The following is a 121,896-nucleotide window of genomic DNA, read 5'->3' on the forward strand; positions in this document are numbered from 1 at the left end:
GTTGTGGGTACTTGGACATATATTTTAGACTTAATATTTTTTGTGAAGGGAAATATATGATTAAATGTGCTAATAAAATGAACATTCATAAACACATATGGCTTGAGAACCTCTGAAGTCCCCTGTGTTTCTCTCCACATTCACATTTTCCTTCTAGACTCTCAGAGGGAATTAGTAGATTTAAGTATGTGTATGTTTCAAATTCATACAGGTAGAATAAATCTATGTCATTTATGACTCATTCTTCCATGACTTGACTATTTTGTTTAACTTGGGGGGGGGGATTCATACATGCCAATGTGTATGGCTACAATTCATTCATTTTCAGTACTACATAGTATTTCATCATACAAATTTACTGCACTCGAACCTTGTGGGGAATGCCAAGAAACCAGTACATCAGCGAAACAGGAAGTTTTGGAGATACCTATGAGAATTGCCAGAGTTCAAAGAGATTTGCAGATCTGAGCTGTCGATGAAGTACAATGTTATGGAACGTATACTAATTGTGGTCTCATACACACTAATTTTTAAAAAATTTGTTTATAAATCCTTTATGTATATAATATGGTCCATCTTTATAACTGTTTTTATGTGCATAGGCAGTTAAATATTTGCCTATTAAAATAATTGTGTTCCTTTTATTCTTCAAGTCTTCTATATCTTATAATTCTTATCTGACAACTATTCTCAGGAGATATATTGCTGTATGTTTTGTGGCTTGTGGCTGCTGAGGAAGGGGTACACAGAAGAAAAGAAAGAGGACGTGGTGTTATGGGCACATTCACTGAAAACGCCTGCATGGATGAGACTGGCACCCAATGCACTCTTGCACAGCCCACGCCCACTCCGTTGGTGCACAGCATATCCCGCTGACTGCTTGGTGTGCTGGAAAATCACAGGTCCCTCTACAACTTTCATTTACTTTCTTGAACCTTTCCCCAAACTTCCTCACATGTTTACTCTGCTGACACATTGGACCACTTAACTTGCCTTGCTTCCCTGCCATCCCTGGCCTCTGTTTCTGCTGTTCCCTCCTGTTAGAACAACCTTCCCCAACCCACATACCCTTATCAAAACCCTCCATAGCCTATACGGTTCCTCTTAGATTCCTTCTTTCTCTGAACATCTATGGCCCTTACTTTATTTCTCAGTTATGAATTGTCCTATTTTGCACTGCTTAATATTTTTCATGAACATATATTCTTTCTCCTACTTCTTTATTAAGGACCTTGAAGTCTGGAACTTAATCTCAGTCATTTTTATAACCCAACATTACCTAGGAAGGACTCAAATATGAAAAGAATATGCAAATGTCCATGTTCAAATGCAGAAACTTTCATGGCAGTAAGTTCACGAATTAAAAATCACTTTGAAAGACTCTGTCTGCCTTAATATCATACACATCCCGGGCTGGGGCAAACTAATTATAGACCATGAACAGACTTCCATAAATACGACTGACAGTGCCAGACTCGTACTCAAACAATTCCAGTCAGTGTGGCAGCTCAGTCCATACTCATGGCAGGCTTTGTGAGATGTCAAATAACATTTCTTACTCAGCTGGATTAGTCCCCACTTTTCCAGTATGGTAGCTTGAAGGGGCTGAAGGCAGAGGCATCCACAGAGGTTCAGTATAAGAGTCAAGAAAACAATAAGCTACTGATCATTCTAGGAGTTGCGTTCAAATTTGAACTTTACCTGGAAATATTAGTAAATAAGATGATCTGTTTTAGGCATTATGTTTGTTAACAGTCATCAAAAGATTTTTTTCAGAAGTCTAGATGCACAGGTGCACCTTGTAGTGTTATCAAGGCAGTAGAGGCCTGAGTACAGATTGAGCCGCGCTGTGCCCATCTGAGTTCCCCATCTGAGCACCACCGTTGACTAGCATGGCAGCCTGTAACTTCTCTGCTTCAATATCCTCATCTGCAAGTACTAGTCCGATAGCGTTGGCGTGCACACTTGGACAGTTCACACGTGCAAAGCTTCTAGAGCAATGCCTTCCACACATGGTGGGTGTTGAACTTGTCATGTTAACATTGCACTTGGACAACCAACTACAACTGCCTCTCACATGATGAATCTGTTTTTCAATAAAGAAGTTTGAACTTTAACTATATACATGCGCCAACTTTGGGGCAACTTGTTTAAGATTCGTGCCAATTCTGGTGGTGCCTCATGTCGGCATAATAGTTCAGAAATGCTCCTGGGGGCCCTGGAAACAGAGTAAGGAACTGTGCTTGGTCAAATGCAAGGCAGTTTCTCTGGTAGTGTCTACCTCCCATGTGCCATGATTGACATGCTCTGAGGTTGTATTTTAGAAACGTCTGTATTTTCCACGCATTTATTGTTTTCTTTGTTTTGTGAACAAATGTATTTCACTTGAATATTTTAAGTAAGCACCACAGTTCCACATCTCTGTTGTCCACTATGTGTGAGTCAGTACGTGTGCTAATTCCACATCTGGTTTTGACCTGACACGTCAAGTGCTATTTTAATCCTGGGAGTCTAAGTGTACATTGAGATAATAAATTACTGAGTCAGATTTTGCCAGATGAGTAAACTCTTTCAAGTATAACTGAAAACCTTGTTACCCTGATGGCTTGAAAAATTAAACACACGTCTGAAAACACTTACCTTGAATGCACTGAGCTGCTGACTTGCCTCGGGGGATCTGCCGGATGAATCACCTGAACGTCTCTTCTTTAATAATGGCTGAAATGTAGGTTTGCACTCAGGTGGTATTTGTGATTATCTCAGTTCAGTAAACTGCAAACCTGATTATTCTCCCAATTAGAACAGCAGTGGTTGCCTATTTCTCAGCAAGACACATGGAGCGGCAACGGGGCCTCGAATGACCAAGATTTCGTTTCTTTCTCAGAATGTTTTATACGATTCAGTAATCAGTAAAATTGGTTCTTCTACAATGTGCCTCCTCTGTCATTAGTGAGAATTAGTGAAGTTCTATTGCCTTAAATAGTCTATTACTGCAAATGAACCTGCTTTTTTTGTGTGTGTCTTTTAATTTTAAGGAGGGCTTTCATGCTTTTGTGTTGTGAGTTAAATCACCATTTCATGAGGTTTATCCTTGTCCAGGGAGGGGAAAAATCAATCTTTCATTAAATCTAGAAGACCCAAAATTATGCTTACGAAAAGGACTCTAGACCTGGCAGGTCCAGCCACATGTTGTATGCTGGGTGTCCATGGAAACGCTACTCCTCATCCAATGCCTGCACTCTACACAATGTTTATTAATATTGCTGGTAAGGAAGTACCATACTTTAAAAAATATTTTAAACAGGTACACCAATGTTAATTTTCCTAAAGTAGCTTCTTGGCTTGTGGGTTTGATTTTATTTGAACTTGAATCTTGCATGCTTTAAGATGTAACCCACGCAACCTGGAATGAGATCAATCACAGGGGCTGGGAAGTTGTTAGGACAGTACCTCCTCAGCATGCAAGTTAACTGTTGCTTCCTGCTGGGCTTGAACTTCCAATGCAACCTTTCTGGAGTGTCCCCCACTCTACTCCATACGCAGAATTACAGTCAAGTCTTCCTTGGTCCAGGAGCACTCTGGACACACCTCTGTCAAAGCACTTCTTATGGTACAGAGAAATCATGTACATTTACTCAAGAAGAATGGGAGTCAATGGCTTTTTTGACTTTGTGGCCCAAATATCTAATATAACATTTAGGACATAGGAGATTACCTACACATGTTGTTTAATGGATGAAAGAATGACTAAATGGCCGACATAATAAATTGCCAATGGTAGAATTCTCTTTTCTTATGACGTTCAAACATTGTGAAGAGGCAGTCACATAAAATCATTAAGGTAAAAGCAAATCTCTAATAAAATTTCTATTGCATTTACTATTTATGCATTATTTATGCATTTACCTATTATTACAGCTTGCTACATTGTTCAAAAATGATCAAATTCATTGACAAGAAACATTATAAACAACATGTGGCCTCAAGATACACCACGGCATTTTTTAAAAATCTCTGTGAAGAACAGCGTCCCTGACTTTCCCTTTCCCCACCCCATAACATCACACAGCCTGAAGATGCCACTTCATTTATTGAGATTCCATTTTAATAGATTAGTCATTTACCTAATGGAGCTGACCCGTCTTGTTTGGAAAGCAAACATATTGAAGAGTAAATGGAACTAAACAGATCAAGTAACCGTGCCCGGTGGTTGCACCTGCCATTCAGGCCACTTTCCATGGGCAATTTGAAAATATCTGGCAGATTTTGCTATTTACCTTCTGAAGGTTTAATAGAAAGAGCACTGGAACATGAGTTTGGAAATCTGGGTCACCGCCAAAGCTCTTTGATCTCAACAACAGCGTGACCGTTTGCTGGTCACTTTCTTCTCTGCGTTTCGTTTTCCTGGCCTTTTAATAGAGGGTTGATCCAAATTACCTCTGAAAGTCTTTCCCGACTTAACAATTCTACATTTATTCATTAAATAAATATTCACTCAAGGCCCACTCTGAGTAAGGCACTCTGCAAGGCCTTGTCGGGGACACAAAGGTGCAGAGGATACCCTTCTACCTTCTCAGGGCTTGAAACCAACAGGAAACCTGACCTAGGATCAAAAACAAGCCTCGAACATACGTTAACTCATTTGTTTTAAGGCTACCTACTTAGCCTGTGTTATAAATCCTTTTCAAAAATGGTCTTCATTATTAAGTCCTGGATGTTTATGCCTATACGTGTGTTTAATTAAACATTTGCTGAATCCTAAGTAATCTGGAAAGCCCTTCCAATAACAAAAATGAAAGTTGTAAGGGAGGGAAACATTTTCCCATGGTGGATGCATCTTTTTGTTTTCATTCTCCTTCATTTGGCTCATGGAGTTTAACTACTATTCCATGTCAGAGAACATGAACCACACAGATTCTCCAACCTCTTGCCTCTCCAGTAAGCCAGCAAAGGGCCTTCTCCTCGGGAGCTTTCCAAATCCAGCGCTGGAGCCCAGCTCTGAGACCTAACCATTCTGAGATGAGAAAATGCAAGGACCCTGTGAGTGGCATTCCTGAATAACCTCAACTCATTTTCCTTTTAGTCATGGCTTTCATTTTTTTTTTTAATTCTCACCCAAGGACATTTTTTTCACTGCTTTTAGAACGAGAGGAAGGGAGAGGAAGAAGCATCAATGCAAGAGAGAAGCATCAATTAGTTGCCTCCTGCACATACCTGGAAGGGATCATACACTCACGGACTAGGGATCCAACCTGAACCCCAGGTATGTGCCCTGATCAGGAATCAAACCCGCAACCTTTTGGTTGCAGGACAACACTCCAATAAACTGAGCCACACTGGCCAGGGCCATTTCGGCCTATGTTTATAAACCAGAAACTCTCAGATAATAGCTAAGTTGTGTCTTCTACACTTAGAGAATCATGGCAATATTTCTTTCTTTTTTACAGTAGTAGTTTGCACAGAGAAGTTCATCAAGTAGCCTGCAAAATATTAATTTAATATATCAGCATACTGCAGTCTGTCTTTAAAATGTTTTTATGACAATTTCTAAATTACTGCTTCTTTCTGCTAAAAAATCTTAAAAGATCACTGAACACCAATTTTCTAATTTATGAGAAGTCATTTTTTCCCACTAACCATTTGCAAAAAAATAAGCATCAAATGTGTATTCACAAGACACTGCCACACTAACATTGGGAATAGAAATATATGGCAATCAATTTGGGTTAGGTGAGTAATTATCTTTTTCAAGAAATGAGAAACAATACTTTAGTAGCTACTTTGGAAAAAAAACAATATAGGGAAGTCCAAACTTATACAAAAGATACATTTGTGATAATTCACTTTTCAAAAAGATTCACAAAATTATATTCAATGTTAAATTTTCCTAATACATTGCAAGGAAGTTATTAGTATAAATTCTACTTAGATCCAATATGAGTGGCACTTACCTGTCATGGAAATCGTGGTCTCCAGCATTAATCACTGAATATCTGAATGTTATGGAAAATCCTACTATGTAATGTATTTGAAATTAAGTGAAGATGGGAAAATAAAAGTTTGTAAAGATGAGTTGTCAAATGTTCCCATGTCCCAATCTCTGGGAAAATGTTCACAAAATTCTTTTTGTAATCATTAAAATAATCCCAATTAGATATTCAGGAAATAATGTCCTGTTTTATTCAGTGTTCTACCATTGCCATTTTTAAATATGCCTGAAAGTCATGTTAATATTATAATTACACATTCCATGACTTATCTTTCCTTCTCATAAGTAGCAAATGTTTTTGTTAGCAAAACTCCGTCCACAATAAGCTTAACAATATACTGATAAATATTTAGTCACTAGATTTAATTCTATGAAAACACCTAGATCTGTCCCCCTCTTCCAGGTCTGTAAAGAACAAGGTAATGTTACTAGTGTGTGTGTGTGTGTGTGTGTGTGTGTGTTTAGAAAAATGAATGTTATCTGGCTGATGCCAGAGGGGGAAGAAAGCAAAATAAATGTGTTATGTCACCAAGAAAGAGGTACTTCAGGGAAGTATCTTTTAATGCTGGTTGCACATTAGAATTACCTAAGGAGCGTCTAAAAATCCCATTAGAAAGCCTCACCCATTCCCATGAAATCAGAATCTCTGGGGGTGTGCCTCCCCAGGCATCAGTATCTGTTGAAGCTGACAAGGTTGATTTCAGTGTGTGGCCACAGCGAGAACTGGAGCTATGGGGCATACAAGAGGAAGAAAGCATCAGATCTCCAATTGCCCCCATGTCTCGCATTTCCAGTAGACCACCTTTCTGATGTCACCAAACAGAACATTCAGCCACCTGGGTCTTTTGGTCTTGAAAGTCCTACCACCTAGTCCCTGACCTGCTGGGGGCTTGGGCTGATGTTCCCCGAAGAAGGACTCTTCCAGTGAAGAGCTGAAGCCCTTTGAGACGACACGAGCCAACTGCTCCAGGCACCCACACCAGCAGCATGGCATTCCCTGGGAGGTCATCTGCTCAATGTGGCTTGGTAACTGTGGTCCCTGGGTAACCTGGCTCATGGATAGGTGCCTAGATAAGGATGGGGATAGTATCTACTCCAGGTACTATAGGAATCTTCCCATATTTTCGGTCTTGGCCCCTCAAGACCTGTTCTAACAATCGTCTGTCAGGTCTAAGTCTATCTGTTTATTTGAGCAGTGCCCAGCATTCTATGAAAAAAGAAAATAAACATGAAAAATCCCTAAGTTAGTTTCAAGGCAGAATTCTGATCAACAATGGTGCAATGGATGTATAAAACTATAATTTAAATAACTGCATAAAAATGCCCTTTCTTTGTTATTTTGTCTCCAAGGCCACACGTTTAACTTATTTTCTACTTGGACATCATGTGTTTTCACGTTCTTTTCTCACTTCACTTCTCATCCTCTTTCATGCCATGAACGTCCTCTCCATTTACTGGCAGAGATTTGTCCGGTGTGGCAGGATCCACCAACTCTAAGCTAACGTTCCTGCTAAATTACCAAAGAGGATTCCCAAGTACCTACACCTCACTGTGGGCCTTTAATTGAGATAATTGCAGAAGCAAAAATGTTATTTCATCTCTTAAAAGGACATATTTCCTGGTAAGCAGTAAACAGAAGCAAAGGAAAAAAGGATATTATTGTATTATCCTATTTCCGCCAAGTGTTAGGGACAAATATAATCGACAAATATCTAAAGTGAAGAAAATTAAATATTCCCAGAGGACTGATAAAAGAGTATACTTTTCAAAATTTAAGCCCCACTACACACTAAAAATTACTTGGAAACAGCCATTGGAAAACTCACGTGGTAAAAAAATTTCTGCAGTCGTTATTTGCTCTATAGCCTTTGGCAAGTTTAGTAAGCTGCCTTACCTCCAGTTATGTTTTTTACTTGTATGCTGATATAATGCTCCAGGGACGTCATAGCTTCACAGGGCAGTGCACGCTATGGAGTCAGAAAAGTGGGTCATTGAATTCCACTTCTGTTAAATACTAGCTGAGCAATCACAGGCAAGTTAATTAAACTTTCTGAGCTTCACATTTTTCATGTGAAAAAAAACAGTGAAAATAATCCCTCATGGAGAGAGTTATGTAAAAGATTAATGAGATAACATGAGTAAATGTCTAGTTGAATGCTGGGAGCACCCTAAGCACTTTACAATTGATAGCGATTATTATTTTTCATAAAGTTGGAAGCTACTGAAAAGATTAATAATTGCAAGAGCCAAATAACTGGGCTCATAGTTCTTAGTTTGTTCCATAAATATTAACTGAGACTCGATGCATTCAGAAGCCACTGTGGAGAAATAAAAAAAATAAATGTATATGGTATTACTTTGCCCTCACTCACTAGTAATTAGGTGAGACATAGGACACATATACATGTAACTATTGGATTGGGCAGTATGTTGGCAACTAAGTTGCCTACTTCTTCCAAGACCAAGTGCTCTGAAACAGTGGAAGAGGCATTTCCAGCGAGGGCACTTCAGAGACTACAGGGGACAGGTGGTCCAAAATATGAATGAAGAACAGCCAGATGGGACAGATGTGAATTCATCAATAAAGTAGCCAAAATAATGAACATAGTTTACTTAATTTGGCCACAGCTTTGACCGAACAGAAGTGATCAGCAGTAATTTGATTGCTAACCAATTGCTGTGAGTCATTCTAAAACTCTCGATTTGATTCCAGCTTACAGAGATTCAGTCAGATTTACTTAGAGTTACTTAGAATGTTTCCAATCTAAAAACATTCTAAGTAACTCTAAGACATGGTGGTTTCAGAATACTGAGGCAGGAAGATGTCGTGTGCTTCAGGATATCAACTCTCCTAATACCAAATTAAACTGGTTCATCAGTTTTTTTTAAGAGAACATAGCTGGGAATCAAAGTGACTTTTACTGTGGGAAGTTTCATTGGATAAACATTTGCCAGACATTAGTTTACCTCTTTAGCAATTAATCCTATTTTAGGAAGGCAAGATTTAAAAAATTTGGAAGAAGATCAGAATATATTCAAATGATCTTATGCAATATGACTCTGTACTATATGTGATCAAAGTTAATAAAACTGATTTTTTTTAAACAAAACACATCACTGTTTGCCTACAGTGAAGTCATAAAAGTAGTTCAACCGTGCAAAGATTTAATAACTTTTTAAAGACACAGACCTGGGAAAAAGGGATTATCTCTTCATATGGTCAGAGTAAACAACCCACTTCTGGGCTCAACAGATGGAGGCTTTGAATCTGGTGAAGAGAGAAAGCAGAGAAGAATAAAAACGCAGAGATTAAAGTGACCATTTGGACTATATTTTTAAAAACTTTCTTCCTTACTCAGTGTGAGCCCAGAGGCCCATTATCACAGATACAAACAACACAAAATCTCTGTCTGTATTCTCTATGCTGAGTACGTATGCTTGGTTTTTAATACCATAGTTAATTTTGTAAAAACTAATTAAGATTATCATATTTTGTTTTCTCTATTTTCAATAATTTATTTTAGTTAATATTTTATCTGGGTAAACTAAGCTTTGCAAGAAACAAAAGGCTTTTGTCATCTTTAAAAGAGAACCAACTATAAAATAAACATTTAATAAGAAATCGCAAGCCCATGTATTCTTAACTTAGTCAAACGAAGGCCTCTTTCTCACTGTGACAAGTACGGTTTCTCATAAAAATATTGTTATCAATAGTCTCATCATGTTAGTATTTTGAGTTAATATTTAATCAAATGATATTGGGGAAATGTACTAGAAATGTAAATATTATAACACAACAGAAGATAGCAAAGTATCTTACAGTTTCTCAGACTTATTCTCGCTTGAAAAATAGAGCAAAAACAAACATTTCATTTGTTCCAGACACCATAAAACAATTTAAACCCTGATAAAGAAATCTAATATTCTATTCATTTTATGTAAGAGAAAATTTTATGTCATGAGCTTATCATCTATTAAAACAGTATTGCTTGTACAATTCCAAAAAGTAGCTATTCATTATTTCAGGCAGGGATAAAATGTTTAAATGCTGACAGGTTGAAATGAGAAATCAGAAGCTCTGATTCTCTATATCCTGTGAATACTCCTAGGCCAGTCTGTCCTCCCAACACCCAACCCAATCATTTCCTCCTTTCTAGTGAGCTCTCCTCCCTTCAAGATGAATCCAAACCATCACCTTCTATAGGCGACCCTCCGTGATTGCTCCAAGTCCTGCTGGACAAAGGTTCTTGACCATTCTGTATATATGTCTCTAGTGGCTGGACTTGGCTATACTGATAGGGAGTGAATGCTTGTATTAAAGTGATCTTGTACCATGACTGAACTAATCAAGACTTAATTATTGAGAGAAAGTATAGCCAACAGCTCTTAAGTGTTCATTGGGTGCCAGGTTCTGTGCTCAGCCCTTTACATGAATTATCAACCCAACCTCCCAACAATCCTATCTGGTATGCACTATTGTTATCCCCACCTTACAGATAGCAAAGGGAGGCTGGAAAAAAGATGAGTAATCTGCTTAAGGTCACGCTCCAAGTAATTCGCAGTGAGAGCCCTTCAGCTCATCTCTTTCTGACCTCCAGATCTGTTCTCTTGTTCACTGCGGTGCACTTCCTTTCCTTAGGGTCTTATTCTGCTTAAGACCTGAAACTCCTTTGAGATGTAAAGTCAGGATTTATAAAAGGCATTTAAGAAAATGAAATAGCTTCTTAGTCTTTTTAAAACAATGATTGGTATTTCTTAATAAATGTTTAGCATATATTACCATTAGACATTTACATCTGTGGAAATCAACATGGTGATTTTAACACTATTCAAACCTCATTACCTGGTATTTGGATAAGTCAATAATAAAGTACTCAGAATAATTTGATTTAAACTTTCTGGCAAAGAGTTCATAGCTAAATGATAATTCAAGTCAAGGCAATATATATAATATATGACATATACTGAGGTCTGTCCAGAAAAAGTCCAGCCATTGTTAATATAACAAGAACAGTTTGCATGACATTGATGTAACCTGGCAGCCAAGGAGAGTGGACTGGAATGTGCATGTGTGAACAATGACGACTTCACTGTACTAATCAGTGGGAGCGATAGACACTGTTGAGTGAGCATGTGAACTGTGTGGCCATCACATTCAAAATGTAGAGCAATTAATCTGCATCGAATTTTGTGTTAAGCTTGAACATTCCTCTGTGGAAGCTATTCAGATAATTCAGAAGGCCACACCTATGGGAAACTGGTGATTGGCAGCTTCATCACAATATGCCCACTCATACATCATATCCCATGCAGAGTTTTTCGTGAAACAACAAATCTACCAGATGAATCAGCCCCCCTACAGCCCAGATTTGGTGCCCTGTGACTTCTGGCTTTTGCCAAAACTAAAATCAACTTTGAAAGGGAAGAGATTCCAGACTGTCAATGAGATTCAGGAAAATATGATGGGGCAGCTGATGGAGATTGGGAGAACTGTGTGAGGTCCACGGTGCCTACTTTGAAGGGGACTGAAGCATCATTGTCCTATGTACAATGTTTCTTTTATCTCATATCTTCTTCAATAAATGCCTCTATTGTTCATATTACATGACTGGATACCTTCTGGACAGAACTCATATGTATTATATTAATATATTATATAAGAGATTTTCTCATCCCTTTAGAGGAACATAAAGACATAAGTGACAAGACAATTCCAAGGACCAGGGAAGTTGTGAAGAAGGTAAATTTTCAGTTGCTTTGATGCAACCTCTGAAGCCAAATAGAAATGAAATGAGATTACATCAATTTTAACCAGTATGAATGGTCTGACATCCTCTAGCTGTGGGATCTTACACACCCTTAACTTATTTGTCTCTTAATTTTTCTATCTGTGAAAATGGTTTATGGAAAGAATTAAATATAATTATATATACGATAGTGTTTGGTACATAGTTGACTTTTTAACAGTTAGTTTCTTTTTTCTTTCTTTTTACATTGTACATGCATTTATTGACCCCCTACTAATGTTCTAGACATAGTTCATTCCCTGGGAATACAGAGAGTGAAGACAGAATTGAGCCTCCAAAAATCGCCCACAGTTTAGCGGGTAAGGATGACCAGAAACCCAACAAATAAAACACAACATGACATGTGCTGCACAGAAATGAGCACAGACTGGTGGAGAACCCAGGTTGGAGCAGAGGAGCTCAGGTAGAGGATGGGCTTAGGGAGAGTCTTAACAGGTCAGAGGAGGATTACGGTGTATCTGGGGAGGGTGGTCCAAGCTTGTGAATACACATGGAGATTGGGAGTGAAGTTCTTGACTTACTTTTTCTCACTTAAACCTCACAGCAATCCTGCAAGTTACATATAACTCTTCCCACTTTTCTGAGGATGACACATCAGGGTCTGAAGAGTGTGTATCAATTTCAACCAGTATGAATATCAGAGCATAAATCAGGATGGAATAATATGGCACCATGATTCAAAGACATGGCAAAAGAAGGTGGTGACTAAGACCAGCTGAGCCAGAATCTCAACATAAGCGAAGCAAGAGACTACAATGAACTATATTCCCAAGCTGCAGTGACTGGATTTCTAGAGATACCAAAGGTCCAGTTGGAAGTCCTTGGAGTGGTGGAAAGTTGGGGAATGTCCATTTTAGCTCAGAAAACTTCCCACATCTCTCCATTCCCTGGTCCAACTCAATCCAGAAGAGAAGGCAGGCACTCGTAAGAGGCTGCTGAATAAATAGAGACTAGCCAGTTTCAGCACGGCTTATATTAAATAAGAGAACAAACTCAAACACAGAGCAGACAATACCAAGTGATGCAAATCAGTCGGCTTTATGTTATCATACTGAAAGACTAATATTACTCGTTCGTTAGGAAACAAAAGCGAGGGTAAGTGAGCAAACCAGTCAACCCTCAGATTTCCTTGCCTTCCAGGAAAGAGTTACATATGTCAACATTGACTCAGCAGGGCTGGTTGCTGTTTAGAAAGAAAGTCATGCTATACACACCAAGCTTTTTGTTCAAGCCAGGACAATATTTTCTGCAGAACATCAGTTACTGCATAGTTAGAATCATGATTTGGGGTTAGGTAAAGGAAAGTTATTTTCCACTTTTAAGAAATCAAAACTATGTGCATGTGTATCTAATTTTATTTCTTAAAATGTCAGGTAAGACTCTTTAGATTGAGATAAAAATGCAAAGAGGTTTATCAGCTCATATAACAAAGGTAGGGCTTGCTTCAGGGGCATGGCTCAGTTGGGGGCTCCAGGAATATCACTAGGCTTTGGTTTTCCTGTCCCTTGGTGCTTCTAACTTTTATGTGGTCTTCCTTCTCCTCTTGTGGTTGTAAGACGGCTTTAGCAGCCCCAAACCTCACATCTCACCATGACATCCAGTGGGGAAGGCAAGCCTCTTCCTCAATAGTACATATAGAAGGTTCTAAAACATAATCAGATTAGTATGGCTTTGGACTGTGCCCACCAGAAGAAACCAATCACAACAGCCACATGAATGCAATATGTTGATAACCCAGGAAAGAGAGAGGACAACTCTAAAGGACTCCATGGTATTGACCACAATGCCTGATCTTCTGCTCGAAGGCTAAAGAGTGGTGCTGAGATGCCCAGATGTGGAGAAACACAGGGGCTTCTTGGAAGTGCTTCCAGAATGTAGAGATGCTGAAAGGTCCTGCCTTTCATCTAGAAAGATCTAGAAAGAAACAGGTCATGGGTCCACTGCCTTTTTCAGCCACACAGTGCCTAGGAGGGGAGATATGGAGAAACCTCAGCCTGTATGAATAAATGAACATGGCTGTGTTCCCAAGGGGAGCATCTGAGGTTTGATTCACTGTTCAGAACCCATAGGAACACTGTGGGAACTCTCTTCGGCTGGTTCGAAGACTGAACTTTGCGGGTAGAGCCTCACCCTCAAGTGCCCGGTGTGTCTACTATCCCCCACTGTGCAAACCTAGATGCTTGTTGAAATAAAAGAGCCTTGATTAACAAAAGAGTTTTCCTGTGTTAGGTACTTCCTAGATGCCAGGCACTTTGCTGGGGCCTTTTAAGCATTATCTCATTTAATCTTCCTGACACATCTTTGAGGTAGGTGACGTTAGCATACCAATTCCACAGAGGAATGAATGGAGCACAAAGGGAGTGAAATAACTTGTCAAAGGCCACACAGCCCGTAGAGAGAATCAGATCTAATTCAAAATCTGTGCTCCAAGAAAATGATAAGCTCTCAAAAGGTCCTCACTCAAATATGAGTTCTTAAAGGAGATAGAAGGGGTTTTATTAATTTTCCGATCTTTACCACTGCCACAAGCACATTGCTGCCCTATCAATTCATTTATTTACTCATTAACAGACCTTTATTGAGGACTATTGAGTGTCAGCACAGTGTCAGTCCCTGGTGATGCAGAGAGTGTGGCAGGGTGCTTTGGTATGAGCTGACTCTCACCATTACTAAGAAGATGGAATAGGCTTGTCCCTGGGCTGATTGGATAGGGCAGGGATTCCTTGCATAAATAAGAGGACATGCAACTTTCCAATGGAAAATGTGGTGAAGATGAACACTGAGAAACACTGAAAAGAGATCCAACTCAGCATTAGACACACGAGCTAGAAGCTGGACCTTCACTTTGCAATGAAGGCTTGCAGTATAGCTACGTTCTAACATCCATGTAGCTAATGTGGATGTAGGACCTGCATCCGCAGTTTGTGAGCCATTGAAAAAGACTCTCTCTTTGGCCAGTGAGGTTGAGACTACCTGTGTGCCCATCCTGGCTCTGCCGTTTGGTAGCTTTGTGACCTTGAACAAGTTTAAGATGGGATCCTAATAGCATCGCTTCTATAATAGCACAAGCATTAAATGAGTCAATCTGTTTATATATTTAGAGCTGTATGTGTGTAGCAAGTATCAATTCAAGCTTCCCAGCCTGACCCTGATGTCCCATCACACCCGCAGGCTGACCCTGCTGTCACACTGTGCCCTCCATGTCCCCACACCCACATTGCCATGAAAATGCTCGAAGCTACCATCTTTGAGACTGTGCTTGGGAGATGCAATTACTCCCTCTGCTTCTTGGCTGACTATACCACAGGCTAAGAGCAGCTTTAGAAAAGGGGGAGATGGTTCTAGAACCAGGACTCGGGTGAAGAGAATGAGGGGCATACTGAAGGAGGTTCTCACACTCAGGGTCATGCAAGCACATCTGGTCATGGCTTGAAGAAAAGCTGATGGGATTTCGGCATTTGAATTACCCTTGAGTGCACAGTTCATATAGGAATAATTTATTTTCTAGACAAATTGTACTCTTCAAAAACTGTAAAAATTGCACCAGAGCCTAAAAACACTAGGGGCACTTGCTAGTTAAGGGAATTAAATTGTGAATGCATTTGTAGAACCAAGAGTCTTTTAGACAACAACTTACTTACCAGAAACTGGATTTTCCTACATTGTGTTTGGTTGTACTTTCTTCTTAAAAATTGCCATGTGTACTTGAACAACAATTTTTTTAATTGTCACGTGTTTGTGTATGTACTATTTGTTTTTATGATCACAGAAGAAGCAAATTTATGGAAGCCTTTGTGCAAGGAAAAAAAAAAAGTGTGGCCTTAAGGAACATAAGGCATCGAAGCATCTCAAAGAAGTCAAAGAAGCGCCGTGGTTTCTTCCACGTTGCTGTGTGCCGGTTCCCAAAGACACTCTTTACAAGTGCACCGGGGTTGTGTGAACCCTGCCGAAATGACGATCTTGCTCCAGTTCTGTCCACTTGACAAATCTCCTCAAAGAACCATCTTTTATGTTTAAAAATCCACTCTTTTTTCTATTTTACTAATTTTCAAAATGTTATTTTTTCTTCCTTGAGTTCATCCTGTGGCTCTGTTTCTTAACTTCTTGAGTTGAATACTTAGCTCATTCATTTTCAGTCTTTCTTTTGAATGTATGCACTTAAGACTACAGCTTTAGCTGCATCTAGTAAGTTCTGCTGTTTCCCTTCTCAAGTTGTAAATATTTTAAAATTTCGCATGGGTGCTATTTTTTTTCATTTTTAAGCATGTGAATTTAGGGGGAAGGGTAATCTTTTTTGTCCAATTATTTTGCTTTGTGGTTGAACACTGTGGTGTGTGTAATATCAATTTTGGTATTTATTGAATTTTTACTTGTCACCTTTTATAGGCTCATGTTTTGTAAATTTCTGTGCATCTTTGAAAAATATGTATTCTGTAATTGTTTTATGCAAGATTCTATAATATATATTCATTAGATCAACTTTGATTGTTTTATTGTATATGAAAGTGACATGTAAAAATTGCCCATTTAAATTACAAGTTTGTCAGTTTCTCCTTGCAATTCATTCAGGTTTTGTTGTCTATTTTTAAGGATTATTTTCTTAGGAGAGTACAGGTCCATGAGTACATGTATATTCCCAATAAATTGTTTTCTAAATAATTATATTCTTTTTATTAATAATGTTTTTGTCTTAAAGGTTATTTAATTTGAAATTAATATTGTTATACCAGTTATATTTTGATTTATAATTCTATGGCATGCATTTTTCTTCCCTTTATGTCAAAAATTTATGTACATATATGTCTTAGGATATATCTATTACAAATAATATATAACTGAATTTGTTGTTGTAGTCTTTGCCTCTAAAGGTCAATCCAGAGATTCTGAGAGTATAGTAATTACAGTAACAGCATAGTTTTCAATATTTTGTATCCCACCATGAAAGTAAATAGAGAAATTAAAGAGTGAAATCAAAGATCCATAAACAACATTTACAACAAAACTAGCCAACCAGGTATCCCCTAATACAAGCAAATGGGGACAAACCATCAACAGCCACCAACCCACAAGGAATTGGCATCTGTGCAGGAGAAAGTAGAAAGAAGTATATATAGATGGTCATGTTTAACGGTGACCAGAACACCAAAAGTCCCAGCAGTTACTTACTGGGAAGCACAGTGGACCACTTTGAGAACACTAGATAACACAGAATGGATTTTCTCTAATACCAAGTGAGTTCAAGGAGCACGAAGTAAGGACTGAAGGGGTTAGAGTAGCTTAAACTTTATGAACTCTCAACACTGAAATAGGTTACCTTTTAATACAGAAACTGCACTGTGGAGAAAGTACTAGAAGCAGAGTACACTGATCAGTTTAGGGAAAATTAGGATTGTAAAGAGAAGATTCAGACCCAAGTGGGGTGAGGAAAACAATCAGGAAATTTCAGGGAGCAAGTGGTCATATTTTTAAACATTACATAAAAATAACAGAAAATAGACTTTTGTGGCATTAGAAAAGCTTTCCTGAATTCTCCCTCATTCTAAAAGTTCCAGTAAACTAATTTCATGTAAAAATGAGCATCAGAGAATTATCAAAGTCAAATTCCATATGAACTTATAATAAGAAATGAGAAAATAAAGGACATAGTGTCATTTCTACAGATCCCAATAGCATGCCAGAAAAGCATGTCCATAAGCAGGCCAAAATGCAACTTATTATTTCAAAATTAGTTAAATGATAATAAGAAAATTATACAAGGCATGAAAAACAATATAAATCAGAATTTTGGCAGCTGAAACTAAAATAATAGCACTCAGGAGAGAATTAGAAATAAGAGAAAATATCCCTTCAGAAATGATTAAAATAGAAGGATACAAGAATAGAAAAATACACAAATGATGAATTAAGGGAAATAGATGGTGAGAAAAAAAATTTAATCAAAGGAACTAAAGATATTAATAAGAGTTCAAGAGAAAGTGACAAATGCAAAGATGGGGAAAAAAAAATCTAGCATAAAGACACAAGGAGTCCTGTAGAATAAAACCAAAGCAAAGAAAAAGAAAACTTTGCAATTAAAAAAAATTCCTGAAATTTAAAAAAATTGAAACTATGTATTGAAATATCATACATATAGACTCAGAATGATCAATATAAAGAAAAATTCTGGTAAAATCAATGAATTTTAAAGAATAAAAAATTTTGGACATCTACAAAAAAGGATCATGCAACTTATAAAGGAAATAAAATTAGGCTTTTACCAGACTTTTACCAGCAACATTTTATTCCTAAAGAAAATAGAATAATATCATTAAGATATTTAATGGAGAAAAGCACAAACCAAGGTTTTCATATTCATTAAAATGGACTGAAAAGAATACAAGACACAGATGAACTGTTGTCAACAAGCAAGAACTAACGGAATACTATTCTAATGAGCCCGTCCTAAAGGATTTATTTACTAGAGAGTAAGTTTCAAACAACCAAAATGAATAAAGGACTAAGACCAAATAAGAGCTTGAGGGAGAGAGTATAAGTAATAGGTGAATGCTCCGAAAACACAGCTATCTTAAACTACTTCTAAAATGAAATATAAAAAATAATAAAATGAAATCAGACTGGTGAGAGAAACATCATTTACCAAAAACCTGAAGCAAATGTACATTCCATGATGAATCATTCAATTTAAAGTCCTGAACAATCAGAGATGTCCATCATCACTTCTGTTCAACATGATGTCAGTGCTCTAAGCCAGTTCAAAAGTATAATGGAAAAAATATATACTCATTATACTCATTAAAATGTAGTAAAACATGTTATAATTCAGATGTGATAGTTCAAGAGATTATACAAACTATTAGAACTAATAAGGATTCAAAAAAAAAACCCTGGATATATCATCAATGTACAAAAAATATTTGTTTCATATACCAACAAAAACATTCATAATATGTATATTTCAAGGTGCTTTTGAAAATAGCATTGTACCTAGAAACAATTATGTGACACCTAGAAACAACTATAACTAAAGATGTATAAGACTTTAAGGGAGGAAAAAAATCACCAAAGACACAAAACGTTATTGAAATAAAGGAGAATGTCCATGTCCATGCATGAGAAGATTAGACATCATAAAAATACCAAGTCTCCTCAAACTAATCTATAAATTTTATATAACTTCAAATCTTTCCAACAAGTTGATCTTAAAATTTATACAAGTGATCAAATGGCCCAGCCATTTTGAAAAACAAGATCATGTCCTGAACATTGGGGTGCATAGGTTCTTTTGGATTGGTGTTTCAGGGCTCTTAGAGTATAATCCCAGCAGTGGAATTTCCATGTCAACAGGCAGTTCCCTTTTTAGTTTTCTGAGGAAATTCCATACTGTTTTCCACAGCGGCTGCACCCGTCTGCATTCCCACCAACAGTGCACTAGGGTTCCCTTTTCTCCACATCCTCTCCAACACTTGTTGATTGCCAATTTACAACAGCCAAGTGCTGGAAGCAACCTAAGTGCCCATCAGTAAATGAATGGATCAAAAAACTATGGTACATTTACACAATGAAATACTACACAGCAGAAAGAAAGAAGGAGCTCCTACCCTTTGCAACAGCATGGATGGAACTGGAGAGCATTATGCTAAGTGAAATAAGCCTGGAGGTGAAAGACAAATACCATATAATCTCACCTTTAAGTGGAACCTAATCAACAAAACAAACAAGCAAGCAAAATACAACCAGAGACATTGAAATTAAGAACAAACTGACAGTAACCAGAGGGAAGGTGGGAGGGGATAATGAGGGGGAGAGGGGGAAGGGTTTACAGGAACAACTATAAAGGGCACATGGACAAAATCAAGGGGGTGGGGGTGGGATCAGGGGTGGGAGGTGGGGATGGCTGGGGTGGGAAGAGTTGGGGGGAATAAAGACAACTGTACTTGAACAACAATAAAAATACATTAAAAAAAAAGTAAAAAGAAAAAGACCATGTCCTCACCCTACCAGACATCGTTTCATTAGAAAGTTGTAATAATTAAGACAGTGTAGTTTCAGTACCAGGACAGACCAACAGACCAACTGAATAGGTTAAAGGATCCAGAAACAGAAACATATAAGTGAAACTTTAAGTCCTGAGTCATAATTTTTTTAGCTGTTTTTGTTTTAGCTTCTGGAATCCAGTGTTTTGTCAGACTCAGATTTCAATGTTCCAAGACCCTGAAGTGGAACTGAATTACCACAAGATCTATTCTCCTGGAGTCAATTTTGTTGTGCTACTTCATTATACATAACGTAACTTCAAATTTTAGGGTGTTCAGTTCTCATACAGGTTTTTCTTGGCCTATATATGTGGGCAGAGTGGGGAAACTTGAGCAGGAAAGCAAGAGGTACTAATTGCATTGTTGCCTTTTGTCAGTGGCTCATTGTTTGGGATTCCATCCTTCTTTCCTCACTTGAGGATGAAATGCAACACAACTCACAAAAGCACTTCCAAAACTGTCAAGTATCTCTCTGTCTCACGGCCAAAGGCAATAATAATGATAGCTGGTAGAGCCTTAATCACGATCCGGACACTGTACTGAACACTTTGTATGAAGTGTGGGTGTTAATCCCAGAGCCAACCTTATAAGAAAGATGCAATTATCATCCTCTTCTTACGGTTGGCACATTGAGGGTAGGAGGGATTAAATATCTTTCCCAACGTCAAGGTTAATTAGATAGTAAGTAATGGAGTTAGGGCTCATATCTGTGTCTGCTAAATAGCATTTTCTGGTCTCTTAGTTACCACTCCACCATCTCTCTATAAAATATTGTTTGATATTGAACTGGCATATTTTTAGCCTTAAAATTGGAGTAATATATATATATATAAAATATGAATCAATTAAGAGCAACCAGTTAACCTCGCCCAGAAACATCTTTATAGACCTAAATCAACTTTACCTTTTAATAAAGTAGTTAGTCTGGCTGACAAGAAGTGCACAGGTGACCAGTGGGCTCTCCTGAAACACAAACGAAGTGTAAAAGTGTGAGACACTTGGCGAGGATGCTGTTTCCTGAAACAAGAGCAAACTCCTAATGCCCTGTTTACGGACCAGGTCTTGCACTGACCCATGAAGAAGCTCTTTTAATTAACTGGGTAGGAATTTAATATCTTCACATATGCAAGGCAAGGCGACTTGCCCAGGCAACCAGATACACCAAGCTTTGTATATTAGTTCTGCTCTTTTGGCTTCTGAGGGAACCTTCTAAGGCATGGGAATTAAGGCTGTCTTAAGTAAATGGTTTTGTGCTCGAGTGTTCCTTGGGAAAATTAAGATATGGTAACCGCCGACTGGGGGTACAAAGTGACCTAGAAAATTAAAAACTAATAGTAATAATAAATCACAGGAGCTCAGATAAAAGTACCCAGGAGATTAATTTGCTGAATATCATGTGGTCCTCACTATATGTGGACAAAGACATAGATCTTCGGCACCTTGCCAAATGGTAAACCTGGCAATCAGGTAGAGCATGCAAATGTATATTTGCTTATTTTATTTTACTTACCAATTACAGTCACACTCAATATTATTTTGTATTAGTTTCAGGTGTACAGCATAGTGGTTAGACAATCATACACCTTACAAAGTGTTCCCCTGATATTTCCTGTACCCACCTGGCCCCATACATAGTTATTACAACAGTATTGACTATGTTTCCTAAGCTGTACTTTACATCCCCATGAAAAAGAAGGGATTGAGAAGTACAGGTTGGTAGTTACAAAATGCATCTGTTTTTGCATAGAATTTTCAGAAACCATTTTAAGAGGTGAAGTTTTGCCACTTTAATGTAACAGTGAATGGGAAGGTATATTGTCAGTCTCAGGAACAGTGTCAAAATCGGGTAGTTTTTGTGTCCTTCTTAGTGGTCCCCTGAAAACTGAGGGTAGTGTTCCTGAAAATTAAATACTATTTCTTCTGATATTTTTCTTTAAAAAATGTAATTTAGGATTAATGCATTCAGGATTAACATAATACTTTTCTATGACATTTCTTAGTTGTATCATTTACATCTTTAAAATTTTCTTTCCATTTTATTTGAGCTCTTTCACTAAGGTCCACAAACTCTGTCTCCATGACATTATAGTCACCTTAAGAGTCATTGTTATAATTCCTATTTCTTTGTAAATTCCCTCATCAAAATTCATATATGATTCTTCATGCAAAAGTTTGGCAGACTTTTCTGTTTATATTTCTGTCTTCCATAAAACTTAACATAGATTATCACCCAGAGGAGACATGCAGTAAATGATTCTTTGAATGGAATTAAATGTTTAATTTTTTTAAAGATTTCATCCTATTTTATATGCCAAATTTTATAACTTTCATTTTTCCCCCTCATTCAACGAATACTTATTGGGTCTATACTATTGGCCAGGAGCATACCAATATTTCTCTTGAAACATCTGTTTTACAGAATTATAAAGAGTAAGATTATAAAATTTGGCAGCTAGATGGAGACTTTCAGGTTACTAGTCAAGCACACTTATTTTTAGAGAAGATGAGGACATTTTGCCAGCATTCACAAAAGTGATTTTGCAAAAGTACTGTTCAGGCCTAAGGAAAAATAGCTGGTTGGTGCCAGAATGGGAACTAAAACCCAGATCTTCTTACTTTGGAGCCAGGAATTTCCCTTGTCATGAGTTACTTTTTTAAAATTTCTAGTATGTTTTCCTAGCTGGTGTAGCTTGGTGAATTGGGCACAGGCCTATGAACCAAAGGGTCGCTGGTTCAATTCCCAGTGTAGGGCACATGCCTGGATTGCGGGCCAGGTCCCCAGTTGGGGACACATGAAAGGCAACCACAAATTGAGGTTTCTTTCCCTCTCTTTCTCCATCCCTTCCCCTCTCTCTAAAAAATAAATTAAATCTTTAAAAAAAATTTTAAAAATAAAATAAAATTTCTAGTATGTTTATGGATGAGGAGTCATCAGAGTATGCCATTCGTTATACCTGCAATAGTTACTGGTTACTGCCTGTCACGGCAAGTCCACTTTAGTAGAAAAGAACTATATCTGTATTAAGAATGTTCATAAACACCCCCAAGAAACTTAAAATTACTCGTACCCTTTGATTCAATAACTCTACTCTCAGGGATGTACCTAGGGAAATAATCAGAGATACAAACAAGGATTCATGTACAAGCCTAATTCGCTGCAGGATTTTTATCAAAATGCATAACCATAAATCATGTTACTCTTATCTAATAGAATATCATGCAGTTTCAAAGGATGTACAGTCAAGTGGCAAAATATACTTAGTATAATGTTCAGTTTTAAAGAGTTCCATTGCATACAGTCTAATCTCAGCTGAGTACATCAAGTTTGATGTGTGTAGTAGCGTATCCAAGTCTGAAGAAAATAGACCAAAATCATAACTGTGGTTATTTCCGAGTCATAGGGTTACCAGTGATTTTAATTTTATTCTTTCATTTTTCTGCATATCCAATTTTATAAAACAAACATGTATAGGGGTATAATGAGGAAAGTAAAAAAGAATGCTAGCTATAAAAAGAATACCTTTGAGTCAAGGGAGGCCCTGCAGGTGGCCCAGCTGAATAGCCAGCCACTCATAAGAAAAAAGAGTTGATTTAAGTGAAGCCATATGCCTTCTTATTTTAAGCTTTTTAAAAATCCTCACCTGAGGACATTTTTTCATTGCTTTTTTAGAAAGAGAGGAAAGGAAAGATGACAGGAGAGAGAAAAATATCAATGTGAGAGAGAAACATCAACTCGTTGCCTCCCGTACGTGCCCAGACCAGGATTGAACCTGCAACCTAGATATGTGCCCTGACCAGGAACCGAACCCACAACCTTTCAGGTACGGGATGATGCTCCCACCAACTGAGCCACACTGGCCAGGCTATCTTAAACATGTTAATTATTGGTTTACTGCTGGCCTGCCGTAGTATTATGTCTCCTATCTGAACTGAAGTTGGATCAGGGCAGGGCACCCAGAGAGCTAGAAACGCTCCAAGAACATGGTAATGACCCCTGGCAACCTGGTCTTGTGTTCCTGGCAAAGGGTTCCTCTCCCTTCCACACAGTCTCAGCCTTACCAGCCTAACCTGCATTTGAGACCATAGATTAATCCCATCATACCCCTACATACCTGTTCATGATCTGAGATCATTCCATAAAGTTCAAGCTCTTGTTCCTATGGTATTTCACTGTGTATAATGTGCACCCACATTTCTGGCCCAAACTTTCAGGAAAAAATCTTTCATTTTAATATTTTAATTCAATTATTTACATATTTATATTTAGAAACAAAACCAATTATCATATTCTAGGGTATTATTTTACATACAGATATCATTATTGCTTTCTAGAGTTATACTTTCAGTGCAAAAGCATAAATAAAAGAATTAAAAACATTTATGTAGATATGGAATTAGTACTACCAATGTATAATGTGCATCCTTATTTCTCCCTCAAAAATTTGGGCAAAGAAGTGTGCATTATACACAGCAATACAGTATATGTCTCTACATCCCTAATCCGATCCAATCTCTCTTGCTCCTTTGTGACTCCAAGCCCTTCTCCTGCAGCTTGGGGCTGCTGCTTGGTCAGCAGCAAAATGCCCTACACAGTCAACCTCTTCTTTCAACCTCCCCTTCACTTTCATTCTTTAACTGAGACCTGATGGTCTTCAAGGGTCATTCCTTCTAAGAGAGGGGTCATTTTCTCTCCCAACCTCTACCACCAGACCTGAGAATAGATTACATGTCCTCAGGGTCTTTCACTGTGACTCACAAAACATTGTCCTTCCACTCCCTAAATCAAACAGAAACAAAACAATGCAGGTTTTGTACAGTTCATGCTATCAGAACAAACACTAACTTGGAAATGTATTTATTTAATGCTCTGCATTGTTAGCTTCAAACCTGAGAGAGTGACGATGCTTCTGAAATGTCTACCCACAGCAAACCTACGCTTAAAAGGCTCATCTGGCTCTAGGACATAGGTGAGTTGTAGCCTGTGGCTGTAAAATGAATTCTGTCGATGGTAAAACGAAACAAATGCTCTTCCATAGATACTGTAGAAATGGTTAAAAGAGGAAGGGGTTTAATCCAAGTGGACTGCCCATCGGACTACGGTGGCCCATAAGATTAAGAACAGAAATGAGTGTAGCCACAGACAGCAGCATGGTGGTTACCAGAGGGAAGGAGGGGTGAGGGGCAGTAGAGGGTGAAGGGGGTCAACTATATGGTGATGGAAGATGATTTGACTTGAGTGGTAAAGTGCACTATGCATTTTATCAGAATTGTATCATTGAAACACATATCATTTTATTAGCTGTCACCCCGATGAATTTAATTTAAAAAGACAAACATTTTATGGGATTGGGGGGAGGGGAAGAAAAGAAATGAGTCACCAACCAAATAGAATAACTTGTAATAAGCCAAAAGAGCCCTATGGCCCTTGGCATCCGTGGGTCTCAGCACAGTCCAGGCACACAGTAGGCTCTCTCCATATATTTATTAGCTGACTGACTAAGGGATTTTAACGCCATGCAACATTCCAAACTAGTTTAGCCTATAAATTCCTGCAGCCTAATATTTCCCATTCAACAACCCACAACCTATCACGTTATTTGATCTTTTGGCTTGACTGGTTTACTTAAAGACTGGAATCGTAGTGTCTGTCCCATAGAACAATAGAAAACAGGTGAACATAGGAGCTATAAAATAATTGTGTTTGTAACTCCAAATGCAATTAAAGTCAAAAGCTAAAGTGCAGTATGGCCACAGGATGCTTTCATTTGATTGGATGATGACTTACATTTCTTATGGTTCTTCCTCCCTTCCCTTGTTTATTTGGTTACCTGTGCAAACGGTCCTGGGCAACGGTGGCACATACTCGGAGCACTTAGATTCTTCAGCAAGTGTTGATCCAGTGGCTCCTGTGCGTCAGGCACTGTGCAAGGTGCTGGGCTGTAACAATAAGCAAGACAGGAAATGTCCCTGCCAGGTAAGTGCCTTACCTTGCCTTTAGATTTTGATTCTATTTCACTCTGTTCCATTCCAGTAGACTTAGAATTATATAATAAAACAATAAATTATTTCAATAGCAACTTTTAATTAATAAAAAAGTTCACACCTAGTATCTTATTCGGTGCCCAAGGGGGACTTGTTTTACTAATGTCACCTGCTGCTGTCAAGATGCTGAACTTAACATTAGGAGGACTTGTTCTGAGGGTATGCAGAGACTGAGAATGACAGGAATGGGGGGCCTGGGAAATGGCAGGGGGACAGGGCAGGAGGCAGCATCTGGTGAGAAAATGCATTCCATACACAATGCCCATCATCGCTATTTCCAAATCTCTTAGGCTGGTTTGACTGAGTTCTTTGGACCTGCTGCACTAACAACTCTGTTTCCCGCCATGCCTGAGCCTCTTGCCCAGGGAGGTCTGTTGACCGGGGCTATACCTTTGATGAGCATCTTAAACAGGTATCCTTCTCACCGGCATTTGGCGGGAAGATCCCACTCACTGTGGAATCTGCCAGCCTTGCAAGCAAACACAATCTTCGCCCAGACAAGTGTACCAACCTCATCTGCAGTAGGGTTTACACTCCTTGAGGACAGGCATGTGACTTTCTTTAACTAACTTCTAGAAAAAGTTTCTAAAGGCTTTAAACAAGTGGATTATTGAAGAGGTCTCTGTAACATCAAATCATGAGAATTACATAGAAAAATACATTTTTTATTTTGAAATGATACCAAAGTTCTGAAACTAGATATATAAGATAAAAGAAGAAAACCCCATGAACAAAATCTGCAGGGTTGGTTGTGTGTGCTTCTGTCTCTTTATGTTATAAGGCAGATGGCCCAGTTCTGGAGTGTCCAGCCAACAACTGTCATCTAGGAAAATGTGTATGTATCGTGTTCCCAGAAAGGTCATAGGTGGGAAATTTTTATTAGATTATCTAGTCTGATCAGCCCCTTTTGCAAATTTTCTTCCTCTACAGTTGAAGTAGCTCTCTTTGTATCCCATCGTGGTTTTTAAATTCTGAAGAAGTTAAAAGAAATAACAAAAATCAAAGCCAGGGAGTGTTAACTCAGTCAAGATAAGCATGTCCAAAAGTGGGGGCTATCTCTCCATTTCCTCTTTAGATCTAGGGGTAGAAAAAACAGTAGTCAGATACAGCCGGGTTAATCTTGAATGCTTCTTGCTTAATTTGACTATTTAAACATTTTAATTTGATTCTTGTCTGTTCTACATCTTTAAAGAAAAGTAGAGTATTTTTAGATTAAAGAAATAACATATTTTGTGAGCAGGTGGAAAGCTAGAAAAAATTCCATTCACCAGGTGTCGCACAATCAAACAGCACACCAGGTGTAAAAAGTGGAAAAGTAACCTTGTAGGATATCTAGGGAAAACTCCAAGAAAGGCCAGACCACGACCGTCCTAACCGCTGGCAGTCATTTTGCTTTGCAAGTTGATTACAAAGAAAATACAACTATTAAAAAGATTAGAAATACCAGATTAGAAATATCTTCACATCCTAAACTAGGAGGAAGCATACGCAGAGCAGAGCAGAGCAGAAGCAAGAAGTGTCTGTTCTCAGCAGCATCAGCTTTTTCTCGGGTTATTCCTCAGCCTGCCATGCTCATCCTTCCTTCTTTCACTCACCTACAGAAATCCTGCATTTTCAGTCCCAGATAAAACGCCATCATTCCCAGGAAGCTCCTTCTGGTTCAAGCCAATTCACTAACTAGGGACTGAGGCGTCAGCACCAATGAAAACAGACACTGACCTCAAGCGGCTGAGCATCTGATGGACGAACATCAGATGCTCAAACATTGAGTGAGCACCCACTGCAGGTCGGGCACTATGCTAGTAATACACTCTAACATTGAGGAAAAAAGAAAAGCAATTACAATATGTGTATATGTGTGTGCGTATGGATGTTATAAGCACATAAGCAGTATCACAATTGATTATAATTAGAATTAGTAAAAGATAATGCCATTTGAATAGCAAGTTACAGCTTGCGAAGCTTGTTCACATCAGGATCTGCTAGGGTGCTCAGAAAAGCCCTGTGGGATAGGAAGGATAGCCAGCTTTAACGACTTCATTCTACAGATGAGAAATGCAAGTTGTGGAATAAACATACAGAGACATGAACTAGAAAAACACAGTGAAGGGTGAGGAGGGAAGAGAACAGAGGTGACGTCAACTTTGTCTGTAACACTGCATTTCTTGTATTTCTTTTAACTAAAATCCAGTGCACGAGGGGCAAAAAGCAAACCTTTGTTCATTCGTTGCAGTTCACAGAATACACAATCCTTGCTCTATGAAACTCTGCTTTTCTGTATTTCAAAAAAATATTTTCAAAATAACGAAAGGAAAAAACACAACAAGAAAGGAATTAAAAGCACTTTAAGAATAGTCCTTAAATACCCTTCCCTCTGTATGTGCTGCAAAAATTAAGTGTGATCATAGAGGTGGAGGTTCTAACCTGGCTAATAGCACAGCATTTCATAACCTGTCCTTTCTTTTTCTTTCCTCTGCTTTGCTTTCTTTCCTTTTTTTCCCTTTTCCCCACACTCAGCAATTACGTCGTTCTGATTTACATAACAATTAGGACAAGTTGTTTATAGGACTTCAGGCATTCACAGATTTGGGCTTCCTGAAGGCAGGACTTCTGTCTCAGCCACCCTTGTATACTCAGGGACCGACATCATGCCCGGTTACTAGGTACCTAGTAAAAGTTCATTGCACGACACATACACACTTCACAAATTGGTGACTTAATTTTAAATGGTTATTAGCAGAGTTTGTTTCATTTATTTTTTTCCCCCTGAGTGGCCTGCTCTTTTACTAGGATTCAGGAATTTTTAAACAAGATTTAAAAGAAAAGGAAAAGTGATTAAAAAAAAAAAAACACCACTCAAGATCCATCTCATGGTGTCTTTTAAGGGTGGCTGCCTGAATAGCAAGTCTTCCTGAACCTGTAAGCAAGATCTGGTTGCGTGATACTTGGAGAAAAGTGAGGACTTGGTATTGATTTTTCCCGATTCAAAGAGTGTGCAGGTGTTTAAGCATTTATGAAATTGATTGACTCCCCTCTAGCAGCCAACTGATAATAAGTTTAAGCTTTGGAGTGAGGCAGTAGAAGGTTTGATTATATTAACAATACTAATAGTCACGGGTTCATAAATCTTAAGAGAAAGGATGCATATGCCACATACAATGCATGAAAAAGTTGTTCTGTTATCATGGCTAACTCACCATTGTGCGGGGACCTCGTTGATCAGCTATTCCATTATTTGACTAAGTATCTGATGTCTTGTTTTCTTTCAGGAAGGCAGGTGCAGGATGAAGCAGGAAGCCTGCCAAGAAAGATGATAAATTACCATTTGGTGCTGGCGACCAGAGCACAGCGAACGCAGGGCTGCCAGGAATTAAGAGGGAGAGTAACCAGAAACGAGGGGAAATGACTTCTGACTCCGACTTGAGAGCTGTTTACTGTTGGTCTTCATTATCCTTGTGGTATTTTAAGGGCCTCTGTGAGTTTTGTAACCTTGAAAATGAAGTGCTGCTTTAAAACAATCAGACTCTACCTCACATTGTGTTATACCTGCCACGGTCAAATAAAAAATCAGAGTTGAGGGAGGACTGGTCAGCGGAAGCAAATAAACAGCCTAAGAAATCAAACGATGGGGTGAAGCAAAGGTGAAGGGTGGCTGCCGAGAGGTTTGCAGGGAGCACCCGGGCTGAGCTGGGGGGGAGCACTCTGGCCAAGAAGACGGCATTGACTGTGGCGGCACCCTAGCACTGTGTTTCACCCTCCAAGACTCAAAAGAATAAAAATAACAACAACAGCAATGCTTATAAGCACAGTTTTTAGAACCAATCTGTGTCATTTAACTTCTCCTGCCTACAGGTTATTTTTTCTGTTATACTATTACAAGTTTCTAACTCAGTTTTTAATATTCAGGCAATGATTCTATCAGAATCACCATTGACAATGGCTGTTCGTAATTTACTGAATTCAACCAGGACTTACTGAGCACCTAAGCAGTGTCTGGCACTCCGCTGAATGTTAGGGATATACAGATAGATATGCAGACTGGCTCCTGAAATCAGGGTTTAGTGGGGGAGGGTCAAGTCCAATGCCACGTGCTCAGCACTGGCGTAGTGGTACATGGAGTGACGTGGGAGAGGATGGAGGGCATACCTGGGGAGCCAGGCAGGCTCACGAAAGGGCCCCTAGGAGTGGTGGCATCTGAACTGGCAAAGATGTAACAGTCGTTTTGGACATGTCAGCTTTCTGCCTAGAAGTCAGGATGAAAGTGTGGATGGAAAAACATGAAACAAGAAGTTCTCAGGGTTTTATGCCACAAAGGATTCTGGATTTCTGACTAAGCAGTATAGAATTTATTCTGGAGTTAATGGGAAGTCACTAAAGGATTTTGAGCAGGGGAGCCGTGGGACCAGTTAGCACTTAGCAGCAGATATTGGCAATATAACATGGTAGGCACTGCAATAGAAACATGGTGTCAGCATTATGGGAAGACAGAAAAGGTGCTACTTGCCCTGGGCATGAAGAGACATAAGGCCACGCTTCCCAGAGGCGGTTACACTTAAGACGGGTTTTGGAGGATCAGTAGGAGTTCACCAGGCACAGAGGGAATGCACAGCATTTCTGCTAGATGAGGCTGAGGGTTATGGGGAGGACAGGTTAAGAGAGAGAAAAGAAGGGGGAGGAGAAAAAAGTTGTAACAGAGCTATGAAAAGCTGAAGAAAACTTCATTTTAGATTTTGATTACTGGTTATACAAATGATACATTTCTAATAAAGAGCACCCTTTTTCTCTAACGCACTACCTGCAACACCTGCTCCAGAAACTATAGCAGTTTTTTTTCCCACAGACTCATAAATAAAGCAAGATCAAGACTAGATAGAACCGTAGGCTTCGTCTCTTTCTCTAAAGAGAATTTGAAGACCAGTGACTCAGAACCCGTCCGTACACCCAGGAGAAACCTGAGGCCCAGGAAGGGTGGGTAACTTAGGCCAGTAACAGCAGGACACACAGCTGGCTAGAGGCCCTGGCGAGAAGGACAGTTCAAGGCCCCTTGACCAGCGTGTGACCTGCCTCTCTCTGCCTCATGACTGTCACCCAAGCATGCTTTCTTCTCAGGACTTTGCCAGGCTCGCCACTTCCAATAAATCACAAGCTCATTCTATTCACATGTAAAGTCTACTTTGCTCATTTGTTCCAGTTTATTTTTGTGCTACCTGTGTGTTCCCTCTCAAACACCTAGTAGAAGAATATTTTTAGTGCAAGCTGTTCTCCTCTCCACGACTTCAACACCTGAGATGGTTCGCTGTTAAAATATTAGTCATTCTTTCTGTGCTGGTGTGACTCAGTATCTGACCATCTGGAAACTAGAATTCATGTTTCCAGCCTAAACCCACCACTGACCCATGGGGGGTCACTGGGAAGCCTTTGCCCAGGTTGAGTTTGATAAGAGAAAGAGCACGGCCCCTTGTTTTCATTAAACAAGGTTAAACAAAAAGAAGGTAACAACAAAAGAATAGGAATGTGTTGCATGGATATCATATACTAATTAATATACAGTATTAATTGAACATTACTTGACTATTAACATAATTGAAACTACAATAAAAATTTAATGAACATACTGATTTCTTCTTAGTTACTATTTTAAAGTAAACACAGCATTGAACGATGGCCACACTCCGCAGTATAATGGCAGGGCGCCACCCTCAGCGCTAGACAACACATCCCAACTATGTGACTTTAGCTCCATCGCCAACTCTATAATCTTGAATACTTTATTTAACTCTCCTGACATGGTTTCTCATCTACGCGATGAGAGATCTGGAATCTTTCATTCTTAATTTCATCACTGAAAGTCTGTCAAGTTTATTAATGTACAGGATGCTGTGTCTAAAGGTCTAAGCGGAAGGAGTGAGGAGGTGGTATAATAGGAGGATAATTTAATTACTTTCAGAAATCATAAACTGGGAAAAAGAAGACAGAGAAGAGGAGGAGTGGAGCGAGGAGGGAGAGCAGGAAGGGCAGGGAACAGGAAGCAGAGGAAGAGAAGCCCTCGTGTCTCATTGGATTATTTCACGGGTCAGCGGCAGCATTACACACCTGCGTTTTCAGACGGGCACGCTGGCAGGATGTCGCCTGACGCTGGCCATTTTAACCAGAAAGTTAAAGTCCAAGAAGGAAAAGCAGAAAGAAATTATACTTTTTATAGCCCCATGGAGAGTATTCAGCGTGCCGCCCAAGGTCAAGAAAATTCCTCCCAAGAGAATTCCTGCATCATCCCCAGCTGTCTGTCCTTTCTAGGCTCACAGTAAGACATTACTGAGGGCTGACTCAGGGCCAGCAACCATTCGAAGTGCTTTATATGTACTTGCTCATTTAAACATCACAGCCCGAGGAGGTAGGTACTGTTAGTAATGCTGTCTTACAGATGAGGAATTCGAGATGCAGAAAGGCTGGGAAGTAATACACCCAAGGCCACACAGCTGTCAAGTGACAGAACAGGATTCGAACTCAGACAGTGCTGCTGCCTTGTCTGTGCTCTTAGACATATACTCGACCATCTGGAATCAGATGTTCCCGCGTTCTTCACCTATGAGATGGCTGACGGTGGCTACATTTTTAAACTGAGCCTCATCTTTCTTATCACTGCTCACCTGAGGACATTTTTCCATTGCTTTTAGACAGAGAGGAAGGGAGAGAGAGAAACATCGATGTGAGAGAGAATCCTTGATTAGTTGCCTTCCCTACGCAACCTAACCAGGAATCGAACCCACAACCTTTGGGTTACCAGATGATGTTCCAGCCAACTGAGCCACCATGGCCAACGCCTGAGCCTCATCTTTAAACTGAGAACAATAAAACCTACCTCCCTGTGCCATAGTGAGTATTAAATACCTAAATACTTTGTATTAAAAAGGGCTTAATTTTTTACTCTCCCCCTTAGAAGTCTCAAGTTAGGTCCCTGCATTTCACAGCCCACAGAGCTGTAACCCTTCATACGGGTCATTGCTCATTTGCTACTCTTCCTCTCTGTGGCTGAATTGGGAACCTGATGCATCACACATTGGTGCATCTGGCCATAGGAAAGGTGTTTGTTTTTCTGGTGTGTATGTGTGTGTGTGTGCACTTGTTTTGAACATTTTCATATGTAGTGAATAAATGAATTCTTCTCAAGGTTTAGCATTTGCTCCATGAAAAAACCCCCAGAAATACAGTGTGTTCAAATTTGATAAACAGCAGTTTCCAGCTGTTATTCTTTCAATCCAGCCAAACACTTTATGCTCAGCTTGAAACTGGTTTCCTACAGTTCCCAAGGCCCTAATTGACATGCCAGGGTTGAACTCTCTTTCCTCCTGATATTTTAACTGCTTGGTTCTATCCACACTTAACAAATTTCTTTCAAGAGAAAATAGCTATTCTGTGGAGGAAAAAAAGCATTATACTTGATGAAAAAACTTTTCACTCTCTTTCTTTAATGTTGGAAAAAGACAGAAATAACTACTCTCGTCACCATATTATTTGTAGTATTTGTGGAAGATGATAAGACACTTCCTCATTATTTCCTGTCCCCTCTACCAGGCCCATCTATTTCCTGGGATCCGCCATGGAGCACAGCAGACTTTCTGGCCCACCGATATCAAGAGTGGCCATGTCACAACCAACAAGAAGCTTTATGGGCTGCCACGTGGCTCTGCCCTGGCTCTTTCTCCTCTGCCATAAGGCAGCCATTTCTCAGATGGGGCTTCCTCTTCCACCTGGAACCCAGAAGAAAGGAGACAGAACTGCAGCCAACCACAAGCAACCTGCTACTCATGGGTAAATGTGATTAAGAAATAAATCCTTGATTTTGTAAACTCCTGAGATTTGGACGTAGTCCTTATCATATTATAAGCTAGTGAAAGCTGACCAAAATAGTCCTGAAGGGTTTTTCCAACATAACAAAGTTTTTATTAGATATAAAGACAGAAAGACAAAAGACATTATCATCATAATTACATGACCTAATGATTTATAATACAAACCCAAGAAATGCAAAACACAAAAGAAATAATAACGTTCAAAGAGGTTGCTGAATACACTATCAATCAAAATACTGACAATTTACACCAGCGAAACCATACAAGCCATCCTCATGCCTCAAAGGGGTGGACCATCATTTTCCATCTCTTACGTGTGGGCTGCCCATACAACCTTCCTTCCAAAGAGTACAGTATGAAAAGGGGAATAGCAAGAGTAACTTTAACATGGAGAAACCTGACAAAGACTGCCTCAGCTGAGTGATCAAGGTTAGCATCAGCACCAAGTCATGCTGTTAGTGTCTACTCCTGATATAATGCAGTGAGCATGGGGATTTGCCTCTGTGATCTTCCTCTCCAAAACCCACAACCCCAGACTAACCATGAAAAAAAAAAAAACATTACACAAATCCTGAGGGACATCTAGAAAATTCCTGACCAATACTCCTCAAAATGTTAATGTCACCAAAAGTAAGGAAAGTTTGAGAACTTGTCACAGTCTGAAAGAGGCTAAGGAGGATCTGGGTTCAAACCATGGCTTGTTTCCCTTGAAATCAAATCCTGTTTCTTCATCTCTCCGGAAACAAACAGCCACTCAGTCATAGTCCAGTGATATTTAACTGTTTATGTTTGATTTTGTTTATTGATTTAGTAATTTATCCATGGACTAGGTATGTATACAATAGATGGGAAATAGATGATGTGTCAAATATTATCTCAACACAAATGTCCAAATATCTGATTATCTTTGGGATCCTAAAAAGACAGGATTAACTTGATATCGAAGAACAATAATACAATGGCACATCAGACGCAATCGCAGCTGGAGCTAAATTCCTAATACTAATATTTATATCGACACCTTCCATGTATTGGATACTATGCTACGACTTTGACAAGCATTGTCTATTGCATTTAATCCTCACAACAACCCTTTAAAGCAGAGATAGGTATTGTCAACCCCACTTGGTAGATGAGGAAACTGAGGTTCAGAGAACATCACCCAAGTGGAAAATGGTGACACCAAAATTTGAACCATGTCAGTCAGAGCTACCTTCAACTATGTGTAACAGAAATCAGATGTTAGTGGTTTAACCAAATAAGGGCTTAACTTTTCTTAGGTAACAAAAATCCAAGGGTAGAGAAATTAGGGCTTGCACATTAGCTCAGGAAGTCATCAAAGACCCAGTTTCCTTCGAGCTTCCAGCCACACCATTCCAAGCACGTGGCTGTTACCCTCTTGGTCAGGAGGCGGCTGCTCCACCTCCAGGCATTGCACCTGCCGTGAGGCAGGAAGAAGGAGAAAAGCAAGGGACAAAGGGCCTGCTAGCTAAGTTAGTTCCTTCGATCAAGACAAAGGTAGCTTTTCCAGGAGAATTCTGCTTACAAGTAGTTGACCAGAACAGGTTAACACAGCTACTCTAGCTACAAGGAAGTATGGTGATGACAATGTTTTTTAACTAGCATATTGTTGCCCTCAATAAAACTGAAGTTCTGTTACTAAGAAGCTGAGAACAGATGTTTGGTAGACAACCACAGTGTCGGGGATGAATCCAGATGGCTACAGGATGCTAAAGCTCTATAAATAAAAGTGTTTGTAACCTCTGCCCCAGTGCAAAATCAGAAATTCTATCCTCTCCTCCAAAAACAATTTTTTTGAGGCCAACTTGTCGCTAGAGTGATAGTTTTGTGATATTGCTTCTTCTGAAAACTCAGCCTTGCAGCAAAGAGGAAAGAAGCCAGAACGTCATCCAGGCTCTCTAATCACCACTTGCCTCCCGTACCCTTTTCAGTGAAGTAAATGACCATCAAGCCTTCTGCTTCCCGATGACCAAACACCGAAAATAATTTTCTTTGAAAAGACTTTGTTCAACCTAATTTGTGAGTAAAATTTCCTAAGGGCAGCGGTGAAAGGCCCAAGATAATGAGGAAGTCTTCAAACTCAGGGGAACTGATGAGATGTGCTCTCAAAAGTCACCATACACCATTAATCAATTGTTACTAGGCAGAGTCACGGAACCCAGATAGAGGTCAGCAGATCACATGACCCACAGCAGGCCAAACTGCCAGTGTCCCGCTGCTTAAACTAAAGCAGAAGTGACTTTCTAAGTATTGCACTCAGCAGAATTCACAACCTAAGCTGATTTTTCATATCAAGGGCTCAGTTCAGGCTGCAGAGAGTCATTCAGCAAAACCAAGCAGAAAAGCTAGAGGTGGGCAGAAACGGGGGTCATCAAGTGAACAGTGTATTTGTACAATACAAGGAAAACAAATTGGAAATAAAAATTACATTTAGCACTTTATGCAGCTTAATTTAACATGTCCTTATTGAAAAATTGCAAGTACTTTTACTCACAATTTTCAATAAACATTTTCACTTAATTTTGTCCCTTTTTTCCCCCATCCAAACCACGGTTGCTCTGTTTCTACAGAGCAGGATATTTTGATTTTTCAATGCCCTGTAAACTAGATATCATTACATCACACTTGTGACAGATCTTGCTCTTCACTGACTTTGTTTGATACTGCTCACATAGTAAGGCATTTTATTTGGAAGTAAGAGTGTCTTTAGATGGTTTTGAATGGTAGATACATAAACATCTTCTTTAGCTATTATGTTAGCAAAACCCAAAATCCCAATCTACCTCTCTGTTAGTTCATTCTAGAATTTTAATACTAAGGAAAAATATCAATTAAGGCCTATCATTCTTAGTCATACTTGGAACAAGGCACTGGGCAATGACCACATTTAATAGAAACATGTGAAAGGACATGTGGAGAAAAAAATTGGGCAATGTTATGGTTCTATTTTTATACCATTTAAATATGGAACAGGTTGTACTGTTGCATTGTAAACTAGCAAGCACCCAGTTTTAGGTTCTGAAGTAAGAGAAGTCCTGTATTTTGTCAAATGAAAACTTTACCACATTCATACCAAAGAAGTAAAACCTACGTACTGTATTTTGCTGTGTATCATGTGCACTTTTTTGCCCAAGTTTTGGAGGGAAAAATAAGGATGTGCATCATACATGGGTAGTACTAATTTCATATCTATATAAATGTTTTAAATTCTTTTGTTTATGCTTATGCATTAAAAGTGTAACTCTAGAAAGCAATAACAATATCCATATGCAAAATAATACCCTGGAATACAATAATTGGTTATATACATAAATAAAAAATTGAATTAAAAAATTAAAGTGAAAGATTTTTTTCTGAAAGTTTGCACCAAAAACACGAGTGTGCATTATGCACAACAAAGTGTGATGGCTCTAATTCATCGAGACAAAAGGGGGAGGGGGAAAGTGATTAAATTTAGAATCTCTGGTGTCTATTATTGGTTTAGGCTACATCTTTTCTAACTAAAATAACATTACCATTGTTTTTTAGTTCTGGAAGTCAGAGATCGTGCCAGATGAAATGCTTAGGAATCCTCCTAGAAAGGGACAGAGTATAATCAAAAGTTAAGTCTCGCATGCATATTTACCAGCAATTCCACTTTCAAAAATGTACATTATAAAAATAATCATAAAAGTACATCTGAGGATATGTGAAGTATATTCATCATATACATCACAAAAACACTGGCTATAGTGAACTCCCTGAAATGTCTCAAAATAATGAATTAGTTAACTAAATTATAATGATACAATGAAACTTCCTGCAGATAAATGAAGATCACCATTTGTTGACAGTGAGAAGACATCCACAGTGCATTGTGATGAGGGAAAATCAGCTTAGAGAACCATGTATGCAATATCAGCTCACTCTTCCAAAAATGGTACTAAAATGTAATATGCTGAAAAAATGTGTGGAAGGATGTGCTCCAAAGCGTAAACAATGGTTGTGATTGGGTTACCTGGCCATAGGTAATTTTCCCTTTTCAGCAATAGACAATGCATGTCAAGGTCATAGCATAATACCTGACCCATGTTGGGTCTCAATGTATATTAGGTATGATTGCTATTAAGGTTTTAGCTCTGACAGCCACTGCCTCTGATATGCCACTGTGTTTTGTACCTCTCTAAGTAATTTCTTTCTCTTGTCTTTCTGTCTTTTAACAATAATGAGAAAGTTATGCAAGAAGCAATTTCCATTTTGAGGGAATAAAAGGTGGGGGGAGGTTACGGGAGAGTTTCCTGCACCAGCGGCTGCCTTCCCATCTGGGTTAGTGACGTGTGCAAAGGGCCTAAAGAGAGAGGTGGAGGATAAGCGGGCAGGAAGGCTTCATTGTACTAAACAAAAAGCAAACAATATGTATATCAGCATCCTAAGATGTACCACTCTGCTGGGAAAATCCAAGACAAAGGAATTATCGGACACACAGTTCAAAGCATATTGCACCTGTCAAAACGTCTGTCATTTTCTATACAAATGCACCATTCTAAGAGAGAAAAGGAAAACTTTAGCAAAGTCACTCAGGAGCAACAGCTTACTTTGTCTCCTTCCCCTGACCAACTCCTCCATCTGAAAGCCATTTAACTCCATACTAAAGATTGCCTGGAAGGACCAGACAATAGGAAGGTCTCTTTCATTGTCAAGGACAGTTACACTTTGAAGATGATGTTCAAAAGGGGTTAAAATGGGTCAACAAGCAATTGTTGGGCTTATGCAAGGACATGTGAAGAGAACATTGTTAAAGTCACACACACAAAAAAATCTCGATCTTAAAGAATTCAGCTTTAACCTAAAAGAGGTGCGGGAAGGAAGGAACTAACACGCAATAGTGGTTTCGTTCCAAAGAATTGAGGGGGAGAGGATCTACCCCAACAGGATTAATTAATAGACAGCTTGGGGGTGGTCTTTGCCATTCCAAACCTCCACTCACACTGTGTACTGGAAAGATAAGTACAATTTAGGGTAAAGTGAGAAAAAATGTGATGTTTTTAATGATGTAAAATATGCAAGGGGTGCTAATTCCATGCAGACTGTCACATTTGTAAAAATTATATTTTCTGGATGCACTTTAGAAAATATGTCTAGCATTTAGTCAGATGATAGGTAAATGGCAGGGGGGATGGGTGGGTATATTTAAACAGCAGTTACTACTTTTGTTCAATTTCTTAGCTATCTTTAAGAGGAAAGTTTGGAAACCCTCTGAGAAAGCTGACCTAGAAAGAAGCAGGGTAGCCAATTCAGGTTGGCCTGCATAGGTCTAAGGCCTGGCTCTCGTACAGGTCACATGACTTTGGACAAGAAACTTTACCTCATTATTCTCAGTTTCCACCTGACAGGATAGCAACAGGCCACAGAACTATTGGGGGGATTAAAGGAGAGTCTGCACCCAGGAGAAATGAAAACATGTCCACATCCAAACTTGTCCACAAATGTTTACAGCAGCATTCATCATAACAGCCCAAAAGTGGAAACAACCCAAATGTCCGTCAACTGAATAACGGATACACAAAACACGGTATGGGCACGCAATGAAATATTCTCCATCCACAAAAAGGAATGAAATACTGACACAGACTACAACGTGGATGAGTCTTGAAAAATTATGTTAATTGGAGGAAGCCAGTCACAAAAGACCACATATTATATAATTCCATTCATGCTAAACGCCAAGAACAGGGAAATCTGAAGAGACAGAAAATACATTAGGGATTGTTAGGGCTGGGGGATGGGAGGAAGGGTAACACAGGATAGCTCAAATGTACAGGGTTTCTATTCGAGTGGGTGAGAATGTAAAATCGACCGTGCTGACGGTCGCACATATCTGTGAATGTGCTAAAAACCAGTGAGGTGCACACTTTAAATGCATGACTGATAAGGTATGTGAATTATACCTCAATAAAGCTATCAAAATTAAATAAATAACAGAAACCAAACGAAAATCATGGTCAAAGTCTGTGTGGCACTAAGAAAACAAAACTTATTTTAAAGGAGGTTAGAGATGTACTCTATGTAATAAGTGAATCAGAACACTACTTGGCATATACGATAAGTACTCAACAAACATTTACTACCAGTATAGGTTTTATTAGTGAATATAAATCATTGTAGATAGCTTTGGAAAAGAGTATTGCTATGTAGCCCAACAGACTGAAACTTCCATTTTAATCTTAAAGCATTCATCATTAAAGATTTTTAAATTTAATTTTATCCCCCTGATATCTAATGATAATCCATGCCTACCTAGTCTATTTAAAAGGAAGACTTCAAAATAAAATGCAGCTTCTTTCTTTTCTATTATGAGTTTATAATTTAAGTATATTAAATTATTTATAATTGTCAAATCTTTAAGCTTTAGAAATTGACTAGCTACAGAGCATCAAACAGGAGAAAATTGAGAAAGATCATTCATTCTGAAATATACTCACAACTGGATTTATTTTTTTTATAAAATCTTTGGACTGTTTCCAAAGACCACATATATTATGCCTAGATTTTAAAAAAAGGGGGGCGGAGCTTGTTTTGGTTATCAGTTTTCAAAATCTCAAACAATTCAAAAGGATAAAAAATGAAAACATTCATTCTCCTCCCCCACAAGAACCCAAACTTTCTCTCCTCTTTCTCCTCCCCGCCCCACTGTATCAACATATGTAATTTTTAAAGATCTACAGGTATATTTTACTTTTAAAATAAATTATTTATGCCTTTGGCCTTGTTCAAAGGTAAATTTACAATGAAACTAATGCAACTGAAGCTTCAGGGCCCTTCATTTGCAAAGGCCCTTCCAAGGCCCTCTGCTTAACTGTACTCATGATTCTTTTCCTTAAAGAAGCCCCATCAAAACTCGTGAGCTCAGGCCACACAACCGTTGATCTGTCCCTGGTTGCTACTTCCAGTACTATTACCTACCCCTTACGTTCAAATCTTACACTCTCAAAAATCAAGTTTAAATCCTGCCACAAGAGGCATTCTATGATTTTTGTAACCCCAAATGACCTTTCCCTTCTTTAAGTTTCCATTGTATTTATTCACTAAACAACTTCAAAATTTTTTTCCAAAACCCTTCAAGTCACTTGAATTTTGGAACTTAAATTTGTTTGTTTATTATGGTGCATAAACTGTATATTATGTAGTGGTGTATAAAACATGTATTATCCATCAGGGTCTCAGGTAATACCCCAAAATCAAATACATTAATGCATCTTCATCAAAATACATGAATATTTGCACTGAGATCAATAAAGGCTGTAAATAACTTCAGTTTGGGTGATAACACCAAACAAGTTATAAAGGAACTTTCAGTTTTCAGAGACTTTGGATTTCAGAATCATGGCTACAGGGTTATAGACCTGAACATCGCTGTGTCGTTATTTTATGTCTCACCAGCTAGATTTTACTTGACCAAAACGGCTCTTCGCCTTGACATCCCCAGGGAAAGTGTCTGGCATGTAAGTGGGCGTTCAATAAATTTTATAGAATGAATGAGTTAAAGGACTAAGTTTTATACTAGGTTGAGCTTGTCAAGGAAAAAAAGACTGTCTTCTTTTTAGCCACGTCCTCAGCACCAAGGCTAGTGCCTGTCACATTGTAAAAGGTCAAAAATCTGACTGAGTTGAATCACTCTTCTCAAATCTCTCAGTTGACTACCTAGGATCATAAGTATCCCGTAAAAACTTCACAGTTGATCCCAACATCACTGGCTTACAAAATCAGATTGATTCCCATAGGGTTTGGAGGATATGAAGCAGGAGTAGAAGGAGCCCGGGCATGACCCACACTTGCTCTGCGAAAGTAATGATGCGTGGATGAGTATTTCACAAAGGCTTTGGGCTGTTCAAGAGGTCTGCCACACACCTTAAGAATTCTGGAGCATTTTCCTTAATGCCAAGTCTTCTGACAACAACCTCTTTCCTGGTGCCTGCGTGACTTAGAATCCTCAACATCACATTTGTAGTTACAAACACATTGCCTTACTCTTCCCCTTGTCTGAGTAGTTTCAGACTTTCAGAGAGTTAGGCTAAGAGATTACATGGTAGTACATATTGCCAGCTGGCATGCTGCACTCTAAACTGAACTGTTCTAAATTGCAGATTCTGAATGTGATAGTGTGTTACTTTGTCAACTACATATATTGTTTTTGAATGCGGAATGTCTGTGAGCATGGGGGCTGGAGGCAATCACTGTTTGGGTGAATTGCTTTGTCTCTCTGTGTTTAACTTTGCTCATCAGTTAATGGGATGCTACTATTTACCTCATAGGGCTGTGACAAAGGTAAAAACTATGGTTTATAAAAGCTTCTCAGAAAGGCACATGATCACCTGGTCACAGAAATAGTACTGTCAGTGAAAGGCAGTGGGGTCTATCAGCCCTTAAATTAGCCCTGCATAGCCCATGATAATATTCATACTAATTATTGTTGACATTAGTCACAATACAATGAATTGCATTTGCATGGTGCTCTTGCTTTTCAAAACACTTCATTTGATAGAAAATTTAATCCCAAAATGATCCTTGTAGTACACAAAATATGTTATCCCAATTTAACAGTGAAGAAACTCTAGCCAAATGATGGGGTGACACTAAGTTTAAGTCACATTTACAGGAACACGTTCTTCAGATCCAGGTTAGTACCTTAGTTCTTTCCCAATTCTCCCTCTACAGCATCCCATCCCTTCCACAAGTCTGATGTCCATCAGCTCCAACTAAACTTGAAAAAATGCTGCCATCTTTAGTAAACCTCAAAACCACACTCCTTGCCCTTATTTTCTGAGCCTTCATTCACAGGGAGGATGTTGTTTCAAACAAAACGAACTGTATGTTGATAATCTCTGACCCTATTTTGCTCTTCAAAAACTTTAAATGTTCCGTATGCCCTCAACCCACAGTTACCACCTCACACTCTGCACCTTGTTATCAGCAGGAGAGGGAATATAAGTGGAGTTTCTATACTTACCTCACTTCGGCACCAGTAGCACAGTATAAAATCTGATTTATAGATGTTACTCTGTAGTGGCGAAATACTCACACATAGTCATATGTATATAGGCACTAACCTGAGTGCTACAGTATACGATAATACAGCTTTATATATGAAACAAAATTTTATATTATATAATAATATAGATTTTAAAGTTATATGTATGTGTGCATATATACACACATAACATATGTTATTAAAAATAAAGCTTCATCATCTATGAAATGGAGGTAATAACAGTAAAATTTCATAAATCAATTGTGAGGAGTAAATGAATTAATACATGTTACTTAGGACAGTCCCTAATACATAATACACAATAAATGCTACCTGAATTATGGTTATTATTTATTTTACATATTATAAAAGGAGTCAGCATTTGTAAACATTATTCACTAGAGAGTGTTTTTAATATTTAGTTTCTTCAATGCACCAATTTTTTAAATTTATCAACACCTATTTTTCAATGCAACTTTCAGAAAAGCATTTTTTCTGAAAGTGGTGTATTATCTTCCTTAGAAGACATGTATAGTATGTAATAATAAGTGTATCATAAGTCAAATCATATATCCCTGAAGAAATAAAAGCAATCTGTAATTCAAAACTTTAGCAACAACTATTTTATACCACAGGACCTCATCTATTTCTCGGTGACAGTACTATAAATAAACAAATATTATGAATTTTCTAAGATTGATTCATCTTCCCTACGAACTATTTAATTTAACATTGGTTTCACAAATAATAGCATTGGGAAAGATAGAACTATGTTTATCTTGGTGCATTGGTGTCAAGTTCTAGTACAAAGTAGACGTTCAGACGAACTTGAAACCCCAGGCCATGACTATGACAGCCAAAGTTGGGAATGCTCCTCCTTTATCATTATCTCAACAAGCAAGGTCAGGGCTGAACCCACTGACCTTCTCCCCACCCGAGGCAGCCCACTACAGTCCCCCAAGGAAGAATGGGGTCCCAGGGCTGTTTTCTTTAGCTCTGATTCTTTCTTCACTACTTTGGAAAGAAATCCTCTTTTTGAATCCTACCAGTTTCCATGAGTTTTGGTATATTTAGAACAGAGTTTTGAGCCATGTCTTCTCAAGTGTGTTCCACAGGATACAAGTGCTGCAAGATATCGATAGGTGTCATTTTTTAAAGTACATCTGTATGGGCATGCACACACACCAGCGTTCCCTGATCAAAGAAAATGGGGAAACACTAGACTAAGCAGAGTTTACCGGGTTTTTTATAATCACAGAAGTTCTCAGGATCTTGAATCTGTTGCCCCGATTTCTAAGAGGGAGCAGACGGGGCCACATCTCTCAGGCGTGTTTATCGGTTAGCTCTCCATCTCACAGAGCATCTTTCTAATTTCAGTAGCCCATGATACACACTTTGGGAAGTTGCTTTAGAATATGGTGTATCACATATTTTACATCTTTTGCCTATATCCCTTTTCTGGATTCTGAACAGAATTGTTTCTTTTGTATTATATATAGCAAATTTGCTAGTTTTCGCTTCGGGTGAGAGAATCCATTAACTATATCAGAAACAGCTTCTAGCCCCGGCTGGCTGGGTCGGTTGGTTGGAGCATCATCCCGGGTACCAAAACTATGTGCATCAAATATATGCATCCAAGTCTGGGAATATTTCAAGGAACTTGAGTGTATATGGAGGTATTGGTCACATTGATTTGTGTTTCTCCATGTTGAAAAATATACTACATTAAAAAGAAAAAAGTAAACCCATAAAATCATCTGATAAAGTCAATCTCTGCTATGTTTAACTAAAATCAAAAACAAGTTCCTAAAGGTATCCACTTTGACAAAAAACGTTCCCTAAGGTAATCCAGTGTTGTTGTTTTGTTTTGTTTTAATTACAAATCAGAACATTCAGTATCTCTTTTACGTTAAACTTAGTTCCAAGTGTTTCAGGGCCTCGGAGGAGGATCCAGCTTCAGGTTTCTGACATAAAAACCCTAACATAGCCTGTAGAATTCTCCTTGCCACTTCAGGAGTCATCAAATTTCACGTTAACTATTAAATTACAAACATGCACGTACGTTTTCCAAACCTCTGTTTAGAAATTCAAAAGGCTCTTAGAAAACATCCTTCAACCAAATCCCAAGTTGGCAAGTGAAACCGTTTACCTGCGAGAGCTAAACAAAGCGGGGTCCTCGCAGGCCCTGGAGGCAGTTACGAAGTGGCACGCGATGAACCCCATTCCCATTGTGAGGCACAAATTCTTTCTGACACTGGGAGACACCGCGGAACAAAAATACCATTAGAAATGCTTCAAAAGGAACATTTTTGGCTGCGATAGAGACTTTTGACATTATTTATTAGGTTCAAAACTGCTTCACAAAAGCCTAACAATGGTCCTGTGGAAACCAGTGCATCTGAGGCCCTTTTTGTTGCTCTGGGCAGGCATTGATTTGAAGATGGGCCGCGCTGGCAGAACAATCCCCTCGCAGCGGTCAGCGGCAGTGAGCATTCACCCCCGGCCTGGGAGGGGCCTGTGAACACGCCGTCTGGAAGCGCTGGGGCAGGCGGATGGGAAGACAAGACCAAGCCTTGATCAACCCCTTTGAGCGGAGATGGGTGGGAGCCCCGGCACACTGAGAAAGGGGTGCTCCTGCCACATTGCCAGGGAGGGAGGCGTCTGCCCCGGGCCCCCTTCTACCCGGGAGATGAGGATGCTTGGGGAGCGTCTCTGGTGCCATGGCAACCGCCCCTCTTCCGACTGGATTTCCGGGCGCACCCTGGAGGGCGCTTTGGGAATCCGGGTTGGCCAGAGCGCCCGCCGCGGCTGCCCTCGTCTCCTCCACCTGGGACCCGGAGGAACTCCAGGAGACCCTCGAAGGGGCCCAGGAGATCTGGCTTCTCCTGCAGAGCCCGAGCACAGTGGAAGGCCTCGCAGCAGGACCTGGAGGGCACAGAAGGGTAGGAGTGGCACAGAAGTGTGTGGAATGTACCCGCCCCCATCAGGACTTAAAAAAAAAAAAAAGGCTCTCCTTGTAACTGAATGTTTGAGAAATCAACACCTGCAATGTACTGACAAAGAAAAAAAATCCCCTGGCATTATTACCCTCACGTGCCCCTTACATTTCTTTAAGAAAATAAAATGTTATCTGTTCCTTTCCTGTTGTTTGAAAGCACTCCCTCCAAATAATTTTACAGAATCCTCATAAAACTGTATTTCAAGGAAAACTGTTCAAAACTTCTAAAGAGAGGGAACAATAACAATTGGTGACTAAAATGGGGGCCTCAAATTCTAAGTTTGGGGAAAGTTTGTGAGTAAAAATCATTAACTGTGGTTATATCTCATGCAAAAAAAAAAATCCACAACCCATTTAGATTTACAACTGATAATTTAAAAATCCAAGAAGCAATTACTTCATGGGTTTTATTAGAAATTTCAAACAAGCTGAAAATGAAAGCAATTAATGAATTACTCTGATGCTGGGTCTATACAACACCTACATACTCACTAACAATAATTTAAGATTTTATATATTTTTTCTTTGTTCAACCAAATCTTTTTTGTGTGTAAAATATGAGGTATTTTTTGCAATAATACAGCCAATACTGTAAAAGAAATATATATATATATTACTCCTGCATTTCCATGTGTATATACATATATATCAAATATATACATTCTTCAAGTTTTTACTAGAGAAATTCTGCCCATTGACCTACACAAATTAAAGTATAATTTTAAAGTAGCTAAGATAATTCATGTGCTGTAAATCACTTTCTACAAGATTTTAAAGAGGTTTGAATAGCATATAGATGTCTAGAATATTTGGAACCACCTACAGGATCATTTGCAAGTTCAAAAATACATAAAAGAATTAAAATGCACATTACCTTTGTGGGAGTGAGTGGCAATAGCCACTCTATGTCTAAGTAATTCAGTTTAGTTTATCACATACTGTTTTATGCTTGGTTTGTATTGAGCATCTCCCACGACACACTTAACATACCCTCATCAAAGAGTGAAAATGTCTTAGTGTATCTGATTTCTCCACTGTGAGAATCATTTCCTGGAAATAAAGGTGGGATGGCCTTTCAATATCTCCAGGTGAGTGCCAATGTTTTCAGAGAACCAAACACATTGCCTTGTGAAAACTAAATGCTTAAGTGAGGATGGCTGGGATGAGGGGCAGCGTTTGGGGGGATATGGAGACAATTGCACTTCAACAATAAAAAAATATGGAAAAAAATAAAATTAAAAACATAAAGAAACCAAAATGCTTAATAAATGTTTGTCAATTTGAATTTCAGCCTTGGGAGGTGACTCATGTATTGTCATTGATAATCAGTGCAAGAAGATTCCACAAGAGAACATGGATGTGGCTCTGGAATTCGGGGCAAAAGAATATGTCCTAGAAGAATACACTGTCCTCTGCCTTGAAACAAATGATAGGAATTCCTTCCCTGGATAAACTGTGATAGCAATGCATTTTTGTAACTGTTTTAGAGGGGCAGTGTGGTAAAATGGGTTAAAGAAGGCACTGGGGTCAGACCATCATAGATTCAAATCCTAGCACATCTCCTAAGCCTTACCTGAAGTATGAGGATTATATTACCTATTGGACAGAGTTGCTAGTAGGATTAAATTTTCTCACTCATTTACTCATCCCTTAATATTTGAGTGGCTATTATGTGCCTGGCAGTATTCTAAACATTAGAGATGGAGAAAGGAATAAAGCTGCCAATATCCCTGCATTTATAAAGCTTCCATTAGAGTTGTGGGGAGAAAGAGTGGGGAAAGGATGTAAACTATTAAATAAGCAAATGAAGAAATATTTAAGTGTCAACCTGTAGTAAGTCCTAAGGAGAAAAATGAGCAGGAAAGGTTAGGATAGACCCACATAGATGACATTTCAGTAAAGACCTGAAGAAAATGAAAAGGCAAACTAGTTAAGTATCTGAGAGAAGAGCATGAGAAAATGCAAAGCATCTAGGACACTGTAAGTGTTCAGTACCCAAGAGCTGTCATTGTCATATTTAGAATCTTAATAGAGGAATACTGCACCTCTGTTGAAGGGTTGAAACCCGGCCAAATCACAGAATCTCTACGGGCTTCCAATTCTGTCTCTAAACTGTGGGAAAACAACAGTTGCGATCTCAGAGGGTGGACATATGGATCAAAACTGAGGATGTATGTTCAGATTGCAGCACATTGCCTTACACATAATGAGACTTAAAAAAGTGTTAACCAGTCAGCATCCTCAGCATCCCATCCTCAGGCCCAGCTTCCCAAAGATGAAGGAATCCCTGACTCAGCATATTTGGTAGGCCGTCTCCCAGCCCCTGCTTTAACACTTCCGGCCCAAACAGTGCATTCTCCTCTAGTTCAAAGGAAGTTCAGTTTATTGTGCTAAATCTGTCTCTCTCTGCCCTGGCTGGTGTAGCTCAGTGGACTGAGCGCAGGCCTGTGAGGCAAAGGGTTGCTGGTTCCATTCCTAGTCAGGGCACATGCTTGGGTTGTGGGCCTGGTCCTCAAGAGGCAACCACACACTAAGGTTTCTCTCCCTCTCTTTCTCCTTTCCTTGACCTTTCTCTAAAAATAAATAAATAAAATCTTTTAAAAAATCTGTCTCTTTCTGCTATTAGTCAAGTCCAACAAACTGTCAAATATTTGGAGAAAGATTTTTTAAAAGGGTACATAAAATCAGTCCAATTCTTCTTCCACACGGCAGTTCCGAGAATGTGTGGAGAGTGCATTGGCTCCTCACATTTTCTCTCCTCCAGTCAGAACCATAAACAGCACCACCATCGTCACCACCACTATTCAGTCCCTGCTGTGTTCGGGGAACTTTATTTATATCGATCCTCTAATTGCGGCATCTCTGCAAGGCGGGAATTATTGCTAGCTTGCAGGTGGAAATACTGGGCTCAAAGAACTTTTGTGGGACTTGATCATGACTACAGAAATGAAATGGAGAAGAGCAGGGATTCGAGTCCAGCTCTTCCTGGCTCCAAGCTCGTTCCCTCTGCTCCATCTCATTACTTAATCACTCCTGCAATTAGTAATCTTGAGACACTTCATTATCATGTATCTTATCCTCTGCTAGGAATTCACAGCTTTCTTACCTTCAGATAGGGATAATCACATTGTCTGCCTACGAGTGTTACAGGAGGATTTCGTAAAGTAATGTGAAATGCTCAGCACTATTTCTGCCATATGGTGAGAGCTTTAATAAATGGGTGCTAGAATGACAATACAATACCTGAATCATCAAATTAATGTTAGCTACCCACACGTGTCCTTGCCTCCAATACAATGCTTAGCAATGAGTAGACTTTCATTAAGAGCCGTCTGATACAGTTCTTATAGAACTTTCTAGAATAGGACTTGCCATTGAGTCAGTAACTATGTTGTTTATATTGACATTAAAAATAAAATATGACCAATTGAAAAGAGAAAAAAAGAAACAGGAATCACAAAGTGAGACTTACCAGGGGAGACAGAATCTCTCGTGGAACTGGGAGAGGGCTGGTTCTGAGTTCTTACATGCCTGTTGATGTGCATACCGATAGCCTCCAGGTGCACAGGGTATACTGAGTAATATCCAATAGGCTTTTCTGTCATCGGCTGTTCCACAGATGGACAACTCCAGGTCTGCTTGGGTGTTCCTCTGTCTCTCTTATTAATTACTCGTTTGACAGTGAAGATCACTGGGGTCTCGTCCCATTCACTGGATGGTGCTAGGCAGGGACTGACTTCTCCATGGCTTTGTTCTTTGAAAGAAGCTATACTTACAGCAGGACAACTGGGGATGTTGTTCTGGTGAGCACACAGCAGTGTTTTATGGGACACTGGAGTCTGAATCCTTCCTGGACATAATGTAACAGGCAAACACATTAGTTTGAATGACTGTCACTTCTTCAACATCATCTACTAAACTAATGATAGGAGGGATGGATTTTTGTCTCTTATTTCTATCCTGAGCAAACATAAATTACTTTGACTCAGAAACCCAAAGCCCCCCAGTTTTATAGACCCCTGAATGATATCAGGTTTCCTATAGGATACACTGGCCAGGTTGCCTGAATTGACTGGAACAATCAGTGGCTTTGACATTGAACAGAGGCTGTTGGAAATGGTCTTTGTCAATCTCCAAGGGCTTCTAGGTTTTTTGTTAAGTTTTCAAATTTATCCACCAAGGTAGTGATAGAACTTGAGCCAAAATCCATTGCTCGTGAGTTAAAGTCCAGTGCTCTTTGCTAGGTTACACATGGTTTAAGTCTCATTCAGTATTTCCCAATCCCAGCTATGCATTAGCCAATATCTGGAATGCTTTGAAAAATACAGACCTGTGGTCTTGGGACTCTAGTTTGCATACCCCGCAGATACTATAATGTGCCATCGGGGAGACACCAGTGTGATTCACTCATCAGAGATTTCAGGTACTTTGTTATAAGCTTTATTCAGTCCAAACAATTGTGAACATGCTAGAGCCTCAGAGTATTACCTCTCTGTAGGCAGCCTTTGCTTCAGACACCAGTATTACATACCAACATGGATAGTGCCTTACGTTGTACTTGCCCTTCACACTAGTAACCCCACTTGAGCTTGAGAAAAACACTTCAGCTCCTTCATTTCACTGAGGGGAAAACTGAGGTCGGAGAGAACCATCTCGCCCACACCACTAGTTAAGCATCAGAGGAACTGGGGTTGGGATCCAGGGCTTAGATTTTGAGGGTTTTGTTTTTCTACTTCACAATCAATGCCAGTGGTGCCAGAGGAAACATGTGGCCACCGTGAACTGGGCTTTATGAAGAAGGATGCAAATGTCCATGACAACAGCTAACAAAGAGTGGCCACTGACCGCCAGCCAGGCACTCCCCTACTGTCCATGCCTTCGCCCACAGTAAGTGCTATCAGCACTACTTCTAAGGAACAGAAGATGGAAGGGCACCTTTAGCTGAGTACTCTGCCCATGACCCAGTGATGGAAATTTGCGCCCATGAAAGCCCACATTCTCACATTCACTCATTCAGGTAAGGGCTCACCTTTTCCCAACTACTGAGGCACTTGTTTTCTGGGGTTTAAAAAATTCTTCCCCATGTTCAAGTTTTGCCTGCTTTTTTTTTTTAATGTGTAGGCAACTCTGCCTCTTAATTTGCAGTGCAGGTCTTGCATCTGTTGCTAATTTCATTTGAAATAATATTGTGGCAGACGGGAGATTGCAAGGTACTGTAAAATAAACCTCAGAGTGAAATGTATTTCACAGAAGCAATTTATCTTTCTCTTGAGCTGCAAAATAGCTCATGATAACCCCTGACAGAAGCTGATTTGTTCATTTCTATTCATTAGACAAACACAACTACGGTAACTCCTGCACATTCAGCCCCGCGGAGGTACCGGCGAGCATGATGCTGCTCCCCTGCAAGCCCGCTCCTGGCAGCTGTCCCTCAATGTAACTTCTGTGTGCGTGTCACCCCACTCTGCCTCTTCCACTCGCTTGGCTGTCCAGCTCCAGTGTGTTCATGTTATAAAAAGACCAGAGATACCTCTCTTAGAAGGAGAAATGAAACCCAAAGACAATGAATTACCCAAAGCTCATTTTGCCCTTTCCTGTAGGCACAAATAGTGGCTACAACTAATTGATATCATCTCCTGCATATCTACAATCAAACAAAAACCTCAACTAGGTCTTTAGTTAATAATAAGAACTCCAATGATACACTCTTTAAAGGATCCTTAGACCTCATAATGGAGTTTTTAATGGAGTCCACCACCTCACTGTTTCTCCTGGCTGTGGAGTTGGAGTTGTTTTTAAGTTAATGGGGTTGAATCCATGGGAGAAGTCTGGAATGCATCAAGCCCTGAGCAGTGGTGAGCTTAAAGGCCTAGTGCACAAATTCTGAGCCAAGACTTCTTGGGTCAAACCTATGTTTATGTTTTTCTGGATGTGTTATGTAGGCCAAGGTACCTACATGCTCTCTGCCTCCATTTTCCCATTCATAAAATGGCAATAATGATAATACCTACCACACCATGCTGAGATGCAGATTAAGTGAGTTAATGAACAAGGGCTTTCAGAAGTTCCTGGCACATAGGAAGTACTCAGCAGGCCTTGGCTGCTATTGTTATTATTGTTATTATTGTTATTGAAAATATTTCTTCTCTTTCTCTCTATAGGTCCTGAAAGGCTTCGCTCAGAATTATGACTCATGTGAAAACTAATATATTTTCAATTTATTCAGTTTGACTCAGTCTAATCATGCCTTTGCTCAGAAATATTTATTGAATGCCTACCATGTGCCTTCCTCTGTCTTTGGCCCTAGGGATACAACAGAATAAGGCCAACAGGGCCCCACCCTCATGGAGCTTACAGTCCACTGAGGAAGATGGCAAAAATAAGCCACAACGAAGGGGTTACAAATTGTAGAACATGGTTTCAAGGGAAAAACAATGGGCTGAGACAGAGAAACATGCGTAGAGACCTGTAAGGATAACATTCAATCTGAAAGTGACCCAAAGACTGAAAAGGACTCAGTCACGCAGGAGTGGGGAACAGAGCATTTCAGCTCCACCAGGACGGCTAGCCTCAGTGGCCGCAGTGAGCAGGACGAGGGGGCAGGCAAGGGCTGGAGGTTGCCAATGGGCCATGGAAAGCTGCTAAAGGCTTCACACAGGCGAGTGACAATGGCAACACTTACCTTTGACTGAACTCTCTAAGGGAAAGTGAGCAGGAAGAGACGTGAGTACATACCAGACAGAAGGCAGAGAGTCAGACAAGTGTGTGGTGAGGCAACTTGGATGTGCATGGTGGTTTTGCATGGTGCTTAAGAGCTAGATGGTCTGCGCTTGATTTTCCTCATCTAAAATGGGGATAATGATAATAGAGTTGATAGGGGAAATACGTGACATGGGTGTCTGGTTTCAGCTCCAATGTGGAAACAGCTTAGAAACTGACACACTTATTCTTACAAGAAAGAGCTGAACAGACTGAAAATCAACTTTTCTTGGACTCATTAGAGAATTGAGTTTGCAGGGCAAAGTGCCACTTCAAAATCTGCAGAACAGGTAAATCCAAAGAGTCAAGTCAGTATGTGTTTACACAGAGAAGAAGCCCCTGGAGCCATACACTGGTAGGAACATTTAAATGCTAATTTTGGTAACTTGCTTGGTGTAGCCTAGCTTGAGAACAAGGCACTCCTGAAGACTGCAGGTTTAGCGGGTTCCCCCACTTCTTTCAGTGGGTTTTACCTAATAGAACCCCACCAGTTTCTCAAGCTAAGGATCTGAGAAAGATCCTTTCATAACCCTGACACAGGGAAGGGAAGGATAACGGTTGTAAACGTGCTCAGGGCATTCTTCATCATGAAGGCCTGCCACAGCCTCATCCCAGGCTGAGAGATAGGCATTTTCCCACTCCATCCCCCTCTAGCCTTCCTGTCTCACCAATGGGGAAGTAAAAAAACTAAGAAACACTTGTGAATAGCACAGCCAGAGAGACCGACCCTCTGAAAGGCTGACATTTAATCATAAGATTATAAACTGTCTCCCTTTCCCCACACCTTCTCATCACACAAACAGGTCCCGGGGATAATGACTGGATTTCAGCTGAAAGAGCTGCAAGATGCAGACACTTTCTCAGGAACAGAAGTCAGGGAAGCCCAAAGTCCAGAGGGGAGACAAAATGGAGAACACTGGAGAAATTTGAATCCTCTGGCACCTACAGCTACAACAAACAGTAAATACAATCCAACACCTAGCCAGGTGAACGAACATAAGGCCTCACACCAAAGATCTGCTTACCTCACTTCCTATTACCTGATACACCATGCTTGGCTTTCAATAAAAACTTGTGAGGCATGCCAGAAAGCAAGAAAACCTACAAATCTGTAGAGACAAAGAAAGCATAAGAATCTAACTCAGCTATGACACAGATGTTAGAAACATTAGAGAAGTAATTTAAAATAACTATGATTGATATGCTAAGGATTATAATAGAGAAGTTAGAGCACATGAGTAGGGCAAGCAAAGAGATGGGAATTCTGAGAAAGAATTTAAAAATGCTACATGAACTCATTTATATTCGGAATACAAAAACAGCTGAAGTAGAACAGTAAGTATCAGGGATGGGAAGGTGGGTGAAATGGGAAGATGTCGCAGCTTTGTAGGATAAGTCTAGAGATCTAATGTACAGGATGATGACTATAGTTCCTAATACTATATTCATACTCAAGTATGCTAAGGGTAAATTTCGGGTGTTCTCATCACACATGAAAAAAGATGGTAACTATGAGGAGATGACATGTCAATGAGTTTGACTGCAGTGACCATTTCACTGTGCATATCATACATGCACCAAATACCATGTTGTACATTTAAGCATATGCGATTTTTATTAAAAATAAAATGCAGCGACGACAAAAAGAAAGGCTACAAATACAAACACTAACAAAAATGGAGAACATTTTTGATGGGTTCATCAGTAGACTGAGCATGGGCAAGGAAAAAATCAGTATGCATGAATATAGATCAATAAGAACTCCTAAGTTAAACTGCAAAGAAAGAAAGGAATGGAAAAAAGAACAGGACATATGAGAACTATGAGATAATTTTATAAGATACAGCATTCACATCTTAATTGAACTATCAGAAGAAGAAAGAGAAAATGGAACAGAAGAAATGTTTGAAATAACAATGACCGGAACTTTCCAAACTTAATGACAAACACAAAACCATAAATCCAGGCAGCTCAGAGAACATTCAGCAAGCTAAATACCAAAAAGAAAAATCTTACATCTAAGTATATCATATGTAAACTGCAGAAAACCAAACACAGTGAAAATCTTGAAATACCATCTAGAGAAATAAGGATAAGAATTAAAGTGGACTCTTCATCAGAAACCATGCAAGCAAGAAAAGTGGAAAGAAATATTTACAAAGTGTTGAAAGATAACACCAATCTGAAATTGTATACCTAGAAAAATTTTTTGACACTGAAGGAGAAATACTTTTTCAGATTAAAAAACAAATAAACAAACAAACAAAAACAGATAATTGATTGTTCACAGACCTGCTCTGCAGGAAATGTTAAGAGAAATTCTTCAGGAAGAAGAAAAATAATATAGGTCATAAACTCAGATCTAATAGAGAAAGGACTTGGAAAAGGAATAAAATAACAAAATCTTTTATTTTTTATTTTTAATTAATTTAAAACATAACTGCTTTTAAAAGAAGCTTACTCCCCCACTTCATTCCAAAATGCCCCCCACTGACCTCCTCTCCTTATTGTATTTTTATTCAGTATAATATAACAATAGATTGTATATCTAATTGTTTACAATTCCATGTTCACCATAATCGCCCATTCTTGCTAGTGCCTTTTCCCCATCGAGGATGTCAAACAAGTTTCATCTCAAACACCTGTACTCCAGTTGGTTGTGACATAAATTTAAGAAAAGTTCCAGCCCAGGCTGGCATAGCCGAGTGGATTGAGTGTGGGCTTACAAACCAAAGGGTCGCCAGTTCAATTCCCAGTCAGGGCACGTGTCTGGGTTGCAGGCCAGGTTCCCCTAGGGGGCACGTGAGAGGCAACCACACATCGACGTTTCTCTCTCTCTCTTTCTCTTTCCCTTCCCCTCTCTCTAAAAATAAATGAGTAAAATATTTTTTTAAAAAAAGAAAAGAAAAAAGAAGACTTCCAGGGCTGTGTCTTGGCCCATGGGAAAGATGTCTGCCATGGATATAGGAGAATGAAGTGGCCAAGACAGGGGCAGTCACTAGTCATAGCTCAGGCATTAGGGGGCCTTTCCCTGCCATATTCCTTCTCCCTAAATTACTCAACAACCTCTCTTTCTCCTAGTAAAGGCACACCTGGGGTCAGCCTCCCAGCATGCATCAGAAGGTAACTGAAGAGTATTCAGATGCCCTTCATCATCCTCCCATGACAGCACCTCCTTCCCGTGACACCATTAGCCTCACTCGGTTGCACTTAAATCACAGACAGTCTGTAGCCCAGAGACACAGACATGCTTTGGAATGTTTTGTTTTTAAACTTCTGGGTTAGACTACAAATCGTTTCAAACACAAGCTATAATCTCAGAGCCAATGCATTTGGTTTCTAGTAGATTCACTGAATGACTGTCTCTCCAGGCCTTGCTTTCCTCATCTGTAGAAGAATTAAAGTGATCTCTAAATTATTCTCTGTCCCTACTGATTCTGTGAGTCTCTGATTTTTTTTAACTACACTGAACATTTTTCTTTAATTACTTTTTATTTTTTGAAACATTATAGTATCTTGTGAAATTGCTATTTTATAGACAAAAATAGTCAAATGTAGACAATTTTAGATATTATGACTTAATATGATGCTAACAAGAGTATATATGACACATACATACACATAGTTTAAAGCAAAGAACCACAGACCCACCCAATTTCACTGTATAAATATCCACAATTTATTCATCCATTCTCTTACTGATGCACACATGGGTGAAGTCCACTTTCATTTTTTTTATTTTTTTGATATTACAAACAAGGCCTTTACCAACATTTTTATAACATCCTCTGCTGCAGGTACTCTAGTTCCTCTAGGGGTAGAATAGCCAAGCCATAGGGTGTGAATATTTTCACCCTTATAATGCAATGCCCATTGTTTTCCGGAATGACTTCACCAACTTACACTCCCACCAGCAGTGTATGAGTCTTCCTGTTGTTCCACATCCTTGCCAGCAATTGTTACTACTTGCGTTTTTCAATTTTTAGAATTAAGGTGGGTATAAAAGAGCACTACACCATGGTCTTAATTTGTATATATGTTTTGATAAACAATGAGCTTGAGCACCTCTTCTCCCACCCAATCTTTAACTTGAATTGCTTTCAAGCTATATAATTGTGGGTTGAATTTCGGTCCCTCTCCTTTCTCCTGCCTGCCGTATTCTAACCAGCTGGACACAGTGGGGAGCACTTGGATAATCCACAGTGTCAATAATCTGCCCCCAAATAACCAGGAGTTGACCCTCAGGAATTGTACTCATGCAATTCAACTGCCATGACCCAGTGTAATATTTCATGTCTTGCTAAAACCCTGGCCAAGCACTATTTTGCATGCAGCTAAGTACTAGGATAATTCTTTCATCTGAGTGATTAGTTTATTTCAACCACAGCTTGCTTGAGGCACAAAAGGCTTGTGCTACCTGCCTGTGGCATCACTCCAGATGGCACCTTAGCCATCTCACATGGAATGGTTTTTGTGTTTGTCACCCTTCCCTTCTGAGGATGTGCAGTTTCTCAATGACCCTTTTTAAATGTGATGCTGAGAATGGAAAACATCTTAAATCACATCATTTACTAGCGCATATTCAGGAAAGCAGCCCTTCATTATATTTATTCTGCAAGAAAAAAAAAAAGCAAAACTGTTCTCCTCTCAAGCTAGAGAACACAAGAGGAGTGATATCTTTCTTAAATAATTCTGTTTATAAATGATTCTGAAGAATAAAATTAAGGAGAAAGGTGGGGGAGAGTCACACATAGAGCCAGGAACAATTGAAAAAGGAATCCAGGCTACCCCCAACCCCGGCCTTTGTTAAAGGGATCACCAGAGATCTGTGTAGATATTATTTTGAAATTTAGAGCTTCAACTTGTATGAACATGAATGCCCATGCTGAGTTTTTACGTGCCTCTGTGGAACAGCAAAAAGAACCCTACAGACCCTATTCTTGACTTAAAGCAACACACTGGGGAAAGGCTGAAAATAAACCATCTATGCTTGATTAATTAGGTTTGTAAGTATTGTTTCAGAACCAAACAATATTTCTAAAGATTTCAATAGTTCAAAGATTGCCCTATGGCCGTCTGGCCAATACATCTTCTAACACACGCAGTTTACAAGCATTTTTCTTCCCAATATGTTGTCTTTGGTTGGTGCGACATTGTCTGAGTGCAGGGCTATTTGGGTCATAGTGGTTTTCTCCCCTGCACAGCGGTGGTGCCAAGCACAGCACTTCGACCATACATCTTCCATGTCATTTCCATCAAAGGCACATGATACTTCCTGGTGACCAATCAGGAGTGGTCCAGCATCCTAACAGTGGGCATATTGGCAAACCAAGCTTTCTTAATGACAGCCATTGTTCAAGGCCAACAAAAGGGAGGTCCTGAATATTAACATGTGGCCTTGTGTAAAGGTCACTGGTATGGCACATCCATCATATTTCACAACCGAGAAGGAGAACTTTGTAAGTTCTGTCAGAACCTACTGTTGTCCAAATAAATGTATTAGGCTGACAGCTGACACCAACAAGGCAAATGATCTTGAGTGATGATCTCCTCTTTTAACAAACATCCTTTCACTTCTTTGAAGCAGCAGCAGGCATTAGAGTGAGAGATCACGCCTAAGGAATATACCTCGAGGCCACATGGGGTTAGAATAACCGGGCAACCCAATTAAAATATTAATTTAATAACATGTAATCATTAGACCAAATGCTATTTCCCTCTAACAGGCATAACATTTTGCAGTGAAAAGAGAAATTACATATGTTAACATCTCAGAATCTTGCATGATCTTGTTAATGAACCGAAAAACAAGTCCCTGAAAATTCTAACCCTAATGTTTATACTAATATAATTGGTATAAGAGAACTCACAGGTCTGGGTTCTTTGACAACCCTGGTCTTGGTTAAGGGACATGAAAAGTAAAGTATTACGGCAGAATTGTGAAGCATGATGGCAGAATTGAAGGGAACTAAAAAGTGCCACGTGCAGTTACTACGAAACCGAAGAGCAGATAACAAGCTTTCTTACTTGACAATCTTGATAGAGCCACTTATGTGTTGGAATATTAGAGATACAAGGTTCTTGTTATTAAACACCATCTTTTAAAAAAAGTGGAGTCTGTTTCTATTTAAGAGATCTGTTTAGTGAACGAGCAGATGTCTTGGCTCCCTCATTCTGACCTTACTGTCTTCATCATGGGGTTGGGAGGGAGGGGGCGGGAGAGGGAGAGAAAGGAGAGTTCCCTTTAGTTCCTTGAATACATCATACTCTTACACTTTCTCTTGACATTCAGACATTTTCTTTCCTTCTTTCACAGCCCCTGTTGCTCTGACCAATTTCTACTCCTCTTTCCATTCTGCTTCCGAAGCCCTGAACTGCTTAGAATCTTCTGTTCTATGTTCTCATAGTTCCCTGGACTTGCTTTGTCAGAACACTTGAAATTGCTTATTGAATTATCTAGTTTCAAAATTACTCCAAACCCCATGAGAAGACAGGATATGTCCATTTCATCACTGTAGGTGCTCCATAAACACTTGTACATAAATGTAACTTGTAATCAGAATCAAAGTCTGAATTCATCACCTCTTGACTTATAAGTTTCTGTTAAATAACAGAAGTTCTCATACACATCAAGGAAGGATTCATCAACATTGGAGTAATGTGCCTTTACTGTATTATAGAGAAGACACCAAGTCATGATAATACTGCCTCACCAATTGATACTCTATTATTTCAAAGCAAGGCATAATCAGATAAAGAGTAGGAGGAAGTCAGCATTTGAACTCTCTTTAAAAAGGGCATTGCTAGGTAAAATAATTGTGTATGTAATGTATCAGGAAGTTAATACATCAGTAACTTTGGGACAAACTAACTTAAATTAACAATGTTTCAAAGCAGCTACTTTTCTTGGTATTGAGTCTTCCTTTCCACATCTATATTGACTCCATTTGGAAAGCCTTCCACTTGGAACGTTGTCTACCTGTCCACATGCTATTATCCTCAAGGCCCAGGGTGAGTACCACTCCTTTTGTAAAGACTTCTCCTACTGCTCATGCTCACAACATTCTCCCTGACTTCTGAATGGCTCTATTTGTTTCTGTGTTCTCACTGGACAGGAACTACATTGTAATCGAAAGTCTTAAATGAGCATGTCATCCTTTTTTTTTTTTTTACAAAGAAGTTGTAAATTATCTAAGGGAAGAATCTGCATATTTATACTTTTCTGAATCCAGCCCAGTGCCTAGCATTTTGCACTCTGTTCAGTAAACATTTTTAAATAAATGCATTAATATATAAAGTAATCATTCTAAATATTTAAGAAAATTCTTTTAAAAATCTTTGTTTTTTAAACTTCATTAAACTTTCATAGAAATCATGTTTTTGTCTGTCTGCACAGACACACTCACACATATACTTTCTTTAGGCCAATGAGCCTATGATTCTAAGTGGTGTAAATGAGAGCTTCCTTATAATATTAAAATCTTCCCTTCTTGAGTTGCAATGGGAAAATCATCCAAAATGGTACCCTGCTCCCTGTCCACAGTTGATGGGTTCCGGTTTGTGCCACTGACCCAGGCTTGGACAATGACTCTCCCAATGGATTTTGTCCTTCGGACCAAAGAGACCGTATCTCAATTCCTTTCTGGAGGAGATGCTGGGAAATAGGAGCTGCGAGTTATAGGACACGGCATTCTCAGTCTCCATTGAAGAAGCAGCTCTGATCAAATAAGGATGGCAGAGGAAGAATGAGAGACCCAGAGTCCTGGGGTTCTCCTAGTCCCTGGTTCAGATCTTCCCTGAGGCTCGGCTCCATTTCCATTTACCTTAAATCCATAAGACACCTCTCTTTTTGACCAGTGTAACTCAAAATGATCTCCATGGTGTCTACTGAAAATAGCTTTAATAAAACTAACCATTATGATATTACATTAATTAAAACTGCACTTCCTCACATGTTAAAACTGGTCTCTCTGCCACAAATGTCTAAATTCATAAGGATGTCATTAGGTTCATTTGCTATTTCTCTTAAATAAACGGAGTGCTTATAAAAAAAAAGATAAGTTATGAAAACTTTTCATCCTCATAAATATGGTAAAATTCATTACCATATTTTAATGAATTAAGAAGACAAGAATGATAGCTTCAAGGCCCCAGGTAATAATAATGAATAAGTATATTTCCCACTGGACATACTATAATTACGCATTATAAAAAAATAAAATATTCTTCAGTTCTACTTTATCTGTTCCACTCTACAGATGATGAAAAAATAGCTTAGAGAATTTAGGAGACTTGTCCAAGGTTGCCCAACTCTTCTTTGGGAAAAACAATCTTCTAGGCTTGACTTAAAGTGCTTCCCACAATGTCTAGCGCCCCACAGATACACACGGTTACCATTTCACCACCATCTTTTTTCCCCCCAATTCTGGCGTTTTTCCATCACATCACTCCTGAATAATATAGGGATTCCTGAAGCTGAATTCTACAACCTCCCTTTCTGACTTAGGGTAGCCCCTAATCCTCTCTGCTTCTGCTTCCCATCAGAAAGAAAGACAGAAGTAGTTATTATATTCATCCAGCAAAAGGAAATTAATGGTTGTTTAGATGGCTGTTCAACACACTGAGGATGAAAAACAGTCTTCATGGTGAATTATTGAATTAGGGGGCCAACTTACAGTGAGGCTATGTCTACACAAAGCCAAATCCATTCAACTCAGCCAAAAAAAAAAAAAATACAGTTTAGCAACAGGGAAAATGAACTTAGGTGATCAGGACTACGCAGAGAAAGTGAAATGAAAACACAAGTACAATACCACGGTCAAAGTCCAGGCAGAGTTTAAAAAATTAAAGGAGAGAGTAAGTTAACAGTTAGAAAAGTACAAAAATAGATTCATTGATTTTCAGTGCAGTTATACGTGCCTCTCTTTTCTCTGTTATTCCATTTCATTTTAAGAATTCCAATATAAGGTAGAAATCAAGAAAAGACAAAGTCGCTATCCAAAGATCTGAGTTATGCCCCAGCCCAGGGTATTAAAAGAGCGCTCTCCTTCAGTAAGTCTGGCACATGACATAGTATTGTGCAATCATGCAACACGACTCAGTTTCATATTTGGTGTTTTAAATATCTTCATTTTCTACAAAAAAAATGCATCTATATTGAGATGCACATTATCTGTGGAGAATTCTAAATAACAAACCTCATTTGATGTTCACACTGGTTTTCCAAAGTCTTTTTTTTATACTAAGACAAAAATTGGAAAATCCTCTGGACAATGTGTGTTTGGTTTGCCCTTCAGATAGTAGTTGCTGACTAGCATTAACGGTGTACGTGAACCGGGCTTTTAAGGGTGTCAGTTTAACGTCCTGTATCATTTTTAGATGGATGCTTCAGTTACGAGCATTGCAATATTACTGTGCCATAATATTAAAACTCACGTACTCTAAATAGGTTCCAAAACTGCATTAAGTTTTATAACTATTGACTTTTCAGGAGGGTAGGAGGAGAGATGATGATAACTTAAAAGTAGTTTATCACTTAATTAAGAACAAGACACAATTAATTAAAATTGCAGATCTTAATTAATAATGTATTAATTTAACTCTCCCCCCCCCCGAAGAATTAACCCCAGGAGTTAGACAAAGGAAGCATTCTGCAAGACAAATTGGAAAGTACAGTTTTGTGAAGTGAGTCCTGCAGCCCAGGAATGAACACTTGCAGCTGCAACATAGGCTGTTTTCTGTTACCTTAAACACTGCTGGGCCATATGGAGCATTTCTGAGGACCTTCTATTTTAAACCCTTCTGTTCAGAGTTGATGCTTTTTCATGTCTCATCCTTACTTCAGAGTTCCTATTCATTTCCATAAAAATAAGATCTTTGTTTTACAAGAGTTCATTTTGCTCTCTTCCCTTATCCCTATTACAGCCACAAACCTCTACTTGGGACATTACAGCCACTTCTAGGACCAGCTGATTGGGGTCAGATGAATAGAGAATTATTTGGAAGAAAAACAGCAGCAGCAGCAGAGGATCCACTGGGCGGCAAGTCTCCTGTTTTCTTTGCTCGTTCCAGCCGACCCAGTACAGAGGATAATCAACCTGACATTGGTGTTGAACTGCTTCAGAATGAATCAACTGTTTACAGAAATCATCGCTGAAACCCAGAAGGAAGTGCTGAAGGAAGATATAATTTGGTTAACTGAAAATTAACCAAAATGTGCTTTCTGAAAAAGGCAGCTCCCTGTAGTTTGGGGTTGACTTCGAGCAATTATCCAAACAAAACAGTTGGCGCCTGTGTTGGCGAAAAAATAGTATTTGCATAAAAGTACAGGGAGAAGACAAATATGCATGAAAATTAAATTTAGGCCTCTGGGACTCCCCTTTTGGGGCCATAGAAGAGCTGATTACATGTTCACAGCTGGAATTGGTGTTGGCAGGCAGGCCTTATTCACGGGCAGAGGGAGGGACTCCCTTTTTGAGCAACACTCTCAGGCAAAGCAAGAACAGCAGCGTTAGAAGCATCTGATGTTTACAGATCTCAAGGCCCATGGCCCCAAGCTGCTTAGTTCTGCCAACCAACTAGAGTTGTCTCCACTGAGACATAATAACGCAGGTCACAGGGTATGTGTCTGCTCAGGCCCATGTTCTCTTTCACATCCCTCACCACACACTCATCTGCCCAGACTGCTTTTTGTAACTTTTTTCTTTTACAAGGCAGTAAATACAGTCAAGAGAACAACCAGCATTCTGGAGGGTAGGAAAGCTGGGTTTTGCAATACCAAGGCTGAAGGTCACAAGATGATGCTGAAGTTGTCTTGGAATGGGGTTCCTTGGGTAATATAATGACCCTAAGCTTGCGTGTTCTATCAGCATTGGCAATAGTTCTCTTGGCATCTGTGCTGGTAGACTGCAAACATGGCCTCAATTCTGCACCCTTCCTTTGCAGTGTGACTTTGCCCCATCTTTCGATAGAGTGTGTCTCCTTACCCCTTAATCTGAGCTGGCCTCGTGACTTATTCTGCCCAAGAGAAGGTGTCGAAAAGGATAGGGAGGGCTTCCTATGACCACATGAAGGGTGAGCAGAAATTAACCTGATGAGTAAGAGAAAATGAAAATAATGTTCTAAGGCAAGAAAGAGCATGTTATGCTCAATAATAATAGGATCTAATATTTATTGGGCACTGTCCAAAGTATTTTACTTGTATTAACTAATTTAATTCCCCATAACAATCCAATGAGATAGGTAAAATTATCACCTTCATTTTTTTTTAATTAAGAAAACAACTCAAGGTAGTTAAGAATCTTGGCCAATATCCCACAGATAGTAATTGGCAGAGACGGCCCTCAAGTCCAAGGCTAGTTGGCCTCAGAGCCTATATTCTTTCACCATTACACAATGGTGCTCTCCAGAGAACTGGAATAAGATCAGCAAGATGAGAACAGGACGTCACAGGCAGGAATGAGGACTTCTGCAGTAACGTCACAACCAGGGCCCAGTGTCCATTCTCGTTTGCCTCGGTCTGCTCTCTATAGAACCACCAGAGAAGGACTAAACAAAATGCCATTGCTCTTTACAAAACACAGAGGATTTCAGTTTGTTAATAATTAGAGTATATGTATCCATTGTACAAAATTTGACAAATAAAGAAAATATGTGGAAAAAGGAAAAATGCATAACTACTATTAACATTTTCATTGGTCTTTTTTCTTCTTCTCTCCAAAAATAGGCAAATAGAGCATTGTCATATCCACGTACTAACATAATACTTGCAACTACCATACATATGTGTGCCCATGGAGATCTCTCTCTATAGTACACCTATGATATACAGATGATTTTATAATCTATTTTTAACTTAACTTCCCATTATTAAAGATTTCCCATGCCAATAAATATTTTTGAAGACTTTTTTAGGGCTCTGTGGCATTACTGTACAATAATATCACTGTTCCTTTTGGATTGTTTTTTTTGACAGGCAACAAAAAGAAATTGTTGAGTGAAATGGCCCATTTTGGCAGGTAAAGCTGTCAAACTTCAAAAGAGACTGAGATTCACACCTCCAAAAATTTAAGAAAATTGAAGTAATATAAACTTTAAGGAAGATAGAAATGTTGGACTTCCTTTACTCATTCACCTTTCCAATTATAGGAGCAGTTATGAAATATAATTAACAAATAACTATTATGTGATTTTATATCTTCCTTCACATTCAGACAAATGTCAAAGCATTTCATTATATTTATAGTGCCGGGATGAACACCAGCTACTTTTAATACTATGTTTAAAAGAGTTTAATGAGCCAATCCTGTTCTGGATGGACCCGTGTGTTACACAAGATGTGGCTCTTGGCTTTACGGACCTGCATCTGTTAAACACTACTAATGATTTTCAGATTGACTTATTGTACTTTGTGAATTCAAGAATGAGAGGTAGTTCCACCAGAGGTAAAGAAATTGCTCCCAGGAGTGCACAGGGAGTTCTAATAGGATTAGACCCATTAGTCTCAATAAATCCCTTGTGTCAAAGGATAATCTGTAACCATTAACCTTAAACTGAAGTGGTTGGATGTTCAGGCCCACAGTGTAAATACACTATATGGGTGTGGATTTATTTCAGATAGCCAGCCAGGACAAGCATGATTCCTTGGGGAGAAATGAAAGCCATTTGTCCACTATCACTACGTTTCCTAAATTCTCATCTTTTGTTATTGTATTATTTTTCATGCTTTCCTTCTCCATAAGGCTTTATTCCTCACCCCCTGTATCTTCTTAAATTATAGTCATATGTGTCTTTACCTAACTCCTTTGTTCATAAGGATTATCAGTCTTCCTCATCTATTTTGTGTCCATGTGTCTAAACTAAAGTGTAAGAGGTACTCAGTGTCAAGGTCTCACCAGTCCTCTCTCCTACCCCAAGCTTACTCCTCTCCCCAATACAGGACAGGCCATATTATCAGCTACAGAGACCACTGTACTCTGAAACAGGAAAGTAGGATTTATGCATCCATCACACTCTTGTTTTCTTATATGCTTGCGCTCACACAAGGCAGGCCCACAGGTGCTTCCAGTGTCCGTGCTGTAAGCATACCAGGCACAACTGCCACATTCTCCCACCCAGCTTTACCATCATCTGGTAAAACTGAGACTTTGATCCTCCTCTGGCTCCTTGTGTCTACTCTCAATTGGATGGGACGCAATTAGTGACTGCCCCCTCTAAACCTCTAGTGCTCCCATTCTGAGGGCACGCACAAAGGCGTACGTGGCTGGGTGTGCTTCATGGAGAGTGCAGTCAGCTTCCTGTCCCAGAAATACCCACCATATCCTGGAGAGGCCTTATAATTACTGCTCACTCCATGCATTATTCACTCTCAAAGAGGACTTACAATGTTCACCTAACAATTCTTCTGTTACTATTTACGACGTGCAAGGCATTGTGCTAAACATTGGTCTTAGTGTAATAAATAAGTAAGCCTAATCTCTACCTTCTAGAGGTTCCAGCCTAGAGGAAGCAAGATAAGTAAGCAGACAATCACCACGTAGTGTGACAAAACCTGTCATGGAAGTCTGTGCTGATGGGGTGGAAGCATGGGAACATCTCACCAGTAGTCCTGGGATGTACGGTCAGTGGACACTAATATTCCTGTTTTACAGATGAGATAACTGAGGCTCATAAACACTAAGTTCTCCAAGGTTAAATGGCACGAGATAGTTAGGACCCTGTGTTGGCACATGGCATTTCTACCACAGTATAGCACCTCTGCAGAATCATAAGACTTCACTTATCCTAGGAGGGAGGGGAAGCCAAGATGATTAAGGAAGTCATCCCTTATTGCCTTAGGTTTATTCCAGTTTTCTACAGCTCATATAGACATTATGATTCCCTGAGCCATTCTTCTAGTTCTCACTGCTGATTGGAAATCATCTAGCACCTGATTTCAAGCTATAGTCATCAATCAGTTTAAGGCTAGGTTATGCTGCAATAGCAAACAATACCCAATCACAATGGTTAACAGAAACAAAGAATCATTCTCATTTACAATTCATGTTCATCAAGAAGGAGGCTTCAGCTCTGCTCCACATCATCTTCACTCTGGTCCTAATGCAAAAGGAGCAGTCACTATGTGGGACATTGCTTGTATCATAGCAGAGAGAAAAGAGAATAAGGCTCTCACAGCATCTGCTCAGTTCTGATCACATTTCACTGGCCCAAACAAGTCACATGGTCAACCCTGATTTCAATGAGGCAGAGAAGTATAATCCTCCCACAATTCAGGGCAGCAAATGTTTTAAACAATAGCCCACTATCTCTATGCATCAGTAGAGAGGTGCAACTAAGTGTAGAGACAGAAGACCTGGAGATGAAAACTAACTCATTCGTGACAGTTACACTGAAATAAAACTCTCTAAACCTTAGTAATACCACCTGTAAAACAAGGATAACTATCTCCATCTATATCAGGAGCTTGGCGTGAGATTCAATATGTGATAGTATGTAAGAAAGTTCCTTGTAAACCACAGAGCATATTGCTCTTGTCCTACATATGGCTTCATGTTAAAATATCTTGTTTCTACCCGTAGATTAGGAGTTGCAAATTCAAACATCTATAGAACTAAGCAGATAAACCAAACATAAGCATAAATTGTTTGTTCTGAAAACAAAATGCAAAACCTTAGTACCCACCTACTTACATTTTCTTTCTGGTGCTTTTTTCTTTCTCTTTAAGTTGCTAGAAAACTGTGTATATCCAAGGGCTAGGTTTGGCCTGCAGAACCACTGCCTTGAACGGCATTCCTTAGGGAAAGAGAAGAGGACAGATATACCCAACCTACAGCTCCAAACACAATTCTAACCCCCAGAAAATCCCTGCTGAAGTTAAGGAAATTCAGGTCTATTATCAAATAAATAATATATTTATCTTCAAAAAAAGTATGGACAACAGCCAAACATAGGAACCTAGAATGATATTTAAGCTAACTGGTAGTTCTTTCTTAGTAACACAAGCAAATTCTCAACATAAAAGATATACTTTATGATTAACCCTGATGAAATTATAAACTATATCAAATACAAGGCAGTATTCACTGATTTCTTCATTTCTTCGTCAAATGTTTGAGTGACTGCTATGCGTCTGGGACTGTGCTAAGCTATGTTCTCACAAACAGGAGTGTGGAAAGACAGCAATTGTCATGCAATGTAGAAAACATAAAAAAAGGTAAGTCCAGGGAGTTAAAGGGGGACATAGAAAGAGCACGTGGCCCAGTTCACAGATGTAAAAGGCAGAAACAGTCACATTGCAGATGGCACTGCATCAGGAAAGACTGGAAGCAAGATGACGATGTAGTTTTTTTTTTTTTTTTTTAAAGGACTGTGCACAGAACACAGCATCAGAGCATGACATGGAGAATGAGGCTGCTGAGGAGGTGAGCAAAGCTAAATCATGCCAGGTATGGGCAAATCTATCAACAGCTTAGACATATGGAATTAAATGAATTGGATGTAGAGACAGTCCTTGCCCATAAGGGGAAGCAGCTTAGGACACTGCATAGAATTATAGGTGAAGTCCTATGGAGCATTAGAACAGAGAAGGATTCTAACCTTCCCATCTTATACAGGGTGGAGTACAGGAAAAGATGCACAGCATTTTCTATGGAAAATGGGGAGGATTTCATTTAACAAAATTGGGAGGGGGAATTCAAAGAAATACAAAGATATAGAAATTAAAAGAATGACAATGAAAATTTATGCAGAAACATGTAAAAAATGGAGGAGTAAAGAAAAGAATGAAAAAATCCCACACTGTGGAACAATTGTTTATCAAGGACCGGTGTGCTGGTCTCTGGGCTCAGCACCTTCACAAAGTAGTTCATTTAATCCTCACCGTAGTCCCACTTCACCAATAACAACACTGAAGTTTTCTTTGAAAGTAACTTTCCTTAAGGTCATGAAGTAAGTGGTGGCTTCTCTGGCTCGTTCACTGCACCAATTTACTACAGAGGCAGGGAGTCACAGTGGTGAAATCAGTGTTTGGGGAAAATTCCTTAGACAATGAAGTGCAGGGTGAATTTGAAATGGGAGATTATGAACAGCCCAGGTAGGTCACTGCCATAGCCGTTTAAGAGTCCTTAACTATCAAAAACATCCTGCAACAAAGAAAAGCCCAGGCCCTGATGGTTCCACTGGTAAATTCTACCAAACTCTTAAAAAGAAAATACCAATCCTCCTCAAACTCTTCCAAAACAGCAAAGAGCAGAGAACACTTCAAAAACTCATTTCATAAAACCAAAATCACTGTGATACTTAAACCAGAAAATTATAGGCCAATATCCCTGATGAACACAGATGCAATAATCCTCAACAAAATACCGGCCAGCTGAGCTACACAGCACCTTAAAAGGATCACATACCATTATCAAGTGGGATTGTTCCCTGGGATGGTTCAATATACACTAATCAATAAATGTGATACTCCAGATTAACATAATGAGGGGGAAAACCATATAATCATCTCAATAGATGCAGAAAAGCATTTGACAAACTTCAATATGCTCTTATGATTAAAAAAAAACCTCAACAAATTAGGTTTAAAAGGAATGTACCCCACTATAATAAAAGTCATATATGATTACTCCATAGCTAGTATTATATACAATTGCTTTCTGCTTTTTCTCTAAGATCAGGAACAAAACAAAGGAACCCACTCTTACCACCATAATTCAACATAGTACTAGAAATCATAGCCTGAGAAATTAGGCAAAAAAAAATTTAAAAGAAATACAAATCAGAAAATAAAAAACAAAATTATCTGTTTATAGGTGACATGATCTTAGAAAATCCTAAAGACTCCATAAAAAAAAACTTCAGCAAAGTTACAGGATACAAAATCAACATACAAAATTCAGTTGCATATCTATACATTAACAATGAACTATCCAAAAAATTAAGAAAACAATCCCATTTACAAAAGCACCAAAAAGAATAAAATACTTATGAATAAATTTAACCAAGGAGGTAAAAGATCTGTATGCTGAAAACTATAAACCACTAATGAAAGAAATTGAAGAAGACACAAAAAAATGGAAAGATATCCATGTTCATGGATTATAATTAATATTGTAAAAATGCCCTTACTACCCAAAATGGTTTTTAGATTCAATGCAATCCTGAATAAAATTTCAATTGCATTTTTTCACAGAAATGGAAAGAACAACCTTAAAATTTGCATGGAACCACCAAAAACATCACATAGCTAAAGCAGTCTTGAGCAAGAAGAACAAAGCTGGAGGTATCACATTTGCTGATTTCAAATTATATTACAATGCTATACTAATGAAAACAGCATGGTATTGGCATAAAAATGGACATATAGACCAAAACAACAGAATATATAGCCCAGAAATAAACCCACACACATTCGGTCAACTGATTTTTGACAAAGATGCCAACAATGCACAATGGGGAAAGAAAATCTCTTCAATAAACAGTGTTGAGAAAACTGGATTCCCACAGGCAAAAGAATGAAATTCTATACCAAATTTTACACCATGTACAAAAATCAACTCAGTATGAATTAAAGACTTAAATATTAAGATCTGAAGCAGTAAAACTCCAGAAGAAAATGGAGGAAAGCTCCTTGACATTGGCCTTGGCAATTACTTTTTGGATATGACATCACAAGCACAGGCAACAAAAGCAAAAATAAACAAGTAGGACTCATCAAACTGAAAAGATTCTGCATAGCAAAGGTGCTGCATCAACAAAATAAAAAGGTGACCTATGGAATGGTAGAAAATATTTGAAAAACCTATCTGATAAGGGGTTAATATTTTAAAAAATATAAGAAACTCATATAACTCAATAGAAAAACATGAACCTGATTAAAAACTGGGCACAGGACCTAAATAGACATTTTTCCAAAGAAGACAAATGTCCAGCAGGTATGTGAAGAAGTGTTTAACATTACTAATCATCAGGAAAATGCAAATCAAAACCACAATGAGATATCACCACATACCTATGAGGAGGGCTATTATCAAAAAGTCAAAAGATAACACGTGCTGGCAAGAATGTAGAGATAAAGGAATCTTTGTTACCTGTTGGTAGGAATATTTGATACAGTCATTGTGGAAAACAATATAGAGGCTCCTCAAAAAATTAAAAATAGAACTACCATATGATCCAACAATCCCATTTCTGGTTATGTATCCAAAGACGATGGAATCACTATCTCAAAGAGATATCTGCACTCCCATGTTCATTATTCACAATAGCCCAGACATGGAAACAACCTGAGGGTTAATCAGTGAATAAGTAAGTAATGAAAATGTGGTATCCAGGTCTGTCCAAAGAAAGTCAAACCATTGTTCATATAACAAGAACAGTTTGTGCAACATCAGTGTAACCCAGCAGCCAAGGAGAGTGGACTGGAATGCACATGCATGAACAATGACGACTTCACTGTACTAGTCAGTGGGGGTGGTAGACACCATTGAGTTAGTGTGTGTACTATGTGGCCATTGCATTCAAAATGACTGAGCAAGTAGAGCAATGAATCTGCATCAATTGTGTTAAGCTTGAATATTCCTCTGTGGAAACTATCCAGAAAGCTGAAGCTATGGGCAACTAGTGACTGGCAGCCTCATCACAACAATGTACTCACTCATGCATCACGTCTCGTGTAGAGTTTTCTGGTGAAACGTCAAATTACTGAGGTGACTCAGCCCCACTAAAGCCCAGATTTGGTGTCCTGTGACTTCTGGCTTTTCCCAAAACTAAAATCACCTTTGAAAGAGAAGAAATTTCAGACCATTGATGAGATTCAGGAAAACACAATGGAGCAGCTGATGGCGATTGGGAAAACTGTGCAAGGTCCCAAGGTACCCACTTTGAAGGGGACTGAGGTGTCATTGTCCTGTGTACAATGTTTCTTGTATCTTGCATCTTCTTTAGTAAATGTCTCTATTTTTCATATTGTATAGTTCGATACCTTCTGGACAGACCTTGTATGTACAATGGAATATTAATCAGCCGTAAAAATAAGAAAATTACCATTTGCAATAACATAGATAAATTTAGAGGCCTGGAGAACATTATGCTGAGGGAAAGAAGCCAGACACAGAAAGGCAAATACACATGATCTCACTTATATGTGGAACCTAAAAATTCAACCTATAAAAACACAGGGGTGGGGGTATGGGGGGGCATTAAGTGGGGAGATGTTCATCCAAGGGTACAAACTTTCAGTTATAACATAAGCAAGTTCTGGAAACCTAATATGCAGCGTAGTGACTGTAGTTAACATTGCACTGTATACTTGAAATTTACTGTGAGAGTAGTTTTTAACTCTGCTCAACACTGTGTGTGTGTGTGTGTGTGAGTGTGTGTGTGTGTGTGTGAAATGATGGGTATGTTAAATAGCTTCATTTTGGTAATCATCTCACAAAGTATACGTATATGAAGACATCTTGAACACCTTAAATATATACAATTTTTGTCAATCATGCTTCCATATCTGGGGTGGGGTGGGGTGGGGGAGGGAACTTTAACTGACCATCCCACCTAAAAAAGTCACTTGAGTGTTTTCATTGTTACCCTGTTTGATTTTCTGAATAGCACTCGTACCTATTCCAAAATATTATGTGTTTGTCTTCCTGTCTATTCCATGGAGGGTCCTTAAAGGCAGGACAGCTTGATTGCCACTGTCTCCTTAGTAATGCCTGTCCCATTTCAGACACTTATTGTGAGTTGAATTACATCCCCAGAAAAGATATGCGGAAGTCCTAACTTCTGGTTCCTGTGAATGTGATCTTATTTTAAAGGAGTCTTTAGAGACGTAATTAAGGTGTATGTTAAGATGGGGTCATCCCGAAGTAGGGTGGTCCCTTAATTTCCTACGCCCAGTGTCCTTATAAGAAAGGGAGAAGAGAGCGAGAAACACACAGGGAGAAAGTCATTTGATGACACAAGCAGAGATGAGAAGGACGCAGCTGCAAACTCAGGACCACTAAGGATGGCTGGCAAACAGCAGGAGCTAGGCAGGGGCAAGTCGAACCCTCCCTAGAGTCTGCTGAGAGAGCATGACTCCCGCTACACCTTGATTTTAGACTTCCAGCCTCCAGACCTGTGAGAGAACAAATTTTTATTGTTTAAGCCTCCTGGTTTATGGTTCTTCTTTATAGCAGCCTCAGGAAACTAATGCAGCACTCAACAAATACCCTTTAAATGAATGCAGTGTAAGGTGATACTGATTCAAACCAGTGCAAGTTGAAAGTGGGAATGCATGGAAAGAACAGGAATGAGATGCATTGGAAGTGGCTATGGGATCGTTGTGAGGAATGACCCAGTCTGTGTTTCCATTTGGTCAGTTGAAAAAGTCATTCTTGAAAGGATTCACTCTGACTTGGGAAGATTCTAGTTGTGGATCCTTAAATTCTAGGCTTCTGGATATATAGGCAGTAAACCAGAATGGTTGAGAGTAAGGCATTGAATGAGATAGGCCTGGGGGGAAATCCAGGCTTGGTTTCTTAGTGGCTGTGTGACCTTAGGTAGTTATTTGACATCTCTGAGCAGGCTCTGTGATCCAGCCCAGTGCTTCCTCTTTCAAATGCAAATTCTGTTTCAAGGGGTCTCCAGTAGGGCCTGGGATTCTGCATTTCTAATAAGCTCTGGGGGGTTGCCCATGCTGCTGGTCCTCAGACCACAGTTTGAATAGCAAGGGGCTAGTACTAGGGAAAAGATGGATTCAACATAACCAGAAGGGGCTAACATGAAAAAAATGACCTGGCCAGAAACGTGTTCATACTTGCTTTGAGGGAAATAGAATACTCACCGAGCACCATTCTAGACGTGAGCCACCTACAGCCCACCGATCACATCCAGCTCACCTGTGCCCCGCAAAGCCTGAAATATTTGCTACCTTGACCTACACAGAAAAAGTTTGCCGACCAACGTTAACAGGTCTGCCTCTCGCTTTTCAGAATCAAATATTTAGGAAGCAGCTCCAAACTGCTTATCACACAATCTAAAGACTTACCACACAACGTGGGGGACTTCAGATGGTCAGGAAAGGAAATATAAAATGCTGCCAACGCCTGTCTCATTGGCCATACAGGAAAACTACACAAATTTGAGAACAGAGCAACAGGCTTTTGCCTAATCACTTACCAAAAGTTAAAACTAAATTTCAGAAACAAGGAAGACATATAAAGAAGAATGAAAAACTTTTTTTCTTTTTTCAGTTCTAGCAGGTAATTTGTGCTCCGGCTCTCAAAATTCAGCACATCACACTCGGACCCGTTGAAACACTCCCAGGGCCCTCCTCCCATATTATCGTGTTGTGCTAAGACCAAACTTTCAATGATAGAATTTTCAGATGTAAAAAGAAAACAAACAAACAAAAGGCCTATAGTTCTTCAGTTTCAAATCAAACAACCTAACAATTTTGCTTTTAAAAGCTCGCAACGTGTGACCCACTGTAGTTGACATGCAGGGCGCGTCTCTCGGTGAGGAGTCAGCTCTGGAAGTCAATCTCCAGAATTAAGACCAAGAACAATGCCTCATATTTAGCACAAGGACCAGGGCTATAACGGAAAAGCAAGAATGACAGCCTGTCCCTTCCCAGGGCTGTACATTTGGTGCCCTAACTCCAAATGCTTCTTAATTAAAATTTAAGTTGCTGAGGGAACAATTTTAACTTAGTCTGTTTTTATGCATGTAAATGCCCAGCTAATCTTTAAGGGGAACTTTCGCCTCCTTCTATTTTGTTTCTTTTGAACAATGTAAAACCCAGAGAGCTGCCAAGTTGTGCCTGTTCAATGTCCATAGGACTCAGCTTTGCTGCATGGGATCCTCTGGAGAGGAAAAAAATATAACCCACACTATCTGGTTGCAGAAAGGTTGAATCTAAACCAGCTCTTATCTTAACTTTTCTATGTGAGATTTACAAATGGGAAGAGAACAAATAAGGAGTAATTTAAATTTTAATTTAAAAAACCCTCTATTTTCTTATCCCTTATCAAACTGCCAGCATTTTTCCTGCTGACAATGAGCAAGTGTCATTGGCATAGACCCTACCCACAACCAAGGAATCTCTTTCATCTGAAACCTTGATCCCTTTAATAAACAAAATACGAAAAGGCAGTCAAAATTACGCTGTGGCTTTATAAAAGAAGGCAGGGAAATCCTCTGAGTACAATCCCCTACTTGTTATTTTCACATGCCATGTGACTCCAAGTCATTCTGAAGGATAAAGAGACAGGGGTTGCCACCAGATCCCAGCCACGGTTTCCCCTCCGTTCCCAGCCCTGGCCCATCTGTTCTCCAGAGGCCACATGAATGGCATATGTCAAGAGAGTCAGAGCTGTGCAAACCGCCCAAAGAAATCGTGCGGCCAACTTCCCTTTGCTTCCACGGCTTCGGTAATTGTTGCTGAGCCAACCACCATATGGCGAATAATTAGTTTTTCGACCCCACTCAAGAAAAATGTCCGCTTCATTGCCAAGCCTTAGCGATATGTGTGTTAATGAACAGTGGAAGCTGAATGCCTATACATTAACAAAAGTTGGGATTTTTTTTTTCTTCTTCTAGCTTCAAGCTCTATCCCTTTCGCTCTGCCTCTTTTTAAGGTCTCGGGTCCACAGCATTTAGAGGCGAACTGTACTCTTTCTTTTTTTTATGAGAAGCTGCAACCCAATGAAAAATGCCCAGTTTTCACAACAAAATGTCTTTCTTTTAATAAAATGACTTCAATATTCTTTTCCTCAGAATGATTAATTCAGTTCATGTGAAGATTGCGATGTCAAGGCTGAGTACCCAAAGGTTTTCTGCCCTTGATGGGACAGGTGAGCCTAAATTTACAGTCAGTGTCACTATTGCTGGCTCAAGCAGGATGCACATCTTGGCTCTTTTAAAGAAACACTTACCTCCTCCTCACTCCAACAGAAAATACACTTGATATCTTAGCCTGAAGATTTAAGAACCCAGTTAAGATTTTAAGTTCACTATTCCAAGAATAGAAGCCTTAATAAGCAGGTCAGTTCTCTCAAGAGAAAAAGATCTTTATGCAATCAGAAGATAAACATTTATATAGCTTACACAGTGCAAGATAAAAATACCTAAGATTGCATCCTTTTTTTTTTTTTTTTTTGCATTTTCTAAGGCAATGTAACACTGATTTGTTCCCAAGAAGTTTTGAATCTTACAGCTTTCTGACCTTGGCCTTCACATTCTCTGCATGCAAACATACAAACCCAGAGAAAAAAAGACAGGGAATTGAAACGTTCTCCAGTGCAATTCTCAGTTTTGCTATAGGTCAGTGGTTCTCAAATATCTTCAGTTTGCAGACCATCCCACCACGCAGAAGTCCCTAAAGATCCTTCCACCTATTTGCAGCTAAAAAAAAAAAAAAGAAATGCCTCACAAGAGTAAATCAGCAGAGGGGTGCTGATTTAATGAGGTGCTCTAGAGATCTCAGAAGCAAAATGTGAACTAGTACTAGACATAGTGATGACCGTCATTTTCTTTTTATATTTGTGATCAATTAGAATAATACCTGCGTCACCGTCTAGGCTGTAAACTCACCGAAGATGTGGACTGCTTCTGTTTTCTCATCACTCTATCTTAGTACCTAAACACTCAGTACCAGCTAGGTGGTCAGGGCTTCAGTGTAAAAATTTTCAACAAGTAATCGTTGAGTGATACTTTAAATAATTTTGAATATTACGTAAGACCAGGCAAGGGCCCATGAGCATTATGGAGATCATAGTCTGAGAAGCGCTGCAAGTGAGCATTGTAAGTTGTTATTGAACATGACACCTAGTGCATCTTCAGTTTCATCTAATTAACATTGTCCCTCTGACTACCACTGACCTATAATTATGGTCTTTATGTATCTCTGCTCTAAAATTCTAATTGTGGAAAGAACATCTTCTATTTTGGGTCAAATATCAACTGATCTGGTGTTTTCCATATACTTTTGACTAGAAAATTTAAGGACAATAGCATAATTTCGAAGTCATAGACCCTGGCCTCACTCTACACCTCACCACCAATTGGCTCCCTCTGAATTCCTCCACACTTCAATGTCCTCATCCATTTATAAAAGGTGGGGAGAAAGAGAGAATATCTGAGATCCCCTTTGCAGCATTTTCTGTATTAAAAAGTTACGTAAAATGCCTCATCTAATGCTGAACACATAGTAGATCATCCATAAAATGCAGCTAGTTTTTAGTTACAATCAATTAATATATCTTCAAAGCATCAAATCTACTTAATCCTAGGAATTCAGATTTGACAGAACCATTAATAAACACTAAGTTGGAACATTGATTATGAGTCTATCCTCTTATTTTAAGCAGAGCCTTTTTTTCCCCATACATAGCTCATAAAACACTAAAAAGGTATCACTGGGAAAAATAAAAAGCTTAAAGTTACTCTCATGATAGTTCAAACAATGCATTAGAAAGAAGTTTTCTTTTGCTTCCCATCCTCAGGGGAATAACAATAACTTGGTCAAACAAAGGGTTCTCAAGTCTCTGGCATCCAACCTACATCTGGCTGGTAGACATAAAACCTGGTCGCAGATATAGCCCTTGGGTGGGGGGGCTTCACCAATGAATGAAATTTCTCTTAAAGGAAATTTTAATCTCTTCTTCTATACCTATTAATGACTCAGATCTCTTAGCTCTAATATTACTATCTTACCTATTTTTCTCCTTTACAACTAAAGTTTTAGAAAGAGGGTATATAGTCTACTCCAATTGCCTCCATTTTCTTACCCCCAACGTATCCCACAATCCTATTTGAATTCTGCCTCCGTCTACTGAAGCTGCTCTCCAGACACTCACAAATGAACCTGTATCATCGAATCCAGGGGCCACCTCTGTCCTCTAGGCAGCATCTCCCGATTTGGTTTCGCTCTCCACTTTCATACCTCTCCTTGTCTCCTTAAATATTGGCCCCTTTAATTCTCTACCATAGTTCTGATTTCCTCATGTTTTGCCCACTGTTTCTTTTACCATCTCCATCCAACCATTCACCCCTGTGAAATGTAAGCATCCCCTAAAACAGCACCACACAAAGTCTTTCTGCAAAGACAGCAATGTTCTATATCTGTGCCGTCCGATACCATAGGCACCAGCCAGGTGCAGCTAATAAAATATTTGAAATGTGTTTCTTGTACCTGAAGAGCTACATTTTAAATTTTATTTTATTTTAATTAACTTGCATTTTAATTGCTACATGTAGCCAGTGGTTAGTATATTAAGTGCAGACACAAGTTCTGTCTCTTCTTTTGTGCATCCTCTCCCAGGGCCCTCAGCTTCTCCCATTGGCCTCAGCCTCTGCCAAGGACCTCTGCCTCTCCCATAGCTTGCCCCATCTCTTCTATGCAGAGAACGGCCAGAGTTCTTCACTAGGACAAAGAAACAAACCCCGGTTCTCTTTGTAAATCCACAACAGCTCTCTAGCCAACACCTGGAACTCAACATTTCAGATTCCATGTTTTACTGCTGTACTTATACACTTGAACCTGATGTCATCCTGAAAAGGCTTAGAACAGCACCTGGCTTCTGTACAACAAGCACGTCTGAGAAGTCCTGAACGAGGGTTTCCTGGCCACTTACAATTTTTCCATTGCATTTAATCTTTACACTTCTCCCCTCCCAGACTATATTTGTTCACAAAGCCCCTCTTCAAGGTAACAGCTTCCTAAAGTGTTGGTATGTTTCCCCAACATTTTCACCTTTTCCGTTTTCAGACCATAGCTTCATCCCACAGACAACAATCCCTGGGTCCTTAGCACCTGTCGAATAAGAGAAACACTCTGTGAGTTCTCTGGCCAATTCTCAGACCACAGAGGCTGGTGACGTGGGCATTTGATGAGAGGGTTTGGAGAGGGAAGCAGTTCAGCAAGAGTGGGGGCAGCAGCAGAGAAGGAGCCACTTTGACTGAATTCAGCACTTACATCAAATCATGAGCTGAATTCAGTTCTTGTAAGAAACAGCCGTGTAGCCTCAAAGGCACAAGTCTATTTCTCTCTTATTACAAAGATACATAGAAAAGTGCACATTTTATTAAAAAAAAACACTTGGAAAATTCATTCACAGTAAATAATAAATATTTTCCCATGTTTCATCATTTTATTTATTTTTAAACTTCAAATAGATTAGATTCAGAAGATGTCTCTTTTTTTAACCTTCAAAATAAACAATTCAAGACATAAATATTTGTATTTTGGATCTCTAAGGCAGGATGACATATTAAGATACACATATTATTGGATAAACTCAAATATATATTTAAATGTATATTTCATTTATATTCTACTGGTACTCTAGCAAGTTCAAGGTATTTCAGAATTTCAAGCAATATTCAGAAGATCATCCATACTCAAATAATTTACTCAGGATTTCAATAAAATAAACTATTGACATATCATAAAATCTATTTTACAGTGTTTCTTGAAAAGTGAGAAAGACAAGAGCTGCTAGAAAAAAAAATTTAATACATAAGTCAGAAAAGACAGTGAATCTAGACAAGAAGGAGGAATTACAAAGGGAAATGAGGAAACTTTCGGGGTGATAGATATGTTCACTCCAGTGGGTATGGTGAAAGTTTCACAGGTGTATAAATAAGTCAAAACGTATTTGTGTACCTTAAATATATGCAGTTTATTTTATGACAATTGTGCCTCAATAAAAAGTTGCCTAGCTTAATTTTATTTTATATTAAAAAAAAGAAAGAAAGAAAAAAAAATACCTTAGAGCAGAAGGAAAGTACTTTGGTGCTAAAGGTACATCATCTCTCAGTTTCTTCCTATCCTATAATATTCTCTACCTGCCACATATCCATTGGGAATGTATAATCAATATTTCAGATAAATAAGGATATGACTATGATTACGATGAGATAGATCAGTAGATATGAATGGATGAGTGGATAGATGGGTAGGTGGATGGATGGACGGACGGAGAGATGGATCAATAAAATACCCACACCAAGCTGACCAGTTTGCAGGCATGTCAGCATTTTCATGGATCTCCCAGGTAGAGAGATAACTGGGCTGGATTGCCCTGGCACATGATCAGTCTTGAAGACTCAGCTTGTACTCAAAATACCTGATGGCCCTCCTCAATCTTTTACTTTTGACAAAAGAACCAATTTTTTGACATTAAAAAAGTTGTAAAAATATCAAGTGACAGTGTCAGACTTCATCTCTCATTCTACTTGGTCTGGAATGTGTTATTCTACACTTAGGGAGACCCAAACAAGGAGTGGTACCTTATTGGACCCCATTGAAACAGGCGCTCAAGTGAAGAGAAGTGACGGAGAAAACTGAATATGCATTGAGCACATACTGAGGGCCGGACGCCCTGCTGGTGTTCTGTGTATATAATCTCTACTACTCAAGTACGCCCACGTGTAATAGTATTATCCCATAATGCAGACTCCTTAAGAAGCTTAAGCAAAATTAATCAGAAAGTTTTTAAATTAGAAAACATCCTAATTCTTTTAAGTTTAAATAAAATGGGAACCCACATTTAAAGATTATACATGCATTTTTTCCTGTCTTTCTGTAAAAACAAGCCTACTCTTAAAACTCCATGATAGAAGCTGCAAAATGCAGAGACAACTGGACTGCAATTAGAGAGATGACGTCAGTTTCCAAGGGTCAGCATTGATTGGAAAACCTCATTGTCTAGTCACCAGGTCTCTGCCACCCGTCCAGATGTCAGAAAGAAAATAACCAGACAAGTGCCAGGGGCAGATTTAAGAGGGCTGTTTGAGAACCCTTTGCCTTCTCCCCCTGTTTTTAACGTCAACTCTACATCCAGGATATAGAGTTTAAGAACCTGTTAGAGGTGGTTTGAAATTGAAAAATTAAATAAAAGAAAACATGAAAATATCAGAATTTTAGTACAAATCCAAATGTAATAATTCGTTTTCAAAATATCAGTGTTTGCTGCCAATGTGATTTAACAAAATAAAAAATTATAATGTTTGCAAGTGAAAATAAAATTCTTCCACACCCAAGTACACACAAAGTAATTTCCCCAAATGTCTTCCTCTCAAATGGAGATTTTTAATATCTTTAAATTTTTTTTCTATGTAGGTGTTTGAACCACACACTCAGTTCAGTTTGACATTTTTTTCAACCCTGATAAAAATAATAGCAGTGTAGTGAAATTAAAACTGGTTTAAAAGGGAAAACATGCTGAAATCAAAGGTTTTTTTCCTTAAATTAGACTGTGGACAAAGTTCACCATTTCAAAAAGAATAATTTATAAAAGTTATTATATTTAAATGGTCTTAAAAGAAACAATATAGCCAGCTGAGGAATACTGACTGACATGTATTTTAATGACATTTCAGAAGCCAGAATTTTCAGTGATGCTCAAACTGAAGCACCAGGAGAAAGTCCAATGTTTTTCTCCAGGGCTGCTAGTTTTTTTAAAAATATATTTTATTGATGATGCTATTACAATTATTACAAATGACCCAATTTTCTCCCCTTGCATCCCTCTGCCTGATACCCCCATTCCCTCTAGCAATCTTCCCCCTTAGTTCATGTCCATGTACTGCTAATTTTAAAGGTACAAATTAATTGAATCAGCACCATAATAAGCACTACCAATTAGTGTATCCAGGTACCCTGAATGTACATATCCAGAAGTGAAGATTTTTATCTTTGTCATCTTTGAATCCAGCTACAGGGAGTAGCCAAACTCAGACATGTCACCAGATGTCAGCTGATGTGACCAAAACAAGGAGAGGCAGTGCATCTGAAAGCCCTTTTGTATTTAAGTAAAATTAAGTCCTTTTAAGCCATTCTTGTTTTTGTTATACAACAAAGAGGGAGGCAGGCTAGCTGGACCTTGGACCAAGATTAAGAAGTCCTTTTGACTTCATCCACAAAGATGAAAATTAATCCAATTTCAACTTCCCAAAATTGTTCTCATGGACAAAGATGGCAGCTGCTGAAATAGCCATGATGATGCCAGAGGGTTAGCCAATGGACATCAAGCCATCCACGCAGAATTACACCTGAGAACTCCGTGCAAACGCTGATCAGCAAAGGCACCAGTAGATGGCAAGAACCACACAGCCCCTTTCCTCTACTTGAAAAGCTCTGGCTTTCACCTGTCTGATCCCAATCAGTCATAAATATGTCAACCCCTATTCCCCTGTCCATACACCCTTCTTAAAGAAACAGACTCACTCACAGCCTTGTACCAGCTCACACACACAGACACACACACACACCATAGGTGACCAGATAAACCCTGGGCTAAATTGGGCCAATTAGACTCTCTCTCCTCGGAAATCTGAAATGCAGACACACAGACTAAATTAACTAGCTGGGAAGACTAGTGGACATAGAGAACAAGGCACTTTTGGGGGCTGTCCATGACCATTCCAGTGCAAGCGGGGTAGAGAAACTGGTTCACAAAAAGAGAAGAGTAAAGCAGATGTGCGTAGAGTATGAGAGACACCAGGGTCCAGAAAGAGAGAGACAGAGGCCAAGAGGCCTGGAGAAAAGGTGATTGACAAAGGTCACAGAAGTCACAACATTGTATTGAGAAGGACACTGGACTCGGAGAAAGGGCTCCAGTCTAGAATTTGCTACTGCTCGTGAGGCAGCTCTGAGTAAACCATTGAGTGTCATTTGACTTTGGTTCCATGAAGACAGTACAGCTTATAGCTAAGACTTTAGCAGCTTTGGGGCCAGGCAGAGTTGAATTTGAGCCTGCACCCTGATCTACACAAGACCTATGACCTCAGTCACCAGACTTGTCCTCTTTGACCTCGAATACTTCACATGTAAAATTGCAGTAATAACTACATCCCTCATTAGGATTTTGGTCACATTAAATAATAGGATACATTAAAAGCAGTTAGAACAATCATTGATATAAGGCACCCAAGAAATATTAGCTCTACAATAATAAAGAATTACCAAGCTATCTGTGTGAGTCTCCTCTTCTATAAGATGGAGATAATGATAGCATCTTACTCACAGGGCTGCTGTGAGGATCAAGTGAGTTAATACGTGTAAAGCACTTAGAAGAACGCCTGGCACAAAGTAAGAGTTCAATAAATTTTAGTTGCCATTTTCATCACTATTATTATTATTGATGATGATGTTATTACCATCATCATTATTGTTATTATCCCAGTGTCTTTCAGGACCTGGCAGCACTTTCAACATCACCACCTTTGCAGATTAAGCTAGTTAATCAGAAAATATGGAATTATGTTTGCCTCTGTGCAGAACTTTATTAATCTTGGGTGTTTCGTTAGGGCTATGCTTACTGACATTCCTGGTTAATATGCAGCAAGAGCAGTAGTTTATATTAATGTGGTTCTTCAATTCTATAGAGCCAAGCATATCAAAGTTATTCATGAGAGGAAAAATGTGAGTAAAAGCAACCTAAATATCTTAACCAGGGGAAAATCCTTAACTCAATGATAGCAAATCAACTGGGATAATACTGTTGCACCACTAAAAGAATAGGTAAAAAGGTTTGTTGTACTGAACTGTGAAGCAATAGAAAAAAATGGTGTCATGGTAAGTTAAAGAAGAATATAAAATTATGTATATCCTGTGGTTGAAACTCTGATAATGGCTCTGCATACAGGGAGAGTCTAGATGAGTCTTCAAAGCAATTAGTCCATCAAGTTACGGGGATCTGAGGACTCTTGCTTCACTGGCCACTTGAAAAGCTCTGGTTTTCACCTGTCTGATCCCAATCTTTCTGTAATAAATTTATTACTTTCTGTAATATATTTTCCAATGTTAAGTGAAAAAAAGATCACAGAAAATAGGTCCCATTGTTTTCAAACATAGAGGAAGCAGATGACAGTGTACAGTTTTGACTGTGTTCACTTTCCTTAATTACATACTATTCAATATTAAATTTGAATTGGTCAAAGGTTAAATATTTAAATAAATAACACATTATTGCTGCTATAAATATGGGCTAACCCCAATTTATAGCTGCATATAACTCTGGTGTGTGAATGAGTAAACACTAGCGCTTAACTGTACATAACAGCTTTCTTTTCCTAAATCATCTCTGTGTCACGCTAGAAAATGTTGAAACAAAGAAGTCTCTAGCACATGCAATCATCACAGAAGAGTTCCTATTCCCGTCTGGAGGCCCTGGTGTGACTTCAGTAGGCGCCCCTACGCAAAGGCATCTGTGCAGAATCGCTAAGCCACACAGTCTCTCTATAGTAGACCTACTGTATCCAGATTCTTGGGTGACATTGGTCCTGTGAATTTTATGATGAAATCAGATAACATCGTGACAGAACCGCAGGTTGAAGCAAGGATTGGTTCCTGAGGTAGTTACCAGTAAAGACAAGTTTCAAACTACATAACATTGAAATATGCATTCTTGCTCATCTGTGTAGTCTTATTCTAAGTATGGATGGTAGAGAAAAAGGGTGATAAGCTCAATGATTTAAAAAGAAGTGATTTACCAAGCGACAAGACACATGGGCAGCTTGTTGGTCAGCCTCTCCCAGAGCTGACATCACAGCTTCGATGATGGTCTGCACCATCTCATGTAATTACTACTTTTATGGATGCTGTGAAATATAAGATTGCATGGCAAAAATTCCATAATGTCCATAGTCCCAAGTGAAACTCCATTATTAGAAAAATGGTGGAATTGCTAGCCATCATTCCCACCCAGGTACAGCCACTCCCCACTTCTCACTAAAATCTAAGCCTGAGATACACCCTAAGCTGGATTCTCAGATGCATTTACGAGAAGAATGAGATAAAATGAGAACAATTGTCCTTATTATATTAACAAAGGAACACCAGATAATGGAACAAAGAGGAAGACATTTTGCCACACAGTTGCTTTCCCCCAGCCAGAAAACAAAGGTCTGTGGCTAAAATAAAAATTTAAAAAGTGTAGCCACCTCTATATAGTGTGCATTTTGGGTTTTGAGTCAGGTCAGGTACCTCTCTAATCCCTGCTCTGGAACCCTTCCTGGGTGTAAAAGGGAGAGAGGAGAGTGGCAGTTGTACATTCTGCCCCTGAAGGTACAGATGCTGCATGCAAAGTGACAGATCACAGAAAAGTAACAGTGCTCCCTGGAGTGGTAACTCCTCTTACAATCTGTGAGTACCAGGGATCAGGCGGTGGAGGGAGGCCCCACCTTACCATGGGAGAGCAGCACTAGACGAATGTAGGGTTAGAGTTATGAGTAGGGGTAGGGGTAGCGGTGGGGTGTAGGTTAAACCCTGGGATCAGGTCTGGTCCTGTGCTCATCACCCTGCTTTTTTTTTGGCGGGGTGGGGGGGAGTCACATTACTTTTTTTGTCATGAAAACAGAAAGTTTGGAGGGGGAAGGAAAATAAAAGGAACTACCCAGCTGCTTCGATTTTTCTGAAGTTGGAACAGGGCCACAGCAGCCATGAAAAGATTCAGATAGCTTCCAAGTGAATAAGGAACAGCGGCAATGACATATGCACAGTATGTCTTCTAGAAAGTACCAAGGACAAGAGAGACTGGTTTAACCAACGATGAAAACTATGAGTTTATATAATACCGTATATGAATGGATACGTGGTTATAAACAGCAGCATGAGGGAGAGAAGGGATCATCCTGAAAGCTCAGGAAAACCTCCTACAGCTAGTTGTTTTGGGAATTTCAGAGAACAGAGTTTGGCATCCTTAATAGATACTAAATAAAAGTCAGCATTACTGAACAGAAACAGGGTTTTCCGACTTATAAGTGATAACAATTATGAGCTGTGGGCCAAAATAGGAAATTGCCTCCCATTTTATTTTTTATCATTTCGAAGAAGGCACAATTCATTAAGAAACTTCAAACATAGGCTAGAAAATATATATCTAATTGTTAAAGGCACAGTTAAGGCTTACATGAACCCATTTAGGCCGGGAAGAACAGCGGCAAAAGTTAGGACCAGAGACTTCGTAGGGGCCAGATCTGGGCTGTCTCCACTGTACCGCGTAGCAGTGGAATGAACCAATCAGATACTGAACATCTCTGATCTCAGCTACTTAGTCAGAAAATAGAAATAATAATAGGAAAGCCTCATAGAGCTTCTGTGAGGATTAAATGGATACTACAGCTAAAGTGTTCAATCAATGCCTGGCACATAGTCAAGTTCAAAGAACTTCAGCTGTCGTTGTTGCTATCGTTGTTGTTGAATCAGATATAGGCCAATTGGTCTTACCCTGGAAAATAGGGAAGAATGGAATTGTGCAAGTTAAACAGGCAAAAAGAGTTGAGATCAACATATGTGTATCTAACCAAGACCCTTATCTAGTATCTGTCAACATGTACTGATTGCCTTCCATTTAATCTTTGTGGTTGTTCACATGTTAAAAGCTATATTGTTCTACTTCTCACCCACAGAAAACTATGCAGAATGTAGGATCCAAAAGATGCCCTGAGTTGTCCCCAAGGCACAGAGGTTCCTATACAGGCAGAGACAAGAGTTTGGCACACTGAGAAAGTCAGGGGAGCCTACCTTCCGGAGGGGTTGGACCAGTGGACCAACGGCTGTGGCACTCATAGAAAATGCCACTCCTTTTGTTCCCTCAGAGTTCCATAGAATTTAAAAAGGGGCGGGGGAGGGACGCAAGTACAAAAGCTAGGAGGCACCAGTGAGTGAAGGCAACTGTTTTATTAATCCGTGTGATTAATCCAGCATGCTAAGGAAGATTCTTTATGGAATCAAAACTTGTGTGGTTTTGATGCAATACACATGGATTAGAAAACACAGTTGCATTCACTTGCCAGGGCCTCCTCTGCTTTGCTGGAGTATTCTTTGGAGTCCAGTAGGAACAAAAGAGAAAGAGCATTTATATGAGGACTAGCAGCACAGGCACTTTGACAAATGTCCTTCTCCCCCACCCTCTGCAAGACGCTTCCTGAATTTCCCAAGAACTAAGCCCCGGGTTTGTATTTGCATCATTTCCCCCGCAAAAGCCAAACAATTAGAAATTGCCCCCTCCCCAAGTACAGATTTATGTCAACCCATGAAAAGTGGTTTTTACCAAGGGATGGATGGATAGCAAATCCCACCCCAAGCTCTTTGCGAGAAAACGGTGACAATGGCACAGAAGCATTCAAGGTTCCAGTGGGAACCACCATTTCATCACGAGGTAAGTAACCTGAGAGAGTCCCGTCAGAGTCTGAGAGTTTTCTCACAAGTTTCAGCGCGAGAGGAATGGGAACCTTTGGGTGTGGCAAATAAAGAGCAAGAAAGCTTCGGGGAAACACGAGGGAATTATCCGGGCAAGGCCTCAGTCAGCTAGACTGTGATTCTAAGAACTGGCATGAGGCACGTCTAAACAAACTAAGACATGTTGAAGCCATTTTGTCTCTTCTTACTGGGCTTGGGAGGAGCAAAAATGAGTCTTCTCCAGGAAGCCTCTGTGGTCTGTAATGCAGGGGTCTCCAAAGTCGTTGAGGCTTTTCCACACAACGGGTTACGCTAAGGCTGTTGTCAGTGCCGACAGAATGGTAGTGTGCCGTCGCCACCCCAGAGACCTTCCCAGAGCACGTGTAGGGACACAGGAAGCACTTGACTCTCAGTTCTAGAAAGAAAGAACCATGGCTTGCAAGTGAAACTGGGTGAGTGCAAGAGAACAAGATCCCAGCTCTCCTCGTTACCTTCCTGCCCCACGCCCACCTCCCCATAATTCTCCAAGAGATGATTCCTAACCCTACTGCAAAGACGGAGGGCAAGCAGCAGGAGACCTCCCAACCGCCATGCTGGGGTCACCTGGTTGTTTTCAATCAACGAAGTTCATTTTAAAAACTGAAAGTGTGTGAGGCCTCCCTGTTAGAAATGATTTTACACTTCCTTTCCTTTTTTAAGGTTCCCTCCAGGACCCCGCACACGGCTTGGTGCAGAGTCAGCATTTCATAAATACTTGTTCAACTGTATCACAAACCTCATTACCAGCCAGCTACTTTCTCCTTTAGGTAAATTCTTAATCTCCTTACTAAGTTACAAGATCCTTAAGAACAATCACCCTGATGAATTCATTTGTGTGTGCCCCGGCACCTAGCAGAGCACACAGAACACAGCAGGTTGTTAGAAAGTGATGCTGGCATCTGTGGTCTGGGGCATAACCTGCTCAGGTGCACTCTTATCAGCTAGGTCCCTGGAGAACATGGTGTGTGTTTGTGTGTGTGTGTGCACATTCATACATGCATGGGCGCTTACATGTGTACAATCTGGAATGCATTTACACCCGTCTTGGTGTATATGTCTGCCTCTGAAAGGAGCAAAACTAAGGAAAATAAACTTTGGCTAGTCATCAACACTCGCCTCTGGGAAAAAAACATCATTTCTATAACATTCTGCTAACTCCCTCATCAGTTGATTGAAAAATATTTTAACATGGAGACTAGATCTAAGCTCCTCCTCTTTTTGCTTTATAGCAGAGGAGACTGATCAGAGAGGTTAAGCAGCTAATGCAAGGTCACACAGATGATGCCTGAGCCAGGGTCTCACTTCCCCTTCTGACCTCAAGGCTCAGCACATTAGTCTGAGCTCTATGACTCAGAAAAAAAGTATTCTACCAAGACATCATAGTTGTTAAACCAAATGAGCGTTCCCTGTACATTTCTTACTTGTCTGTTCTTAGTATTTGCTGTCAACTAGCCTTTCCCTTTTTTGAAACCCATGACTCTCTTTGAATATTGTAATAGTAATGCTAATGATTACTGGGCATTTACTATGAGCCAGGCAGCGTTCCAAGAACTCTATATTGTGACATTAATCCCTCACAGTAAACCCTAGGAGTTATATGTATTATTATTCCTATTTTAACTTAGGGAAGCTAAAGGGAGGTTAAATAACTTGCCCCAGGTCAGACCAGGGGTTGCCTTGGAATTCAATCTCAAAAATCTAATAGCAGACTGGGTACCTTTTTTTTAATATTTAAAAAATTTGTTTTTACTGTCAACATTATTACAGATGTCCCTCATTTCAGACTGGGCACTTCTAACTACAGTGTCTCTTGTTAGCTCCTGCCCTTCTCATTGTTCTAGGCTACATGCCTTCTCAGCTTCTCTCCTTCTCATCCTCCTTAAATATTAATCCTTTGAGCTCCATCCCCAGCCTTCATATCTCCTCCCCTCTCTTGATCATCTCATCCACTCCCAAGACTCACTTATGACCTCCTTATAATTCCATAACTTTTTCTCCAGCTCATACCTTTATTCCAAACCACACATGAGCACACACACACATATGAGGTCTACCCTGGAAAAGGCCAGCCATTGTTAATATAACAAGAACAGTTTGCACAATATCCATGTAACCTGGCAGCCAATAAGAGTGGACTGGAATGCGCATGCGTGAACAATGACAATTTCACTGTACTAGTCAGTGGGGGCGGTAGATACCACTGAGTGAGCATGTGTCCTGTGTGGTCATCGCATTCAAAATGACTGACCAAGTAGAGCAATGATTCTGCATAAAACTTTGTATTAAGCTTCAACATTACTCTGTGGAAACTATTCAGATCATTCAAAAGGCTGCAGCTATGGGCAACTGGTGATTGGCAGCTTCATCATGACAACACGCCCGCTCATGCATCACATCTCACGCAGAGTTTTTTGGTGAAACATCAAATCTCTCAGGTGACTCAGCCTCCTACAGGCCAGCCCAGATTTGGCTCCCTGAGACTTCTGGCTTTTCCCAGAACTAAAATCACCTTTGAAAAGGAAGGGATTTCAGACTATCGAAGAGATTCAGGAAAATATGGCAGGGTAGCTGACGGTGATTGGGAGAATTGTGTGAGGTCCCAAGGTGCCTACTTTGAAGGGGAGTGAGGCGTCACTGTCTTATGTATAATGTTCTTGTATGTTGTATCTTCTTCAATAAATGTCTCTATTTTTCATATCACATGCCTGGATGCCTTCTGGACAGACCTCTTATATACACCCATTTTAATATCTATGTCTATTCAGGTCCATTACACAGAATGGTCTCTTTTGCTAGCTTTTGCTCAGCTGATAAGAAATTAGGTTGAACTTTATAACATTCCATTTTCTCTTGCCTTCATGCCACTTGCATTTGGTTTATTTAAAGCAAAAATAGCAATCTAATTCCTTCTTATTTTTTTTGAGCAAACATGTGTTTGTTGCTTTGAATCAAGTGATTAGGCATGTTATGAGAGGAATGCGCCCCCTGTCTGCTGAAGGCAAGGTCCCAGTTGCCCAGGAAGCCAGTCAGGACTTCCAAAACTCCACTGACCACTGTCATCCCAGCGAGCCTGGCGTCTGACCACATGGTCCTAGCCAGGAGAGGGATATCGAGGACTGACCCTCCACTGATGATGGAACAGCAGAGTTGTCCTTGACTAAAACTCCAACAAGTTTCAAAAGGGATCAGTTTCAAACCCTTTCATCGGCCAGTTTGGCAGGACGTCCCACCGTTCATTTGCAGATAAGACCAGAGGGTAAAGGTATCCATGGACTAAACATGAGGCAGATAGGAACAGGGATGGAAAGAAGAGTTTCCACTGTATTCCTCTTTATATTTCTGGATTTTGAACCACATGAATGAATTATCCCCCCTCAATTTCCAGATTTGGAGGAAGAAAGAAGAGTTTGAGTGGTACCACAGCGTGATTCTAAAAGGAGCCCATTAAAGGTGTATTACTCCAGATCTTTTAAATTACCATAAAAGTGAAAAAAAAACCTTTCGCTGGCTCTGATATCTGCACACATGCCACAAACTCATTAACATATAAATACATCCTAAAATAATGCATCATCCACACAAAAGTATAGCATTCATCTGCTTTATCAATTGTCCTAAAAATTTCATTTTCTCGTAGGTAAGAAATTAGACATGTAAATTCAGCCACTCTTTCGGGTCAGTGAAATGGTCTAAGGTTGTCATAATGGTCTGTGGTGCCAGCATTTTATAAAATATAACTAATGTTACCACATACTCTTTTGGCTTGACACAAAGTGACACTTTCTGCTTGCTCCATATTAATTTATTTTGGGAAATATCCCTCCCATTTTCCCCTCCTTCCCCTTCCACACACACCTACATTTTGTGTAATTTAAATGCAGCTGTCAGGGTTAAATACAAGGGTAGCCAAAGTGGACTGGTGTGTCTCATTCCCTCAAACACTCTGACTGTTCCAGGAATGAACATCAGACTCGAGTTTGGGCAATCAACAGTCCTTGGCTAGGAGGTGGGGACTGTTATAAATGCAAAGCAAAAGAGAGTTTCTTTACTTTCAAAAACACAGGACTTAAGAATCATATAAGCCTGTGCCTACTAGGACCCATTATTGCTACATATTTTGAAAAGAACCATCCCGCCCCCCACCCCCGCCCCATGAGAATTTAAAAAGTCAACAAGGAGATTTTTTTAAAGAAAAAGAGAGAGAATCATGATAACATTGGTGGGTCCTGGACCCAGCCATGCTTTGAGCCAGTCCACTCCTTCGATTTACGAACTTCATAAGCCAACGAACTCCCTCTGTTATTGCTATTTTGAAACACAATTCAAGTGTTCCTCAGTAAAGTCTTTATACTTTTACCTGCACATATTCCAGAGTTTCTTTAGAAACCTTGGTCTTTATTGGGATTATTTCTTAATTTACCTGGAAAATGAGGAACACCAAGATTGCTAAGCCTGAGAGATTCAGAGAAATTCCTCATGTGAGCAGCGAATCTGGAGCAGGGCAAGGCAGCTCTCTCGCGGTGAGGGACGGGCTGTGAGGCAGAGGGAAACACGCAGGAGAAAATCAGGTCTGCTGCTCCGAAAATAACCCATGTCCCCGCCGTTCTTGCTCCTCTCAGTGAGTGAGGTTTTGCAAATATTTTGCGTCTTCATTTTTAAAATGAAACGATGCTGGAACAACTGCAATTGACTCCAGTTATCCTGCAGCACAGCCTTCCCATATATTTACTAAAGTGGGTGATTAAATTTTTTATCTGCTCATCCAACAAACTTTTATTATATTACACTATGTGCTAGACGTTGTTCCAAAAACAGGACACAGTAGATGAAGTCTCAGCCTTCGTGAAACTGACATTCTAGTGGAGGTGACGGAAAAATAAATACCTCTATAATATATCAGAGGGTTATTTTTCTATGGCTAAGAGGAAAATGAGAAAAAGTAAGGGGAATAGGAAAATGTTTAGGGTAGTGTACAAATTTACGTACAGAAAGGAGATGGCTATATGGACAGGGTGACACTAACGCAGAAATTGGAAAACAGAGAGGGGACTATGTGATTTCCTGGGGGAGGGGCATTCCAAGCGCAGCCAGTGTGTCAGAGGAAGGAGAGACAGGGTACAAGAAAGGGGGTCAGAAGATCGCAGGGCCATGGGGGTCTCAAGTTGGGCTTTGTCACCTTGAAATAACCAAACCCAAAAATAAAGAGAAGAGATTCAAAGGTATTGAATAATTAATATGAAATAAAGTCATAAATAAAGACAATCTGATTAGATTTAATTAAAAACAATTCAGCAAACATGAAGTTAGTTCCAAATGCCCATTAATGTGTACGTGTGATAGTTTTGATATGATTGGATATTATGGTCTAGATATTGGATATAATTTTACATATAGTATTATTTTTGTATTTTGTGTTTAAGGTGGTGTTAACCTGCTGGGTTTACAAGAGATCACACTACCCCTGCATGAGAGATCGGATCCTGCCCCAGGGGTGAGGTGTTTATATCCTGTTGTCCCCCACAGCCATCCCACCGATTCCTGAGGAAAGGGTTGTATCTCAAGCCAGAATCTTTAACCTGAGTGAGAGGGACTAGATGGAAATCAGAGTTAGAACTTTCCCTGTGCTGTGACTCCCGACTACAATGGCCGGACAGACGGCAGAGGTGAGGCCTAAGGAGACACACACCTCTTCCAAGGCAGGAGGAGAGCTGGAAACAGTGGCCCGGGGCCAGCTGTAACAGTGACGGTGTAGCATTTTAACTAAGGAAGGGTCAGAGGTGTACTGTATAAGTCTTATCCGCTGCAGCATTTTATTTCAATATTTTGTCGACCTCAAGTGAAGCCTTTTTGAGAGTTATCTTAGATGAGCTAAGAGAAATGAAAGGTAGTGACTTTCTAAAACTGTGAGGGGACACAAGCAGAGGTGAGAATGAGAACCTGCGAGGTCACTCTGGCCTCCTGCTGTCCCTTTCGTCCCTAGATCCACCCTCACCGAATCCTGTCAGCCCCACCCTCCCAGTACCCTCCAGACCCGTCCATCCCTCCGCTTCAGCCCTCCTGCTCAGCTAGCCCACCCGCCGGCACATCGCCTCAGTGAAGCTCTCTTTTCACACTCACTTTCCCAAACCCAATCTAATAATATCATAGTAAATATGGCCCTCACCTTCTTAACTGTGTTCTATGGCTTCCCATCGCTTAGACAATGGTTCTCCAACTTTACCAGGCATAGAAATCACCTGGGGGACGTGTTAAAATGCAGATTTTGATTCAAGAAGTTGAGGGTGGGGCCCAGGAACGCGCACAGTTAACAAGTAGCACAGGTGATTGATGCAAGTGGTAAGTAGATTCTGGTCACTCAGAGTGTGTCCGTGGACCAGCATTGCTAACATCACCTGGGAGCTTGTCAGACATGGAGATGCTCAGCCCCACAGTACACCTGCTGAGTCAGGGTCTGAATGCTGACAAGGTTGCCAGATCATCTGTAGGCATGTTAAAGACATAGACCACGCTTTGATCCAAGGAAGAAAATACAGAATCTTCGTGGCATGGGGCTGCCCATGGCCCATCATCTATCTATTTCCTCCCCCATCTCAAGACTCTCTGTGACCTACGTACGACACACTGGGGAAGCTGAGGCACCAAACGGCTAACGCAGTGCCCCCATCTTCTCCATTTCGGTCATCCCAGTGACCAGCACAAAGGTCACCGGGATGCTACTAAAGACATGCTGCCTTATTGGCACACGCTGAGTCAATAGAACCATGGTAATTTATACTTTAAAACACATTTGGAAATGCAGTATTCCACCCAAGGTGTACCTTTCATCGAGGCATGATCTAACTGAAATGGAAAAGAATGAGTGAAGAATAAACTGTCGATGTCACGAGCCCCCAGTTATATTTTACACCTAAAAGCACTGAATGTGTCGTCACTGGACAGACGAAGGGGGTACTTAGTTCTGTCTGTGAAGTCCTTGCTGCTCCCAGTTGATTTACTGCCTGAAGTCAAACCCCTGCTCTATATATTAAAGCACAACCCCCACCTTTTTTGTTTAAGGAGAGCTAACTTTCACCACAAAGATACAAGAACAGTAAATATTGATCTTCTTGATGGATGGTGCACCTCACGCCACAGGCCACTCAAGCATCTGCTCCTGACCACCCAGCCCTCCCGCTTGTGGGGAAATAATGCCAAGTGGCCTCCTGTGCTATCGGCTGCCGATTGTAAATATTTAAAAGAAATAAATTTCTCTGAATGAAAAGCACCTTTCTTTGTTCTCTCACCCCCCCTCCTCCCAAGTCATGTTGATTTGGGGCTGTGCACACTGCCAGCACCTGTACTTCTCAATTGTTTGCTTGCCAAGATCACTGTGGTTTTCTTGCCTGGTTTTAGGAACCATTGTAAGTACAGTAGCCAATGAAGGTGTATTTTCTTTCTCTCTTGGCAGTCTGTAGGGAAAGCACCAGCTTCAGGACACCTACCAGCAATTGTAATTGGAGGACGTGGAAAGAGAGAAACAGAAATTGGAACTGCTCTATCTAACTACTGTCCCCATATGACAATGAAAATGGACCACCATTGCAGACCAAAAAGGAAGGTTTGGATTTCTTCAACAGCCTTATCGTTTGGCAGAAAGTTGTAATCACGGTTTTACTGAAATCCAGAACCATTCTTTAACTGACCCTGAAGACCCACCATAAGAAATAAGAATGGAATTTCAAGAATGGAAATTCAAACAGTAATTGAGAATAGCCACTGAGACTATTACTCTTAAGTTCTAAATATTAAGATTGAATAAATCTGTAATTTTTCCTACATGAAGCACTACCCACCATTTGATGGAGTAGGACCATGCCTTGTGTGATCTTCATCACTGCTCTTCATCTCTTCCTGCTGAGCCATGTGACAGTACAGCATTAGAATGAAATCCACTGAAGCAAGTCGTTGCGACCTGATCAGTGTAGACGGCAAACTAGGTGTAGGGACAAATGATCTGTGAGTAACTGCAGGGGTGTCCAACCTTTTGGGCCACGCTGGAAGAAGAAGGGTTCTCTTGGGGCACATATTAAATATACAAACACTAACAAAAACTGATGAGCAAAAAAAAGGTTTTAAGTAAGTTTATGACTTTATGTTTGGCCACATTCCCAACCATCCTGGGCCACAGGCGGCCCACAAGCCATGGGTTGGACACCCCTGCTAGATCCTTCTGATACCTGAAACTGACCTCTTTTCAGAGTTACAGCCTTTACTACGACACCTGGAGAGGACATGTGTTACTTTTCAAACCCTATATACTTTTATTCTAATTTCAGAAACAAGTGTTTGGGTATTCACATGATTCCAAATCTTGATCCATGTGGTTTAAGTGAGCCTCACTGCCCCCCTACCTCACACTTCAAGGGTAAAGTAAAATTACTCTTGGAACTGAGCACATCAGGACATTACATTCTGTTGGCTGCAGGGATTGAAGTTCAGAAAAACAGGGATATGATGAGACTTTGTCAGACTTCTGGAATCAAGGCTTGCCTGTGAGAGATGGCATAGTCTGAGGCCACCACAGCCACCTGACCAGCATGAGGCAAGCACCTGTTGGCTTTGAATTCATTTTCTGCTAAGAGAGCTTGAGCTGGGGAAGCTGCACTCTCTTGCTTGTTCTGTTCAGTATGCAGAGACCTGCATTTGTGACATGAGGGTTCCAAATGCAGTGTGTGGTCATGCAGCAGTTTATTTTGCTCTGGGTAAAACTGATTGGCTCTGATAAAGATAGTATTGATAAGGATGTGGCCGCCTTTCCCTTAGTCAGCATCATTCTCCAACCAGCTTAGCCAAAAAAATCTTGATAACTTATCCCCAAAATGAAAGAGACAATACTTGCTACAGAAACAACTAAAATAAAGAGGCATTTTGGTTTTGTCAATGTTCCTATGTAGTAAACCATGCAGTACATACAGGGCTGAAACCAGCCTCCCCATCAGCACCGAATTAGGCAGGTCTCCGTGGAATTGCGTGACAAGTATTTTGAACTATATGAAGACATTAAGTCACCTTCAGTTCTTGTAAGCCCTCCCCAAATTACAGGAAATGTAAGAGAAAACATGAAAATGCCATTGCATAAATTTAATATTAAATTTAGATTTTATTTACACACAATGAATTTGTATGACAAGTTCAATCTCTTTACGAAAATTGTGCAAAGATCATCAGGTCTAGAAGTATTAAAATTTATATTCCAAAATAATTTATCATAAATTCACTCTAACTGTGGTCACAATCCACATAATACTTTTAGCAGCTTGGGTAACAGTTGCATCAGCAGAAAGATACTTCTCAAAATTAAAAACTATCACAACTTACTTGCGATTTGGCTAATCGTGCCTATTTAATGGAAGGCACTAAAAGGCTGACTGCGAACTCTGGATTTGCTTGAGCAGGGCTCATTGACGACTGGGCTTCCCTCTAGCAGCAGGCAGTGTGCCTGCCTTTCCCCTGACAAAGCCCTCCCTCCCTGTCAGAATGTGGAGGGTTTTCTCCCGGTTTCTCCAGAGAAGAATCCCCCAAACACCAGCTCAAGAAAACTTGACCTGGCTGATCGTGTCTGGAAACTGAAGGAAGGGCCTAAAGACACATCTATAATATCATAAAATCCTGATGTGGAGGCCCCTCCTCATTTCTGAGCCCATTGTCTCTGGGTTGGGAGCCTCTCTGACTCAGTTTTGCCAGAGAATAAGCCCTTGGCTTGACTCAACAGGGCAACCCAAGGGAAAATGAGCTCTGTATCCAGATTCCCGCCAGCGCACTGGTTTAAGATTATATATATATATCCATGTATTATCCATGGAAGGATTTTATATATATACATATATATATATATATATCCAAAAAAGGAATTTATTAAAAATTGTGCATTTGTCCTTACATGTTTAAACTTTAGTCACCTTCAAAGTACTCTCCATTTGATGCAATACACCTATTCAGACTTTTTCCACTGCCCAAAACAGTTTTTGAACTCATTGATTTTGATGCTTTTTAATGCTTCTGATGTTTTTTGTTTCACCTCTTCCACTCAGCAAAATGTTTCCCTTTGAGAACCTTTTTCATCCAGGCAAGCAAAAACAAAAGTCGCTCTGGGCAAGATCAGGTGAATAGGGAGGGTGGGGCATGGGGGTCATGCCGTTTTTAGTCAAAAACTGCTGAACTCTCAGCACAGAGTGGGAAGGTGAACTCCTAAATCAGCTATCATGAAATGGACAAATGCATTGAGAGAGTCTTCAAAAAAAAATTCACAGAAGCTGAATGCAGCCTCTCACAACAATGCCAGCTGGTACACTGATACAGATGGGCTCCTAGAACACTCACCTAATGGGGCAAGCCTGTATTACAAGGGGTATATCTTTCAGAAGATAATTCCAGTTTGGGGGGCCCCTCTCATGTATGTGTGTGTGTGTATGGGGTCCAGCACAAATAACACCCCTTTTTTATTACAAAAACTTTTATTACAAAATTGTAAGTATGTAATTCTGTAACATAACAATATCACCTTCAAGCACACCATATGACATTTTAGGTGAAATGTTCAAATTAAAAGTATAAATTATCACACCCATATTATTACCCTACCAACCACACTCAAGCAGGCATTTCTTCTGCCGGACCCTGTATAGTCACAATTACCAATAGCATCGGAGTTCCTTATATGTGATGGTGGTTCCAGGCATTAGCTCTCTGATATTTTCCAGAAGAACAAAGTTACTATCTCCACTTAGTTGTTAATTAGGCTTTCGAATGGGGTCAGGCATCTTCGCGTATTGTTAGCCCTCTTTTTATAAAACCATAAATTAAAATGCGACTGATCTCTCCGTTGTATTTTTATTTATAACAAAAAGAGCCCGACGTGAATATCTGAGACTAAGACACTGATGGATATACAAGCGTGCAGGGCCAGACCATCACACACTTACAACTACATGCCCCGACACGTCAAAGGAAGAAAACTACTAAAGTCAGATAAAAATAAATAAAAGGTCAATGCCTCCTTGACAGCTATAGGTACACATATTTTTAAATCTAAAGATGCACCTTCTCAAGAAAACAAACTTAAGTGCCTTCTAGGTTCTTCTTAGTGATGGGGTTTACGTTGTGCTTGGACAAAAGAATCCCAATTCAATTATCCGATGATTTATCACAAAACACTTTGCCCACACTGGATATTTTGATGTGTAAACATCAGAGTATTATACTCCCTCTATCCCAGGCTCCGCATTTCAGATTTCATTAGCCAATAAAGCCAGGTTTATTTATAATAAAGTTAAGCCCTTCAAACCACTGACCATGGAAACCAGATTTTGAAATAATTCAGATTTGTGTTTCTGTTCTTTCTAATTAAGGGTAATATCGGGAAGCACAGACAGTGGGTAGCATTGTTCGAGCACCATGGATTTAAGCAAGAAAATCTGATTATCAGCTCATGTCAGAAGCCAAGCGATAATGCAGCTTAGCATTCGTTTGGGCTTTTTCTTTGGCCAAAAGATAATTACCGTTCGTGAGGCCTTACGTAAGTGTATCTAATATCTAAGGCCCTAAAATTTCTGAATAGCAAAGGCACACAATAGGCAAAGAAGAACTACTGTATTTATTATTTCTATGGCTTGTTCCACCATGATAATTTCATTATCTAGCAAAGTCGAATCTCTAAAATCAAAGTATAATTTCTTAAAGGACAGAAGTTAAATATGCTGGCGAGGTTTTATGCCCAATTTCCTCTGGCAAAAGTTATTTCTAACAAATAAAAAGAAGACCAGCCAGACTTGTAATAGGAAATTTACCAAAGGGGATTCAGAGTTACATATTGAGGTCACTGCACAAACAGATGTTAAGCTTCTAGAGTGAGATTTTTTTTTTCTTTCATAAAGTGTTATTTCTTAATCCTGGGCTGTTGATAATAAATGCAACGCTTCCTACCAAACAACATCAAAAAAAAATCTAAAAATGGAAAGACTTCTTAGCAGCGATGATGGTGTCAGAGTGAGAATTGCTGGAAGACATGCACCCTGAGTGTATATCACACAGGATACATTCTGAGAGTCCAAAGGGGGACAAAAATCATTTAACCCAGGGGTTAGAAGTGTATCATATAAAGCCAGATTGAATTACAAGATGAAATAATTCAAGCTGAAATTTCCAAGGTAAGCATGCTAAGATCCTCTAAAACGTAAAGAAGCAACTGCTTTTGGAAGAAAAAGATAGCATGATTGTCCTTCATTATAGACTTTTTTAGGGATAAATTTTATTATTTGCTACTCATTCTATACCAGCAGCAGCTAGCACTCTATTGAGTACATGTCACGGACCATGCATTGTTCTAAACACCTTAGACATGTTAATTCATCAAATCCTAACAGTAACCCTATGAAATCAGTACTTTATCCTCCTCTTTTTACAGACCTGGAAAATGAGTCACGGAGAGGTTAAATATGTTGCTTAACGGGCTCCCACTACCCCAAAATTTATATATAGGGTATTTGATTTTATTCATCCTCATAATTAGCTGCGGTTTTAATATTGAACATCTAAACTCCAGTTCAAATAATTTTCCCCTGCTGGGTTCCCAGATTTATCAGAGCAATGCTCACTCCAGCACCGTCCTAAAGTAAAATGAAATGCACAGGAAATGCATATTAAGACTCGTCAGAATAGCTCCACTGTGGTGCAGGCACTACCAGGCAGAGCTCCAGCCTTGGGCCATCACTAAACTCTCTGTTGAAGAGAAGGCAAACTGAATCAACGTTCCCCTCCCTGTCTATTTCCCAAGTTCCTTGAGACTGGCTGGGGAGTGTGGAAGGACTTTGAGAGGTGTGAAGTGCTGTACAGAGGTGAGCACGTTGACAGCACAATGCCATTGGCCAAGGTTAGAAGCAGAGGGTGAAAGTGTCAAAGGCTCTTAGAGTCTTCATCTATCCCACTTGCCTTACTCCTCTACTCCTCTTCCGAGCTCTTGCTTGCAACATAGGTTCATCTGAAGGAGGGGAAAGATATGAAGAATACTCAGGATAACAACAATAATGACAAAAGAATAATAACAAATAGACGTGCTCATCAGCACAGAGAGCAATGTGTGTGATGGGTCACAGCACAGAGCCAGACTGCCTAAGTTGGATCCTGGGCCTAACACTCAGGCAAATAGCTTTATCTTTCTTTGCTTGCGTTTCCTCACCTGCAATATGAGAATAACAATAATTTTATTTGATATTTATGACAATGAATGACAATATTCATAGAGAACTTAGAAGAGAGTGGTAGAGATCTCATTATTATATAAGAGTTGTGAATAATGATATAAGTAATTGTCCAGTGGCAGGTGCCACTGACTCATTGGTTATTGTACAAGGTTAAAAGATGGAATAACTGCTTTTCTTTCTTTCCGTGTTTTATCTTGAGGAAAAGTTAGTGATGTTTTTTCCACTTTGGCCAAACAACTACAACAGGAACTTATGTTTCACTATTTATGTGGCTGATTTCATCTACTTCTTATTGTTTTTACATTTTAGTAACAAAAAGTCCTCTTGAGCATTGTAGAACCATCTTTGAATATTGGGGCTGTGGGCTTTCATGGGAGTTGTATTTGTGGACATACTAAGGCAGCAATAGCGGAAGACAAAACAGTCAAGTCAGTAGCAGGCACAAGCAACAGGAGCAAAGGAGCAGACAAGCAGTGGGCCTCCTGCCCCCAGATCCCTGCTCACAGCCCCTCTGCTCTAGCTCCAATCCTAATGAGATATACTAAGGAGGAAGAACAATTATGCTCACTACACTACTATGATACGAAGTATACTGTGACCAGTTGACAAGTATAGAAATTGTCGGAGAGAGGGGGTGACTAAACTTGCCAGAGGTCAGCCAACAATGAAGGAGCAGGAAGGAACCACATGGAGAAACCACCTACATGTGAAGGGGGAGCTCCAAGTTCTATGCTGTTGATAGTTCAGTATTGGACATAATGATTGAGGAGCAAGCAGCTCAGAAAACTTTCATACTTTTTGTGGTGCTTTCCCATATTTCTAAAACTGAATGTTGAGCAACTGAAGACCCAAGCTAAATATTTTCTGCTAATAGAATGTCAACTTTGATTAAAGTTAGCTATCAGCATTACCCTACAAGAAATAATTCAATACAAACCAATATCCTTGATGAACATCAATGCAAATAAAAACTAAAAAAAAATAGCAAACTAAATTCAACAACACATTTAAAGGATTATATGACATGAAGAGTGAAATTTATTCTTGGAATGCAAGGATGATTCAACATATAAAAATTAAACAATGCAATATACCATATTAACATAAAGAAAGGCAAAAATTAACATAATCACCACAATTAATGCAGAAAAAGCATTTGACATAATTTGATTCTTCTTTGGGATTAAAAAACACTCAACTATCTAGGAATTGAAAGAAACTACCTCAACGAAATAAAGGTCATATATGAAAAGTCCACAGCTAACATTATACTCAGTGATGAAAGACTGAAAGTGTTTTCTGTAAGATCAGAGCAATTAGGCAAGAATAAGAAACAAAAGTTATCTAAATTGGAAAGGAAGAAATCACATTACCTCTGTTCATAGATAACATGATCTTGTGTGTAGACAACCCAAAATATTCCACAAATAAAACCCCTAATCAGTGAACTCAGCAAAGTTGCAAATACAAAATCAAACTACAGAAATCAGTTGTGTTCTATATATTGTACTAACAATAAATCATCCCACATGAAAATTAAAGAAAAAATATCATTTAAAGTAACATTGAAAAGAGTAAAATACTTAGGAATAAACCTGACCAAGCAGGTGAAAGATTTGTTTGCGAGAAAACACAAAACATCACTAACAGAAATTAAAGAAGACACAAATAAATGGAAAGGTATCCCTTGTTCATGGATTGGAAGAATCAAGGTTGTTAAAATGTCAATATTATCCAAAGTAATCTATATCTTCAACGTAATCCCTCTCAAAATCTCAATGACATTTTTTGCAGAAGTTTTTAAAATCCATCCTAAAGTTCATATATATTGTCAAGAGACACCTGGAATAGCCAAAGCAATCTTGAAAAAAAAAGACAAAGCTGAAGGTCTCACACTTCCTGATTTTAAAACACCTTACAAAGCTACAGTAATCAAAACAGTGTGATACTGGCATAAAGACAGACAAATAGACCAATGGAATAGAACAGAGATCCCCAAAATAAACCCTTGACATACAATCAACAAATCATGTTGGGAAACTGGATACACACATGCAAAAGAATGAAGTTGGATACTTACTTTATACCTTTTTTGTCTTTGAGGTGAACAGAAAACAAGTGGCTTCTGTCTGCATTTATTCATAATGTAAACTTATCAGGAAAAGAGTCTGTCATCCCCACCCACAGGAGAGTTCTGCCATTTCCAAGGACGTACCTTGGTGGTTTGAGCAAGTCTGCCATTTTGGAGGTCAGAGTAGAAAGCCCATTTTTGCCACACACTTAGGTGACATTCCTAACCTATGTGGTATTTTCACCTCTATTAGCCAACTTTTTTGTCCTCACTGGTTTGAAATTCATGCAAAGAAAAGAGAAGTGTTAGGCATTCTCTTTTACTCATCCCTTTGACCTCATTATGAACAGTTGTTTGGGGTTTTGTTTGTTTTGTTTTCTTTTGTTTTGTTTTGTTTTATTTTTCTGGTCTACTCAGCATCAAACCAATTCTTTGCTATGTGGGAAGGAAATTCCCCATTGGGTGGGAGTCAGTACCCAGTAGAAACTGAAGGGGCAGACCTTCTATCATCCCCTAAACCTTGGCATCAAGCACATATCTTGTTTCTTAACCTAGAGAAATGCCTTACATGCTGTTTTTCAAACTCATCTCTCTTGCCTCACATGAAGCTATAAACCCCTGATGTCCTTTTTCAGTTTGAAAATGGAAAGGTCTTCCCTCCCTAATATACTCCCAAGATCTATGGTGAGGCTCTAGCTAGAGGTGGACTTAATCAATATAGCTGTTTTATTTTTCACTCTAAAGTATAATGTACAGACTAGCAAGTTAAGAAGTACTGCAAAAAAAATCCCATTTTAAAATCTTAGGACTGAAAATTAACTAGTCACTTCATGTTTTTAGCAAACACACTTACCATTGTGTGGGTTTTTATTGTCCCCCTGGTGAATAGAAGCCTTTAAAAATGTATGTGCCCAGAACTGAATACCATGTCAAATCTATTGGCGCTGCATGTTTAAACACCTGCATCTCGTCATCAGCCCTTCATAACATTATATTGTTAAACAATATTACACTTACGATGAGTAATGAACCAAATATATCCTTCCTTGAGATGTACTCATTCTTAAGTGATAAGTAATGCATTAATAGAATATGAAAGCTACTCAGGTAAAACAAGATTCATAAATATCTTATAGGATACCCAATAAAGTTTTTAAATGATTATAATAAACTGCAATGATCTCCTCTTCTTTATTAAAGAATTTTGCCTTGTTTTTTATGGAATGATTGATTTTATCATTTTTACCAATTCTAACTTTTGCTTACCTAGTCAGATTTAAATCAAAAAATTATTTTTTACTTTGAAATTTGACAATGTTTACTTTAATTTTTTCATGTTTGTTTGAAATGAAAATGAAAACTTGAGGTAAAGGCTAAGCTTGACTTTAAAACCACCATTTGCTAATGAATGAAGAAGGAACCTCAGAGGAAGTAACTGACTTACTTCCCCAAACAGAAAGACAACAAACAGTATCCCAATCACTGTGATCAAAAACAACCAGCCTCCCAAAACCAGCCTTCAGTGTATTAGTCTGTAAGATTCAATATTAGTTTATATTTATGGTTCAAAAGAACATTTCATTTTTTAAAAAAAGTACTAGCCCTGTGAAAAAGAGAAACACAAATATACACTGCATTAGTCAAAAGAAGTGATAGTAAAAGCTAGCATGCACAGCAGGCTTTCCACGTAGGTCAGGAACCATTATTTTACATTGAACTCACTTAATTCCCACAACAACTCAGGAGGTTGGCGCTGTTACTATCTCACCTTGCAGATAAGAAAGCGTGAAGCATGGAAAGATGAGACATATCTCCTGAAGTCACAGGGCAGAAAGCAGCAAAATGAGGGTTTGAACTGAGGCTGTCTGACCCCAGGGTTTGTCTGTACAATCACTATCCTTAAACATGTATTCCATTTGCCATCCACTCAAGCAATGGCCTTCTGAAAGCAGGTACCAGCAACCTTAGCATCACATTTCTCAGTAAACTGCAAGACAATGAAGAACTCAGTGGTAATTCCCTGAAACACCTATCCAAAAGAACCTATGCACCCCAATGTTCATAGCAGCTCAATTTACAATAGCCAAGCACTGGAAGCAACCCAAGTGCCCATCAGTAAATGAGTGGATCAAAAAACTATGGTACATTTACACAATGGAATACTATGCAGCAGAGAGAAAGAAGGAGCTCCTATCCTTTGCAACAGCATGGATGGAACTGGAGAGCATCATGTTAAGTATAATAAGCCAGGCAGTGAGGGACAAAAACCATATGATCTCACCTTTATGTCGAACCTAATCAACAAAACAAACAAGCAAGCAAAATATAACTAGAGGCATTGAAATTAAGAACAATCTGACAGTAACCAGAGGGGAGGTGGGAGGGGTTCTCCCCTCTGGGGGGGCAGGGGGAAAGGGTTTTCAGGAACAACTATAAAGGACACATGGACAAAACCAAGGGGGATAGAAGCAGGGGAGGGGGTTGGGGGTAGCTGGGGTGGGGGGTAAATGCAGACAACTGTACTTGAATAATAATAAAATAATTTAAAAATCAATCAATCAATAATAAAAAAAGAACTCAGTGGTAATTCAAAACTCTACTCTGGAACTGAATTGGCCATGGGAAAATCCATCTTGTCCTCACCCCAAGTTATCTCTGGCTTGTTGATATGGTCTTATCCCTCCTTTCTCAACTCTCTAAGCCCTAAAACTTATCTCATCAATGTTACATCGACCAGGAGTAAGGGAAGCCCCTGGGACCCTGTGCTCAAAGCCTCCAGCCATTCAGTCTTCCTGAAATCATTGTTAATGTGAGCCTTTGATCCATGGGCATAGAGTTTATCACAGAAGAGGGTTTATAGGATCCAAAATACAGCAACCTCTCCTGCAGTGTGGGGCTGCTTAAAAAAAGAAGAGCAGACTGGAGTCGCACTCCCCCTCCCCAGCTGTTGTGCTGTAGCCATCATGAAGTGAACAGTTTGAAGTGGGTTGAACACCTTCCTCACCCTGGAGTGTTGCTGGAGGCTCCAGGTGTCAGACCTTCGAGGGTGTACTGAGGACCAGGCCAGATGCTCAGGCCCCTTCTCTGCAGAACTCCAATCTCCTGGGGGGCAAATCCAGACCTGTAGCTCTTCTTCCACCTCCAAGAAGTCAACCTGACTGGTCCTCTTCAACCTAAGTCATATCCTGCCACTCACAGCCCTCCAGTGGCTCCTCCTCATCTCACTCAAAGTACGATCCCTCGTGTCTGAACAGGAGCTGGGGCCCTGTAACTGCCTTCCCCAGTTTGGGACATTTTTGAGTGTCAGTATGAATCCTATTAGTAAATATTCTATAACAAGAATAGGTGTAAACGTGGGCTGTCCCAAGCAAACAAGGATGTCCCTATTACTCTCTTATTTTATCTGCTGTTCCCCTCACTCACTCTACTTCAGCCCCTTTGTTACCTGTTTAACATCCCATACCAATTACGGGCTCAGAACCCTCAGACTTGCTGTTCTCTCTGCCTGGAACATGCTTCCTCTAAGACCTCTATGGTTCCACCCTTCATCTCCTTCACCTCTTTACTAAATATTATTATTAACTTCCCATGACTGCTGTATTTTAAAAGTGAGCTCCCCACACACATACACATTTCCCTTGGGTTCTTTATCATATGTTCTACGTTATTTATTTTGTGTGTTGTCTATCTTCCCCAGGGCCTCCACAGAGGACTGTGCAGATTGGCCTCAAGCCCACATCCCAGTAGCCAAGCCACAAGGGCTTGGGGGTTGCATCAGCCTGGAGGAAGTATTCCCTCCTGCCCACAGAGGGCACCATTTTTCAATCTGTACAAAGGCTCCATATATCCTAGTCTATGACTCCAAACTCATGTTTCTACTTGCTTCCTGCCCATATTGCCTTAAAAAAAAAATAGTAGTGTTGCCTACAATAGGTGATGGAAAACATTTGTCAAATAAATAAATGAATGCAAATAAGATGGAGCTCTGTTATCACATCTCCAGGTGGTGAGATGTTCTTCCCACTTTTCTGATCAAAGTTCCCTTCCCCTACCTCTCTGTTTCTTTTATTGTTTTAAATACCTTCAACTTTGCTTTTTTAACCAAATTCAACTTGTGGCAAACACTTCACCTTAAAACTTGAGTGACACGTGTAGGGTTTTAAATAGTCTCTTTTAGATAAAATTGCTCAGCCAATCCAGGAGTTCACTCCAGTCACTTTCAGAACTGTCTCTACTCTCAAAAGTGGGCCCTACTCTTGTCCTCCACATGGAGCTTTGAGGAAAGAAACATCGGACCTTGGCCCAGAGAAGAGGTGTTGACCCCGAGGGCCATCAGCCAGGTTCTCTCTGCCGTCTGCTGGACAGTTTTTTTCTCTCCTGGCTTTTCTGTTTTGACGTCTGTCCCAGGTGCCACCATAGCTGCTGTAACTAGTTCCAGCTGACCTAGTGACGGGGATGGTCAGTGCCAGCATGTGCTCTCATCCTGGGTCTCATGGTCTGTGCAGCCCGCAGCTTCCTCCTCTAAATGCCACTTTGATCCGTGGGCATAGAGTTTGTCACAGAAGAGGGCTTATAGGATCCAAGATACAGCAACCTCTCCTGCAGTGTGGGACTAATCCCAGGCCTGGCTCTTCTCATCACTCCCATACCCAGTCCAGATCAAACAGGGAATTCTGGGTCCTAATCCCCCATGCCACTGACAGGCTGGGAGCTAACCCGGGTCTTGCTCTCTCGTGCTCTTACTCTCTCTCCCTTTTAAAATACTATGATGTTACATTTTTATTTGTAAAATATTCATTCTTAAGATGAATCATGGGAACACAAGTATTTATTACAGTTTCCTTTAGGTTTTTAACTGCCTGGAATATGTCACATGGTCAGAAAAAAGAGACATGTTCTCTTTGTACTCTCACTGTTGTCTCATCATATTGGTGAGGGTCTCCAAGAACGCCAACAAGATGAAGGGACAAAGTCCCCAGGGATGAGTGTTTTATTACCTCTGGGGTAGAGCGTTGAGTACATTTTAATTAAATACACTCATGGTTTTCTAGCCTTGGTGAAATCCTACAGCACTCCCCTACTCTCTGTCCCCTCCTTTTCTCAGCCACATGGAACAGGATCATGCAGGCAGCTGGCAGGCAGCTTTGCTTGAGAACCAGGAGGATTCTGGGAGGAGTAGTGACCTAGGCTCCATATAAGCAGGCTCAGGTATAGACTGGAATTGCTAAATCTGGGTTCTCCAGCCCCATGGGGTGAGTCTAGCCCCTTGGTCCAAAGGGGAAAAAATGATCTCAAATGAGTTGCCAAAAAGTTGACAGAGATATTTGAAATTTAGCAAGAAGATGTACTAAAGACTTCATATTTACAAATGCTATATATAAAGACTTTATATCTATTCTTATTAAAAATAAGCCTTGTTTATAATGTTCTTGACATATTAATTAAAATAATATAAAATTCATGACTAGATCTGAAAAAGTAATATTTACCTCTACTTTGTCTCATTCATTTTTTAATTTGATGAGATATATATTTTATAATATATTTATAATTTATAAATACATTATAATATGGTTTATAACACTCTTTTCTTTTTCAAGATTTTATTTATTTTTAGAGAGGGAAGGGAGGGAGAAAAAGGAGAGAAATATCACTGTGTGGTTGCCTCTTGCATGCCCCCTACTGGGGACCTGGCTCGCAAGCCAGGCACGTGCCCAGACTGGGAATCCGTCTGGGAATCCAACTGGTGACCCTTTGGTTCCCAGGCCAGTACTCAATCCACTGAGCCACATCAGCCAGGGTGAGTTTATAACATTCTAATGAATGGAGTTTTTTATATAAATATATAGAGAGAAGAAAGTCTCTTGATTTTTTTTTTCATTGTTGGGAATTTGCAGTAAGAATTTGGACACCTTGTTTGAGGACCCTGGGCACAGACTAGCTGGTGAGTATTTTGAAATTGGTTTCCTTAGGAGAGCTCCCAGCCTGGATTCCCCACCAGATCAGGTTCAACTTGTTCTGAGGCAAGTGGGGCTGAGATCTGAGAGAAGGGAGGGAGCAAGGTGCATTCCTGGTAAACATAAGTGCAACGGGCCTAGGAGGAACGTGTTCTTGGAGCGCTGGAGCAGTGCAAGGCTGGCAAGGAAGGGATGAGTGACCAGCTGGGAAGACAGTGAGATCCAGATCGAGTAAGATCTTGAAGCCGTGATAAAGACTTCGGATTTTATTGGGAGCAGAACTGGAGCCCATTGGAGGTTTGTGAGTAGAAGAATGATATGATCTATTTATATTTTTGGAAACATCATTAAATCCTTTGTTTCATCTTTGACCTGGAATGTATTTTTACTGTCATCTGTCTAATTTGAGTGTCTGCCTCAAATGACTCTAAACTAGGAAGGGAAAGCAAAGACATATAAATGTATCCCCTAAATGACAATAAACGCATCATAATTAATTCTATAACTTGATTTTTCCACTTAGCATCAGGTTATTGAGATTTATCCTTGATGGTATGTGTAGCTTTACATCGTTCCTTTAAACTACTTGCAATAGCCCATTGTATAAATATATCACAATGTATTGATCCACTCTCCTGTTAATGGGCATGCATGTCTTTTCAACTTTCTGTTATCAAAAATCAGTGCAACAGAAACCTTCTATGTGTCTCCCTGAGTACATATAGTCTCAAATTCATACTTGGCGAGAATTGCTGGGTCACACATTCACTAGACTGTTGCACTCCACAGTAGAGTTAGATCATGGAAATGCTCTCCGAGGGGACTCTGCAGCAGAGCGTTTGATGAGGCTGCTCATTTCTCTATACCGTCGCCAACAGGTTATCATCAGTCTTTCTAATCTATGTCAACTGATGGATCTGTAGTAAGCCTAAACATCTATTTACACGTTTATTGGATATTCAGGTTTCTTCTTTTTGAATTGTCCATTCCTATTCTTTGTTTATTTTTTCTAACCTATTTCCTGTCTTACTCTTACTGACTGGTAGGAATTCCCTATAAATTCCTAATACCAATCCCTTGTTAGTATTTGCTTTCCAAACATTTATTATTATTTAACCTGTCCTTTTCACTTTTGTTATAAATCTTGGTGAATAAAACATTTTGTAAATGTGATAACATTTATCAATATGCTTTTAAAGTTTGTGATTTTTATACCTTGTTTAAGAAACCCTTTGTAAGGGTTTAAGGTTATAAAAATATGTTTTTATTTTCTCCTAAAAGTTATTCCTTTCACATTAAGGTCTTAAATTCACCCCCCAATTTATTTTTCAATAGGGTGGGAAGTAGGCATATAATTTCATACTTTTTTTCTGTAGAGATAGCCAGTATTCCCAGCCATTGTTCATTACATGGTCCTTCCTTTCCCCATCAGTATCTAAGGCCCCTCCTTTCATATGTTAGATTTATGCATTGTATTCTGTTCCATTGGTTGATTCTTGAGCCAATGGCTCATCTTCTTATTCCTACAGATTTATAAAAGTCTTGATATCTGATAGGTCAAGTTCCTACATTTTGTTCTTCATCACTGTTTCATTTATGCTTAGTCTTGATCTTTTCTATACCTTGTAGGATCAGCGCTTTCTTCATCAGAAACACTACAATTGTCTTCTCATTCATGAGCATAGTATGTCTTCCTTTATTCGGGCCCTCCTTTATATCCTTAGGTATTGTGTTGTATTTTTCTCCATATGTGTCTTACACATATTTTGGTAGATTTCTTGCAAACAAATTGATATTTTTGGTTTTAACAATTTATACATTGTAATAATTTGGAGATAATTTTCCAGGTATGTAATACATAGGGGTGGGCAAAAGTAGGTTTATCATCATGAGTACATGAACACAGAGTTTATTCTTGTGTTATTATTATTTATTAATTATTGTATTATTTATTTGTATTACTGTAAACCTACCTTTGTTCACCCCTGTATATTATCATTTTCCCCCAATTCTTATACCTCTTTTTTTTTGTATTTTATTGCTTTGGACCCCCAGGATATTGCTATTACACAGAAACAATAATAGTAGAAATTCTTGTTTTTTCCTTAGCTTAATAGAAATGCTGCCAAAAGCTAACAATTAAGTCTGATTAATTTTTCTGCAGGCTTTCCATATATCTTTTTTTTTAGATTAAGGAAGCCTCTTCCTATTCCCAGTTTTCTAAAAGTTTTTTTTTCTCCCCCCTACCAATTAAAGCCGAAGTGTCTGTTGGGATGGTTATACGATTTTACTCCCTTACTCTATTAATGTATATTCTATGTTAAACTATTCTTGCATCCCTAGAATAAATTTTACTTGATTATGATGTGTTTTATTGGATATATTGCTGAATTTGGTTTTTCTGGTACTAAATTTAGTATCCCTTTATAAATGAGATTGACAACAGGGGTCCCCTTTCATGAAGCTTTGCCGTCTCGGGACATCAATGTACTAATGGTGGAAATGGCAGCAGTGAGTGGACTTGGCTTGGTCCATTTCCTCCTTAAACAGCCCACGGTGGGAGTCATGGAATCCCTTAGTTGTAAGGGTTCTTAAGAAGCAATTACTTGAAGTCCAACTCAGAGAATAACTAATGGGACAGCACACAGCCAATGCCTAGTCTAGATAAACCCCTGTGGTTTGGTGGCATGAGAACAGTTAGAAAACCAGGTCCGGCTTTTCAACTAGGTCATGTTTTTCGTCTTCCCACAGTAGCATTTTCCTTTCATCTTAAAAATGTAATTTCCCACATCTCTTGATTTCTACTCTTGAATTCTATTTTCAGTCACCATATGCTACTTTTCAGCAAGCATTAATTTGGAGCAATTTTGCTCACAAATTTTTGAAAAGTAGACACTAGAGCAGATAAAACAAGGATCACCCCTCCCCATGTGGAGGGGTCTTTCTGATTTCATCCTGTCACTGAGCTATGTGGCCCTCCCTAAAGGACACTGCCATCCATTCCTTTCACGGTCAATAGGAAGGAAATGAAGGCAATTAGAGCCCTTAAGATGTAAATTTCAGTGTTGGCTGAAAGGTTCTTTTTTCCCAACCCTGCTTTGTAAACAAGGCTCTGGTGGGACTAGACCTGGGAAGCTACCACAGCTCCATGACAACTGCATGGGCCAGCCATGGCGACCATCTCCATGTGCACATCACAGTCACGTACAGACATGCAGATGCTCATTGTAGCAACAAACACGCTCTTTGGCTCCCACCAAGAAGACATCATTAGCAACCAGTGAGTAGAAGGTGGGATGGGGGGAGAACATTGCTAATGGGTCAGCCTTCCGCTTGATGAACTTGGTTGTTTATTTTTATTGATTGTACTAAGATGGAATTGTTGTCCTAGTTTCGGTATATTGTCCCATATACAAGCACTGCAAAGGCACCAACGGCACTATGAATTCTATTGCTGTTCATCAAATGAGTGATACATTTCTTTTTCTTCGTGCATATCTCCATGTAAAGGCTAAAAATGTAGGGTGAATCTCAAATGGAGTCCCGAAGTTCCATGGGAGAATGTCTTTTAACATTCTTTTTATTTTGAAATTTAAAAAATAAATATTTCACCACTTGTAAAGAAAGAATAAAAATACAAAGGAACAAACCTCATGTATCAAGCAATGAACAGAAAAAGATAAGACTGGAGACACACAGCAGCTATGTGCTTACTCACATTTGCATGGGAAATGCTTCTCTCCCACAGGGTTGCTCTTCTCACGATGGGAATATAGCAAGGGGATTTCTGAAAGATTGGAAACAAAGCATTTAGTATCACTTCATGAATTTTCACAGATGATTTTTCAGGCAGATCAGGACCTCATTTTCTCAAACAATAGCTGTTCTTTCACTGAATACCTGGTATTGTCCAGAACACTGTCCTAGGTACTAGGGTATTAACAAGGAGGCCAGACAGACACAATTCCCACCTTCAAGAGTCCAGAGGAAAATACAAGTTGTAATAAAGAGCCATATAAATAAATGCAAATTTTCAACTGTGGCAAATATGATGAATGAGAGGCAACACATTCTGAGCACATCGGGATGTGTTAGGATGAAATAGAATTAAACATTCCCGCTCCTTGCCATGTAGCTTTGCTATACTTCCCACTTGAGTAAATGAAGTCTGTGTCCTCGTCCTGTTGATGTTGAGCTGGGTCCGTGACTTGCTTTGGCCAATGACATATTCACACGCGTGACAGGAGCAGAGGCTTTAAGTGTACATGCTGGGTTTGTCTCAGCCACTTGCGTTTCTATCTTAGCCAGGAAAAACAAAACATGCCCCAGGTCACCACTGGTCCCAGAACGAGGAGACCAAAGGAATGGACTTGAACCTAACCCACAGCCTTGAATCAGTACCAGCTGAGCCCAGCAGAGCTACTGCCAACACACAGACCCGTGAATGTGAATAAGAAACAAATGCTGATGGTTGAAAACCACTGATTTTGGAGTTGTTTCTATGTAAAATGATTGAAGCAGAAGCCTGACTGACACGAATATGCAATACATACAACAGGTCTATTCAGGGAGGTCAGAACAAACACCCCAAGCATCCGACAATGATCGGGAACCTTGTAATGTTACTTAACATACCAAACTTCAGCAAGATAATAACAGGATTTATTTATATACTTCTGCCTTTCAATTTGACACTTTTTATTTGTTTGGTTAGCCACAGTTCTTGGGGTCTTTGACTTTCCTTTGTCCACTATTTGCTAAAATCATGTCTCAGTCTTTGATTGGCCTGAGGAAACTGGTGCCATGAAGGAGGGACCCCCAACGGGCCTGCCACCAGGACAGGAGCAGGTGTCTAGATAGGAAAAAAACAGTGGTGAGTCCCCCATTTCCTTTCCTTTATTTATTAGTCTAGAGAAAGAGATAGTAACCAAAGAATTATACAAACAAGGCAAAATGTCAATGATACTAAACATTATGAAAGAGAGACGCATGGCATGCAGACATACGTGGAGCCCAGGAGTATAGACTATTGGCTGACAGATGAGAGAACCCCAGAGGGAGACAAAACTGGAAGAGACAGCATCTCTTAGATCAGAGCAGCAGGACAGAAGGAAGCTGGCAGGGCACACTGAAGGAGGCCCCACGTAGACTCTGCAGGAAACAACTGGGGAGCCTCAGAGGGGTTCAGACACTGGAATTATATGACACTGGAAGCGTGCCACACGTGTACCATCTTCCCATGAATCAAGAAATGTGTCATTTCCTAGTATCCCTGACTTCAGCTCCACACGAGGCATATAATGTGCACCTAGTTAATGGGCTTAAAGAAGGCAGGTGGATTCTCCCGTGATCCCAAAAGGAGTCACAGGTCACAGGAACTAGAAGGAATCCTAAATCATCAATATTCTCATTTGATAGATGAGGAAACTGCCTAAGATCACACAAGCATGTTGTGACAAGCCAGCGATCAAATTTCAGAGTCCGGACTCCGTGTTCCACCCATAGTCAGCACACACATGGTCTTCAAAATCCAGCCGTCAGGTTTGATTAGAAAGGTAACCCCCTGTCTTCAGAAAAGGGAAGTGGCTTCTTTGACAAAGCGAGAACGACCAGGTGGAGAGTCAGGCCCCTCTCCATAACGTACATGTCAGTCCTTCTCCTTGGTGGACTTCCTGCCACTCACTCCAACCAAGCATCTTCAAACATCTGCTGTCTTTGGCATAGACAACATTTGCCCAGGGTGATCAAAACCAAGCACAAAACTCCACCCCCAAACCACACTGCCATACGTGTTTCTTATTTCGGTGGAGATTTCTATGTGTCCTACTCAAAGCGATGCGGGTTATGGATGGCACAACTATCTGGTACCATTCACAGAATATAATGCAAACGATGCCTCCTGAGGTTGTCCAGTGTACCACCTGAACATCTGTACACAGCAGTCCTGGGATTTCTGTCCTCCAAAGAGTAAGCTTTCATGTTAGCCCATAGCCCATGGAAATCATATATATTCTGAGTTTCATTTTAATAGGCGACTCTTTCTAAAGAGTAAGAGGAAAGAAGAATCAGAGGCGGGGATTATCTGATTCCTTAGGAAAGCTTTGTTTTGAACTTTTAAGCAAGCCTAAGATGCAGGTAGAATTTCTTTGTAAACAAGAAAAAAGCTATTGTAATCAACAAGTAAAATAAAGAGGCTTGAAAGAATAAAGCTGGGATATTCACTGCCAGTCATTAACCTGATTTCCTAATGAATGTGGCATTAGGCATTCATTAACAATCATTTGTGTTTATGTTGAACAGTGGATGTATAATGAAGGTTGGTAAATGAAAGCAAAATTACAACAGGGAATTTTGGACACTTCTAAAGCAATTAACTTGTTTGGCAGTAATTACACATTGAAAGCTAAATCAAGTGCATTTATAAAGCCACAAGAGTCGCCACATAAACCAGAGGTACTTTGCTCTAAAATAATAGAAAAACCTCTTTCTTTCAAAATGAAAGAAAAAAGGCAAAAGTATGGTATAAATGACAAAAAAAAAAAAAAGGGCCCAGGTCTAGTGAAAAGAAAGACAGTTCCAGCCCATATGTTAGAGAAGAGGCAAGTTCCTGAAAAATAGGACAGCTCAGCTAATTAAAATTAAAAAGAAGGAAAAAACCCTTCTGTCACCACAATGATGTGAAAACAGGTGGTACATCCTGAAGAGTGCGAGGTTTTGTTTTGGGGAGCACACAGGCATGCACACACATGTGCACGTGGGCACACACATACATGTGCAGGCATGTACACACAAGTCTACATACTTGAACAAGTAACTGTGTGGTCAGGTCCTGGGACAGACACTCCATCTCAGTGGTTACCAAGTCTCTGTCGCTGACAATTTCGTGACTTGATATCCCAAATGAATGCTTGACTTTTTTCCCCCCTATTTAGCACCTGGTATTAAAGATCAGTCATCGACTGCATTCAGGGACTCATTTTTACAGAGGAAAGAGCAGGTGTGGTGGTAAATAAAAGAAGAGGACCCCCAGGGAAAAATCCTTGCTGAACCGATAAGAAAGCAAAGGCGATGAAACACAAAATGTCACGTGGCCACACATTCATAAACAGAAACTTTGCTGCAGAAAATACATTCAAAACCTTATGAAGCTTTCAAGATGACAGAAGAATTTTCTCAGAATTTTCAGTCCTACGATAGTCAGCTAAGAAATATTGCAGAGGTGCTGTTTGGGTTTGTTCATTTATTTTTGCTTTCCTGGGGCTGCAATGGGATGATTAGGCAGGAGGAGCTAGTCTTCAGAAGGGCCCAGTGGTCTGAGCAAAGGGGCAAAGTTTTCCAAATTAGGGCCTTGAGCATCCTCCTCCAAAAGATGGGAAGATTCACAGCCCTTCCCCTATGACAAATATCTTTGCAAATAGGGGTTGTAGGCACTTGAAGGTTAGTAACCAAAAGAAAGGTTCCCAGGGGGATCTATAAAGGGCAGCTGGCTTTGTGGAAACATTTGCAAAGTGCTTGGGTATCAACTACGCTGAAAACAAACACTTGCTTTGCGTGGGGTTTGGAATGGAAAACGGAAACCAGGAGATAGCGTTTGAAATCCTCACTCAGGTCATTAAACTGTTACCAAATAAAAAATGTGTTTGATGGGATGTGTGCATTTCTTTCAAGAGACATGGTCTCTCTTTAAAAAGACAAACATTTTATTTCCGAGCAGAGGATCAAGACATTAAGTTGAAAAACTGACTTCTCACTTATTTGAAATCATTTTAAATATTTAGATCATCTACCTAGTCCTAATCTAATATAAAGTGTTTCATTAGAGATTTTCTTGATCAGAAAATTACTTCCTGATATGTCCAAGACCTCATCAATATTTGATTCTCTTTGCTGCAGTCCCAATACCTTTTCCTGAGCCTTCATAGATGGATACATCTATGTATCAGGAAATTCAGGGAATACACTGTTCTTTTTTGAATTACTGGTTTTTAGAGGGAGAGGAAAAGAGAGAGAGAAACATCGATTTGTCGTTACACTTATTTATGCATTCATCAGTTGATTCTTGTATATGCCTTCACTGGGGATCAACCCACAACCTTGGTGTGTTGGGATGATGACCACTGAGCTACCCAGCCAGGGCCTACACTATTCGTGAAAGCACCTGCTTCTGATCCAGTGCTTCTTACACTGTACAGTAAATAAACTAGTTAAAATGCAGGTCCTAACTTAGGAGGTCTAAAGTGGGGCCTGAGATTCTGCTTTTATAACAAGCTCTCAGGCAATGTCGATTTCCCTACAGTGTCACACTGATCTACTGACCCTTGTGGTAAGTAGCTGGTTTTAAAAGGTTGTGAGATTAGGACCAGATCAGTTCCTCTCCAAGAAGAAACGTGGAAAGTGTAGTGGACCAGAAATTAAGCAATAGAGGAATAAATCACCCATCAGAAATGAAATGTACAAGGGAAGTGGCTGAGTCACCGTCACTCTTTAATATCGGCTTCCGGGCTGCCGTGGCTTTTTGTCCACATCTCCTGTTGTTGAAATCCAGAGAGTCAACTTACCAAATAGTTATTGATATGTCATGCCCTATATTCAGCACTGAGAATGTAAAAATAAATGAGGCATAATCCCCAAAATGCTCCCCCAGCACAATTAAACATAGAAGGATAAAAACTGTGATAAAAGGATGCATAAGGTAGCAGGGGCGCTCCTAACCCAGAGCCAAGAGCCAAGGAGGAGAATGTTTAGGCAAGTTAGAGGTATCAGGAAACACTTCTTGGAAGAGATGTTGACTGAGCCAAATACTGAAGCAGAAGTAAAAATAACCTAGGTAAAGAAAAGAAAGTAAGAGTATCATTAGCAGGGGATCAGCATGGGAAAAAGTCAAGACTGGGAGAACATGCTGACCCCAAGTAAACTAGTGGGTGTGTCCCTGCGATAACTCCCTTAATGCTCCACCAAAGGTCTATTTATTGACAGGCAACTATTCAGGTCATTCTTTTGTAGATGAGAAATCTGAAGCCCAGAGAATTTAACGACAACCCAGTGCAAAGTCACTGAGTGGTGGAGTTAAGACTCCAACATGAATCTGCCTGGTTATAAAGCCTGTGTTTGTTCACTTTGGTCTGGGGTCTCTGATAAGCAGTTCAGGATGACGGGGCTGTGGGATGGGAAGCAGGGAGTGATCTGGTAAGAGATTAGCATCGCCTTTTCCAAAAGGATCCCAGCCTTGAATCTTTTCTTTCCACAACTAGTATTTCACTAAATAAACAGAAAAATAATTCATTCCAATCCCGTGGTAATTTAAGATTTTAACAGTCTCATTCAGACTCTGGTTGACAAAGAATGTGGGACCCTTAAAAAACTAACGATTGCACTCCTGATCACATGTTTATTTATTATTTTTTAAAAGGTCTAGATTTTAAAGAGTAAGATCAGACAGTAAATGCTGAGATTGGAGGAAGGGAATTATTGACAAAGCCACAGCTAGGCCTATGAAACCTTCAGGCAAAGTACAAAAACAAACAAACAAACAAACAAAAACCCAAGAAAAAAACCAGCATCTGCGCACAGATTCTGCCCCCAGACAAGGCTTGGTTTGGCCAGCAAATGCACCTGGATTTCAGCCTCCACTTATCCCCTTAGCCCGGAGCCCTCAGGTAGGGTACATCGTTCCGGCCACACATGGTGGCCCTGGTGTGTTGACTTAGGCTGGGGTACACAGTACAGGGCACAGGAGTGAACATAAAAACTAGATTCTGGAAAGATGGTGACGTGGAAATAAAGACTTTGGGTCTAGTACACATGACTTTTAAGAGTTTAACCAACGAACAGAAAACAAGAGATGGGACAGAAGCCAGACAGGGCAGTGGGGTAAGGTGTTGACTTGTTTTCCCCTCTAAATAATTAGACCTGGGAAAGCTTAGACACAGGGGGAAGGCATATGCAGGTGAGGGAGCAGGCTGAGCACACACAATAGGCAACTTGAAATTCAAAAGCATCAATTCCTCATTCTAATCCTCTCTTCAAGGAAACCAAAATCATCTAGGATTAAAAGATTCGTAGAATCGAAGAATATGTAAATCTGATTCCCCCTAAAATAAGCACTAAGACTCTACCTTGAAGGAAATAACTTATTATTTCCGTGAGTCATGATTGTAAAATTGGTTCCTCAATTTCTAGTTGTCAGTCACTGATTTCAGAAGCCCAAGAATAATGATGGGACATGGATTTCTTTGCCTCATATTTATGTAATTATTGCTTTGTATTGAAGTTGGAACTTATAGACGAGCTTATCGACAATTAATATTCACCGTATATTATTTATAACCCAAAGCCGTATATTCTTTGTCAACACTTGTAACAATATCCTAACATGTACTATAAATACATCTGCTGGGAGTTCTTCTCTTCCTCTGGCACCTAGAGAATCCAGGAGGTGGACAAGTTACATATTGTGTGGGCAACTATAGTAACTTCATTATAAGGCTATGATCATCATCTTTCATTATAAATAAATATAGTAAATTCTTAAAAACATTAAATTTAATAATAATTATTAGGAATAAGAAGAGTTAGGGTTTTAGTTAGTCACATATTTCATCTTCTATTGTGGTTATTATTTCAAAAGACTCATTGAATTTTTAGGAGCCCGCCAGTCTAGCCAAAAGAAATCACAAATCCTTAACTAACATATGCTAACTTTTCTTTGAGGAACAAAAGAAGCATCTTTGTTTGTTCCTCACCAGCAAACACCAAGCCATCTAAAAGGAGGCCTTTCAGCGGCAATGTTAGCAGGGAAATTCAATTGTATTTAATTAAGTTCTTCCCCCCGAAACTGCACACAGAAGCACCAAAGAGGTTATCAGAGGTCAGATGCCTGTCATGACTTTCTGACCCTCCCGAAATGCCGAATAAAAGATAGTGGTAGCCCTGCTGGTAAGATGGGCTTCCACATTTGTGTCTCGTCCTTTATGCTTTAATTTAATAGCAATCAGCACAATATGGTTGCTTTTTTCCGAACAATAGAACAGGCAGAAGTCAGATTTACAGCGTTGCACAGGGAAGATAGGAGACAAGAGAGGCTCACTGTGGCTTTTAAGGTTCAATGAGAACATCACTTTGATACCCATAAAGAAAACTTGAAGATCAACTTAGCACTCATTGTTGTCAGAAATGGGCAGATGTGCACGTCAGAAATTTTGTGTCTGGAGCTCTCCTAAATTTTCGTGTAGGTTTTTTTAAAAAGGATATTCTCGTGAACAAAATGTCTTCCCTGCCAAAAAAAAAAAAAAGATATGATATCTAGTTATACATTTGGGAGCTTCTTGACTTTAAAAATATTAAGTATTTATTTAGGGACCCTTAGTTTCCAAATTTCATAATTTTCACAAGTCTACTAACAACCTTATAATGAGTGAATATAGTAACATGGTCAGAAATACTAAATGTGTTTCATGAAGCCAGACAAAAGTTAATTAATCTGAATGTTATTTATAGTCTTGAATGTTAATTACAAAGGAGCCCCAGACATGGGACTGACTTCCTGAGACATTTCATGTTTAGGAAATTGCAGTCTTAAGTGACACTGTAAGGAGTATCTCAGAATGTCAGACCCAGAAGACATCTTAAAGATCATTAGCCTAACATCCCAGCCACCATCTGAATACCTCCCTCCTTACCACTCTCCCCCCAGCCATCCAGTCTGCAGATGAATCATTCCACAAAGCCTCCAAACTCACTGTTTCCTGCAGCCACCCACTTCCAGGGAGATACTTCTTTCATAACCAAAAACTGAAAACCCACAGGAAAAGGAGCCTTAATTTTGAGGCTCCCGAGTTAAGCACTCTTTTAATCACAGTCTAAAGTAGTAGATACTAGAGAATTCAAGTGGTAAGTAAAACTTACAATAGTATATATAAATACAATCCAGTTAAAGTTGTTATTTTTAAAATAAACCTTTTTTACCACCGGAGGAAAAGCCAGCCTTCACCAAACATGGGAACTGAATATATGAGGACAGTGGAGAGCTATGGATGTCAGTTTAACACCAAATAGGTCTAAGATTGAGTGGAATTAAGCAAATGACTGTTGCAGGATCTCAGCCCCAGAAGCAAAGCAGAGCTGTGTGTACCTGGCTACAGCCAAGAGAGGACGGCACAGCCAGCAGTGAAGATGGCCGAGGGCGACGTGCTGGCATGGTCGTAAAGGTGGCGCCGAGTGTGCCTCCTTCGGTCAGAGTTAGGCAGCCCTGTGGGACTCCCCAGCAGGGTGGGGCGTACCTCATGAGAATCAGAAGGAGAGAGAAAGAAAATAAATATATAAAGGGGAGTGATTTGTTTAAATTGTAAATTTAAGCAGGTATGTCTGAAAACGCCTGGGTGTCGGAGACCCCTTTCTTTTCTTGTGGATTCTGGTCAAGTCGATGAAATTAATACATTATGTACAGCTACACACGCACACCATCTCCCCAGTTCCTCAAACCAGTCAACCCTGCTACTGGGGGAAAGCCACAGACTGAGGTTCCAGAGCCATCAAGAAGCCTGCGTTTGATGGCCTGCCCTTCTCCGGCACTACTCAGGAACCTAGTCCCCCCAACCCTCCCAAGGAGACTCAGCCAGAGGAGCTCTTCCTGCATTTTCTACCAGGGGTGTCTAGCCTGCGGCCTGCAGGCAGCATGCAGCTCAGATGGCTATGAATGTGGCCCAACACAAAATCATAAATTCATTTAAAACCTTTGCTGTTTGCTCATCAGGTTTCGTTAGTGATGGTGTACTTAATGTGTGGCTGAAGACAACTCTTCTTCTTCCCGTGTGGCCCAGAGACGCCAAAAGGTTGGACGCCCCTGCCAAGAGTGAGAGGGTGAAGCAGGCCCTCCAGCAGGCCAGCTCAGCTCGCGTATCTTGTAAGAAAGAGGCGATGCCTTCCGTCCTCATCCCAGACCCCTGAAGGCCCGTGCCTCTCCCACCGCGCTCCTCTAACGCTGGCCAGAGATCAGTCAATAAAGCCTCTGACACATGAGAAACGTTGCATAGATGGAGCTCTTTGCTGCTGTATTTTTAAGACAGCTGCTGAATGATCTGCCAAGTCTCATGACAGCCTGTGACGCATGCTTTACAGTAACATATGCTTCCAGAATTTAATTTGGTTTTGAACAGCAGTGAATGCGCTAAAAACCAGACCACCAGATATTTATAACAAGGGGCAGAACACAATAGTCGGTCACCTTACGTGAAGAGCAATTATTTAACGTGGATTCATGAATCGCTCGACGGTGTTTTCTTGTGGAGACGAGCACAGCTGCTACACTGCGAATGTGCCAAGTTTTATTCATTTCCTCCCTGTTTCCAGGAAGAGAAAACGCTCTGCCTTCTTCTGTGGGTCTGCTTGTTCTTCTCAGATGGGTCCCCATGATTTAGCAGTGACAGCCACTCTCTTTGTTTCCAAGTGTTTCTTATTGGCTTTTTGCAACTGAGTGTGTGTGCATGTGGTGGGGGGGGTGTCACTGGGTTGCTGGTCTTTATTATAATTAAAATGTATGTTACCCACTAGGGCGTGCACATTTATATTAAATAATACAGAGTTGATATAAAAACATTCTAGGAAAAAGTTTTTACTCCCACAGGTTTTCAGCTGATCTGAAGAGCTGGTGATATTCTCAAAATCTGAGACCCCATTCTGGGAACCAAAAGGTTTAGTGCATGACAGGGGATGGGGTGGTGTGGAGGGGTGGTGGGCACTGCTGGGCAGAGTTCAGACCACTGGGGAAATAGGCACATTTTCTTGGGGGGCTGGAGAATCTGTAATGGCCAGAGAACATTTATGCAATGGAGTATTAGGTTGGTTATTTTCAGCTAGGCTATGCAGGAATGATAAATGTGTGGGGATAAGACATTCTCTTGAGACTGAAAACAGCATTAA

The 121,896-nt window shown here is 39.7% G+C and overlaps 1 protein-coding gene across 1 annotated transcript; it reads right to left on the reverse strand.

The window, feature by feature from the left end:
* Positions 1-45,225: 45,225 nt before the first annotated feature.
* On the reverse strand, positions 45,226-120,175 carry C3H12orf42 (chromosome 3 C12orf42 homolog). Its single transcript, XM_053919802.1, has 4 exons — positions 120,110-120,175; positions 91,134-91,245; positions 49,220-49,597; positions 45,226-45,674 (listed from the first exon to the last, which is right to left on the reverse strand). The coding sequence occupies exons 1-4, from the start codon at positions 120,173-120,175 to the stop codon at positions 45,226-45,228; spliced, it is 1,005 nt and encodes a 334-aa protein (XP_053775777.1).
* Between the last annotated feature and the right edge of the window lie 1,721 nt (positions 120,176-121,896).

This window comes from Desmodus rotundus, chromosome 3 (genome assembly GCF_022682495.2).
Source record: "Desmodus rotundus isolate HL8 chromosome 3, HLdesRot8A.1, whole genome shotgun sequence".
Classification (NCBI taxonomy): domain Eukaryota; kingdom Metazoa; phylum Chordata; class Mammalia; order Chiroptera; family Phyllostomidae; genus Desmodus; species Desmodus rotundus.

Coding starts and splice junctions, on each gene's coding strand:
- C3H12orf42 (XM_053919802.1), bottom strand. CDS start 120,175: ATGCCAGCACGTCGCCCTCGGCCATCTTCACTGCTGGCTGTGCCGTCC. Junction 91,246..120,109: donor CCTCTCTTGGCTGTAGCCAG/GTACACACAGCT, acceptor TCTGCCTCACAG/CCCGTCCCTCACCGCGAGAG. Junction 45,675..49,219: donor GAGAGATTCTGTCTCCCCTG/GTAAGTCTCACT, acceptor TGTGCCCTCCAG/GTCCTGCTGCGAGGCCTTCC.